Raw genomic sequence first — 144,179 nt, forward strand, 5'->3', positions numbered from 1 at the left:
AAATGATACTACTGTGGGGTTAGCAGTGTATCGACACCTAGTGGCAAATTAAATATATTGCAAGTGCTGTAAATGTGGTTCGGAAAGAGCAGAGGCATGGGCATGTAATACAGAGATGATATTAATTGCCAAGATTACAGTGGTTCCTCGACTTACGAATGTCCCTACTTGTGAAAGATTCAAGTTACGAAAAGCTCTGTTTGCAAAAAGTTGCTTTGACTTGCGAACGGAGTGAGAGAAAAAAAATGTCCTGCCTTTTTTTGACCTAAGTTCATCTTAGGTCAAAAGAAGAAAAGTTTTTTAAAAATTCACCCCCCTAGTGGTAGAGTATGGATTAACCGGCTTTGCATTAGTTCCCATGGGAACTAATGCCTCTACCTGGACATATGAACGAAAAACAGCAGGTACGGATTAAATGATTTTCAATGCATTCCTATGGAAAAATTTGCCTCGATTTATGAACTTTTCAACGTATGAATGCCGTTCCAATACAGATTAAGTTTGTAAGTCGAGGTACCACTGTATTGTCTTACCCCACTGCAGGACTACAAGCTTGGTTTGTTGTTGAGTGCAACTTGAGGATCCCTGGATCTGTTGCTGTTCTGTGCTGTCAAGTCAGAACTGACCCTAATAAGGCTTTCAAGGCAAGGGAGGTACTGAAGGAAGTGGTTTTACCAGTTCCACTCCTGCAGTGAGTTCCATGGCAGAGCAGGGATTTGAACCCAGGCCTCCTGAGTCATTGTCCATCACTTATCACACTAAGCCACAGGATTTCAGTCACTGGAACATAAGAAAGCATCACATGTGAAGCAACTGATGGGACTCACCATTTCCCCCCCTAAAATTAGGATGGCTCATATTTACTGGACCTAAGCATAGTGCTCAGCAGGAATTCCATACATAATTGTAACCTGCTTAATGGGACATAAGGCTTTGTGGATGAATTGGATTGAGTCAATTACAAGACCAACAATAAGGGGCTATTAAAAATAGGGTAACCTTCATGAAATGCATACACCCACCTAAGTCCTTCCCATTTTAATCCATGTGTGGCTCCCTTTTAGCTTTCTGAATATATTTGCTAAAAAAGGAATGTTCAGGAAGGTGAAGGCCTTGGGACCCAGGGTGATGACCCACTAGATTTCATCAGGGACTATCTGCAACGCCTAGCCAAGCCAGCCGGTGGGATCCATAGATCATTACCACAACATGCATACCTTTTGTTTAAGGTTTCAAAATTGATGTTGACTTTTCTGAAAAAAAGATTCTTAAATGAAAACATCAGTATTTGATATTCATCACCCCGCCAGGTTCTGTCACCTTGACAACATGAATAAAAGATATTCTTAGTCATTAGTCACTCACTCAGGGAAAAGAGAAAAATTGGACGTTTAAGATCATTTTCCTCTTCTGTCATTTGAGAGAAATGACGCTCCTAAATGATGGCCAGACAAAAGTGGCAGAATCTATTAGCAACTTGATATTAAGTATGAAAGCATGCCAGAACCCAAAGGAATCTTATCAGGCATGCCACATCATTGCTAGTATTAATAAAAGCATTTTGTTTTACCTTCCTACATCTACCTATTCTATATTGATAGCTACATATATTCACTATAGGTAGACATGATATTGCTACATTCATCACTTTGCTTGATATGAAATGGCCTAAAAGCATAGGAAAATTGGCTCGTGTACATTTGTTTCTCTTCTCCTTCATAACCTTTCTCTCAATTCATTTGGCAGGAAGAGTTTTGAAAGAAAGAAATGAAAGTCATAACAGGTTTATTACTTTAGGAGCAGCAACATGTTGACAGTATTAGGGTAATGTTTAATGCTCAGTGGATTTTGGGTGAATAGATGCATCACACCTAGACATGAACAAAATAACCACATTTTATTCCTACAGGTGTACCTTCACAAAGGTACATCTGTATGAACTCAGGTGTACCTTCACAAAGCAAGGGCCGCTGTTCAGCTGCAGATGCCTCCATGATTTATGTATGGTCCTTTCTGGAATTCCCAGTGCCCTGCTGTTTACAAGCCTTTGCCAAGTATTTCCAATTATTTATTTACTAGCAAATGTGCCTGGCTTCACCAAAATTAAAAACCCATGAGCCCCACCTTAACTGGAGAGCCCTCTCTTTTCTCTCCCAGCTCCATGATTTTCTTCCACACTGTTCTCTCTCATGTTCTCTCTCTCAATCTATCCATTGCCCATCCAAGTACTCTTCAGATTGTGCCACTGGTAGCAGCAAAACCAGGGAGCTGGACAGGGGACAGATTGGATTTGTCTTCAGTGTGGAAGGGATTGTCACTCTCGAATTGGCCTCCTCAGCCACACTAGACGCTGTTCCAAGTCCTCCATACAGAGCACGTTATCATAGTCTTTCGAGACTGAAGGATGCCTAACAGAGTAATCCATGAGTTTCACCACTACTCTGGCTTCATATCACCAAATAAAAGTGTGCTGTAGACAAGGAGGTGGCTGTAAAATGCAAAGGATAGAGTGTTCCAGAGTGGAATACTTTTATTCTGGAGACTGTTCCCGCAATCACAACCCACCTGACCAATCAAAATATACCTATGTGTTGATTTAAGCTGGGGTATCACTAGTTTAGAAGGAGGAATAGGAGGAGAAAAGGAAGAAGAAGTCGTGTTTCACACGCTAAGACTTTGGACATCTGACCATTGTGGTTAACATTCTACATATTTTCAGAAATGCAGAAGTAGCATAGCTAGTCTTGATATAACTTTGCCAGATATTTAAGATGATAGGATCCCTACAGACGTTCATGCCCATTGCTCTTCCTGTAGATCTTTCAAAGCTTGTAGAATTCGGGAAGCAGATGTTGCTTGACTAATTTTTCTGTGTGGGGAAAAAAAGTAATATGCAGATGGATAGAAAGACTTATTTCACCATGAGTGAAACAATGGTTTTATCTACGTATACAGTGGTGCCTCAACTTACGAATGTCCCTACTTATGACCATTTCAGGTTACGACCAGCTCCGGCCACAAAATTTTGCTTCGACTTGCGGCTGGAGCTTCCAGTTACGAACAGAAAAAGGCAGGGAAAAAAGGTGGGAAATTCAAATTTCTAACTGTAGGTGGTGACAAGGATGCTTCTTTGTAGCTCTTTCACCCCAGCAGTTAGAGAGTGTGCGATCAGAGGAGGCTTCGGACTGCCTGGTAAGGTTAGGTGCTGCTTTCTGCTTTTTAAAAACTGTTTTGGGTGGGTCTTGCAGTGTGGTTTTGGGCTGGGGGGGTTATGTTTCTGTGCTTTTGTTGTGGTTTTGTTTTTTGGTGATTGTTTTTGCAGCTCCAATGCCTTGCGACAGGGCTTGCTCCTTTGTTTATTTTTGTTTTGTTTGTTTTTTAAAGGCCCAGTGCCTTCGGGGCTTGCTTTGTTGTTTATTTTTGTTTTTTGGCAGCCCCAGTGCCTTGCAACAGCACTTGCTCCTTTGTTTATTTTTGGGTTTTCTTCGTGGCTTGCTCCATTGTTTTGTTTTGTTTTCAGCCCCAGCAGGTTCCTATGGGGCTTGCAGTATTTTATTTTTATTTTATTTTTGGGGGGGCGTATTTTTTTTCAATGGATTAATCGTGTTCCAATGCATTTCAATGGGAAATGGTGATTCGACTTATGACCATTTCGAGTTATGTCCATCTTCTGGAATGGATTATGGTTGTAAGTCGAGGCAGCCCTGTACCTTTAATATATAGATGAAGATTGACATGATTTGGAAAGTGTATCTGATTTCATACTGGAATTAACCATTTCAGGGACAAATGTCATCCCAGAGTCAAACTACCAAGGGATGTTATAAAGTTTTATAGTGCTTTGAGGTAATTGCTTGAGTGTCATACCTTTGCACTTGGCATGGGGGACTTGGGGTTCACACAACACAACTTTTTGTTACCAGTGTTTTCAGCAAAATGAGCCTGCTTCTGTCTGGAAGGCAAGCCTGGCTTGGTTGAGTCCTGGAAACCTACCCTCCCTCCTAGTTCTTACTGCCACTGGCTTCTGCCACAGCTATCAATTGTGGTGGTGGTTGTGGTGGTGGCAGCATCACTAAATAATGCTGGAATGAACCCTCTTTGAACTGTGTTCTGTGGATAGGTCTACTACCAAAACCTACCAAACCATGCAAAAAGGGAAAAAACCCTCAAAGCTTTGCTGCTCCTTCCTTCTCACGATTGCTGAGAGGCAGGATGATTTTTTTTCTGACTGGCTACCACAGCCAGCTGTGTTGTGCAGCTGCCCATGGGGGGAATCTATGGAAAAATTCAAACATGGTGTATGTGGGAGAAGATAAAGGGGAAAGAAAAAGTTCAAGAAACATCATGTTCAAAAGAGAAAGTCCAACTTCTCTATAGAAAGATGAGTGATGCAGGCTACTCATTGCTCCCCCCCATCCCACTTGATAGTAGGCAATCAATTTGTTGACCTCAGAAGCATGGAAAACCGAGTCACTTTTGAGGTGCTTATCTGAATCTGCTGGAATTGGACTCAGTTCATGAGCAGAAATTTGACTGTAGTACTGCAGTTAAACCACTCCTCAAGGTTCAAATATAGAGTGGTAAGGCTTTTTTCCCCTCAAAAAGAATAAAAAATCCATTTATCTACAAACACACAACTTGTTTCTATAAGAAAATATTTAATAATAATAATAATAATAATAATAATAATAATAATGATAATAATAATAATAATAATAATAATAATAATAATAATAATAATAATAATAATAATAATAATAATAATAATAATAATAATAATAATAATAATAATAATAATAATAATAAAAATAAAAATAAAAATAAAAATAAAAATAAAAAAAATACTTGAACATTCTTAGTCAACCAGTTTTTGTTAATTTTTCTGATAGGTTTATCTTAACAAAAAAAACAACACTCTAAATTTCTGAATTCCCCAATGCCTTTTAATTTTATATTTCATGTACTTCAGTTGCACTGCAGCTGATGGCCATCCAACTTAATTTTTATTTCTTCCCTTCCCCTATAGTATTCTAGTAGAAGAACAAAAGGTTATTTTTGTTGTCTCCTTTCTCTAATTCACAATATTGCCAGCCAGCATTTCATACACCATGAAAGGGATGCTCAGTATGCCATTAATCTAATATATCAAGCTTACAGTGGCTGGACCGGATTTTAATAGAGTTATTGTTGCTTATTTATTTAAGACAGGTTTAGTAATGATAAGGCAAAGTTCCTTCCACCATCAACATTAGGAAATTGTGTACAGTTTTATGTTTTCCCAGACAATTCACAGAGCCATTGCGAATTTTCCTTCTGCCACTCTTAACTTTTGCTGCTGCTGCTAGTTCTCCAACTGCCAGCTGATTCCCTAAAATCATCTTGAGACGAGGAGAAAGAAAGAGGAAGAGCAGCAGGAAAATCTGGGAAAACCAGGAGCTCCATCCTTAACTTTGCAATGCATTCTGGGAGACAGAATGCCACCTTCCAAACATGTTCAGACAGAATAGCTCATAACTAGAGTATATTTTCTGAATAGTGGTAGTTGCAATTTTTAAAGAGTCCAATTGACCCCAAGAGTTTCATTTCTGCATTCCCCCCCCCCGTCTCTGTTACTGTTACATGCCATCAAGTCACCTCTGACCTGTGGTGAACCTATGAATAAGTGACCTCCATAATAGCTTTTATAAACACAAAGCTGTGGTTTGCCTTATGGAGTCATCTATCTAACATTTGGTCTTCCTCTCTTCTTGTTGCCTTAAATGTTTCCCAGTATTATTGTCTTTTCCAGCGACTCTTGCCTTCTTCACAATGAACCCGAAGTGCAATAGCCTCAGTTTTGTAGTTTCTGCTTCCAGAGAAAGTTCAAGCTTGAGTTACTCTAGAGTCCCTTAGTTCATCTTTCCGACAGTCCAAATTATCCACAAAATTCTCTTTCAGCACCCTATTTCAAACAAATCATTTTTTCCCTGTCAGCTTTCTTCACTGACTTTCACATCTGTGCCTCTTAGCTGCAACTATAATAGTGTGGATGGTCTTTGCTTTGTTCTCCAGTGGCACATCCTTACCAAACAAACAGACAAACCTGATGTGGAAAGTGGATGATCTGAGTGTCAGATAAGAAAAAGAATAGTTTTTTAACAAGTAGAAGAAACAAAACTGGACATATATGTTCACCCCTAAATAGAAAATTATCACCTCAGAATCGTTTTTGTGTAAAAAAAGAGCAAGCATGCTTAATTGTTGTTCAGTGATCATCTAAATATTCCAAACACCACACAGTATATAATAGGTGTGCATACAACCACCCACTTGTATTCAATTCCCAGTAGAGAACATGAAAATCTCAGCAACATAGAACATCAAACTCTCTCTCTCATCCACACATCCGCACCAGACACCCTTCTCTAAACTGGAATAAGGGAAATCTAGCTCCTGCCCTTGACTGGCGAGTAGTTCAGCAACAACATTATGCTTTTTGTCCAGTTGCTGTGAATTTGCATGGCAAAGCATGTGCAATTTCCTTAGGAAGTATAAGCTTAGAATGGGCAAACTGCTTCACAGGGGTTCCCTTAAAAGCAAATAAACAGCCAAGCACATTCATCATATTGAATTCTCTCCTGCTGTCATCCATCATTTGCTTGAGAGAGAGAGGGAGAGAGAGGGAGAGAGAGGGAGGGAGGAAGGGGAAAAAAGCTTTTGATTTTTCCCACTCCACTATAGCTGCCTCTTTTTCTTGTTGTTGCATAAAGGCACTCTAAACACTTCAAAATAGCATATTAAAAAGTCTTCTGCCATTTCAAAATGAAAAGGAGATAAATGTAATCCACCCCCCAACAGCAAATGAAATTAAAACAGACCTCATCAGAGGCAGTGCCCTGTCCTCCATATATTTTAGACTCAGACAGGGTAGCTCTTTATTTGTGTAGTCTGTCCTTTTGAAGTTCAGTGCAGTTCTGACCATTTTATCAAGCCAAAGTTGTCATATTGATTGACTCCTGGAAGAGCCAGGATGTCTTATTAGCTGTCTTTTCAGGAAGGTGGTCTGCTCTTTAGGTGCAAATGAGACAGTCTGAGTAGCCAAAGTTGACCTTTGACCTTCTGAGCAGGTCCCAAATGCCGACTTGTGAATGAACTGGTGCACCTCCTTCACATTCAGCGTCTTTCTTATTCACAGAGTCTCGACATATCTGTTGGCTAGGTGACATGTTACCTCTCTTCAAAGCGCTGTGCAGTGCTGTGGCAATTTAATACGTGGTTTGGAGTCCGTAGACAGCCAATCAGTGCAATGCAGAGATAGAAATGCAATATGTCTCTATTAAAACTTATTCAGGTGAAGCCATGCTCTAATTTGCATAATAATACAATTCAGAACAAAAGAGTTAAAAGCAAATAGGGTTGGCACACACAGTTTCCCCACAATGTCCCAGAAGCAAAAGGAGATATTAAATAATTACAGATACAGAGAAGCCTCCACCACCAATCTGTAATACAGGACAGAGTGTGTTGTTTTGCTTTCCTTTCCTTTGTTTATTACAACTCCAAGAATCCCTGAGTTAGCATGGATCCTGATAAATTTTCCAAGGTCTGATATAAGAGCTATATGTTATGTTACACAAGGGCGGAGGCTTTTGAATAGGTTCAGTCCCCATAATTATCAAGTCATCCCGCAACCAGCCCAATCAAACCCCATTGATTGCATGTTTTTTTTTACTGGGGTTGCTATACACCAACTTTCCACATCTAGGTAGTCTAATCTGCACACTTTTGTCTTCGGCAGATTGCACAGTTGGGTCCTTTCTGGACAGGAACTTCCTAAGCACACTGGTCCATGTGTTGGTAATTCCTAAGATCAATTGCTGCAATGTTGTCCACTTGGAGATGCCTATGAAGGCAACACAGAAGCTCCAGCAAGGTACAAAATGTGATGGCCAGGCTAGTAACGGAAGTAGGGAAGGGTGATTATATCTTCCCCAACCTGGCTCACCTGCATTGGTTGCCTGTTTTTTTCCATTCAAACGTCACAGTGCAAGTGCTAACTTATAAAGCTCTTCATGTTTTGGGGACTTCATCACCCGTTGGAGTGTCTCTCCTTAAGATCATCTACCTGGACAATCTGGTTTATCCAGATTTCACAATTGCAGGTGGTCACCGCTAGGGAGACCTGGAACATTGCCAGCAGGAACTGGGCTTTCCTGGTCATGGCCACAATACTATGGAATGGGTTGCCTGTTGATGTCTACCAGGTTCCTTACCTTCTGGAAATGGGTGAAAGCTGAGCTTTTTAAGGACACCTTTGGTAACATCTTAATATTTCCCATCTGTTTTTAATTGAGTTTAATCTGCCATTGCCCCTGGAGTCTTCTCGTTGGTTTTTCTTGGGTGTATGCATTGGTAGATGGGTTATTATTTCTCTGTTAGTACTCTGTCACTGGATGGGTGGGATAAAAATGCAATACATACATACATACATACATACGTACGTACGTGCGTACGTACGTACGTACGTACAGACAGACAGACAGACATATTCTGCAAACTAGACTGTCTAATTTGCACAATATGCTAATTTTCATACTATGCTAAATAATATGGTTTTTCACATTATGCAAATTAAGTACATTAATTTTGGCCAAATTGAAACCAATGTATTTTAGCTTTGGCATCATTTATATAGAATTTGATGATCTCAGAGAGACAGCATGATGATTTGAGTGCTGGATCTGTATCACTAAAATATGGGTTCTAATCTGGAACACTAAAATATGAGTTCTAATCCCTAGTCACAAACTTGTTATCATTGGACCATTCAGTACATCTCAGCCAAAATACTTTTACAGAATCATTTTTAGAACAAAAATGAGGAGATGGTACCCATGTAAAAAACCCATGCACACTGCTGGTGCATGTACATAAATAATAATGTTTTGTCACACCCGCTGGGCTTCTGCTAATGCAAGATGGCTGTTAATTTTTTGCCATTAGCTTTTACTGCTGTCAGGTTCCTCATAGACCCATGAAAATATTACAGAAATCGCCCACAAGTGACACACTGTCACCTGCTTTTCAGGGGGAAATGCAGGAGAGAGAAAGGGCACACTGCAGAAAATGTGAGGGCAGAGAAAATAAGGTGTCATTTCCTTCAAAAATTCAAACTGAATATTTTAAGCAGAAATATCTAAGGACCAGAGGCTTAAAAAAACACACACGAAAGCTTGGAATGTGGGCCAGGTGATGATACAAGTGAGAACATTGCTGTAGCTTGACCAGCATGCAGTGGCTAGCGACCAAATGAAGAAATATATAGTGGTGCCTCGCTTAACGAGCACACCGTTTAACGACGAATCCGCATAGCGATGTCGCAATTGCAATCGCAAAAGCGATCGCATTGCAATGTTTAGATAGGGAAAAACTTGCATTGTGATGATCGGTAAGCGTTTTGCTTACCAATCTTCGCATTGCGATGTTTACAGAACAGCTGATCGGCGGTTCCAAAATGGTCACCGCAAGTGTTTTCGCGCCCTGCCCTCGCTTACTGAGGGCATGAAAATGGTGGTGCTATGGAGGAACATTGCTGAACGGTGAGTTTAGAACCCCATAGGAATGCATTAAACTAAGTTTAATGCGTTCCTATGGGGTTTTTCGATCTGTTTAGCGATGTTTCTGCATAGCGACGATTAATCTGGGGCACCACTGTATAGCAGAAGTCTATGATGTCAGTCTCAGCAGCGAACTTGCCAGTTTATTTATTTATTTATTTATTTACAATATTTTTTAGCTGCACCATTGCCAGTTAAAGGGTTGTCACAGGCATTTGTTGTTGCTTACCAAGTGACACAACTGCTGTACAATACCAAATGCCTACATGACAAAATTTGAAAGCTTGAAAAAAGGAATGCAAACCACAATCAAGCTTCTCTGATGCCTTGTGTTTAAATGTGTATCATTTAGAAGATCTACAGACTGCAAACGTATGCATACTTCCTTGCGAACCCAATGAGCCTGACTCCGGAGTAACTAGGAAGTGGATTGCATTGCCAATTTCTTTTGGAAGTTCTATTACCATTGATGTAAGTAAACCATGACATTAGACAGGCATGATTAACTTTCCGAAGCCCTGCAGAAAAATGTAGCATTAGACGTCAGTACTGGAAAAGAAAAAGTGGCCCGGCCTTGGTGCAATTCACTTAAGGTGCTTATTTCAACAAAGTCAAAATCTGACTTCAATTAGAGTGATTTTAAACATGCTAATTGCAAAGGCTAGCAAACTAACCAAGCTAATAGAAGGAGAACAATTCAGCTTTGTTAAGCAAACAAAAATTATATGCAGAATGTCATGAAAATATTTGCAGTACAGGGAACTCTTGCTAATTGTAAGGGGAAAACAGTACAGTGGTGTCTCGCTAGACAATTACCCCCGCATGACAGTTTTTTTGCTAGACATTGACTTTTTGCGATTGCTATAGCGTTTCGCAAAACAGTGATTCCTATGGGGGAATTTCGCTGGACAATGTTTGGTCCCTGCTTCGCAAACGAATTTTCGCTAGACAATGATTTTGACAGCCCCCTCTATGCTCGCAAAACGGGTGTTTTCGGGACCTAAGCTTCGCAAGACAGCGATTTAAACAGCTGATCGGCGGTTCGCAAAGTGGCTTTCCTATGGCCGATCTTCGCTAGACAACGATGATTCTTCCCCATTGGAACGCATTAAACAGGTTTCAATGCATTCCGATGGGGAAATGCTTTTTGCTAGACGATGATTTCGCTAAACAGCGATTTCAGTGGAACAGATTATTGTTGTTTAGTGAGGCACCACTGTACAACCTCAGACTGATAAATGACTACTTCACATGACTGTGTCAGAGGGTATACTTGATTTAGTTCTCAGTGAGACACTGGGGCCTATTTTTGCTTCAAGGTAAATCTTTAAGTCTTGGGACAGGGAAATGGAGAGCCACTGGTAGAAGACATGATAAAAATACCTTTGAAAAGGGATTGAACATAATTTCACAATTATTTGAAAATCACAACCAAGCCAGCCTTTACACAACTAATTGTACTTGCTTTGAGAAGCAGTTTATTGCAGCTCCAAAATACACCTGCTTGTGAGGCTCAGAGACCATTTGGGAGGAATGAATTGCACACAAAACATATATTATATGAAATTCAAAAAATTAATGGGTGCATTACAAAAAACCTATTTTAAAATGTGTATCTAGTTCCATGTGATAGAAAGAAAGACACCCAGATCTCATAGTGTAATATGATATAAGGGCAAGGAGAGAATGCGGGTTGGAATCTGAGAAAGGCAACAACGTGGAACAAAGGATTTCCACATCCCTTCCCTTTGTAATCACACTGAACACAGTTGTTGGAGATGGTGTTCTCCTTGCACTTAGTTTTGACCTGTGTTCCACTGATACTTGGATATGCTCAAACACAGTTTTAGAGGTGAACAGGCCTCTCACATTTAGCCAGAGAAAAGCATTTACTGGTAGTATATTCTCTTGTTTCTCACTTTCTGCCCACTCACTTGTGATTAGCAGATGGCCAAGCTTAGAAATGTTGCTAGAACACAATGAGGAGATAGTCGCAACATAAAACCAGCAGGGAGCTGGAGGCTGGAGGCCATATATTGAGGCCCAGGAAGACAATATATCATAATGGAGATGGAACACACATTAGTCCAGACAGTGAGGTGAATCTCTGGGGCAGGCCAAATGGGAGTTGGGGTGTGACTGGGTTCTAACTTAAGCAGTTCCTCTTTGACACAATTAACCACAGGAGACGGAGTATCTTTAACAGAACATTTATTAACTTCAGGAGGGTAGGGGTGGACAACAACTTCGGTGGGTCCAACAGAACCATTAACTAACTGTGAATCAGTCCATGTTGTAGGTAGTCCTGTCCTCATCAAACTTTCTCTCAACGAGGCGCTGTCTCAAATCTCTCCCAGTCGGTCGGTCTCTGTAATGGGTTGGTCCTCATGGTGCAAATTGTTCCGCAACAGGGGTGATGAGCCCAATCTCCTCTGCAATGTGTCTCACCAGTAGGGATAGGGGCTCGACACACCACCTTCCTCCAAGGACCCTTCCCTCTCGCATAGACATACACTGTCCATTCTAAAGGGTCCGATTCACCCAACTGCACTTCAATTCCTGTGGTACCACATCTGTGCGTGGCTCGGCTGTCTCTCTCTCCCCCCCTTCTCTCTCCTCTCTTTCAGGGAAAGAGAGTATGTGTGGTCCCTCTTCCTTTTCTTCTCCCCCACTACCCTTTTCGTTCCCTTTCTCCTCTGTATTTCACCACTCTTCTGATCCCCAGCTCTTTCCTTTTCCCGCCTTCTCCTCCAACATCTCCATTACTAAAAAGCCTTCTGTCATTGGCTGTCCAGCTCCTGCCTTTTTATCCTCTTTACTTCTAGTGGCCTGACTTTCCTGTAAAGTCAGGTCTTGAATCACCGTTGGATATAGCTCTCAACGTATTGTTAATTCCTTCTGCCCCAGATGATCGAGGGGATGGCTCACTTTCAGTTTTAACCACCTTAATTGGCCCCTCTTCACATGGGGCATCTTATATATACCTGAAGGGAACCAATAATCTTGTAATTCTTGGCATCATTACCCAATTGGGGGCAAGATCCTAATTCTAGGAATTAGGAAAAGCTGACCAATAGTATTGCAGAACTTTATGGTTTGTTATTTGTCATGTTATAAAATACCTGTACACTGTATTTTCGGGGTCTTCTCTGCTTTTAAGAGAAGTCCCAGCTGACCTTGCATTGCTCATTCTCAATAAAATTGGACTCTGGTTCAGCTGTTTACATCTTGCCTGTTCCCTTGCCGGAGGTCAAATTAGGAAATGGGCTTTGGCCCATAACATCATCAGCTGCAGAACATGTGTTTTTAGCCATGCATTTCTATTGTAGCAATCCTCCAATGCAGCAGCAAGAACAAATGATGAGAGAGGAGCCAACCTTATTGCTATGGAAAGGAGGTGAAATCTCCAAACCAAGACTGGGTTACAAAATGAGTTTGTATCTTCAGAAGGAGGCATCTGGCCTGCTCATTTGAGCTACATCAAAAGCTGCCAGAAAATGTCTGGAGAGGAGCAGGCTCTTCTTCCTAATTCTTCCATGGATCGTTGAAAAGAGCAGCAAAATACCTGGGCCTTATGCTTCATCACATTGCCAGAGGGCTATGTTGTTCATAAATGTACTATAAAGAATTTAGGATTCAATTGGAAGCCTTAGGCCCACTACTCATAGTAGATAGGGGCAAAGACCGCTTGTGTTGGAATTGAAAATTCTAATTACGCTACTGGAGCATGTTAATGGCTCTGTTGAAAATTCATCAGATATCTCTTAAAGTACACTCAGGCACTTCAGATCTTACTTCAGTAAGACCTGACCTCTGGGTTCTCCATCTGGCAGCGGGCTGAATTTAAAGCACCCTGAGTCTAGCACTGGAGAAAGTAGTGGAGTGCTATAACTTATGTAGTCATAAGATCTGCCTATGTGTTTGTAATGTGTAAATGTGATTATATCTCCACCCACTTGATTGGGTTCTGTTGTCAAGGAAGAACAACTAGAGGCAACAGCTGAGGAAACAACCCTGGTTCACTCAGAGCTAGAAGCAACTAATTACTAGTAACATTATTATCTGTAACCAGTAACATTTGGACAACAAGTCATGCCACTATTTCTTGTTTTCAGTGTGATTAGTAGTGCCTAGTTATGGCTAAAGGTTACTTTTGAAGGCATGACAGGCATTTCGATGGATTTCCCCCCCCCCCCCATAATTTCATGCCATTCTCTTCCCTTGAGTAGCAAATGCTCTCTAGTGTTGTTGTTGGGGTTTTTTGTACATTAGGAGGACTGCAATATCACCAGACAAGTTTTGTATTGTTTTGGCCTGTTTTTAATGGTGAAGTATTGAGTTAATAATGGCATGCAACACAAAAGTTACTTGTGTGAGAACTGTAACCTGCCTGTCAGGAAGTAACAACTAATGCAGCAAGTTGCTTTAATATGTAATGTTCTATGCTGAGTGGTGGGCATTGGCTTTATATGCAGAAGATCAAAGTTTCAACCCTTGTCATCTCCAGGTAGGGGTAGGAAATAATCCTGCCTGAAGAATGTGGAAAAACACTGCTAGAGATGACAATATGGGGCTAGGCAGACCAATGATCTGACTCCATATAAGACAACAGTCCATGTTCCCCTGAGGCATGCTCTTTGTTTCTTTTGCTGGGTCGTGAAAGAGCACCATTAAGCAAACTAGACACAGAGAAGGTTGGAGGTCCAGCACACTTATTCGTCATGTAGATATGGGAGTTGAAGAGGTTGCACCTCAATATTTGTAGGTGAGAAAAGCCACATCAAATGTCTTCTTTCTTGTTAAAACTAAAACAAAACTATCCATCTTTGCATCTAGTCAATGGGATCACTATGCTCATCCTCAGGCCTCACTATTCTTTTTTGGCTGATGCGGCTTACAAATACGGAACTGGGACAAAAATCAGATGCAGAATGAAGGCATATTCACCAAATTCTAAGCATGTATTGCTGAAGGCTAGAAGACATTTAACTATCCCCTGACATTTAACTATTCCCTGCCTGCTATAACTGACCACAGTATTTCTGTGCCATGGAGCATTTTCCTTCAGGTCAAATATACTTTCCCTTCAGCAATAAATATATTGTATGTAATTGTGGCTCATTTCTTTTCCATGGAGCTCAAGAACCAGTATGTTGGATTGCAGATGGAATGAGTGAAAATCTCTTCCATTCAAAGAAGGCCAGGCTCAATTTGTCCTAGAGCCAGTTACCCATAGTGTATAAGGGCATAAACTTTCTGCTAAACACTTTAAATGAATACACGTACACTTCAAAATGAGGACAGCCAACTATGAATCACTATGATGAAAAGTTCAGAGAAAAGTCAGAAAAAGGCACTGTGGCCCCCAAAACAATAAAAAAGCAAGAGCAGATGATACCTTTATTCATTAAAAGAAAATCAGGCAAAAAGCAGATAGTTACATTTTAATTATAATTCATCTTCTAAACTGAATTCCAAACTGCTGCTGGAGGAGGAGTTTAACACACAGACACCCCACATAAGCCTTTTGCAGACTGCATCTGAACTCATAAGACGCTTACCTGGCCCAAACAACGGCCATGCAATTTTGGGATCCTAATATATAATTTTTCTGAGGAAGACGAATCATCATCAAAAGCTTTCCTTACCTTTCCTACAAAGCCTAGGCCCAGGAGAGACTCTTTGGGGACTGGGCAATAGTTGTTCAAGGAAGGAAAAGCAGCCCCAAGAAGTGGCTGGCACAACTGGCCTCACAATCAGTCCTGTCCTGGGTCAAATTGCTTATAATAAAAACCTTTGAACTGCAGAACTGGAGGGAACCATTTTGGTTCTTGGATCATCTAGTCCAGCCTCTCTCAAGGAGACACAGTGGAGAATTGAACTCCCAACCAGACATAAGCCGCTGAGCTATCCAGGAAGTCTGAGTACTTATACCATTTCACACTTTTCTTCAGTGTGGAAGGGATTGTCACTCTCGAATTGGCCTTCTCGACCACACTAGACGCTGTTCCAAGACCTCAATTCAGAGCACGTTACCACAGTCTCTCGAGACGGAAGGCTGCCTACAAGATTTTGGACAATATCCTGAGATAATTTTGCATGTTTTTTTTTAAGTGGGATAGTTCAATTCATCTGAAAAGCATGTGGAATGATACTAGGAATGGCTCATGGGTCAAAACAGGAATATGTGACTCACCCCAAATTATTTCTAGATGGATCCACTTCTCTGCGCTGTTCACAGTCCACTATCCCACAACACTCTATGCGTTATAAAAGATCAATCCCATGTTATGTTTAGAATCTTGTGAGTTAGGTCAGGTTGGCAAAGAATTATTAGCCCAAGGCCACCCAGCAAACTTCACAATTAAGTAGGAATTTGAACTTTAGTTGGATGAACAGAGATGATGATGGAGGCAGTGAGGAGAGTGTGTTACCAACTACACCATAATGCCTGTGAATTTGGACACATGCATGGTGGAAAAAATGAAGGAATTTTTATTCTACAGCCAAAGGCCCAATAAAATACAATATAAGTACAGTATAAATTCACAGACTAAATTTTAAAATTTCAAAATTAGTTAAACATCAGGATTCTCTTTCGTGTTTTCTGGGCAGAGACCAGGAATTTAGCCACAAGTTCTGTAATGGACTTATCTGTATCTTCTAAAAGGTATTTTGTATACCAGTTCAATGTTCTTCCTGGAAAGCTTCTCAGTAAGGGGTGTAGGAGCCTGGAACGACATCCCTGTGATAACTACATATAAAGAGAACATGTTGCAACATTTCAAGAATACTCTCAACAGGTGGAAGCCCAGAATCCACACTGGGATTTATGAAATTTGGCTCTAAATACCTGAATAGCAGCTGGTATAAATTGGGCCCCTTTAGTAAAAAAGAGCTGGGAAATGGCCTTGATAGTATTCTGAGCTGTCTGTATAACAGATCACTATCAAGCCTATAATCCACACAAAATTTAGCCATCCTACTAGATATAGTGGTGCCCTGCATGACGACAATAATCCGTTCCAGGAAAATTGCTGTACAGCGAAATCGTCATCATGCGGAAAAAAATCCCCATTGAAATGCATTGAAAACCGGTTAATGTGTTCCAATGGGGAAATACCTCATTGTCCAGCGAAGATCGCCCATAGAGAACCGCTAATCAGCTGTTTTAAATCGCTATCTTGCTAAGCTTCTGTCCAGAAAACACCCATTTTGTGAAGGGAAGCCAGTCATTTTGCAAAGGGAAGCCATTTTGCGAGGCCAGAAAAATCATCGTTTTGCAAACAAATGGTTCACGAAGCAAGGACCTAATCATCGTAAAGCGGATTTCCCCCATAGGAACCATCGTTTTGTGATTGCTATAGTAATCGCAAAAAAAATTATCGTACTGCTGTTTCATTATACTGCGGGGTCGTCGTATTGTGGCACTCCACTGTAACAGATGTGAGATCAGCACAAAATCCACAACATTACTTCTATGGCCAGACACATAAGTAAATTCTGTGCTTTTATTTTATTTTATTTTAAAAAAGGATTAGCATTTAAAATCAAGTGGGCAAGATGGCTCACCATTTGGATCAAACAGATACCTCCATAGTTTACCTTAACATCTTTAGAAATTCTATCATAGCTGTAGGCAAAAAACTGACTTTCAGTTGTCCCCCATAAGGGTGAAGAAAAAGGGGCATTATTATTATGCCCTAGTCTTGCATTAAAATCTCCCAAAATGATTGGTTGAGCTCTGGGAAATTTAGATTCGAGATCTACTATAAAATTTTCAAATTCCTCTCAGGCCTTTTTGGTGGCATTCTGAAAGCGAAAAGGAGGGATATAAACATTAATCAACAACAAGGACTTAGCGCCAAGGTCAATAAGACCAGCCACTGCTATTCTACCACAGGGGGCAGCCCACTTGATGGATATTTGAAGAGTTGTAGATATCAAGATTGCCAGGCCAGCATTAGGTCTACCTAATCTACCGTTGGTAGATTCAGCTGGCATATCATTTACTGAAAATCCATTTAAACGGATTTTCTCAGTGGCCCATGTCTCCTGTAGAAAGATTACATCATGATCTTTTAGATAATTTAGCACTCTAGTCCACCCTGCTATATTCCAGGAAGTGATTTTAAGTTTACTGTGTTCCCCAGGGATAACTTTATTTTCCTTTATCAAAGCACTGCAGGTCATTAATGAGCAGAGTCCCACTACTGAGGGACCTTGAAGTCGGTTTGGTGAGTCTGTTTTGGTGATTTGGTCCAGCTCCTTATCCTTATCAAGGAAAACAGACCTGGATTGATTCATAGGATCAATGTGTTCAATTTCAGCGGTTACAGTTTGAATGGATGATGGGGGAGCATATTGCCCTTCCTCATCAGGGTGTAAATATCTTCTTTGTAGCCATTCCTGACCTATCATTGGTGTTTCTGAAGGGGCTGTAAAAATGTATTCTTTAGTAGGAGAATTACGTGACCCAGACGTACTGTGGTTTTTTTTTTTAACAAGAAAATTTGGACACGTGCACGGTGGAAAGAGAGCGCTGCATGTCTCAAAGCACACACGGAAGTGTGAGAAATATGCACATTTACTGTATATCCAGAAGATGAATTCTGATCTCTGAACCAGGGCCGAGTGCCCTGGACAACTCTGTGGTTTTCATTAGGGTGAAGGTAAACTGATGGGTCGCTCCCTGACCTTTCCCTGCCATTTTCATATGGTGATTCCCTTTGGAGCTATTTGAAGGAAACATTTATAGACAATTGAATAGGATTAAATTGATATGTGTAGTAGTAAAACATTGACTGCCCATATGTGCCCCTGAACCCAGGAAATTATATATGTACTCATCTTTCACCAGTTCTTGCTGCAACTTCACATGATTCATGATTCTTGAACATGACTCTGTTGTAGCAGCATTATTGCAGAAGTGAATCAGCACTTCCATCTTCTGTGAGAATTATATCGGACAATGACATAAACAAATACAATACATACAGTAAGTGGACCTTCAGAGAGTTATTTAACAGTGTAGACATCCAATTTCCCATTCTGATTGCGACTATCTCCAGCTCCTTTTCTTAAGTTGCCATCTGTACAAAAAGACTGCAACAAATTCCTGGTGTTACTTGGGTTGGGCTGTGCAATTCCACAGGCTGCCCTGGTGAGGCTGGGAAAAGTGGGAACAAATAGCCAGAGGAACTACAGAAGGGAGCAAGGAATTTTTCATGGATACCATATAGACAGATGAACTGAGGTGGAAGGCAAAATAGAGGCCAAATCCAAAGAATAGGCAAGTTACAAACTCTGCTAGCTCTTGAAATGCTAAAATCACAGAAGATGATAGTTAACAACTAAATAGTAGGACTACAATTGGAAGGAATTTCTGCAGGTGCTAGAGACAAAAGAAGCACAATAGAAAGTAGCCACTTTGAAGCATAATTTGCAGAGAATCCTAGATTCAGAAAATGCCAAAATTAGATAAATGGAGAGGGCTTATTGAGCAGTACTTTGCTGACTATTTATGATCTGATAATTGGAAGCAAGTGTTAAGAGACTTAAGTGTAAAAACCTTTATCCTTCTTCCTGAGTCCAGCATTCTGGCAGGATAATCAATATGAAAATGGTTTTGTGAAGGAAGGCATTTTGCAAACTAATTTGTTGACCCAACTCTGGGAGGCAGTGGAAGATAGGAGGGCCTGGCATGCTCTGGTCCATGGGGTCACGAAGAGTTGAACATGGCTTAATAACTAACCACAAAACTGTATGACAGACTTCCTGGCTGAGCTGATAGCAGGATGTTGAGAAACCCCACCTTAGCTTTGTTGAGGGGCATCAACATTCTTTCTAGCACTTGGTGGTGTTTGTTTTGGTTATGATGACTATATCAATATATCCCAAACCAAGTGCACAGGATAACAACATAATGTGCCTTACTCCAGGTGAGACTATTAGTCCCTCTGGTCTAGTCCAAACTTACTCGAACCAGCAACAGCTTTCAATGGTTTCAAACAGCTCTTTCCCATCTTCTGATACCTTTCGATTGGAGATGGTAATTGAATTAGGGACATCTACATGAAAAGCATAAGTTGTGCCAGTTTTTAGCCTTCCCACATGAATCAGGGTTTGTGATGGATTTGTGGGTTTGTATTGAGAAAATCCATGGAAGTTTGCAAACTTAATCCTAAATATATTTACAAATTCTAGGGTTACCTAGTCAGCAGTACCCCCTTCCCTGAAATTTCAAGTCAAAACCAGAAACTAGAGTTTGGGCATTTACTATATAATAGGGTTGATCCCTGTGATATCACAGAGGAAGGGTAGACAAGAGTTAGAGGAGAACAAGGAATAGGCTATGGGGTTCCCATGATTACACAAATGCAAGAGTGGGCGGTATTAGTAAAAGGTGATCTATGACCCATTCTTGCAAGATTTAGAAGAATGGTTCTGCTTCAGGGCACCCTTCTAGAGAAATAGAGGAGTGTAGCAATCTCCTGAGATTTCAGCTAAGACCCTACACAAGTCCCATTTGATTATCCCAAAATAGGCCCCAAGACTAGTCTGAAACCAAACTTTGTAGAACTCAGTAGGTCTTACTTCCAAATAAACATGCAAAGGAAGGTGTTTCTGCATCCTTTTAAGGGTGGCCACTGATTTATCACCAAAAACAAGGGCATGGAACACTAAGGAGGAAGATAAATTTTCTCATTAGTTTTGGATATGTCAATTTAAGATAGTGTACACAAATATAATCATAATTAGATATAATCACTGCTAATTCAGTACAATTCAGCAACTACAAAAGACTGATCAAGTATAGTGCTCTTATCATTGTAAACCAACCATTCATTGAGTGACCTTGGGCCACTCATTTTTTTCTGATCTTCTTGAGAGGGTTCTTGTGACAAAGTGGAAAGGACTAGACCACCTTGAGTTCACTGGAGAGAAGGCAGCTCGTAAATGGGACAAAGAAATGGTTTAGAGGTAATAGCTCCAATATTAATTATGAATAGTGATATGAGGAGCAGTCACAAAACTTCTAATTCTTAATCTTAGTCTTATTATGCCAAGACTTCCTGATGAGCCTTCCCTCAGCAAGATTTCCTAGCTTTCCACAAAAAGGAGGCCTGATCTTGTTCCTCCCCCATGCCAAACCCCCTTCCCCCCATTTTTAAAAAACCATTGTTCTGTGTAGGAAATAATCCTTGCTGTCAGGTAAATCTTGTTCAGGGAAGATGAAATTCTAGGCAGAAATTATAACAGTCTTGCACAATTTACTATTTCTTGTAACCTTTTCAGGTGAATCCTAAGCAGAATAGATGTCATTCTGTGTAGGAATGATAATGATCCTGGACAGCTTTTCTTCCTGAAAAAAATGACTGCAAATCTAAGAAATCTTGCACGATTTCTTGGGATGGGAAAATAAACTTTGCACAGAACAGTCTTGCTGGAAGCAGAAAAGAGTACCTTTTTCTCAATTGCTGACTGAGATCAAGAGGCTGAAAGATTCATATCCTTACTTGAGAGTCAGTCTGATTTTGTTCAGCTAGATCTGAACAAAAGATCTACTCCCAAGCCATATGTGTGAGGGTGGACTGTCTGCCCTTTTTACCTCGTGGACTCATGTGTCATGCAAAAATGTGATTTTGTGAATTTCAAGACAGGGCGGAGGAGTGACAAAGAGAGTAAAAGTACTGTTATGAAGGATATGCAGGAAGGAAGTGAAGGAAATGCCATCACTGTTGCTTAGCCTTAGAAGGGCAAGCAAAGCTGTGGCAATTCTCCATGTCATTAAATTGGGAGAGCAAACCAACCTAAAACATGCCCAACTGGGTGCACTGCTGAACTGTGTCAGCATATGAAGGAAGTGGGTGCCACTCAGGCAGAAGGGCTTGTGGTAGCAGAGATGCTCCAGTGCCTGCATGGAGTATCACTCTCCACATTCACAGGGTAAATATACCTGTCCCTCAGCAGACCTAATCCCTCTGGGGATCCCATTTGTCCCTTTCCTTCAAGTATTCAGCTGCCGGGGTGGGGTGGGGGGCAAGGATGAAAACACACGGGATACCTACAGACATGAGTGCCTTCTTCCCGTGGGTGAAGCACCTCCGCTGCTCTGGCTGCCCAGGCAAAGTGAAATGGCAGCAGCAGTAAAGTATAAAAGCGCAATGCGCTGTTATGGTCAGTTTACATCACGATAAAATAAGCATGGAAGAATAAAAAACAGTTGGAGAAATAAACAAATGGCGGCAGGAAGATATTATCTCTGTGACAGGCAGGACATGAGATAGGAAGTCAGATGGCGCCATTATGGAAGATTCTTTAAAAAGCAACATTTTAAGATGTCTTCTAAATGTTAGGAGGGAGGGGGGTAGGCATATCTCCATCAGGAGCTGGTTCCCAAAAGTTGGTGCCACAGTGAAGAAGGCCTGGCAGCTCATTTAGGACCCTGGGACCTTCTTCAGAGAGGCTGCCTAGAGGAGCATTGCCTGAAAGGATCGGATGGAGCAGGCAGATGAACTTGGGGAAAGACACTTCCACAGGTGTTGTGATCCCAAACCATGGAGAGCTTCATACATACAGTCATGTGAAAAAGAAAGTACACCCTCTTTGAATGTTATGGTTTTACTTATCAAAACATTATAAAAATCATCTGGTCCTTATCATGTCTGAAAATTAGGTAGATACAACCTCAGATGAACAGCAACACATAACATATTACACCCTGTCATGATTTACAAAAATAAAGCCAAATTAGAGAACCCATGTGTGAAAAACTAAGTACACCTTTACTGCTTCCATAGGAGGTAGGAGACTAAGAGCCAGGTAGAGGTAAAGGTAAAGGTTCCCCTTGACAATTTTTGTCCAGTCGTGTTCGACTCTAGGAGGCGGTGCTCATCCCCGTTGGTGCTGATAGCTAAATGCCCTTGAGTAATTGACAATCAGCAAGTGCAACTACCTCTATAAAAGTTTTAGCAGTTTGCTGGTCTGGAGCATTCTCTACAATCATTGCTGAGGAAACACCTCAGCAATGATTGTAGAGAAGCAATTGTTGCTGCCCATCAATTTTGGAAGGGTTATAAGGCAATTTCCAAACAATTAAAAAGTCCATTATTCTACAGTGAGGAAGATAATTCATAAATAAATAAATAAATAAGACAGTTGCTAATCTTCCCAGGAGTGGACATCCCAGCAAACTCACCCCAAAGTCACACCATGAAATGCTCAGAGCAATTGCAAAGACCCCAAGAGTTACATATCAGACTCTACAGACCTCAGTTAGCATGTTAAATTCAAGACAAGTTCATGACATCACAATTAGAAAAAGACTGAACAAGTATGGTTTGTTTGGAAAGGTTGCCAGGAGAAAGCCTCTTCTCTCTTAAAAAAACCCAAAACATTGCAGCACAGCTTAGGTTTGCAAAGTTGCATCTGGACAAACTACAAGACTTCTGGAACAATGTCCTTTGGACAGATGAGACCAAAGTGGAGATGTTTGGCCATAAAGCACAGTACCATGTTTGGCGAAAACCAAACAGAGCACAAACACCTCATACGAACTACCAAGCAAAGTGATGGAGCAATCATTAGGGATTATTTTGCAGCCAGAAGACCTGGGCACCTTGCAGTCACTGAGCTGACCATGAACTCCTCTGTGCACCAAAGTATCATAGAGTCTAATGTAAGGCCATCTGTGCAACAGCTAAAGCTTGGCCAAAACTGGATCATGCAACAAGACAAGAATCCCAAGCATTTAAGCAAATCTACAACAGAATGGCTAAAAAAAAGAATCACGGTGTTGCAATGGCCCCATCCAAGTCCAGATCTCAACCTGATTGAAATGCTGTGGTGGGAACCTTAAAAGAGTTGCACATAAACAAATGCCTGCAAATGTCAATGAACGGAAGCAACATTCTAAAGAAAAGTTTGCAAAAATTTCTCCACAACCACGTGAGAGACTGATAAAGTCACATAGAAAATGATTACTTCAAGCTTTTGCTGCTAAAAGTGGTTCTACAAGCTACTGGAACATACGATGTACTTAGTTTTTCACACATGGCTTCTCCATTTTGCCTTTGTTTTTGTAAAATGAATCATGGCAGGGTGTAATATGTCTTGTGTTGTTGTTCATCTGAGATTGTATCTACATACTTTTCAGACTTGCTAAGGACCAGATGAATTTTATGATGTCCTCATACATAAAAGCATAGAATTCAAAGAGAGTGTACTTTCTTTTTCACATGACTGTAAGCATTAAAACCTTGAACCTGATCCAAGTCATAACAAGTAGCCAGTGGAGGTGAGCCTGTCCTGGAGTGATGTGATCAAACGTGCTCACACAAGCCACCAGTCTTGCTGCTGTACTCTGGACCCAATGTAGTCCCCAGGTCTTCCTCAAGTAAAGTCCGACATAGAGAGTATTGCAGTTGTTGATCCAGAAAATGACCAGCGTATGTATCAGCATCTTGAGGACACTCTTGTCTAGGTAGGAGTAGAGTTGGGTGATAAGCCTCAGTTGGTCAAAGCCAGATCTGGACATGGCTATAATCTGTGAATGCTAAGAAACAAACAGGTCCAGAAGAACACCCAGGTTACAGACTTGATACTTAAATGGGAGGGCAATGCAATCCAGTCTTGGGATAATTCTCCGCAGGAGCAAAATATCAATCTTGTTTGGCTTCAGCCTTGTTTGTATCTGCATACCATCTATCAACCCGGGCTTCAACAAAGTACCCAGCCAGGTCTGCTGAATACCCTCCTAAGACCTCCAAGAAACCATCAGGATTGAGAAGCCTCCAAGGGTGGATCATTTTCACAGGTCCATTTTCACTGTAGAGGGGGGTTGCCATCCAAAGGTTAAATCTCAACAGGAAGTGATTTATGCATGACAGTGAGCAGGAACTCATCTTCCAAAACCCTCTGAACACTCTCTGTCTGCACAGTAGAGAACACTAGGTCTAGAGTAAGACCTGCTATATGGTCAATGATACGTTGGGGTAGACTCATGAATGTCATGGACTCCATGAACTCCCGGGCTGGTAATAGGAAGACTGAGAAGCAATGGAGCAAAAGCCAGCTAGGCAAATTATCTAGGGCAGAGTAAGGAGGACTGCTGATGACTGAACTTCCCTTAGTCCAGGCTCCACTACTGCATGCAACACATGGAATGTTATGGGAGTGTAAGCCCATGGTCTCAGCATCTGGAAGAGACAGAGCAGGTAGTGGGCAGTGTTAGCATCTTGTACATCAAGCTAAGACCATAATAATTCTCATCAGGTCAGTTCTGACTGATGCCCATGTTGGCCTTGGCAACATAAGATCCTGGAACTTCCACTTAAAATAAATTATGTCTGTTATCTTTTAAAATTAATAATAATCATGTCAAGTCAATTCTAACTTATGGTGAATGTTGTTCAGGGTTTTCCAGGTAGAGAATGCCATAAGTGGGTTACCCTTCCCTTCTTCTGGAGGTGTCTTGGGACTGCAGCTTGCCCAAGGCCACATAGGCTGGCTCTACTCTCAGAATCGAGGACTCAAACTCCCAAACTCTGTAGCCAGATACCTAACCCACTGAGCTATCCATCTCGCCGTTCTCTTTTGACCAGAGGCAAATATGTTGTTACCTGAACAGCTTTAGGCATTTAAGTGGGGCTACTGCCAAAGGAAATTTTAACTGGTTCAGAAAATAAATAATGTTTATATTTGTTGTTACCTTTTAATTGTGTTTGTTGTTCATTTGTTTTGCTGCTTTCAACTGAATGTTGTTTCTCTTTAATATTGTCAGTCACCTTGAGCACCTTTTCAGGGCGGGGTGGAGGTAAATTTAATAAAATAATTATATTAAATATTGCTGTGAGAACTTCTTGCTTCCTTGTAAGTGTTCCTGGGAGAACGGCATCCATAGGTAGATATCCCACTTTCTTCACTGACTGCAGTGCCACAAACCATGTTCACCAATTAGCATGCAAATGTTTTCAAGTGACTGTCAGAGTTTTCCCTTAGCTCTTCTAGTTGTTTCAGTCCTACTTTTAATTGAAAGCAACTCCAGCAAAATGGCAACAGTGGGTTTAGATTTATGATTGGCCTTTTCCACGGTGGATCTAAAATGGACAATAAAGATGGGTGGGGGAATGTCTTTGCCAGATTAGGGCCTTTTCCATTGTATTTTGATACATTATTTCATTTATTTATAAATAAATTATAGGTCTTTCTATAGGAAAGTTGATAAAATAGCATAGGTTGATATAGTGCTTAATAACAGCAAGTTTATTTTTTACCAATATTTCTTTATTGTGCTGTATTTTCATCTTCTGTTTTTAGATAGATTATCTATATTTATTCTTACTGCATTATGCCCTGGAGTCTTTGGTTTTATACTCTCAAGATTTTTACATTTATTTTCTTGGAAGTTTAGGTAAAGGTAAAGGTTCCCCTTGACAATTTTTGTCCAGTCATGTTCGACTGTAGGGGGCAGTGCTCATCCCCGTTTCCAAGCCATAGAGCCAGCGTTTTGTCCGAAGACAATATTCCGTGGTCACATGGCCAGTGTGACTTAGACACGGAATGCTGTTACCTTCCCACCGAGGTGGTCCCTATTTATCTACTTGCATTTGCATGCTTTTGAACCGCTAGGTTGGCAGGAGCTGGGACAAAGTGATGGGAGCTCACTCCGTCGCGTGGATTCGATCTTACGACTGCTGGTCTTCTGACCCTGCAGCACAGGCTTCTGCGGTTTAGCCCACAGCGCCACCACGTCCCTCTCTTAGAAGTTTACCTGTGTCTTAATTTTGTGTATAGCAGCCAGAGATTAGGAACACACATTTTTCCCCAGCATGCAGCTAGTACGAAAGTCCTGACATAAAAAAAGGTGGCAACACTATAAATTGAGTTTTTTGCCTTAGTAATTTTCTCTGTCATCATGTATGGTAGTCCCTCGCCCCTCCCACAAACACACTTAGTCTTGACGAATTAGATATTCTTCCTACTACCATACATGTGTCAGGTTTGATTTATTTGTGAATTTATTCATTGATTTTATAATTTGAAGTTATACTCCACTGTTTATAATCATGTATCAAGGTGGAGTGCAATATGGAAAAATAAACAATGCAATCTATAAATGGAAGGTACAAATAATAGATCAGCCGAAGTAGCCTGGAAAATTCAAACAGGGCTAGGCCCAGCACCAGAGATACATTTGGGGACATATTAATGCAAGCTTTCTAGAGTACCACTTTTATCATATTTTCCTATGACTTCATGAAAAAGAAGGTACAAAATACCACTAATATTGGTTTATTGTGACATCCGGAATGCAACCACAGTCAAATGCTGGAGGAAGAAGAAAAAAGATAAGCAGAAGGATTTTTAAAAAGTATGAATGACCAAGAGGGAAAGATTTTACCTTTAATTAACTGTAGCTACTCACAAAACTACACCTTATTAAACTTTCTAGAATATATGTTCTGTCTGAGGTTTATGCCCTTAAAGGCAGAGAGATAACAGCCCTCATCAAACTGAGTCTGAAAGAAAACGAGGAAGGATTTCATATAATAAAAATATATCATTTTTCTAGTAAATGAATATTTTTATCCCTTGCATTTTTCCGGAATACCTTTAGTGTCTGATGGGGAGTGCAGAATCACCATCTGTTCAAGAAGAAACAGAACGACAATGCGCCGTGGATGCTTCAGCAGGCGAGACGCCCAGTTATGCTCTGAAATCTAAAATGACACAATGTTGTCAGAGAGAGACTTTACACTCATCTCTGTTTACTGTTTCTTTACCGTTCGAATCCAGGACCCAGCTACAAAATTTTGCAATTAAGATCTGGCTGAAGAGACTGATCATGTTAAGAGGTTCCAATTATGTACAGCCCATCTGGGTTCAGAATATTAAGGCAGCTTCTGTGTCAAAATGTCAGCCCTGCAACAAGGTGAGATACGAGGAGTGGACAGCAAGATACTATCTGTTGCTTTTGTACAACTGGGTCTCCATGTCTTTGGGGAGGATACAGTATGCTTGTTCCTCATTCATTTACTCACTTCTCTCTCTCTCCAATCATTTGCTCCCCCTAGGCCACCAAGCGATAATAGGTGTAACAAATAAAACAATCTGATACCCATTCCCAACAGAATAACAACATTAAGCCAAACAACGTCAAGGCACAAATGCACTCCAGCTTCTCAACCCTGTAAATCACAGATCAATCATAATAATTAAGCCCAAAGCTGTGTTAAAAGAGCCAGATGCTTGCTATTTGCTAGCAGGAATTCAGCGGTCTTTCACCAGAGAAAGCTCCTGGGAGAGGGCTTTATTTGTCGTTTATTTATTTATATCATTTCGGTGCCCCTTTTCTCCCTTTAAAAGGCTCAGGGAGGCTTACAATAATGAAAATACAAGTAAAACACAATAAAATATGAAATTAAAAACAAACCAACATGGAATAGTATCAAAGATGGACAAAAACATTACAAATCTTTTAAAACACACTTTAAAATACTACCTCACATAACCCAAGAATCTAGCTTATTTGCCCAATGCAGTTGAAAAAGCCTGTGTTGTTGTTATTGTTGTTGTTTTAAATGTTGTTACTTGGTGGTGGGAGGATAAAAGGGAAGGGGCTAACCAAAGGAAGGTGTTCCACAAACCTTGGGGCAGCCAGGCTTTCTCTTGTGTCTCTACCAAATGTGCCTGAGAAGGTGGTGGGATGAGAGGAGGGCCTCCCTTGAAGATCTAGGAGCCAAGAAGGAGCATAGTTGGAGATACAGTCGTTCAGATAGATTTCCAAAGTTTGATTGCAGTGACAGAGAAAACCTTTCCTTCTGTGTCCACCTACCATGGCTCTGATAAGTGGAAGGACAGGGGGGAAAAACCCACTACTGTACTGTCAATCTGAATGCTTGAGAAGGTTCCTGTTGAGCCATACCACCCTGAATGGGCCCAGTCCTAAGGGATTTGGGAAGCTAAAAAGGGTCAGGCATAGTTAGTGCCTGGGTGGAAGAGGACCAAAGAATTCAGAGTGTTGTATTAGGAAGGGGCCATCACTCAGTAGTGGAGCTCATGCATATGTGAAGGCTGCAGCTTCAACCTGTAAGGCTAGCAAAAGCATCCTACCTGATATGCCGGAGAACCAGTGCCAGCCAAGTTGACCTCCTGGGCAACATGGATCAATGGTCTGACATATGTTAGGCAGCTTCTGATGTTCTTGTGAATAATTTTTTGAGAACACAAGTCCCAAGCTTTTGAGAGACCTGAAAGGAAGAGACTTAAAGATGAATTTGAATACTGTAATACTGTGCTTCCTAATAAATAGTGCAGTTGGCTCTCTTTAATTCATCTGTCTGTTCTGTTTAGAACAGGCACAGCAGTTCCATCATTTATTGGGCAATACTTGGCTTCTAACCGATTCTTATTAAAATACTTTCAGTATTATTGTAACTAGTTAATACAAATCTCTGAAAAATCTGAAACTTGGCTGGACAGATATAATAATAGCTCAGTCTAGATGTTTGGGAATGAGCAGCCGGGGCTCATTCACAAATGTGAAAGGATGACTATCAAATTGATCAACTTTTTGGCTCCATTCTTAGCAAGTGCTCCGTTCTGTATTGGTGTGGATTTGCATATGAATAGATAAATATTTTAATAAGAATCAATTAGAAGCCAAGTATTTCCCAATAAACTATGAACTGGTGTACCTATTCAAAAAATCTTCAAAACCCCATATCTCCTAAGTATATGTTAGGAATATAAGAAGCTGCCATGTACTGAACTGGGCTAATTATCCCCCTCATTTTAGTAAACTCTGTATTGACTGTCAACAGTTCTCCAGGACCTCAGGCAGATGGTTTTCTCAGGCTCCCTAGACATGTTAGGAGGAACCTTGGGCCTTTAACAGCTAATAAGCTATGGTCCCATCCTCCGAAGGATAATTGTTTTGTATGTGAATTGAACAAATGGTACACATGCTCAACCTATGTATTTTTATGTTTCTTTGTAGCTTGTTTGGGAGACTATTAGCAGTGCAATCTTATGTATGCTTACTCAGATACAAGCCCTATTGCATTAAATGGAGACTACGGAAGACAGGAGGCCCTGGCATGCTCTGGTCCATGCGGTCACGAAGAGTCGGACACGACTAAACGACTAAACAACAACAACAAAGTGATAACAATTGTTGTCACATGTATTTGGTCCTCCCCCCTTTTTTCAAATTGCTTTGAGCATGAACCATTGCAGAAACCTGCAGATAAATTGACTGCAAATGTGACTAGTAAGGGTATTTATGATTTCAAGCTAATTATCTAAATTTACGTCCCCCCCCCAAAATAAACAACTCTTTATATAACTTGCTTCTGTTCTATCCACACTCTCCTTTTCTGTCAACAGAAGCAGGTACTCAAGGCAGCTATATGAACTTATGTTTGCTACAAGGAGCTAAGAGACGCACGTGGTCAGGTATATCAGAATGATAACAGATATCTCGCAGAAGAGTGCTGTATCTTTTTTTAGTCCTGAAACCAGTCAAGCTATCGAGGCATGAACTGCAGCCAGGAATTCGGTGGAATAATTTTAGCGCCAGTAGCTACCCTTCTCTTCTGACGATTATAAGCCCCTATTATATAAGCTGTCAGGTGTATGAATAAATTCCCTTTGCTATGTTTCCCAGAGAGTGAGAGAGTGTCGCATACCAAATCACAGGTAGAACTGAATTAGACTTAACCTTATGTGTGTGTCAAGGAGGCAAGCCCTCCAGTCTCTATTCCCAGGAGAAGCACTCTGAAGAGCCCACAAGAGCCGGCTCCCTGACCTTATTAGAGTCTGAAAGATCCTTCACGTATGTAAAAATTCAGCTCTTTATTTTCCAAATTAATATTTGCTCCCTAGCCAGCCCGGCTGCTGTCTTTCTTGACTGTTCAGAAACACAATGCAGACAGCCAAATAGGAGGGATGGAGAACGCTGCGGAAGAAGAGAAAGATATGACTGAAGAATATTAAAATGCTAAGCAGGATCTTGTGGGATATCTCAAGAATTCCTAATTTGCGAATGCATATAGGAAAAAGAGTCATGGTGTGTTATTCACTTACTTTGTAAAATGTCTATTATCCACTAGCATACACACTCAAAGATTACAAGCCTTTCAAATACATGCAGGGATTTCCTCAAGTACTTGTGAAATGACTGTTTGGCCACCCTAGAGATTTCCTGGGTTTGGGAGTGACGCTGCAGAAGACCGGGCCAGTGGCCTGATGGGTACAGTTCTGACATTCCTGGAGGGCAACCCCTCACAAGCAGCAGATTGGGTTGGGCCACCTGAGGCCCACAATATAATTTTGAAAGCCCTCTGGAGCCAATCAGAGGCAATATGTCTAGAAAGGGAGCCGTGTCTGCCCCTTCCCAGGAAGCCTGCTGCTTGGAGAAGAAGGGAAGGGGAAGCATTGCGGGGGGGGGGGGGGAGATGCGTGGGTTTCGGAGGAGAGAGGGAAAGAGAGGTGACATAATGGGGGTGAAACATCTCAAGGCATCCTTCTGCCACTGCTTAGTCATGGATGGCTTCAGGCTGTCATTATATTGGTTTCTCTTAAAAAACAACTTCCCAAGCAGCAGTTCCTTTTAAAAGCAAGGCATGAACCGAGGGCATGCCTTGTATGCAACAGAGAGACGAATGAGAGAGGAGTCAAGGACTTGGCAGAAGTAAAGGGGGAGGAGGAAGAGGGGGAGGAGGCATGGCAGAAAGAGAGTGGGACGGGCAAATACTTGGAGGGGAAAAGAAGGAAAGACCGAGAGATGCTGGTTACAAAAAGAGAGGAAAGGCAAGGATGGTCACCATTGTGTACTTTTTGTCTCCGGCGTCACCCACTGCTGCCTTTGACCCCACCCCCACCCCACCCCCCATGGCAGATGAACAGAATGACATAGAGGGAAAGGGGAAGATCAGTTCCTCACCTTTCAGACAAGGTGTGTTCAACCACCCAAAAAATTCTGTAGCTCTCAATAGCTGTCTTTGGCTATGGTGACCTTCTGACATGGTTGACTAAGGTAGGGATTGGGGATGTTGCCCCTGGGTGGTTGGTCTTCCACAGAAGGTGGAAGAAGGTGATGCTACGCAATAATTGATCTCTGCCTTGTGACTGTGATGCTACAGTGCATGTCGCATAACTTTCTCTTCTAGCCCAGCTATAGGCCCCTGCTCTGGTAACAAATGGATTAGATTTATGCAACGCATTGCACATGAGGATAGATCAGAAATTGCAATTACAGCATACAGCACTTAGTTTATTATCCAGGACTTGACACATGGAACACATCTCACCTGTCTTAAACACCTGTTTATTCTAAATGCATCTCAAGGTGTTTGTTTTGATCTTCAAAGGCCCTCCCTAAATCATACATTCAGAAACCTCCTGGAAATGTAGATCTGCTGCCCTTCCTGCTTTAAAAAAAGAAACAACAATGGCTTTTTTCCCAAAGCTTCAAAGTTGCTTCGCCTTGGTGTGTCATTATATCCATACTTCTTCAAAGTAACTTTTAAAGGCCTACTTCTTTGACCACCCCTGCCATGCTAGATATGGCCGCCCTGTAGGGTCCAATATGCCCAGGATGTTGTCAACGCCTGGAACTGGGGTACATCAAGAAATGCTGCAACCTCCTAAGCCTGCCTAGTTCTTAAGCTTCTTCTAAGAGTTTCCTGAATCAGTTGTGCTCTTCTCAGATTACTCCTCTTTTGAGGGGTTTTGAGTTCCACAGTTGCTGGGTATGCTGAAGAGTTGGCTGCACTTGTGGACCCAGTATCCTCAGAGATACAAGAATGACCTTTCCCAGATGGAGAGGGCCCTACCCTAGACTTGCAGACCAGCAAATTAAACAAAGGTGAGGACCTAGCTGAGGAGATATAGAAAGATGTGCCTGTCAGAACCACTTCTCCCTAGAGAGGTAGTGTCTTAGGCAAGGAGTAGGCGCAAGTGACCACCACTTTTAGGGCCTGAGGCAGGTCCTTTTAGCCTCAGAAGTGCATAGTCCTTGACCTATGGACAAGCTTGACCTGAAAATAGACCTCTTGCCTGCTCACAAGGCAATAAAAGATTGACTGTGTGCTTCCTCAGCACAACAGACAGACCAGGTAGGACCTCTCTATATAGTAGCAATTAGTGACCTTCCCGTTCCACTCTGGATTTAGGTGCAGTCCTGCTGTTCAGGAGATAACTCCTCCTGAGTTAGAACTATAATTGTTTTATTAAGAAAAATAAGATAGTTCCAGTTGCAGCTTTAAAAGTATGAAGCATATACATACCGAAACAGGTACTATGATTCAAATAAGCTTACTATTATTAGGTTAAAATAACAACAGGCAAAACTATACTAAGTAATCATCTTGACAAGCATTCTGCATAACAGCTCACTAGAGAAGATGGGCAAATCCCCTTCCCCCTCTCTTTCTCTCTTCTTTCCCTCTTTTTCACATACATGAAAAAAAAAACATTTTTCTACTTGGCTCCAGACCTCCCTCTTTCTTCCATTTCCAAGTTGTTAACCAATTTGGATTATGAGGGCGTAACAAAGTTCACCACTCCTGTTTCACATGGGATCTGCAGGTAGTTATCTCATCCCAGTTAGGAGGAATGTGGTGTTTGGTCTTCCTCTGTTCCTCTCAAACCTTGTTCCTGACCATGGCACAAGTCCAGAGTAACTTCGAAACAACAATCCCATGAGAACATTCAGTGGTTTAAATCCAAACTATACAGGAACTTAACAGACTCCGTCTTTGTATAACTACAGGTCCCATATGTCTTCTAATTCCTCACAATGCTCAGCTCTGGAGGAGATCTCTTCATTAACAGGGACTTCTCAGGAACAGATGGTCTAGCAGAGATTGAACCTCCGCTCATAGGATGACCTATGGCTGGATGGTTCATACAACAATAATCTCGGCAGCTACATATATGTTCCCGGTTCCTGTAGGCTCAGTGCTGGGAACAAATTGTTCATTACAACTTGCACTTCATCAGTGAAATCTTGTTGCTACATTCTGTGCTGTGAAGAGCCTGGACAGTTTTTCACCGTGCTCTGTCTCTGCCGTCTACCCCCCTCCAACTTCATTTATCCCTGCTAGCTAATAATGTTAGACTTCTGACCTTGACTTGGGCACTTCTTGTTTGAACTGATGCCACCAGTAAGACTTGCTTGGCTTACCTGCCCATACTGTGTGCCTGAGGCCTTATCACTATTAATGTATTTCTGTGGCGCCCACTGGAAGTAATTGCTGCAAAGCAGGGCAGGGTCATTCTACCCCCAGAGATTAGGTGAATGGGAACCTATGATAAAACCTTTTTGCGGTGGTGTCATGATTTCCCAACAGTTTGCACAGGAAACTCGCTTGACATCCAATTTGGAGTGTTTGGGTGCTTAAGTGAAAATATATATTTTGTTCACTCTGGCCTTCTGCCAGTTATCTTTTTATGGTGGGTCTGCGTTCGGTTCATACCCCCTTTTGGCTCCCCTCTTTCATTTTGGCCTTTCGGAGCTGATTATTGTTCTGTTTTAAAATACATTAGCCACTCTGAGAGGCTTTTTTTTTCTTGGAGAAACAGGATAGAAATTGCCTCGCTCAGTCGCTAAATAAATAAATAAAAAAACCTGTGGTGAGATAGGGTATGATGAAGGAACAATAAAATCACTAAACAACCAGTTATTGCTAGGTTTATGGGATTTCTGCTGTTAGGGCTGAAATCCTATGCCAAATTACTTGAGGAGAGTAAATTCCATTGAACTCAGTGGAGCTTTCTTTCAAGCAAACATACTTTTGAGTCAAGCAAGTTATTGATTAGGCCGGGTAGAACAAACGAGGGGGAGTGCTTCACAACAGCTCTGAAGAGCCTCCACAGGCTATGAGCAAGCTGCTGACATGCGAGTCCCTTGCATGCAGACATCACAGCTTCATGAGCAGATCAGTATTCATTCAGCACACAAATTTAGCTAACCATCTGGAATAGTTTATGAATAGCCATTCTCCCAACAGTGCGCTAAAGGTTCTTGAACCTTAGGGGAGGGATCATAACACTGTAATCATGGACATGCTTTGCATGCAGACGGTCCTCGGCTCAACCTCTGGAATATCAAGTGTCAGCGCAGTATTGCAGGAGGTGAGTTGCATAGCTGGAGTCAGAGGTGCAGAAAGTTGCTGGGAGGAACATGGAGTAAGCAGAGCTTGCAAAATTACATTTTAAAAATCATTATTTCTTATTCCGTATTGCATTGTAATAAATAAATGTATACACGTTATTGCTTTTTACAGGGGCTGGAATCTCATTGGCATTATACTCTGAAATAAGAGAAAATCACCTAAGTCGAGTAGCAAATTGCAACTAATTAACATGGTGCCTGGCTGCATGACTGACATTATCAGTGGCCTTTACTTGCTGGTAGAAAGACAAGAGGGAGGAAAAAGAACCAGTCAAAACTTTCTTCATAAAGCATCCAGAGCCTGAGGGCAGTTGCTGAGAAGTCTTTCTTTCATCATATATGTGCCAGTGAGGGTGGTGAGAGAGGGTGGAAATTGGAATCCAGAACATCTGTAGGGCAGCACAGCAAGGAACAGACAGTCCTGGGCTAGATAAATATTTAGCAAGTTATTAATCAGCTTCTTTTGTTCTTGAGGGGGAAAGACTTACAAATCTTACTGACATTTTCACAATTTGCTCATAGAATGTGGAAACAGACACCTGCCCAGTCTCGATGTGTTCAATGGAAGGTCTGAAAGGAGTCCTACAAACGTAGTGTGTTAGTTTTCCATGTGATTCGGAACCCTGTGTAATTTGATCGCCAACCTTAATTTAGAACCTATGGTTCATATTATCTGCTGAACAAATAGAATGGGAGGATAGGACCGACTGATCTAAACTCACTTCACACTGCATGCATTCAGCAAATACACCCAAAAAGAATAGTGCCAGTGTGGAGACTCACCAAAATGTTTATCCAAACAACAGTTTTAGATCATAGGCAGATTTGCGTAGGGTGATTCCGCTTAATATACCTGCCCTATTTGCAGAACCAGGAAGAGGGGTGCTCTCCTGCCCCCCCCCTTGACTTCCTAGCTGGAAAACCTTCCAAAGCAGCATGGCACATAGAAGGCTGGAGGAGGAGGGAAGGGGAAGAAAAGTCCCATTGTACTAGTTGTCATGGACCGGTTCAAGACTGAGGCCTCCCTTCATACTCATGTTTTATTTCTGTGCTGATTGCTCTGATTCATTTTTGTTCTGCTGAATTCACTGCTGTGGGTTTACTTGCTTTATCTCTCCTGCATTTCACTTGTTGATTTGACTGCTTAATTTGACAAGAGATACGTAAAGAGAGAGAATGAGGGACAAGTGGATAAATATATGGGGGGGGGGAAACACACATGAGATAAGCTTTGGATTTAGAATTTTATTTGGAAATGAAGCAAAGTGGGAGTGTTTGCCTGCTTCGAAACCAATACAAAGTGAAGGAAGGAAGCTGAAAGCAGTGCTTGAATTGAATCAAGGCTTTTTGAACTACTGAATTTTACTTTGATGGTTTAAGATTAAAAATCCAGAGCAGCAGCTTTCACTCCAGGGGATCTAAGGATGACTGATAGCTGGGTAACAGTGACTGATTAATGCAGGACGGATTCCTGGAATACCAGGTGCTGGGCAAGAAGTAAACTGCACAGCACCTGGTTGTAGGGGGGAGGAAGGAAGAAAGGAAATTGGTGTGAGCTTTGCCTGCACACTAGACGTTGAGCAGTAGTTGATAGCACTGAGTTTCATCCACACCCCCAGTTCAAAGTCCTTTCTTTCCCTCATTTTATTTGTTTGTTTGTTTGTTTGTTTGTTTAACTTATACGCCGACCACACTACACAAAGGTCTCTGGGTGGCTTAAGGGTAAAGGTAAAGGTTCCCCTTGACAATTTTTGTCCAGTCGTGTCCGACTCTAGGGGGCGGCGCTCATCCCGCTCTTCAAGCCATAGAGCCAGCGTTTGTCCGAAGACAATCTTTCCGTGGTCACATGGCCAGTGTGATTTAGACACGGAACGCTGTTTACCTTCCCACCGAGATGGTACCTATTTATCTACTCGCATTTGCATGGTTTCGAACCGCTGGGTTGGCGGGAGCTGGGACAGGAGACGGGTGCTCATTCCGTCGCGTGGATTCGAACTTACAACTGCTGGTCTTCTGAGCCTGCAGCACAGGCTTCTGCGGTTTAGCCCGCAGCGCCACCACGTCCCTTTTCTGGGTGGCTTACAACAATTTAAATACAGTAATTAAAATATATATTCATGCTCCCCCACCCACCCAACAGAAATGTGTACAAAGACTTTAAAATCTTCAGATACAAATTGAATCAGACAGTCTACAGACTTGCTCAAAGCAAACCAGTTGCAATTTGTAAGAGAAATAATTTGGAACAATCAAAGTGGATAGTGTTTGCACACTCTTATGGTTCATAAGTGGGGCTCTGAAAACACTGGTGTTATAGTAAAACTAATAAATAGAACAAATGAATGAATGAATAATAAAGCATCACAACGTGTTTTGTGTAGAGTTATCAGGACTCATCTGAAGCCTCAGGGAATTACTGGGCCTCCTTGGGTCTCCAAGTAGGGAGACAAATCTCAAGGAACAGTACAAAAAGAGGAGAAGGTTTGACATTTGTGAGTGAAGTAGAAACCCATCTCCACCCCATTCCCAGCTGGCACCAGGGCTCACTGGTTCTGCACAAAGTGTTTATATGTATGTAGTACTTGCACAATGTCACTACACAGGTGGGGGAGTAAACTGTGGAGTGAGCCAGTCATGATGATGGGATATGTAGTCAGAGAAATGTAAGATGGAGTCAGACAGGTTCTGTGTGAAGATGATTTGAGAGACACTGGAATGTGTTTTTCTAAGCGCTGTGAGAATATTTTTCTGAAGACTGTTACAGCCTGGTTCGAGATAGCGCTGAAGGTCAGACAAAGAGGCCCGTGGAAGATTCAACATTCCGAGCTAATTGGAGAAGAGATAAAACACCTGGACTTCCTTGGGAATAAAGGGAGGAGATAGGTGTTACAGCCCCTTGAGGTTAATTGGTTAGCAGCCAGAATTGTCAAGAAGAAGGGAGGAGTTAGAGAGTGTAGAAAAACTGATGATGTGTTATGTGTGAGAGATGATGGAATATGGAGATCCAGTCTTGTTCTGGGATTCAATTCCATGATGTTGATTTGAGTATGTGACTTGAAGGAGAGAGGATGTAAGTAAAGAGAGAGAAGGAGGTAGGGCTAGCCCACCTTAGCCTAGCTTAGTAGTGTTTATTATTTTAATGGGAAATAGTTATTTTATTTAATTGCAATGATCTTTGAATATGTTCTTGATGCTAAAGCTTGTGCAATACAAACTGATTCTATGAAACTCTATTTTTCTAATAAATATTAATTATAAAAATTCTACAAAAGGACTGTTCTCTTGAACGGCAGGGTCTGGCTAAATCCAGGACATGGAGAGGGCCACAAACTAGCTATTTTTAAGAGTCCTACCTAACTGAGCTGTTGTGAGTTCTAAGGAATCACAAAGCCCATGTGTCTGTACTTACAAAGTACTAGGTAAAAGTAAAGTGTTCTTTTAAGGTCCAACCTGTTCAAAGGGCTTACGCTATGCACTGCTGAGGTCTTGGGACTTGCCCCAGTGCAAAAGTGGTAGGTAAGTGGCCTGTGGAACTGTCTTAGGAGGACATAGTGCACCACAAACACACCTGAGTTTTACAAAGATTTTTAAGCATATTTCCTCTACTATACTCAGTTGGCCCAGAAACAATACCAGGCCACTCCTAACCCTTTTCTGATACATGTCTGTGACACTACAAGAACTTACCCGTCCAACAGCCTCAGGTTTTTCCCTTAAAATCCCAAGGTATGGAATGGAGTGTATCTGGTGACCCTAATTTGAGTAAAAGAACAATTACAGAAAAATGACATCTAATTGTGATAATTACTTGCATAAGAATTATAAGCGTTACATCTACACAGAAGTAAATTGAATTGATTTTGATAAAATGTTCTCTCAGATAAGTGGGCATCAGCTTGTGGATAAAATAAACTGTTTGTAAGGGTGTGATCTTATTCATAGGCTATGAAATACAGCTGTCAGTTAGCATTCCCTTATTCTTCTCCCAGCAAATACTAAGAAGCTTCCCCCCTATGGATTCTTCAATTATTGCATACAAAGATCATTTATAATTTCTAGATAGAGCAAGAAGGGTCTTTTAGTGAGGATCATGTTGCAGAAAGAGTTCCTATTTTAGATGAAGATGTTTTCAAATCATATGGGGGACACCGCTCTAATATGAATTAAAAGATCTGCTTCTGTTGCCCATGAGAGAACAGATATTCAGAGAGGCTAGACAGTTCTGAGAATAAGAAGCATCCCAAGGTAGCCGAACTTCTTAAAAAAAATTGCCACAAAAACTTGTGTATAACAAGAGGCTGCCAAAAATATTTTTGATTTGCCACATTTAAGTGTTACTTAAAACACAAAACGCGAACAGAAACATATGGTTCTGCAGTCTTTCCACATGGAACAAAAACGTCCTGATGGTTGGAATGAACTGTCTTCGTCATCTCTAAAAATGAGCAGCCAGCTGCCCTGCTGCCCTAAGAGGGAAACAAGACACGGCCACACAATTGTTTTGCAGACAGCACAAGCACACCTCCTCCCCAGGAGAGGGTGGTGGTGGCAGTGACTCTCCTCTGGTGAGCAATAGGATAAGTTTGCTAGCATTGTCCCCACAGCACCTCCCCACAGAAGAAGATAAGGGTATCAGTAGCATCCCTATTACCCCCCCCCCATGAGAAAGAAAAGGTGCAAGTGCCCATCCATAGCCACCAGAGCCTGGGTCTGTTTAGCCAGCCACTTCCTCAGTGCCTGCCTTTGAGGAGCCTTAGAGCCATATTTTATGGGGACAGTGGCTAGAAAGCCTAATGGCACAGTGGTTAAACTGCAGTACTGCAACCAAAACTCTGCCCATGACCTCAATTCAATTCACGGTAGCCTCTCTAATTAAATTGTAAACCACCCAGGGAGTGTATTCGCGAAGGCTTTCACGGCCGGGTACTAATGGTTGTTGTGGTTTTTTTGGGCTCTTTGCCCATGTTCTGAAGGTTGTTCTTCCTAATGTTTCGCCAATCTCTGTGGCCGGCATCTTCAGTGCTGTCCTTTGAAGATGCTGGCCACAGAGACTGGCAAAACATTAGGAAGAACAATTTTCAGAACATGGGCAAAGAGCCCAAAAAACCCACAACAACCACCCAGAGAGTGTTTTAAGCACTATAGAGCAGTATACTGTATAAGCAGCATGCCTTGCTTTTTTGCTAGAAAAATTCCCTCCTGACTCCAAGGACCCTCAGAAGCAGACACAGAAGAAGCAGCTGCTGTGGAAAGCTGGGTCAAGAAGTGGCAGCCCTCCCAAGTGGCCATGGTCTACCAACATGTTGTCCCTGAACACGGCTGCTGGAGGCAGTTGCCTCAGTGAAGGCTAATGGCAGGCCCAACTTTTCTGTTAGATTCCTGTGTTACACAGCCAGACCTCAGAAGAATCCAACAGGTTACTGCACTGATGGTGACTGCTAGGCTTAACCCTCTCAGCACATATCTTGTCACATAAACAGCCAACAGCTTACCTCCTTCCCAAAATTGGTCTGAACATTCATTCATTCATTCATTCATTCATTCATTCATTCATTCATTCATTTATTTATTTATTTATTTATTTATTTATTTGATTTATATCCCACCCATCTGGTATATTCTACCACTCTGGGCGGCTTACAGAATATCAAAACAATTAAAAAACATAAAAACATTAGTATACAACAATAACAAATAGTGCAGGAATAAATCAATAATAAATAGCAAAGCAAAAGAAATCAGTGGTTGACAGGAGGGAAGGCCTGGATGTACATCGATGCTTTCAGCTGGCATTTGAAAGTACCCAGCGTAGGGGCCTTGCGAATCTCCGGAGGAAGGTTGTTCCAAAGGCGAGGAGCCACCGCCGAGAAGACATCAGGCATCAGGCTCCTCAGCCTCACCTCCTGACTCGTGTGGGTGATCCTAGTAGATCATGGTGGGAACAGGCGCTCCGCCAAGTATCAAGGTCCTAAACCATTTAGGGCCTTATAGGTAAGCATTAGAACTTTGAATTCAATGCGGAAACGGATGGGCAGCCAGTGCAGCTTGGCCAGAACAGGAGAAATATGTTGGTGTTTTCTCACTCCAGTAAGGAGTCTGGCTGCTGCATTCTGTATCACTTGAAGTTTCCACATCAGCCTCAAAGGCAGCCCCACGTAAAGCGTGTTACAGTGGTCTAATCTTGAGATTACGAGCGCATGTACCACGGTAGTGAGCGCCCCCATGTCAAGATAGCGTTGCAGCCGGGCAATCTGCTAAAGGTGGAAAAAGGCGGTGCGAACTACCGACGCCACAAAAGAAAGTGAAGAACAGAACCCTAAATAATACCACAACTTAAAAGAAAAGTGCAGGACAAATACAAATACAAAATAAATACAATATTATACAGTATTATAATTAAAATCTCAATACAAGAGCCCCATATATAAAATTAAATTAAGAAACACCAAGAAGTTACCCACCACATATAGTCCAGGTCTGTCCTCCTCCACCTCTTAATCTTGTCCTTTTAAGTTTTACTGGTCTTGATGTTATTGGAGCTATTTTCAAAGTTGTTAAAGTTGATGTTATTAGCAGTAAAAACAGTGGAGTGAGGGTGTTATTCACAGGTTGCATCACATAGGTCTTAAAATTGAGCATAGGGAGCATCAGGAACAGTAAAGTCCAGGCAGAAAGATATTCAGTCCCCGGCTTTTCTTTACCCTTCCTTAAGAAGGAAGTGTGGCGTCTCTGTAGATAGTCCAAGAGAAGCAGGGTGAGCAGTCCAGATCTAGGAGGAAGGCTGCTGTTAGGGAACCCAAGATGGCGACCGCCCAGCCGAGATCCACAGTAGACAGATCTCTCTCCACGGGCACCCAGAAATTTTTCCCTGCTGTCCTGCCACCAGAGCCTGGGATGGTCAGTTCCACCTCACCAACAGCCAAGACTTTTGGGGCTCCCAGACCTCAAGTCCGCCTCAAATTGGGCAAGCTCAGGCAAGCTCATTGGGACGAAGGGGGGGGCGCCGGGCCTGCAGCCTCCAGATCTCTCAAGTCCTCTCCCCTTCGGTGGCAGTCTCCGCTCTGGGCTTGTGCTTGGTCACAAAAAAAGAGTTCCCCACCAGCGCTCATCCACCTCCTCCTGAGAAAAAGGCTCACAGTTGAGGCTCCACAGTCGAGCCTCAGCTCCAGCCCCACGTTTGAGGTCCAGGTCTAGCCCCCGCAGTCCCGCTCTCAATCCGGCGACCGACTAAAAAGAAAACGAGGAGGGGGAAGGCAGACCGGGGAAAAGTTTTTTTAAAAAAAAAGGAGAAAAAGAGCAAAAATGGTAAAAGGGGCTCAAGAGGGAAGCCGGTGTGGTGGAGAAAAGTGCTAGCCAACTGCCACCGGCGCCATCTTGGAAAAAAAAAATCCAACTCTTAACCCAGTATTAATTTTAATATTAATTTTAACATCCAACTCTTAACCCAGTATTAATTAGATGCTTTCATCTATGAAGGAGAGCCTTCATACAGTATTTATTTATTTTTATTTATTTTATTTATATCCCACCTATCTGGTCTTACGACCACTCTAGGCAGCTAGAGTGGACTCTGTCAACACCTCTGTGGGGTTTGGATGGAAGCAGGTAGTTCTGTGCTGGTCTCAGACTATTATCCTGATTGTGTATTAAGCTTATCTGAGTAAGCCTAATGAGAAAGTATCTCCCGTTTACCTCCTTCATTTTAAATGGCTTGACCTACTTTGTTTCAATGTTCTTTCAACATCTTCAGTTTCTCAAATGACCTCCTACATGTATTCAAACAAGAATTGTATTTAATTTTAAGCTGCATCGGCTCTTGTGCCTGGAAGTGTATTTCAGCATGCGGCTGTGTCGATCTAAGAAGAGTTAATGAAAATTAATTACACGTAGCATGCAAAGCACACAGCCCATTCCCCATAGTTGACTGGTGTATTAACTAGTATCATGTTACTGTTCTTATCAAGCGCAGTGCATCCATTAATTATTGTAGATCAATTATTCAATTCTTCTTAGAAATTCAGGAAGTGCCTGGACTACTGAATTGTGAAATTAAAGCAGTGCCATGGTTAACAGGGGGAAGAGCATACTTTTACACTTGTAATGGGACAATTGGATATGTGTTTTATCATATGTAGGTAGGTAAGATGAATAATGTAATAAAGCAATAAAGAATGCAATTAATGTTTCATTCTTTAAACAATACAAAGGGCTCCTCCTTGCACTGGCTAAGATGCCAAGGACATTTTCAGAACATGCTTTTAAAATGGTCCACCTGGAAAGAGGACCTTCACAGAAATGATGTGTTATCCAAAATGTCAAGTGCATATACAGTGCAGGTGACTGAGGATGGGATCTGAGTATCCGCGAAGGCTTTCACGGCCAGGATCTAATGGTTGTTGTGGGTTTTTCGGGCTCTTTGGCCATGTTCTGAAGGGTGGGATCTGACCTCATTACTTCACAGGTTGTGAGATAAGAGGGAAATTAGAAACCAAAACTACTGACAGCAGCAGTGTTAGCCTTCAAGGGTGTCACATTGTGAGTGCAGTCTTGATTAACCAAGGGCTAATTAAGCTGCCAACACTATTGAACTCAAAGCCTTCCTGAGCTGTTGATGATGGGAATTACTTAAGATTATCCTCACTTGGGCTAACCTTGTTGCAACACTATCGCTATGTGTCTGAGCTAGAAAAGGTTTAAATCTGCAGTGTCCTCCTAAAGCAGTGGATCCCAACCTTGGGTCCCCAGATGTTCTTGGACTACAGCTTCCAGAAGCCTTCATCATCAGCTGTGTTAGGCAGGATTTCTGCGAGTTGTAGTTCAGCAACATGTGGGGCCCCAAGGTTGGGAAACACTGTTCTACAGGGTGAAAGGTGAAGTAGCAAAGACCGACCGACCGACCGACCGACCGACCGACCGACCGATCGATCGATCGATAGATCGATCGATAGATAGATCGATCGATCGATCGATCGATCGATCGATCAATAGATAGATAGATAGATATGGACATGAGCTGCTGGCTTGGCAGTTTGTGCTGCTACATTTATTGGTTGAACAGGTGTTTAGCGCTTCCCAGCCCCGCCTCTGGCAGGTGCCCACTCACAGGTGGTTCCAGTAGGGGCAGGGAAACTGGGGCTCTTCCTCCAACTGGTCACTTGTTGGAGGAGGTGGGGTGGAGAAGTGCCAAACAACCTGTTCAGCCAGTAAAAGATCCCATGGTTTGTGCCCATCTCTGACAGACAGAAAGATAGATGGTATTGCTCAATGTTTTTCATGTATATATTGTGGTTCTTCTTCTTCTTCTTCTTTTTCTTCTTCTTCTTCTTCTTCTTCTTCTTCTTCTTCTTCTTCTTCTTCTTCTTCTTCTTCTTCTTCTTCTTCTTCTTCTTCTTCTTCTTCTTCTTCTGCTGCTGCTGCTGCTGCTGCTGCTGCTGCTGCTGCTGCTGCTCGTAAAGCCTAGCCAGCAAAGCAGCTCTGCAGCAGTTCCAAGATGACTGGGCAGAAGAAAGTTGTGCTAAACAGGAGGGTATTTGCCAGTGGAAATTTCAGAAGAAGCTTGTGCTTCATCCTAGCTTCTCACAACCAGTTTGATTGCTTAAGGACATACTTTGATTTCCTAAAAATGGGTATTACTCAAACAGAAAGGAGACATGCCTCAAATTGTTCCAAAAAATGACACCATCACATAGCTTAGGATTTAGGAGTTGACACATTTATTTTTGAAAAGTAATAATACAATGATACAATAATGAATAATAATACTTCAGCAATCTGTCTACAAGGTTAGGTCTCTCCTTTTTCTGATTTTTGGCTGTTAAATGAGTTATTGCTGTTGTGTAACTGAATGTTCTTTTCACAGTCGCTGCACTTTATTCACCTGACAGTAGCTTACTTTTTTTGCCCTTGGTGTACATTCTTGCCACAAGATTTGTGTTGCAGAGTCACATGCCTCTGCTCCCTATAGAATGTGTACACTCAACTACATCCCCCCCAGATGCTTTCCTTCTGCTTTGTGAGGAAGGATAGTTGGAACAGTTTGCAACAATAGCCTTATCAAGAGTGGCAGGCAGCACAGGGGAATGGAAACCCATATAAACAGCCAACCGAACGACAGAGAGAGAATGTTTGTGTAAAGGGAAAGGGGAGCAGGTTCTAACAAAATCTTCTTTTGTGCTGCCTCCCCAGAGAGTAAATATGGTCCACGGAGAGGCCAACACTGTGAATTCTCCAAGAAGAAACAGCTATAAAACAAAAGATAGAGATAAGAAAAAATTTGACTTGGCCTCCACAGTTTGGAAACCACCAAAATGAATGTACTTCACCAGAAATATATCACAGACAAGGTTGTCAGGTGAACAGCATCGTATTTCCTGAGATTCACTTCAGAGTTGACCATTTGTTTCCATAGCCAAAGCTCAGAGACCAGGGTGTGGGCTGTGGAGATGTCACAGAAGAGGGCTGTAATCCTGCTGCAGGGATGAGACCCTTGATATGAATTCTATTTTAGGCTATTCCAAAGCTAATTTATACTAACATTCACACATATCATATCTGGGATGGAAAGATGTGAAAAAAATCAAAATGTGCGAAACACCAAAATTTAACCAATTAATTCACCCAGATTCATGGTTTGAATGCTTAGCTTTGAAAAATCTAGAGCACAACCCCTGTGTCTTCAAACCATATTCATGCTGCTTTAGAGCTGTGCTCTCTCTCTCTCCCGCTGTTTTTTAATTTTTCCTGAGAGGTTCATAACTTTGAACAGCTGCATTGCAGAGCAAATTTAACATGACCCTCTCCGTTATGGGAGTTATTGTACTTAGTGAATATAGCCAGTACTAACAAGGATCACTTTCATTTTACTTCATTTTTGAAAAATTTCCAAAAAGCTGCAGATTTCCTTCAAATTTCGAACCATAAAGCCTATTTTTTTAAAATTTTGAATTTGGAGGAAAGTGTAATTGACAGATTTTCCTCACGCCTTGTGCTTTTACCTGTTCATCTAAAGGCCAATGTTTAACACAGTACATTACCACAGGACTCTGATTCAATGGCTTGATCAAGACATGTCTTTAGAAGCAGCGGTATGAAAAACAACAAAGTGTTTTGTGAGAATTGAATGACATGGACGTTTTATTTGGTGCAAGTGTGATGAAATAGACTGTGGTCCACAAAAGCTGATTCCTGATGGAACTTCTTAGTCTTTAACAGAACTTGGGAATGATGGCTTAAATTTAAATTTGCATTATCTGCAAATTCATTTCCCTGTTCCTATAACAAGGCTAAATGATGTTAATTTGCTGGTTAATGGTATTAACTATTGCTGTGGTGCAATGAATAACAAGGTATTTCTTGCAGGGAGCAGTCTCAAGAGAAAAGGAGAATCGCATGGCTGAGCATTAGATTTTTGTGTTTAAAAAATTCCCCCTCAATATGTAGGAGAGACTCAAGACTCTCTCCCTCTCTCTGTGTGTGTGCATGTGTGTGAATTTATTTATTTTTTAAAATGTGTGTGCTGCATCTACTTTAAACATGCTGCCCTAGACACACTATTCTTTTAGGAATATAACAGACATAGAAAGGACTGAATGAAACATGATATCAGTGTTCACTGGACTGAGATGAACCATAAAGTTTGGTTGATTAAAAGAACATATAACAGACCTGGTCAGTGTTTTCATATGTACTGAATTTGTTTTAGGGTTACTTCCAATCTACATCTGTTTACTTTAAAGCCCCTTCCCACTAGGGTGTCAGAAAGAGAAGGCAAAGGGGAAAAATAGGGACAGGCTATCAAAAGCAAGAAGCCCCCAGTATATTGGTTTAGATTGCCTGAGTTTAATGAAGAAGCAAGCACAGCCCCACCCAAATGTTCTCTCATGTACTTCAGGGCAATGGCTGAAAAGGCCAGGTAGAAATCCTTCCACCAGAATTCTCTGCAGGTTTGCTGAAAGGGCGAGGAGTGTAAGGACAAAAGGGCAGCAGACTTTATTGGTCTTGGAGTTATTGCAACTTCACATGCTACCTCTAGTAGGTGTAGCTGGGAGGGACCTTGTCAATTGCTAATAGCACTAGCCAATAGTTTCTTCTGTGGCTCTGAGTTCAAAGAGTACCATGTCTCTCTCATCTGCCTTTTTTTCTCTCTTTTTTCTGTTGGAAACAGTCTTGAGTCTGTTGAGGCCTGTTGCTCAAAGCAATCGTGTTTTCAGCTTGAGCTTATCAGTTCCTGTAAGTAAATGAAACCTTTTATTCTTTCTCTTTATAATGTCTCAGTGAGTTATGGAGACTGTAAGTTCCAGTTAATGACAGAAAGGGGGGGAACTTAAATCTAATTCTACTCTATGAATCCCTACATTTCTGTTGTACAGCCATTTATTTATTTGACTTATATCACCCATCTGGATGCAGGGCCCCTCTGGACAATTTACAATATAATAAAACAAAACAATAAAACAATAATACCAGGTATTATCTGGACAATGTATTCACGAAGGCTTTCCCGGTCGGGATCTAATGGTTGTTGTGGGTTTTTCGGGCTCTTTGGCCGTGTTCTGAAGGTTGTTCTTCCTGATGTTTCGCCAGTCTCTGGTTTCTTTTTCCGGGGTGCAGTACTTTGCACTCATCCCTGTTGAATTTCATTCTGTTGTTTTCAGCCCAGTGCGCAAGCCAATCAAGGTCAGTTTGAATTCTGTTTCTGTCTTCCAGCATTTTAGCTATTCCACCCAATTTTTGTGTCATCTGCAAATCTGATTAGCATTCCTTGCATCCTCTGATATGGGATTCAAACAAATGCAGCAGAATCAATGCTGAGAGATCTTCACTTCCTGTAACTACTGTATAAGCCTAAGTTCCACCAAGGTAAACGAATATATGGCTCTAGGGGAGAGATTGTTACTACCTGCATACCATAAGATAACAAGCACTTGATGACATGAAACACCCGGTTCACTACAAATTACAGTGGTGCCTCTACTTATGACCGCCCCTACTAATGACCATTTCGGGTTACGACCAGCTCCGGCTGCAAAATTGTGCTTCTACTTGTGACCGGGGCTTCCACTTATGAACAGAAAAAGGCAGGGGGGGAAAGCGGGAAATTCAAATTTCTAACTGTACGTGGCGATGAGGCTGCTTCTTTGTAGCTCTTTCGCCCCAGCAGTTAGAGTGTGTGATTGGAGGAGGCTTGGGACTGCCTCCTTCTGCTTCTGAGTGAGCGTGTGTGTGTGTTTGCGGGGAGGCTTCGGGCTGTCTGGTAAGGTGCTGTTTTCTGCTTTTTAAAAACTGTTATCGTGCTTTTGCAGTGTGGTTTTGAGATGGGTGGGTTATGTTTCTGTGCTGTGATGGGTCTTGGGGGTTTGTTTATTTTTTTGGCTTCCCCCCATTTCCGATGGGTCTTGGGGGGTTTGGTTGATTTTGGGTTTTTTCCCATTTCTGATGGGTCCTGCATGCTTCCTTTGCTTTGTTTTCCTTTGTTTCCTTTGCAATTCCGACCTGCCCCCTTTGTTCTCTGTGCATTTCCAATCTGCTCCATTTGTTTTCTGTGCATTTCCAATGGGTCTTGCACGCTTGATTGCTTTTCTTTCCCCCCTTCAGCTGGAAGGGATTAATCGCGTTTCCAATGAGTCTTGCAGTGTTTTTTTTTCTTGAGGATTTTTTTTCTTTGGCCGGAACGGATCAATTGCATTTCAGTGCATTCCAATGGGAAATGGTGCTTCGACTTATGACCATTTCGAGTTACGTTCATCTTCTGCAATGGATTATGGTTGTAAGTGGAGGCACCACTGTACATACAGCCTAAATTAGGGGAAGAAGGAGTTGTTGATATTGTTACATTTATTCTGTTGTTAGTATGGTTAAATGATGGGGGTCAGAAACCTTGGTTGAGGAAATCTACTTGTGATTTACTACCAGAATCCAGTTCAGCTTCTTTTCTGTGAAGCAGAGTACTTCTAAATATAAGCAACATGATTTTAGCCACGGTTATATTTAAAGATAAAGTTGTGGAGATTTATATTTGTCACTACACCTTATAAACACAAATCTCCATACCTCTTGTGTAGATACCAATGAAGGTTCATAATTCCCCGAGATTGTTAGATATTCTTTGTGCTTGCATGTAAGTAGGTTAGATAAAATATATAACTTCATTAATACCCATGAATTGTGATTTATTAGATAAGCAGCCCATTTGCCTGGCTAGTAAATTGGAACTGCTTGTCATTAATAAATTTATTGTAATTAAATAATACATGCTATACCTAATGGGGATATGCATCGTCTTTCAGACAAATGTGGAAATACAACCTGAACTGTGGTTCTTTGTTCATCTCTGAGGTGACTGCCATGTGGAACAGAGACCCCAAGGGCATTCGTGGAGCAAAACAGTTCCTCATGTTGAATCAACCAATCAAGGAGTTTTAACAGTTACAATAAAAAAAATCACCCTGTGATGAAAAGTGGAATTCAAAGTAGTTCTGTACCTTTGAGGAAGATGCTGAGTGGGTGTCAAAGGAGAAGACTGAGAACTTCATTGTTTGTCTCCAATGAAGTCTTAAGATCTCTTCTCCATCTACAGTTGCTGAAGGCCTCTGAGTGAGGTCCTGCGTTTCTCTGCAGATTTTGAGAAGTTCACTTCAGGTTGTGGAGGTCCTTCTGCCCTCCTTTCATTTTTCTTCCATTATCTGTTTCTTCTGCATCACCTAGGGAGTTTCCAGTGATGGTGATAAGATAACACACGTAGTCCATTTCAAGATGCTGGATCTGATTCAGATTGGATTGAGAATAGACCTATGTCACTTAATTCTCATTAAAATCCATGGGTTGTGAGATAAGTCAAGTCTAACTTTTCATATTAATTTCAGAGGGGCCTAAGTGCAACCAGTTTAGTATGCTGCATTTTGGACAGGAGATTGTGTGAGAAAGGCTCTCAACTCCTTTTTAAGGAATCAAACAAACAAACCGAATGTTCAGCTATAAATGTCAGAAAAAGAATCCAGCATTTCTGCCAAACGGGACTTAGCATCCATCACTGTCATCCCTATGACGTGCAGGTTACAGCCGGGTGATGCAAAACCCTGGACCACATTTTCATCCATATCCACTTCTCAGAAGGAGGGTTTCCTTGAGTGAACTAAGGAAAACCCCACATTCAACTTGTCTCAGTTTGGTTGTTGTGGGTTTTTCGGGCTCTTTGTCCGTGTTCTGAAGGTTGTTCTTCCTAACGTTTCGCCAGTCTCTGTGGCCATGGGCATCTTCAGAGGACAGCACTCTGTGCTCTGGTGTAGTTGGCTTGGGAGTGCTGTCCTCTGAAGATGCCGGCCACAGAGACTGGCAAAACGTCAGGAAGAACAACGTTCAGAACATGGCCAAAGAGCCCGAAAAACCCACAACAACCATTAGATCCCGGCCGTGAAAGCCTTCGTGAATACATTGTCTCAATTTCTTCAGTGGATTTGGGGACTGACCAGTTGTTGCTGCTTTTCCTCACTGATCCACATGATTGCTTCAGACTCCCGTCAAGATTAGAAATCTATGGTCTCCTTCCTTCCTTCCTTCCTTCCTTCCTTCCTTCCTTCCTTCCTTCCTTCCTTCCTTCCTTCCTTCCTTCCTTCCTTCCTTCCTTCCTTCCTTCCTTCCTTCCTTCCTTCCTTCCTTCCTTCCTTCCAGTCACCATTGTAACAGTATGAATGTGCTATCAGACCCTTTCAAGTAGTATATTCATTCCTGGAGGGAACTATTTAGAAGCAGCCCACCTGGAAAGTAAAAAGAGAAAACTGGGAGGCTAGAAATACTTTGTCATGCCCTTTCGTTTTTGATGGGGAAAAAATAGGTATACTTTTTTTAATGTCAAGTGTACAATGAATTCACAGTATGATAGTGAACAAGCCCAAGATGTTAGCTGCTTCCACGAAGTCAGTCTGGTGGTGACATGACCTATTTCAAACATTCTTAAAATAGTCACTTTAAAATATGTGTTTCCGTAGCCACACAGAACAAAAACATTGATATCTCATAGCCTTGCACTTATTTGCTATCATGAAACGTTTTATTCTTTGACCACTAAACTAATTTGAATTTCAACATTCAGGTCATAGTAGCAACAGTTAGAGGTCACTTCTTAAAATAGATCATACTTTCCCAGCAAGGTAGCTATGGGTGAAAATACAAGCACTATTACAAATTATCCATTTTGCTTAATATGGCAGCAATCATGAGAAATAGGAGTGATTGGAGAAATGGTACATTGTTATCAGCACCTGCATGGAGTGTTGCTATTTCCTGGCGATCACACTACTTACAGGGGAATTGCTCTCCAGCCCAACCCTGATCTTTATGGTCCAGTTGTGGGGCTCTAATACTTTTGGGAGCTGGGCTGGAGTGATTCCCCAAGAGGCAGAAGGGCCGCGTTAAGGGAGACCACTCCCTCCAAAAGAACCTTTACTGGTTCCCATTGTCTGATTGCATTCCCAGGTGCCACAAACACCCCACCACCGCTTGATGTCACACACATAGAAAGTTTAAAAAGGGGGGGGGGCTTATGTTTGCTGAGCATCTAATGCACATGTTTCATATGACAATTTGAAAGCTTACATGATGGCGGGGCTGGTTAACTGACCAGTTGAGGTGGGTGCTGGGTGTGAAGGATGCTAGGAGACATAGTCTCGCTGCCTGTTAGTCTGTATAAAGGGTGTCTCGTCAAAGACTATGAGTCCGAGGAAGACCTACAACTCCTAGGTAGCACTGTAGCAGCTTCTTTGTTTTTGAAAGAAGAAGTAGGCCAGAGAAGACACCAACAGAGTAAATGCAGCTGTTCTGTGGCCTTCTAACTCTAGGGCTGCACCTCACAGAATTCTGCCTAGGGAATTCCCTGAGAATTCTGAGACTTGTTAGGCATCCTTCAGTCTCGAAAGACTATGGTAGCGTGCTCTGTATGGAGGGCTTGGAACAGCGCCTAGTGTGGCTGAGAAGGCCAATTCGAGAGTGACAGTCCCTTCCACACTGAAGACAAACCCAGTCTGTCCCCTGTCCGGCTCCCTGGTTTTGCTGCTTATGTGACTTCCTCTTTGCCTCGGCCTGCTGGGCAAGAGTCTCTTCAAATTGGGAGAGGCCATGATGCACTGCCTGCCTCCAGGCTGAACGGTCAGATGTCAGGGTTTCCCATCTGTTGAGGTCTATTCCTAAGGCCTTCAGATCTCGCTTGCAGATGTCCTTGTATCGCAGTTGTGGTCTCCCTCTGGGGCGCTTTCCCTGCACTAATTCTCCATAGAGGAGATCCTTTGGAATCCGACCATCAGCCATTCTCACGATGTGCCCAAGCCAACGTAGGCGTCGCTGTTTCAGTAATGTATTCATGCTGAAAATTCCAGCTTGTTCTAGGACTGCTCTGTTTGGAACTTTGTCCTGCCAGGTGATGCCAAAAATCCGTCGGAGGCAACGCATATGGAAGGTGTTCAGCTTCCTCTCCTGCCGTGCACAAAGGGTCCAGGACTCACTGCAGTACAAGAGTGTGCTTAGAACACAGGCTCTATAAACCTGAATCTTCGTATGTGTCGTCAGCTTCTTATTGAGCCATACTCTCTTTGTGAGTCTAGAGAACATGGTGGCTGCTTTCCCAATGCGTTTATCCAGCTCGACATCTAGAGAGAGGGTGTCAGAGATGGTTGAGCCGAGGTACACAAAGTCATGAACAACCTCCAATTCTTGTGTGGAGATGGTAATAGAGGGAGGTGAGTCCACGCCCTGGCCCATGACTTGTGTTTTCTTCAGGCTGATTGTTAGTCCAAAGTCTTGGCAGGCCTTGCTGAAATGATTCATGAGTTGTTGGAGGTCTTCAGCAGAGTGGGCAACAATGGCTGCATCATCTGCGAAGAGGAAGTCCCGCATGCATTTCAGTTGGACTTTGGTCTTCGCTCTCAATCTAGAGAGATTAAAGAGCTTTCCATCTGATCTAGTCCGGAGATAGACGCCCTCGGTTGCAGCTCCAAAGGCATGCTTCAGCATGACAGCAAAAAAGATCCCAAAAAGTGTTGGTGCGAGGACACAGCCCTGTTTCACTCCGCTTTGGATGTCAAAGGGGTCTGATGTTGAGCCGTCAAAAACTACAGTGCCTTTCATTCCCTCATGGAAAGATCTGATGATGTTAAGGAGACGCGGTGGACATCCAATCTTGGGAAGTATTTTAAAAAGGCCATCCCTGCTAACCAGATCGAATGCTTTTGTAAGGTCTATGAAGGCCACTAAGAGTGGCTGTTGTTGTTCCCTACATTTCTCCTGCAGCTGTCGGAGGGAGAATACCATGTCAGTGGTGGATCTATTAGCTCGAAATCCGCACTGTGATTCTGGATAGACTCTATCTGCAAGCACCTGGAGCCTCTTCAGCACAACACGGGCAAGCAGCTTCCCTACCACACTAAGAAGAGAGATGCCACGGTAGTTATTGCAGTCACCCCTGTCTCCTTTGTTCTTGTACAATGTGACGATGTTTGCATCCTTCATGTCCTGTGGTACTCCACCTTCCCTCCAGCAGAGACAAGAGACTTCATACAGTTCGGTGGTGATGATCTCCTTACCGCATTTCAGCACTTCAGCAGGGATGTTATCCTTTCCAGGTGCCTTGCCGGAGGCGAGGGAGTCCAAGGCCGCTTTTATTTCTGCTAGGGTTGGTTCGTTGTCCAGCTCTTCCAAGACAGGCAGGCACTCAATGTTATTTAATGCTTCTTCGGTTACTACATTCTCTCTGGAATATAGCTCAGAGTAGTGCTGTACCCAGCGTTCCATCTGCTGTGCTCGGTCCTGGATAAGCACACCTGTAGCAGACTTCAGGGGAGCAGATTTCTTCTGTATTGGACCTAAGGCCTGTTTGATACCGTCATACATTCCTTTGATGTTACCTGTGTCCGCTGCTAACTGTATCTGAGAGCAGAGCTGGAGCCAATAATCATTGGAGCATCTCCTGGCAGCCTGTTGGGCTTGACTGCGAGCAGCTCGAAGAGCTTGCAAGTTGTACTCGCTAGGACAGGCTTTGTATGCTGCTAGAGCTCTTCTCTTATCCTCGATGGCTGGCATTAACTCCTCTGAATGGGCTTCGAACCAGTCAGCCATCTTTTTGGTCTTCTTGCCAAAGGTGGACAGGGCGGTGTTATAGACAGTGTTCTTGAAGTGTTCCCATCGTTCAGATGCATTTGCATCAGCCGGGCCTGGAAGGGCTTCCTCAAGTGCTTGGGTAAATTCCTTCACTTTTCTTTCATCGCAAGTCTTGCTGATGTCAATACGTGGTCTTCCTTCCTTTTTCGTGTGATATACTCTCTTTGTTCGTAGTTTTACTCTACTACACACCAGGGAATGATCAGTATCACAATCAGCACTCTGGTAACTGCGTGTGATCGTAATACTAGGAAGGCTGGAACGTCTAGTGAGGATTAGATCAAGCTGATGCCAATGCTTGGATCTTGGATGCCTCCAGGAAACTCTGTGTTGCAGCTTCGTGTTAAAGAATGTGTTGCTGACACAAAGACCATAATAGCAGCAAAACTCCAGCAAGCGTTGGCCATTTTCATTCATCTTTCCAATGCCAAAACGGCCTAGACAAGTGGGCCAAGAATTATGATCAGCACCAACTCTAGCGTTAAAGTCTCCAAGAATGAACAGTGCCTCTCTTTCAGGGACTTTTTTGATAGTAGCTGCCAGATCGTCGTAGAATTTGTCTTTCACTTCTGGAGTGGATGACAGTGTTGGTGCATATGCGCTAATGAGGGTTACTGGTCCTGCTGATGAGTGGAGCTGCAGAGACAGGATTCTTTCACTCCCCACAGTAGGTGGAACAATGCATCTCAGAAGAGTATTTTTGACTGCAAAGCCAACACCATATTCCCTGGTCTCATTCGATGGTTTTCCCTGCCAGAAGAATGAGAAGTTTTTTTCTTTGACAGATCCAGAGTCTGGCAGTCTTGTCTCTTGTAAGGCAACAATGTCCATCTGCAGTCTACTCAGTTCCATGTCAATGACAGCTGTCTTGCGCACATCATCTATTTCTTGCAGGTCGTTAGGAAAGCCGTAGTCAGGAAAGCCAGGGGTCATTGTCCGTACATTCCAGGTGCCCAGCTTTAGGGCAGAAGTTTTCTTACGATTGTTGCATGGTGCACAGTTATCGATCTGCTTGTCGGGTTTGACCCTAAACCCCACGCACCCCGTGGAGTTAACAGACCGTGGCGAGGTAGCACCTTACTGGCTGGGGGCTGCCCAGCTTAAGGCGGGCGGTATCTACCTAGTGAGGTGCAATGACCTCTCCCACCGTCAGAAGTAGCCCCTGGCGTCCTGCTCTACGCCAATTGAGCAAAGACTTATAACCGGTAACTGCTACTTCCCGTGTTGTTTCGACGCTGTATGCGAAGCTGGAGTGTCCTCTCCAGAGCACGAAGCCTGGGTAAAATAATATGGAGGATAGGCTGTTACCCAAGCAGCAAATCCCCCCTCTCCACATCGCTGAAATGGTCCAGTGGAGAGGCAAGAGCCAATACAACTGGTTCCAGCAACGTCGCAGGAGTTGGCAGAGTGACACAAAGTGCCTCCGGGACTCCAGCTCCGGATTTTGCCTCGAGGTTATCTCCTGAAGCCCTTTCCATGAGTGGATATAGCCACAAGGCAGTGGAGGTTTAAATTCGGAGTTTTCCTTCTCCTAGATGGGCTGCCTTCCAGGGCTGACGAGCCCCACCTACCCGGCCTGCTCTCTAATAATGTGGGAGTATGCAATGTTGAGTGGCTTTCTTGTTTCCCAAATTAGGGTAAGAAATAGGATTAGAGAGTTTCATGCACCATTAGATATGCTCTCTGGCTCATCCTCCTTTCATGCTAAAACTCTGCCCTTCCTCAGGTAATCCATATTTACCATATTGGGATTGGGGTTAAGAGTTAGGGTGTTTGAGAATTTCGCGCGCCGTTAGGCGCGCGGTCCAGTAAAAAAACCCAAATTCAGGGCGTCAGACCCAGCCCCCTCTGGGACCATGTGGTGCAGGGGCCAAGACAAAAGCAAATTCCTTAGCAAAACATCAATAAAGGCCTACCTTTATCCCTGGAACCTCCCTCAGCAATGGGTACAGTTTCCAGTAAAAAAACCCAAATTCAGGGCGTCAGACCCAGCCCCCTCTGGGACCATGTGGTGCAGGGGCCAAGACAGAAGCAAATTCCTTAGCAAAACATCAATAAAGGCCTACCTTTATCCCTGAAACCTCCCTCAGCAATGGGTACAGTTTCCAGTAAAAAAACCCAAATTCAGGGCGTCAGACCCAGCCCCCTCTGGGACCATGTGGTGCAGGGGCCAAGACAAAAGCAAATTCCTTAGCAAAACATCAATAAAGGCCTACCTTTATCCCTGGAACCTCCCTCAGCAATGGGTACAGTTTCCAGTAAAAAAACCCAAATTCAGGGCGTCAGACCCAGCCCCCTCTGGGACCATGTGGTGCAGGGGCCAAGACAAAAGCAAATTCCTTAGCAAAACATCAATAAAGGCCTACCTTTATCCCTGAAACCTCCCTCAGCAATGGGTACAGTTTCCAGTAAAAAAACCCAAATTCAGGGCGTCAGACCCAGCCCCCTCTGGGACCATGTGGTGCAGGGGCCAAGACAAAAGCAAATTCCTTAGCAAAACATCAATAAAGGCCTACCTTTATCCCTGAAACCTCCCTCAGCAATGGGTACAGTTTCCAGTAAAAAAACCCAAATTCAGGGCGTCAGACCCAGCCCCCTCTGGGACCATGTGGTGCAGGGGCCAAGACAAAAGCAAATTCCTTAGCAAAACATCAATAAAGGCCTACCTTTATCCCTGAAACCTCCCTCAGCAATGGGTACAGTTTCCAGTAAAAAAACCCAAATTCAGGGCGTCAGACCCAGCCCCCTCTGGGACCATGTGGTGCAGGGGCCAAGACAAAAGCAAATTCCTTAGCAAAACATCAATAAAGGCCTACCTTTATCCCTGAAACCTCCCTCAGCAATGGGTACAGTTTCCAGTAAAAAAACCCAAATTCAGGGCGTCAGACCCAGCCCCCTCTGGGACCATGTGGTGCAGGGGCCAAGACAAAAGCAAATTCCTTAGCAAAACATCAATAAAGGCCTACCTTTATCCCTGAAACCTCCCTCAGCAATGGGTACAGTTTCCAGTAAAAAAACCCAAATTCAGGGCGTCAGACCCAGCCCCCTCTGGGACCATGTGGTGCAGGGGCCAAGACAAAAGCAAATTCCTTAGCAAAACATCAATAAAGGCCTACCTTTATCCCTGAAACCTCCCTCAGCAATGGGTACAGTTTCCAGTAAAAAAACCCAAATTCAGGGCGTCAGACCCAGCCCCCTCTGGGACCATGTGGTGCAGGGGCCAAGACAAAAGCAAATTCCTTAGCAAAACATCAATAAAGGCCTACCTTTATCCCTGAAACCTCCCTCAGCAATGGGTACAGTTTCCAGTAAAAAAACCCAAATTCAGGGCGTCAGACCCAGCCCCCTCTGGGACCATGTGGTGCAGGGGCCAAGACAAAAGCAAATTCCTTAGCAAAACATCAATAAAGGCCTACCTTTATCCCTGGAACCTCCCTCAGCAATGGGTACAGTTTCCAGTAAAAAAAACCCAAATTCAGGGCGTCAGACCCAGCCCCCTCTGGGACCATGTGGTGCAGGGGCCAAGACAAAAGCAAATTCCTTAGCAAAACATCAATAAAGGCCTACCTTTATCCCTGAAACCTCCCTCAGCAATGGGTACAGTTTCCAGTAAAAAAACCCAAATTCAGGGCGTCAGACCCAGCCCCCTCTGGGACCATGTGGTGCAGGGGCCAAGACAAAAGCAAATTCCTTAGCAAAACATCAATAAAGGCCTACCTTTATCCCTGAAACCTCCCTCAGCAATGGGTACAGTTTCCAGTAAAAAAACCCAAATTCAGGGCGTCAGACCCAGCCCCCTCTGGGACCATGTGGTGCAGGGGCCAAGACAAAAGCAAATTCCTTAGCAAAACATCAATAAAGGCCTACCTTTATCCCTGGAACCTCCCTCAGCAATGGGTACAGTTTCCAGTAAATAACCCAAATTCAGGGCGTCAGACCCAGCCCCCTCTGGGACCATGTGGTGCAGGGGCCAAGACAAAAGCAAATTCCTTAGCAAAACATCAATAAAGGCCTACCTTTATTGATGTTTTGCTAAGTCCAAAAATAAAAGTCCAAAAATAAAAAGGAGCACATCCCTAGTGCCTGGTCTACTACTTTCCAGGCTCAGATACATAAGACTGTACAGTCGTACTTTCCAATAGGTTTACTTAACTAATTTTCAGAACACATGAAGGTGCCTTACATTGGAAGGATGGGAATTTGATTCTCCACTGTACCTCTCAGAAGAAGAGCCAGGTTATGCAGCCTTGGGCAAGCTGTACTGTCCCAGACCACCACCAGAAAGTACTGAGAACCTTAAACTTAGAAAAACCCAGGGAAGTGTTGCCAGCACAACATTAACTGAAAACCACTGAGCCAGGGATGCTAGGTCTTCTAAACAAAGGGCCCTTCCACATGAAGAGCATATACTCCCTATCAGTAATCTACAATGCCCTTCCTACCATAGTCTGATTTATGGCACAAAGTTTGCTTTCTTTATTTGCAGGAGCTCATCCCATTTCTCCTCTTTCAAACCACACTCTTTGAAAAATTTCTCCAGTCCTGAGAGTGAGTGGGTTGGATTTCAAGTGTTGGCTTCTGGGGCTTACAGAGATGTCTATATTTATGTTCACAGGTAAAACAGATTCTGCATTAATTCAATCATGCTTGGCCCAAATAGATTCTCGGTCAATTCAAAGCTTACAGTACTTGTGTGATTTTCTGAGAAACGTACTCTACTCTATCATGCTTCCACGGACAGGGTCATCTGTAGGGCTGGCTTATGCATGAGGCAATCTGAGGCAGTCTCTGCAGATGATTACAGTGATAGACATCACGAAAAGGCCACCAATTACTTTTATTGGCAGTTGATGATTATGTTTTATTTTGATTGATGTGAGGGAGAGGTGCTTGAGAGATTAGGCACTCTTCCTGCGCCATGACTGAGGAAAGGAAGGAGACTAACATTTGCTGCTCTACCACAGGCAGCAAAATATCTTCAAATGCCTGAAACTGTAATTCAGAATAGCCTCTTCTCTTTCCCATAATAGTTGCCAGTAGAGATGGGCACAAACTGCCAGTTTGGCGGTTCATGACGATTCCTTTGTCGTCCAGACAGGAGTTTGGTGCGTCAAAGTCCCTCCTCCTCCTCCTCCAGGCATCCACTCAGAGGCAGCAGCCTGTGTTCCCTGCCCCGCCTCCTCCGGGTGCTGCTTCTGAGTGGGCGCCAAATGCAGGAGGTAGGCTTTGAAGCGCTGAACGCAGGTTCAGCCAGTAAACAAACTAGTACAACCTGCCAAACATGTGATTTGTGCCCATCTCTAACTGCCAGATATGCAACTAGTGAGGGGAGAGACCATCCTCTTCCTCCCCCACCACCTGTTTTGTGCCGGCAAAATATGAGAGCATCCAGAAAGGTTCAGAATTCTCCTTCTGCTAAGCAGCTGCCGCATCTTCTGATCTAATTCGAATAAGCTTTCTTCAAGGAAGTTATATAGCCTTGACAAAATTTGAATGTGCAGTATTGGATTCATTTTAAAACTATAATTCAGTAAATGGCTGCCTGTGCCGCCTCCTTTTTATGAAGGCTTTCTAAATATGACAGAGCTAGTGACAGGAAAGCACAGAAATATGGCCAAAATAATCTGCTGTCTGCAGTAAGTCACTTCATACCATTGGTAGTTATGAAATGACAGCCCCTTAAGTAACTGTAAAGTTATATATTTCTCTGAACCAGTTTAGAATAGGGAAGAGGAAAACAAATACCCAAATAAATTGCATATGCAATTTTATTATGTTCTCTATTATACACATTTTTATCTATAACAAACAAATAATTCCACCAATAAGAAGTTGTACAGTACAGGAGTTAAAAATCTGTTGTTAAAAATTAAGAGTAACATATTCACCAGATCTGAACCTCAAAGGAGCTTGAGGTGGTATCCATTGGATTGACCTAGTTTATTATGGTGCAGCAGAGGAAATCAACATTCTACAAGGCAGTTCTAAAAATGGGGGCAGCTTCCCCAGAAAATTATAACTTTGAAACTGGATTTTGGATCAGCACCACGTTGGGCACTGATGCAGTGGACAGTCTGCTCTTGCACTGCACAACATTCAGAAGCATATGGAGAAATGATTTTCAAATTAGGAGGCTGAAAAATAAAACTGTTCCCCCAGTGCAGAAACAAGTGACCCCAAACATCCCCAGATTCAAAACCAATCAAATAAGCTGAAAAGATCGATCTTGCTTATCTTGACAGAGAATGACTGGCCCCACTCTCTTTTTCTAATTTGGAAGGAATCCAGATTGCAGAGGCTGAAATATTGATCCTTAAAAAAAAGCCTTTCAAAAGAGTAAAACAGTGACTTGTTTATAAACTGAGCATGTGTTGGACAGACGTACCAACTGGAATGTTCCAAAGTAGATACATTGTTGCAGCGTCTCAAGCCTGGAATAGAGATGTTTGGAGAGCAATGAAAGGTCACAGAAACTGTCAAAAGACAGGGTTTTTTTTGAAGAGTCAAAAAAGCAAGCTTGATTTAAAGATTGTAGTGGTGTGACAGTGCTCTAGAAAAGGACATTTTGCAATATATCTCCAGCAAACTATCACACACTTTTGCAAGGCACATTCAGAGTATCTCTGCATTACAAAAGTACAGAGTGGTTGTGTTTGTCCCAACCTTGAGTGTTTTCAGTGAACATTCTTTCAGGATTTCTGCGATCAGGCTCCTGGCACAACTCTTCAAAGGGGAGATCATCTGCACGTCTGGGGCAATCTGAACGGTTGACTCGGTCAGTCAGGAGGGGGAGGACTACTTTTTAGTTCCTTCCTGCCAAGCAGGTTCAGACCATCATACCCTGTCACCTTTATATTAGAACCAGACCAGATGAAATTGGTTTGGACAAAGACTCCACTATTGGACCCAGCTCCCATGGTGTCTACGACTCTAGCACCCATGGAGATCTACGGATGTTAAGAAAGTCCCAGTCAGTCTAGGGACTGCAGAATGATAAATCCTGCACACATTGGCAGGTTTCCATCTCTCTCATGTCATATTTCTGAGGAAGCAAGTAGATAGGAATGAGATGAATCCATACCTAGACCAAGTTGAATACTGAATAATCAGGGCTGAGTTATAAGAAGTATGCAACAGTAGAGTCAGAGACAAGAGCCAACACTCCAGCTTTCGATCATATACAGTATGTACAATTTGATCACCAAGCGGGAGTAAACAGAAGCAAGTCTATGCCAATACAGAGCAACAAGCAGGAGTTCAGACTGATACGATACAAGGAGTGCTGGTGCAGAATGGGATTATAGCCATTGCATCCAGACACAGGCTGCTTTGGAGAAAAGTGAAATCACCTGAAAAAATAATTTCTTGTTATTAAATTGATAGTCATAATAAGCATGAGAATACTCACAAGTACAGTGGTACCTTGTAAGACGACGGCCCCGCTGAACAACAAATCCACATTATGATGACTTTTTGCGATCGCTATAGCGATTTGCAAAACAGTCATTTCAATGGAGGATTTTCGCTTGACGTTGATTAGATCCGTGCTTCGCGAACCGTTTGTTCGCAAGACAACGATTTTTCCTGCTCCACAGAATGGCTGCCCTGTGTTTTCCGGACCCATGTTTCGCAGGCCAGCCATTTTTACAGCTGATCGGCGCTTCGCAAAATGGCTTCCCTATGGGCGATCTTCGCTGGACGACGAGATATTTTCCCCATTGGAACACATTAAACTGGGTTTCAGTGCATTAGAATGGGGAAACTGATTTCGCATGACGACGATTTCACTAAACAGCAATTTTCCCGGAACGGATTATCGTCGTCATGCGGGGCACCACTGTAGACCTTTTGCTGTGCATCCATGCTGTCTGAAAGACCATATTCTCCCAAGATTTTACCTCACTCCACATTTTTCTTTCCCAACCTAAATATGCCTGCACACCTCAACTAAGGCAGTGGACATAACTTTGGGGTCCCAAGGCAGACTTTTTTGTCTATATCAAGAGAAAAAGACTGTAAGTTGATATGTTTAACCCCTCAGCTTGATATAGAAACTCTTACAGGCCATCTGTTTTGCCTAAACAGAACACACAATAGGTGAGCTCTTATATTGGAAGTCTTGGTCTTCCTGACCCGAGAGCTTCTTAGCTTGGCTGGTAAGATGAGAATCATACTAGATGTACCAGGGGGGTGTATATTTCCTGATATCAACCCATTTTCTCTTTCACAAAATGGTTTCCTCAGATTTCTGCCTCTTTAGTAAAAACCTTAAAAGGCCAGTCGGACATGTCCCACACAGGAATATCAGCCCATATGGATTTCTTGTACTCTTCTTTCAGATAGTTATGTTAGGGATGAGGGGGGCAATTTGTTAGTCACATTTCAATGTGAATGTACTAATCCACTCTTCACAAATCACTATATAAAGTGAAACAGCTATTGTTGTTCTCTAAACTTCATGATGCATTTTGTGATGTACTTTGCTAAATCTGAAAAAATGCAGATGTTGGAAGAACTGTGCATGTATATTAGTGAAAATGGCCTATAAAAATGACAGAGTATTGTAACATCTTGAAAGATTAAGTCCCAAATTCAATTGAGAATAACTGTATGCCCAAGAACAATCATTGAGCAGGTCCCCCCTTCCCCGGTGCCAGCAGACTATGGTTTCTGTGACTGGTTAATTTACTGTCTGTACACCCCATTTTTCAACCAGTGTATGAGTGACCACATGAAGGACAGATGCTTTTGCCACTGCCACTATGATATGGGCATAAATGACTAGAATTCTCGCCTAACATGTTTTATTTGGCATGTGTTCATGGACTGCGGCCAACTTCATCATGTCCATGATTTTTGTGGTGACTTTTAGGGAAGGAAATGATGCATACAGGGTATGAAGCAAACAGGACTGAAAAAATGAAAAACCAAGAGACATCAAAACTGACAGGTTTGTAAATCCCAACTACAATGTCTGGAATGCTCCTTAGCTCCAGTAGAGGTAACATAAACTCCATGGAGCTGGCAGAAATCATGGAAAATATCTGTTTATGCTTACGGGGCTTATAGGAGGTATTTTATATCTCTTTGTGCAAGCACTGTAATTAACAGCCCAGTCACACAATAGATTGTTGTGTGAATGGAACATACCAATGGAATTCTGATCAATATATACAGGAGAAAAGAAGACTACCCCAATTTTAAACAACATTCTTCCTTATTAAAATACACTGATGAAATTTATGAAATTTATTCATGTATCTTTTACTGCTCCTCAAGTATTCCTTTGTTAGTTATAAAGCGTTTTGTCTCCCCATAATGTTTGACATCATTATTGGTTGTTGTAGTTGTTGTTTAGTTAAGTCATGTCCGACACTTCGTGACCCAATGGACCGGAGCATGCCAGGCCCTGCTGTCTTCCATGGTCTCCCAGAGTTGGGTCAAATTCATATTGGTCACTTCGGTGACCCTGTCCAACCATCTCATCCTCTGTCGTCCCCTTCTCCTCTTGCCGTCACACTTTCCTAACATCAATGTCTTTTCCAAGGAGTCTTCTCTTCTCATGAGATGGCCAAAGTATTGGAGCCTCAGATTCAGGATCTGTCCTTCCAGTGAGCACTCAGAGTTGATTTCCTTCAAAATGGATAGGTTTGTTCTCCTTGCAGTCCAGGAGACTCCCAAGAGCATCATCCAGCACCAAAATTCAAAAGCATCAATTCTTTGGCAGTCAGACTTCTTTATGGTCCAGCTCTCACTTCCAGATATCACTACTGGAAAAACCATAGCTTTGACTATGTGGACCTTTGTCAGCAAGGTGATGTCTCTGCTTTTTAAGATGCTGTCTAGGTTTGTCATCACTTTCCTCCCAAGAAGCAGGTGTCTTTTAATTTCATGTGTACTGTCCCCAACTGCAGTGGACAGATGGAGCTCAAGAAAGTAAAATCTGTCACTGCCTCCATATCTTCCCCTTCTATTTGCCAGGAGGTGATGGGACCAGTGGCCATGATCTTAGTTTTATTGATGTTGAGCTTCAGACCATTTTTGGCACTCTCCTCTTTCACCCTCATTAAGAGGTTCTTTAATTCCTCCTCACTTTCTGCCATCAGAGTAGTATTATCTGCATATCTGAGGTTGTTGATATTTCTTCTGACAATCTTAATTCCAGTTTGGGATTCATCCAGTCCAGCATTTCACATGATGTATTCTGCATATTGATGCTTTTGAATTGAGGTGCTGGAGGAGACTCTTGAGAGTCCCCTGGACTGCAAGGAGAACAAACCGATCCATTCTAAAGGAAATCAAGCCTGAGTGGTCCCTGGAAGGACAGATCCTGAAGCTGAGGCTCCAATACTTTGGCCATCTCATGAGAAGAGAGGACTCCCTGAAAAAGACCCTGATGTTAGGAATGTGTGAGGGCAAGAGGAGAAGGGGACGACAGAGGATGAGATGGTTGGACAGTGTCATCAAAGCGACCAACATGAATTTGGCCCAGCTCCGGGAGGCAGTGGAAGACAGGAGGGCCTGGCATACTCTGGTCCATGGGGTCACAAAGATTTGGACACAACTTAACAACTAAACAACGACAACATTCTGCATATATGTTAAATAAGCAGAGAGACAATATACAGCCTTGTCATACTCCTTTCCCAATTTTGAACCAATCAATTGTTCCATATCCAGTTCTATCTGTTGCTTCCTGTCCCACATATAGATTTCTCAGGAGATAGATAAGATGGCTAGGCACTCCCATTTCTTTAAGAACTTTCCAGTGTTTGTTGTGGTCCACACAGTCAAAGGCTTTTGCATAGTTAAATAAAGCAGAAGTAGATTTTTTCTGAAACTCTCTGGCTTTCTCCATAATCCATGTTAACAATTTGGTCTCTAGTTCCTCTGCCCCTTCGGAATCCAGCTTGTACTTCTGGGAGTTCTCGGTCCACATACTGCTGAAGCCTACCTTGTAGAATTTTGAGCATAACCTTGCTAACGTGTGAAATGAGTGCAATTGTACGGTAGTTGGAGCATTCTTTGGCACTTCCCTTCTTTGGGATTAGGATGTAGACTGAACTTTTCCAATCCTCTGGCCACTGCTGAGTTTTCAAACTTGCTGGCATTTTGAGTGCAGCACCTTAACAGCATCATCTTTTAAGATTTTAAATAGTTCAATTGAAATGCCATCCCCTCCACTGGCCTTATTGTTAGCCATGCTTTCTAAGGCCCACTTGACTTCACTCTCCAGGATGTCTCGCTCAAGGTCAGCAACCAAACTATCTGGGTTGTTCGGGATATCCAGATCTTTCTGGTATAAATTTAATCTGGTATAAATTGGCTGCTGTAACATATGGTAAACCTCCCATCAGTTGTACTACTCTTTGGATGGCTATTAGCAATTTGGTCTTCCTACTCACCCTGCAATGCTATCAAATATTGATTTTCTATGATGATTCTTTCTCCACTTACTAAAGCCTGTGATATATTTGTGCATTTTGTCTGCATCATAATGTGTCCATTCAGTGTTCAACTTCCATCTCCCTTTGTGGAAAGTTTGGGATAGCCATTCTTTTTCTGTGTAGGACTGAATGCAAGCCTTGCAAGAGGCTGATGGGAGGGGGAGCTCTCTTTAAATAGAGGCATCCTTCCCCCCCCCTTCCCGGGTCACGTTTTTGAGACTATCCTTATTTCGCATTATCCCGGGAGGGAAGCAATGGAGCTCCGCGCTGCCGAAGCATGCTGGGCAGTGGAGCCAACATCCTTTTTCTGTGCAGGACTGAATGCTGATGCTAGATTCTATCAATTTAAACAAGTATTATGATACATTTGTACAGATTGAATAGATGCACATAGGTGGGCCTATTAAAGACTCAGGCAGTTCTAAAGGCAATGTACTGTAATTTTAATCATGACACCGCAAAATCATTTTTTTGTGTTGTTGTTGTTTTTTGTAAATGTGGCAGGTCAAAACGCAGTCAATTATGGACAAGGGACCAGTGTCCTCCTAATGATGTTGGACTTGGTTCCCATCAATTCCTGACTGCATGGCAAAACAATAGGTATGGGTGGGAGTTGTAATCCAACAACATCCAGCCACAAGTTTTCTTCCTCTGGTAAGTAGAACAGGATTCATACACATATTATTTGATCTATTTAGAGGCCAGGTTTCAGAGAGTCAGGCCTCCAATTACATGAAATAAGATTTCAACTAAATATTAGGAAGAACATCCTAGCAATAGTAGTAGTAGGCATCCTTCAGTCTCAAAAGACTATGGTAGCGTGCTCTGTATGGAGGACTTGGAACAGCGTCTAGTGTGGCTGAGGAGGCCAATTCGAGAGTTACAATCTCTTCCACACTGAAGACAAATCCAATCTGTCCCCTGTCCAGCTCCCTGGTTTTGCTGCTTTTGTGACTTCCTCTTTGCCTCGGCCTGCTGGACAAGGGTCTCTTCAAATTGGGAGAGGCCGTGATGTACCGCCTGCCTCCAGGCTGAACGATCAGATGGCAGTTTCCCATCTGTTGAGGTCTATTCCTAAGGCCTTCAGATCCCGCTTGCAGATATCCTTGTATCGCAGCTGTGGTCTCCCTCTGGGGCGATTTCCCTGCACTAATTCTCCATATAGGAGATCCTTTGGAATCCGACCATCAGCCATTCTCACAACGTGCCCAAGCCAGCGTAGACGTTGCTGTTTCAGTAATGTATCCATGCTGAAAATTCCAGCTCGTTCTAGGACTACTCTATTTGGAACTCTGTCCTGCCAGGTGATACCAAAAATCCGTCGTAGGCAACGCATATGGAAGGTGTTCAGCTTCCTCTCCTGCCGGGCACGAAGTGTCCAGGACTCACTGCAGTACAGGAGTGTGCTCAGGACACAGGCTCTATAGACCTGGATCTTGGTATGTGTTGTCAGTTTCTTATTGAGCCATACTCTCTTTGTGAGTCTAGAGAACATGGTAGCTGCTTTGCCAATGCGTTTATCCAGCTGGACATCTAGAGAGAGGGTGTCAGAGATGGTTGAGCCAAGGTACACAAAGTCATGAACAACCTCCAATTCTTGTGTGGAGATGGTAATAGAGGGAGGTGAGTCCACACCCTGGCCCATGACTTGTGTTTTCTTCAGGCTGATTGTTAGTCCAAAGTCTTGGCAGGCCTTGCTGAAACGATTCATGAGTTGTTGGAGGTCTTCAGCAGAGTGGGCAACAATGGCTGTATCGTCTGCAAAGAGGAAGTCCCGCATGCATTTCAGTAGGACTTTGGTCTTCGCTCTCAATCTAGAGAGATTAAAGAGCTTTCCATCTGATCTAGTCCAGAGATAGACACCTTCTGTTGCAGTTCCAAAGGCATGCTTCAGCATGACAGCAAAAAAGAACCCAAAAAGTGTTGGTGCGAGGACACAGCCCTGTTTCACTCCGCTTCGGATGTCAAAGGGATCTGATGTTGAGCCGTCAAAAACTACAGTGCCTTTCATTCCATCGTGGAAGGACCTGATGATGTTAAGGAGACGAGGTGGACATCCAATCTTGGGAAGTATTCTGAAAAGGCCATCCCTGCTAACCAAGTCAAATGCTTTTGTAAGGTCTATGAAGGCCACTAAGAATGGCTGTTGTTGTTCCCTGCATTTCTCCTGCAACTGTCGGAGGGAGAATACCATGTCAGTGGTGGATCTATTAGCTCGAAATCTACACTGTGATTCTGGATAGACTCTGTCTGCAAGCACCTGGAGCCTCTTCAGCACAACACGGGCAAGCAGCTTCCCTACAACGCTAAGAAGACAGATACCACGGTAGTTATTGCAGTCACCCCTATCACCTTTGTTCTTGTACAATGTGACAATGTTTGCATCCTTCATGTCCTGTGGTACTCCACCTTCCCTCCAGCAGAGACAAAAGATTTCATACAGTTTGGTGATGATGATCTCCTTACCGCATTTCAGCACTTCAACAGGGATGTTGTCCCTTCCAGATGCCTTGCCGGAGGTGAGGGAATCCAAGGCTGCATTTATTTCTGCTAGGGTTGGTTTGCTGTCCAGCTCTTCCAAGACAGGCAGGCACTCAATGTTATTTAATGCTTCTTCGGTTACTACATTCTTTCTGGAATATAGCTTGGAGTAGTGCTGCACCCAGCGTTCCATCTGCTGTGCTCGGTCCTGGATGATCACACCTGTAGCAGACTTCAAGGGAGCAGATTTCTTCTGTAATGGACCTAAGGCCTGCTTGATACCATCATACATTCCTTTGATGTTACCTGTGTCTGCTGCTATCTGTATCTGAGAGCAGAGCTGAAGCCAATAGTCATTGGAGCATCTCCTGGCAGTCTGTTGGACTTGGCTACGAGCGGCTCGAAGAGCTTGCAGGTTGAACTCGCTAGGACAGGTTTTGTATGCTGTTAGAGCTCTTCTCTTATTCTCAATGGCTGGCATTACCTCCTCCGAATGGGCTTCGAACCAGTCAGCCATCTTTCTGGTCTTCTTGCCAAAGGTGGACAAGGCAGTGTTGTAGACAGTGTTCTTGAAGTGTTCCCATCGTTCAGGTGCATTTACATTAGCTGGACCTGGAAGGGTTTCCTCGAGTGCTTGGGCAAATTCCTTCACTTTTCTTTGATCACGAGTCTTGTTGATGTCAATACGTGGTCTTCCTTCCTTTTTCGTGTGATACAATTTCTTTGTTCGCAGTTTTACTCTACTACACACCAGGGAGTGATCAGTATCGCAATCAGCACTCTGGTAGCTGCGTGTGATCGTAACACTAGGAAGGCTAGAACGTCTAGTGAGGATCACATCGAGCTGATGCCAGTGCGTGGATCTTGGATGTCTCCAGGAAACTCTGTGTTGCAGCTTCGTACTAAAGAATGTGTTGCTGACACAGAGACCATAATAACAGCAAAACTCCAGTAAGCGTTGGCCATTTTCGTTCATCTTTCCAATGCCAAAACGGCCTAGACAAGTGGGCCAAGAATTGTGATCAGCACCAACTCTAGCATTAAAGTCTCCAAGAATGAACAGTGACTCTCTTTCAGGGACTTTTTTGATAGTAGCTGCCAGATCGTCGTAGAATTTGTCTTTCACTTCTGTAGTGGATGACAGTGTTGGTGCATATGCGCTAATGAGGGTTACTGGTCCTGCTGATGAGTGGAGCTGCAGAGATAGGATTCTTTCACTCCCCACAGTAGGTGGAACAATGCATCTCAGAAGGGTGTTTCTGACTGCAAAGCCAACACCATACTCCCTGGTCTCATTCGATGGTTTTCCCTGCCAGAAGAATGAGAAGTTTTTTTCTTTGACAGATCCCGAGTCTGGCAGTCTTGTCTCTTGCAGGGCAACAATGTCCATCTACAGTCTACTCAGTTCCATGTCAATGACAGCTGTCTTGCGCACATCGTCTATTTCTTGCAGGTCGTTAGGAAAGCCGTAGTCAGGAAAGCCAGGGGTCATTGTCCGTACATTCCAGGTGCCCAGCTTTAGGGCAGAAGTTTTCTTATGATTGTTGCATGGTGCATGGTTGTCGATCTGCTTGTCGGGTTTCACCCTAAACCCCACGCACCCCGTGAGGTTAACAGACCGTGGCGAGGTAGCACCTTACTGGCTGGGGGCTGCCCAGCTTAAGGTGGGCGGTATCTACCTAGTGAGGTGCAATGACCTCTCCCACCGTCAGAAGTAGCCCCTGGCATCCTGCTCTACGCCAATTGAGCAGAGACTTATAACCGGTAACTGCTACTTCCCGTGTTGTTTCGACGCTGTATGCGAAGCTGGAGTGTCCTCTCCAGAGCACGAAGCCTGGGTAAAATAATATGGAGGATAGGCTGTTACCCAAGCAGCAAATCCCCCCTCTCCACGTCACTGAAATGGTCCAGTGGAAAGGCAAGAGCCAATACAACTGGTTCCAGCAACGTCGCAGGAGTTGGCAGAATGAAAGAAAATGCCTCCGGGACTCCGACTCCGGATTTTGCCTCGAGGTTATCTCCTGAAGCCCTTTCCATAAGTGGATATAGCCACAAGGCAGTGGAGGTTTAAATTTGGAGTTTTCCTTCTCCTAGATTGGCTGCCTTCCAGGGCTGACGAGCCTCACCTACCCTTAGCAATAGGAGCTGTTTAACCGTGTAGGGGCCTACCTTTTTTTTGGGGGGGGGAGGGTTTTAATGGAGGTTTGGTGGCCATCTACGTACCTGAGATGCTTTAGCGGTGGGTTTCCAGCAGAGGCAGGAGGTTGGACTCGGTCATGCTTGGACTCCCTCTCAGCTCCACAGTTCTGTGATTCCAAAGTCCAAATGCATGTAGAGCTCAAACAGCAATGAAGATGGATGGTTTCTTGGTTGCTTAAATGCCTCCCCCCTGCCCACGATTCTTCGACAGGCTTTCAGACTGTCTTTATTAATTCAGACTTGATCATTCAGTTATTTCTAATCTCCGTTACATGAGCGAAAGTAAAACTATATGCTTAAAATGCATTGTGAAAATCAGGAATGTGCCATTTGTTGAGAGGGAGGTTTATTCAAAATCCCCAAATCTTCCATTCTGGGACTTCTACCTGCCAGACCTACACCTACAGACACCAAAATTGTGCTCACCTAGAGACTAGCTGGACTAGAAAGCTTCGTGGCCCGGAATAGGCCACGTTCCATCCCAGCTTCCCTGTGAGGTGGCCCCACCCCCTGTTGCTGACATGCAGAGAAGATTGGCTTAGGATTGGTATGTCATGGCCCTAGGCATTCAGATGAGAGCACTCTCTCATCTCTGGTTCAATGGAGGGTGAACGCTGACCTTAACAATCTACTGTAATTACCATTCACTGCCAGTCCTTGACAGCTTCATGTGAACAGGCAAAAAGAGGCTTGAGGAGGAAATGGTGGCATTCTGGCAATGCAAATGCAAATTCTGGCTTTAAAAGGGGGGGAAAAGCTGAATTTTTAATTCATTTTAAATTCATTTTGATTCATTTTAATTTAGCCATTTAATCAAAATATTACCCTGTGGTAAAAAGGAGCATCTGAAGAATCATAACAGTAGATGTTCATTTTTCTAACAGCATTATAACAACAGCAACAAAAATTGTGTTTTTTTTTTCCACTTCTGCTGGCAAGCACAAGTAACATGCTCATAAATAATTTCATAGAATGGGGCCATTGTTTAAATATCCAGAGAACTCTGTTCAGGAAGCTGGGATTTGCAAGAGGTTTATTTCACTGTACTAAAAAAGTTTTGCAAATTAATAGGTAAGGCTGTTGCCACCTCCAGCCATGCCAATAATATGTTTAAAGCACTATCATCTTGCTAAGTGGTCATGGCCATCAGCGAAGAAATACCTCAGTAGTTAATAGCCAAATTGAACATATAAAACACAGTGAGCCAATAAAAGTCTCTTCTAAAGGTGTATCTACGTGTTTTGGTGCAGTCATGCAGAGGTAGAATAATAAAAGCAAATCTTAATTGGAGAATATAAGGCGAGAAAATAACAGTAGAAATTAAGAAATCAAATCAGATTGTACAAAGGATAATTTGGGTGCCAGTCTGGTTTGGCTGCAGAGCTGTTGTCTGGCCAGTGAGAAGCCCTCATAGAGTCATCTGTGCCTTTAAAAAGCAACCCTTAAAGGCAACTCGATTCATAAGTGATGTTTCATAATGTAGACATAAAATATTAGCACCAGCTAATACCTGTGAACTATTACTGTCATTATTATGCAGATAAATCTATACCCAAATGCCCAGACTCAGTAGTGAGTTGGCTATTCTAAAGAGCTCAGTGTGATCTCTCTATCCCCTCCCCCCACAAAGAATCTTTAAGGATGAATCACTGTGATCTTATTTAGGGGATCAGAAAGAGATATAATTAGCACTGAGTTTGGGATGGTATCTGTGTTAGATCCTTCCTATCTCATTATATTTAAATTTATTTATTTATTGGAGTAAGCTGGTTCAAATGAATGATGGCAGACTTTCCAAGGTATTGGTGGTTAAAATGTCCATTGCTTTTTCCCCAAATTGCTCTCAAATTATAGTTTTACCATGAGAGTTGTAAGTATTTTGACTTTGTATGAGAAATATTTACAAACTAAGAATACAGTATTAGACACTAGAATTTTGTCTTGTAAGATCTATGAAATGGTTAGCAAGGGCCAAACTCCCATTTCAGGAAGAAAAATACTTTCCATATGGAAAAGGGTCTGCGTAATGCCTTTACTAATCTTCGCTTTGAGCAAATGGTTATATGATGTAATAATGAAGACTTAAGGGCATTCCAGTACAAGATAGATTTTTACATATATGGGGCAGCCAAAGTGGATCTCTCTCACTGCCTGTTGCGTTGCTGGTGATATTCCAGTTACAGAAAACATTATTTAATTTCATTCCTTGACCACATGAAATACTGGGAAAGAGAACAGACTGAACTTCTTTTTACAAGGTTTTAATTAATTTGTGTCACAGAGGCTTGTCCTCTTTGTAGTTAAAGTAGCTACTTTCAGGAAAAAAAGAAGCAGAAAAATTATTTGATTAAATGAGCTATGTAATAGTTTTTAATCCCTATTGGGATTTTATTAGAATCGTAGATGTTTATTTTAGCATAACTAAAGCTGTGGTCACACAAGAGAAATGCCCCCCTTCCTTCTCTGCTTCCTCTATAGTCGCGTGTTATGGTCACGTGGCATATATTCTGTGATGATATTTCATACGGTTTTTAACCATTCCACTTTTTTGAGTGAATTAGATGTGATATGTTAATCTACACTCTTTGAGCGGGACATATCCCTTTCCTTTTCATGTCCCTTTCTCTGCCCCCCTTGCCTTTTTTATCTTTTAAATGGTGGGTACATGAACCAAGCACCTTTCAGACAACAGGTCACCTTGAAAAGCACCTTTTCAATCAAGACAAGCCAATACAAGCACCTTTTGGGGACAAAGGGGGGCAGCAATGGAGGGAGGGAATACCTTTTAAAAATCCAAAAATCAAAAATTTAAAAAAAGCCAAAAAATAAAAATACAGTCACTACAGCACTGTACCAGGCAATACCAGGCAGTACCAGGCAGTCTGAAGACTGTCTCCAAATCCACTCTCAAAACACTGGGAAGAGCGAGGAAGCAGGCAGGCACCCTCTTCACTGGCCAACGGTTAACTGAAAGTTCAAATTTCGCGCTTTCCCCACCTCCCGCGTGTTTTTTCGGTTCGTAACTCGAATCTAAGTTTGCAAGTCGAGTCGATATTTTTCTGTCAGAGCGGTTTGTAAGTCGAAATGTTTGTAACTAGGGCCGTTTGTAAGTTGAGGGTTGACTGTACTTTATCGGACCCATGTTTTATCATAGCTAAAAGAACGAACTGCAGAAGTCTCAAAGTTTTTTTTCTTATGGCCAAGAGCCATAGTATTACATTTCAAAGCATATTAAAAGGAAGAAATAATTAAGGATGCAAATAGTACTTGCCAGATTCCTCATTCTTACTGATTAAGGATGTCTCAACACAATGGGACACATCAAGAAGACATTTTGAGGGCCCTGACGTTCCACACCTCCTGTGCAATGGCAAGACAGAACACTCTCTTTTTTTTCATCAGGGCCCAGTAATTTGGGCACAATCACTCTGCACTAAATTATTACTGAGAATCTAAGCACATACACAGCAAGTATGTTTGTTCTAAAAGGTGCAAACAACATATCCAGTATGAAATGAACCAGCACTGTGCAATTTAGGTAGTTCTGTGTGCTTCGTTGTTTATGGAAAATATCCTTGCAAATGTGAACACTAGTTGAAATTTCCTCTCTCAGGTAAGGAAAAAAATTGCTTTTTGTGCATGGGCAAGGGTTTATATCCCTAGTCCTTATCGTAAAATGGAAAACAGTTTATTTGAGTTAAAACGCTACAGTTGGGATCCTATTCCTGATTGATACTTGCATAAGGGAAACTGTAAGTTTTGGTGATAAATTAACAGTCATTATTGAGGTGCCTATTGTGTTCCAGTTGTGCGCATCCAATTTCCCTTACACAAAGCTAAATTGGCAACAGGACCCTCACCATAACGTTTCTACTAGGCCAAATCAAGACCAAAGACTGTGGAGACGATAAGGTTAGAGATGGTTGCCAACCAGCTGTTCCTGGATTGCAGTGCCCATCACCCCCAGCTACCATAGCTAACTGTGAGGAATAATAGCAAAAGCAGCTGAGGAAAATGGCAAGGACCACAGGTTGTCCACCTCTGGCCAATTCCTTCCTTATTCAGAAACATATCTGCTCGCAAGGAGTGAAGCTGGGCTGTTAGTGGCTTCTTTCTCTTTGCTGACCTGCTGCTTAAGCTGTTTGTACCTCTTTTGCCCCCCCTCCCCCGGTCCTCCTTGCTGCCTTGCAAAAAGAAGACTGAGGGGATCTATGATAGCACTTTTCAAATCCTTGAAAGGTAGTCACACAGAGGAAAGGCAGGACCTGTTCTCAATCATTCCAGAGTGCCAGATACATATAGAATAATGGGCTCAAGCTACAGGAAGCCAGATTTAGGCCGAGTATCAGGAAAAACCTAGAGCAGTGTGACAACGGAACCAATTATCTCAGGAGGCGACGAGTGCTCCAGCAGTGGAGGCATTCAAGAGAAATTTAGGCAACCACCTGGCAGATCTGCTTTGATTTGGATTGCTGCACTGAGCAGGAGGAGGGACTTGAGGACCTTATAAGCCCCTTCCAAATCAATTAAGTCTCTGATTCTATGAAGGATAACAGCAAAAGGAGCTGAGGGAAACTGCGAGGGCCCACAGCTTGTCCACCTCTGGTTTATTCCTTTCTTTTTCAGAAATGTATCTGCTTCCAGTGAGTGAAACTGGGCTGTTCACAGCGGCTTCTTTCTCTTTGCTGACCTGCTGCTTAAACTCTTTGTACCTCTTCTGTCCCCCTCCCTTGTCCTGGGGGCTGCAATACCCTAGATTGTTAGCCCGCGCACAGGATCTGTCCTTTTAAAAAAATTGTATGCGCAGCACCCAATAATTGTAGGAAATAATAATAATTAATAACCAACTCTTTTTAAAAGCCATTACCCCAAAAAGGTTAGGAGAAGCCAATTAGCCGAACATGCTACCTTTTCATGTTCTAGTTTGTATTAGATCAAAATGCATTTTCATTTCCCCCTGTCTTGCGTTAACTGGCCATTATTTCCCAAAGAGGAGGTGGGTGCCCCAAGCTGTGCTACTATAAAGAAACATTAACCAATCCATCATCTGGAAGAAATTGTGGCTAAAGGACCCGAGAAGTTCACTTTTAAATCTTTATATAGTGTTTTAAGAGAGAGAAAGAGAGAGAGAGAGAGAGAGAGAGAGAGGAAGCCAGCTCTAGCTATCTAAGCCAGAAATTGATAAATAAAATGGAAAAGAACCATTCCTCATTCTAAACTGTCTCTCCTCAATGTCTGCACAGTGAGCAAATAGAGTTTGGACTTTCTTTTCCAAGTTTTGATCCAACCTCACCACAATCCTGTATTCATCACTGTCAACGACTTTTACCTTCTGCCTCCAGACACCTGGAATGCCTTGCCTGCTCACATGGTTGGAAAAAAAAACAGCTCTATCTATAGCTTCCCATCAATAGATGGAAATGTTTCATAAAAGAAAACAGCTTCCTGAAACTTCATGGCCTCATCCTGCCCCCCAGAGTGGATTCGCTGTGCGCAGCACAGCTGGTTAGTATGATGCTGCAATAGATGAAAGGCATGGAGACAGTACTTAATATATTTTTCAGGGAAAGTTTTGACTCTCAAACCTAAGTGTTATTTCTGTCTACAAGACAGGAGTAACCATTATATTAGTAGACAGCAGCACAGAGCTTCAGCAGAAGTTTAATTATTCAGAATCTTTAAATGTTGCTATGCAGCCCTACAAATCCAATTCAATATTTCACTAGAGACTTCATCTGCATCCTATTTTCTTTTCTTTGGATTTCTCTAGTTGTAGATCACCCATTCTGTAAAGAACTAAGGGTAGAATATGTCAGTTTCCTTATGCCTATCACAGGATGTGGAGAATTATAGCCTTCCAGATGTTTTGGACTTCATGTTCCCAAAGTCCCAACCGATATGGGAAATGGGTAAGGAATTGTTATTGCTATCTGCTCTCAGTTTCTTTCATGCTTATGGTGACCTGATGAATTAGTGACTTAGGTTCTGCCATCAATAGTCCTGCTGTTACTTGCAAACTCATATTTGCTTTCCCTCTTTTCTTGCTGCCTTCAACTTACCCAGCATTATTGTCCAGAGAATCCTGTTTTCCCACAACATGCCCGAAAGACAACAACATCAGTGTCATCATTTTTTGCTTCCAGAGAAAGTTCAGGCTTGATTGGATCTAGGACCCACACGTCCATATTTCTGGCAGTCCATTTCTCCCTTTTCTTGTGTTGCCATTCTTTCCAAAAGAAGAGATGGGTGCCCCCAAGCTGTGCTACTTAAAGGTGTGCCTCCAAGAGGGTCAAGGTAGGGGATTATGGGAGGGATATTACAAAATATTTGGAGGGCCAAAGGTTCTCTATGCCTGGCCTATAAGGACATCTCTTTATCCCAGAGCATGATTCAGCAACCTTGCTTGAGCTAAGGAAGTTAGGGAAGAATTACAGGGAAATTGAAACCACCGTGCAAATTAAAGGCAGGAAGCATTGCTTTGGTGCTGGAAACAAAACAAAATGGCACCAATAAAACAGAAATCCATGTCAGGGACCCAGAAAGGTGTTGGTAGGACAATTCTGGGAATGGGATGGTTCACTCTAGCAATTACATCACCTGGTCTCAAGAAAAAGGACCAAATGAATCTCTCAGTGGACCAAACAGTGGGACAAATGCCTGTCTGATTACTGTACACCCTTTCTCATTTGTTTTGAATGGGCAGCAGTAGGAATGTTATGTGCAGAACCTTGGAAAGTTACTGTTAACGATGAAATGCTGAAACTCTCATTTACCTAGCAAGGGTCGGAGGATGTACTGGATCATTATCCCACCCCTGCTGACTTACGGATGGCTTCAGCCTGTCATGATAGTCATACTCCTTGAAAGCAACTTTCTCAGGTTTACAACATGCACACTAGAACTACCAGATCAGGGCCACGAGAGTTGTACCTTGTCTTCTATGTTGAGGAACCCTGTTACCTAAGGTGATGCTGAGATTTTGAATGTGGAATTACTGCGGAATTTATCTCAAAAAGCAGGGAGACAAGAATAAAATATCCCATTTTCAAAGCCATTTAAAGCTTAAGAAGCAAGAGAACACACTTTAATGCTTTAGATAATGAACTCTTCAAATCCATGCCAGTTTTCCGCTTCTCATGATTAGCAGTTGTCAACCCCATTGTTTAGGAGACTTGTACATGTGGTCTGCTTGTAGCCCTTATGGGGGAAAGCTTTCAATACTTCCTCTCTCCCTCCCAATCTCAACACGGTGCATGAAAAGAAGGCCAAGCAATTTTAAGTTTAACCACCTAATGTCAACTCTGCACATTTCAGAGCGTGAACAAAGGGGCTGTGTATTTTCACATAATTGAAAGCTCTGATTATATGAAGGCAAAGATATATATTAAAAACTCAGTGCATGTGGAGCATGGTAGATTACAGATACATGATTCATTGTTTAACTACTGGCCTGCTGTATGGTAAATCAAGCTATCCTAGAGGGAAACAAAGGAAGCTGTTTAACAACAAGGAGAGGCGAAGTGGAGAAAAAAAAGAGGGCAATTGGATGAGATATTTTTATTTTTCTGAGCTACTTTCCTTTCAGGAGCTTTGTCATGTGTAATTGCTTTTCACCCCTTTTGTGGATATAAAACAGAGCTGCATTTCATGTGCCTGCTTCCAGAAAGAAAAGAGAAATGCATATTGGGATCATGGAGTAATCAAGTCATATGAAATTAATCATCTTTCAGGTCTTTCTGTTATGTGCCATCACATTACTTCCAGCCAACGGTGACCCTATGAATTAATGACCCCCAACAGATCCTGTGATTAACAGCCCTTCTCTGGTCTTCCAAAGTCAAGGCAGTGGCTTTCTTTGAAAGTCAATTCATCACATGTTAGGTCTGCCCTTTTTCCCCCTACTGTTCCACATTTTGTAACATTGTTGTGTTTTCCAGTGTCTCTTGCCTTCTTATGCTGTGTCCAAAGTCTGGACATCTGGAGAATCAGGCTGAATCTGGAGTGAGTCATACTTAGGGTACATGCCCTGAAATCATGACTCTCTTAATCCCTCTTTATTTCACTGGGTGCACTCAAAATATGGCAAAGATTAGATCCAACTCCAAACACCTGACCATCATGAGGAGACTGTGGCTATATGACTTACATATCTGTTGCCCAGGCAACTTTAAGATGCCTGCTGCTTTTCCTCCTTATGGCTCTTTCTCTTTAGACTGGCCTTGGATTGTATGGCATTACAGAAAGAGGACACCTTTAAATAATGAGACTGTCCTTTATAAAATATAACCCCCCGGTCACCCAAGAGAAAAAAGGCCTGCACCATTCAAGCACATACCTTGTGAAATGTGTTTCTGATGATAAAAATAACAGAGAAGATATTTTGAGCCATCTTGTGATTTGTGGGAACTGTGATTAACACTAATTTTTTTGTAGGTGGAGGGAAGGATCCTTCTCCTCCTTTGAAGAAACACTGTCCCTCAATATACTGATTTTGTAGTAAGGCACTGGACAAAAAAAGACATGGAAGTCTTTACACAGGGACTGTGCTTGTGCACTGAGGCAGTGGTCTCCCACCTTGGGCCTCCAGATGTTCTTGGACTGCAACTCCCAGAAGCCTTCACCACCACCTCTGCTGGCCAGGATTTCTGGGAGTTGAAGTCCAGGAACATCTGGAGGCCCAAGGTTGGGGATCACTGCACTGAGGCACGCCAATGGAGGCTCATGACTGGAACAGAGGAGGCATCCTATTCTAAATGGCAGTACAGGCACCCCCTGATTTGGATCAAGAGCTGCCAGTGCAAGCACCCTGTCTAGTGTTGCACACACCTTCCCGCTATTCTCTTTTCCCAAGCCAGCAATCACACTGCTTTCACTACACCCAGCATTGCCTTCAGGCACACATTCATGGACAAATTTGATTGGCTTGCTAATGGCCTCACTTTTTCTGGTGAAATAAGTGGATTGCAAAGGAGTTTTCAACTTCAGGCCAAAACAGGCAAGACAGGAAGTTCTATAGTTGGGCTGAAATACAAGCTATATATGTGAATGTTCATTACAACTTTGAAGACAGTTGTAATGAACAGTGGCAGTTTTTCTGCTATCCCTAACTCAGTTATATAAACTAATGTTCCTCTGAATTTTTTATATATATAAAATTATCCAGTCTGCTTTGCTTGTAGAATCTCTGGTGGTAACATATATATAATATTTTCATATATTTCTACAATATATATAACACATTTTCATATGTTACCACTAGAGAGTTTTTGCGATCGCTATAGCGCTTCGCAAAACAGTGTTTCCTATGGGTGATTTTCACTATACGATGTTTTGGTCCGTGCTTCATAAGATGTTTTTTTTTTTTCCGGGACCGATGCTTTGCAAGACGACAATTCTAACAGCTGATCGGCGCTTCGTAAAATGGCTTCCCTATGGGCGATTTTCGCAAAATGAGGGCTATTTTTCCCATTGGAATGCATTAAACTGATTCCAATGCATTCCAATGGGGAATCACATTTCGCAAGACGATGTTTTCACAAGACAGCGATTTCAATGGAACAGATTAACATCATCTTGTGGGGCACTACTGTATTCTTGGCCATAACAGATATTTGCGTCTCCCTAGAGTCCAAGGTACACTCAATCTGTGAACCCAATCCTTTAGGATGGAATGTAACCCCACTGAGACCAGGTAAATATCCCTCTAATACACTGATGATCCTTCTAACGGTAGGTCCTTCATCTTATCTGGATTGAGTTTCAGTTTATTGGCCCTCATCCAGTCCATTATGGATGCTAGGCAGCACTTAAGGACCTGTACTGCATCACCTGCAGGGGTGGAAAAGGGCAGGAAGAGTTGTTAGCAGAGGCAATGGCTATTGTGTACCAAATCATGACACTGTGCATGGAACAGCATTAAGAGGAAGCAAGATGTGCCAAAAAGTGGAGGTGGGAAGATAGTTTACACAAAAAGGAAAACCGAAAGCTGCCGATTAATTGGCAATAACGGTTGGAAGCAGAGGCTACCCAAAGAGTGTCAGTGGCAAGGGAATACATGACAACCGGGCTTATCATTCCTCACACCCTTTCTTTAATCTTTAGTTTGATGTGGTATTTGCTCTGGGCTAAGAAACCACATGCTACATTTTTGATGACAAGCACAGAGCAGAAGTAACAGAAACACAGAGAACTATTTGTTGCATATGATTTAATGTCCCCACGATAACCATGTTATATCACTGTGACCGAAAGCAGGAATCTTGAAATTTATGGCAGAAAGAGAACACAATCACAGCTTTTTTTCCTTTTTGCATTTTGCCTGGCGGTTTTCAGAATGATTTAGAAAAAGCAAAGCAAAGCACAACAATAATGAAGATAGCAACACAATGGGGGAAAAAGTATGATCCAGTTCAACTCAGAATAACACAGTAGCAAAGCCATATGCTGTGGGGTATGTGTTGTCAAGAATCACCCAATGACCCTAATAGGGTTTTCAAGGCATGTGAGATATTTAAGGATTGGAATTACTAGTGCCATCCCCCTGCAATTTCCATGACAGAGCAGCAGTTTGGATCCAGGCCTCCTAAGTCCTTGTCCACTACAACACACTGGTTCTCATTACATACGGCATCACACAATAACATTATTATTACTAAAAAGGGGCTGAACAAACAGGACTGATATAGATTTTTCTATGAAATAAATATACAACTCTGTAACATTTTGCAGTGCAAATACAGTATAATATCTTGGCCCTTCTCTGAGGTGATAATTATTGAGGTGCAAGAGTGAAATAGGACTACTCAGTGTAATGTACTGGACAAAGGGACAGGCTAGGACTAGAAAGACCTGGTTTTGAATCCCGCCTGGCCATGGAACTCACAGGGGGAGGAAAATTGTAAAATCACCTACCTACCTTGAAAGCTTTATTAGGGTCACTCTAAGTCCGTTCTGACTTGATGGCACATAACATAGCATAAGACCAAAAGGACTCCAACTGATTACATAGTTACAGAAAGTAATCTGGGGTCCCCAACAAGTGCATGTTAAGTCCTTTTGCAACATTACCCACTGAAATATTTATTTTCCTTTTATCTTCATAACTGACCCATTTTACATTATGTAACAGGCGCATGATACAACAGCATGTATAGCATTGTTGAATTATGCATTATTCTGTATGCTGGAAATGTTTTCACAAGATTAATTCTTATTCTTTCAAAGGCTGTTTGCTTCTCTGCTACTAGATATGCCGCTTGTGATACCTGACAATGTGCAGGAGGGCAGGACTGCCTCCCAGGATTTAAACTCTTCCCATGTTGGCATTTAGTTTTTCATTATGCAGAGGCATTAACAAAAAGATCATAGCTAATGTCAGCTGCACACCTGTGTGCAGAACAGCTCCTATTTAGGCATTCACCCAAAGAGTTAAAATCACTATGTGAAGCAGGGTGTGTTCAAGCCCTGCCCCCTCCATCTTTAGCCTTTTCAAGTGGAGAGCAACAGCTGGAACCCTGTACGGAGGCCTTCCACATAATCAGAAACCTTGAGGACTTCAACTGTCGTTGGAGGGGAAATTGTAAATAAAATTCAGCATCAACACTCCTCCTTACAGCTCTTCTATATCTCAGAGGCACAGAGCTGGGTACCTGAAGGGTGAAGGTCTCTCGTGCAGAGGAATGCAAGGGGCAGTTATTATTGGGTGCCCAGGGGTCAAAGGCAAGGTGGTATGCATTACCCCGAGACAAGAATCTGAGAAACAGGAACTTATCAAGAAGCACAGGGCAGACAACAGGGAAAGTGAATGTAGTGTTAAAATTGGCAAAAATGCAGTTACTAAGGAGCAATGAAGTTAAGTGCTTCTACATAATAAAATACTTGCATGATGATTAGTGATCCTTATGTTAGGGGATTATGTTTGATGGAATGGATGTGTGCTTGATAGGTGCCTGTTCTAATATTGAGCTCTTCATGACCCCATGGACCAGAGCACGCCATGCCCTCCTGTCTTCCACTACCTCCTGGAGTTTGGTCAAATTCATGTTGGTTGCTTCGATGACACTGTCCATCCATCTCGTCCTCTGTCGTCCCCTTCTCCTCTTGCCGTCACACTTTCCCAACATCAGGGTCTTTTCTAGCGAGTCTTCTCTTCTCATGAGATGGCCAAAGTATTGGAGCCTCAACTTCAGGATCTGTCCTTCCGGTGAGCACTCAGAGTTGATTTCTTTCAAAATGGATAGGTTTGTTCTCCTTGCAGTCCAGGGGACTCTCAAGAGTCTCCTCCAGCACCACAATTCAAAAGCATCAATTCTTCGGCGGTCAGCTTTCTTTATGGTCCAGCTCTCACTTCCATACATCGCTACGGGAAAAAACCACAGCTTGGACTATGCGGACCTTTGTTGGCAAGGTGATGTCTCTGCTTTTTAAGATGCTGTCAAGGTTTGTCATCACTTTCCTCCCAAGAAGCAGGCATCTTTTAATTTCATGGTTGCTGTCACCATCTGCAGTCGTGCATAGCATGAACTTTTGCATAGCATGAACTTTTTTTCATTTGTCTCAGACCAAATGAAAAAGTTTGCCATATGATGGCTCAGACCACAGTCTATCTATCTGTCTGCCTGTCTGTTTATTTTGTTTGTATACCACTGACTTCATGCAGAGCAGGCTTGTCCAACCTGTGGCCCGAGGGCCGCATGCGGCCCAGGTCGGCTCATAATGCGGCCCGGTGCAATTTTTTATTTTTAAAGAAATTCCGAAGTTTCAAGTTACACTGCCGGCACTTGCGGCCGGAATGTGGCTGGGGCACGTCACAATGGTGGGGGGGTGGGGGGGGAGAGAGGGAAGGAAGGAAGGAGCAGGAGGGGAGGGGAGAGGGGAGCTGTGTGACTGCATTGCGCCCTCCCCGTCAATAGGTGGACCCCCTCCCGGCCCCATAAAGCCACCAGAGTCAAAGCTGGCAGCCTCTGCTGTCTGAGATCGCAGCTGCCGGTAAGCGCGCTTGGAGGAGGGCTGTGGAGGATGGCTAGGGCTGCCCCCCTATGCGGCCCAAACCAAATTTATGTGCGGCCCAAACCAAATTTTCATCTTCTAATGTGGCCCAGGGAAGGTGAATGGTTGGACACCCCTGCTCTAAGGTATGTACAGCAAGACAGTACTGTGGACTTCCCCAACACCCTCTTCAGACTGCCCTTCTGTACAAACTGAGAATAATGTCAGAAAACTGTTACCACACATCCCTTCTCATATGTTGGTCTTAATCCTTTTTTGGGGGGGGGGTGGACACCTGAATAGGGTTCCCACCTTTGCTCATCTGCAGTTTTTAAAGTCTCATCCAACACGGAACTGCCATTAGACAACTGGTCAGGACCTCCACGAACCTCCTGAGGATATGTAGATAGAAATGTGAGGGCAAACCATACATCATCAATTTACTTAGCCCAACACTCTAGGTTGCTTTCCCACAACATCTTATGGAGGTGTTAAAGAGTAAAGTGATTATATATACTTCCCAGCATCCCTCAAAGGACATGAGCCACACTGCAAGAATTTCCCAGCACTACTTTTTGCATTGTCCTCTTCAGAAGGAGGCACTATAGCTGTGCTGGCCAGGATTTTTGGGAGTTGTAGTCCAAGAACATTTGGGGACCTAAGGTTAGGAACCACTGCACTGTAGCAATGAGACAGTAGGACAGGAGAACTAGGGTCTGTGACAAAGGCTTCAGGAAAAAGGTGCGATTTGAGATTTTAAGTATTTCCATTTGGGGCGAAATCTGGTAACTGAACAAGTCAAATCAGAAATAAATATTAAAAGTCGCTTGAGAAGCAAGTTACTAAGTTCAGTGGGTACTTAGTTCATTTATCCAAGTTGAAACCTCTCTTTGGATAGACTGCAATATAATGAAAAACAAAAGACCGATAGAGTGCCCTCAAATGTATTCTATGGAATGAGTGATAAAAGAGGTTGCTATGGAGCTGATTCATAGGTAATAGGGAGGGAAGTATGTCAAGGAATGAGAAATTACAATGAGATGTGAAGAGAAATAAAAGCCATTTTGTATGTTTTTAATAAATAGGCTAACGTTTATGGAACACATAATATTTTACTCCCCTCAGCAAACAAACTTTGGCAAGGAAACTTTAGATAATGCCCGGGAGGATTATGCCTTGCCAAAGAGAGGCAAAAGGAGAGGGGAGCCAATGGGCTGCTAACATCTGCTTAATCTGTCATGCAGGACTGGTCAGAGGCATCTTGCTGCCCGTGATAAAGGACAATATGGTTCCATCTTCCCCTTCCATGTGCAAAAACTAACTGCACCAACAGTTGCATTTTTCTTAAGTACCAGCAATAAAATAATATGTTCCACCAGTCCAGAAACACACATGACTACCTTCAAGGCCTTGTTGTCTGACATACAGAGCTGTCCTCCAAGAACTGCAGTTGTCTTTCTCCACCTGTGGCCTGAGACAACCACCTAATTCTCCCTATTAGGAGAGGGACACCTACTGTCAAGGGATAAATGTCAACAATGGACCAGAGTTTCAACCAAAGTTCTGTTGAACTCTAGGAACTTTTTCTAACTACTGTCACATGCCCCATGCAGAATCACCAACAGGCGGCAGAGAGCTTTGCTAGACATGATCCTGGACTCTTCCAAGCCTATTCACTGGACTTATGAAAGGGTGGTTATCTACTTAATTTCAGTAAGAAAGCAAGAATTTGGAGTCACTGTCAACTAAGCGGGTACATTGCACTGCCTTGCACTTGGCTTGCTGTGGCTAGTTTGGTCTTTCTTTAGGACTCTTATTCTATTGGTTACAATATCTAGTACCACACTGCCATTCCCTCAGAGATGCCCAAGGAAGCGGCTTCTATAGCTCCACCATGAATTGGATCCACACCTGTCTACAGAGCTCTATCTTCAGATCAACCTTCCACCTTTCATTGACACCCAGTAAATAAGGGAATGAACTTTCCGTGGTATATCTGATGTAGCCCCTATGAATAAGACTCTAATTGAAGGTCTGAGCTTGCCAGTTGGTCTGTGGTTAATGGAATGTTTTTCAACATGACAGCGCAGAGGTTCTTCACAGCCTTCTTGGTTGTAGTAGTTGTGTGCCCTTCATACAGTTGGTACCAAAACTAAAATGTTTCACCAAAACCCAAAAATGTAAATCCAGGAATCCATAGGCAAGGCTAATGACATACCAATGGAGACCTTCTAGCTCTTTCTACAGTTCCCAGTTTTGCTAATGATGATGAGGCTTCTCATTAAGTCTGATCAAATGACAGCTATGTACTGTAGGTGGACGATATTCAGGGGTGGTAACACCAATGAGAGGCATCATGAACTGCTGAATTACCTGAAGAGACAAGGAATGGCAGCTTTAAAGACCAGAAATAAGGGCCTCACGGCAACAACACTCCAGAAAAATCTCACATATACCTATATTACTTTTCTGTGCCTTTGCGATAAATGATGTGGTAGATTGTCATGAGGAAGCTTACATAATGCTACTTGAGTACAGTGGACCCTCTACTTAAGGAATTAATCAGTATTGGAATGGTGGCTGCAAGTCGAAAAGTCTGTAGGTCGAATCTCCATTGACCTACAATGCATTGAAAACCGATTAATCCCATAACCAGCAGTTTTCATTCTATTTTTGTTCCATTTTGGGGTTTTTCTGGTCTGTAAGTCGATTCTCCGGCTGCAAGTCGAATCTAAATTTTGCAGCCAGAGAAGTCTGTAACTCGAAAAGTCTGTAAGTCGAGCCATCTGTAAGTCGAGGGTCCACTGTACATATAGAGGAGATGTAGAAATTACCGTATTTTTCGCTCCATAAGACGCACCTCTCCATAAGACGCACCAAATTTTTAGGAGAAGAAAACAGGAAAAAAATCTGTTTTCTTCTCCTAAAAATTGGTGAGCCTTATGGAGAGGTCTGTCTTATGGAACACAACCTAGGACCCTTTGGAGGCTCACCCAGACCCCCTGAAGGCCAGAGGGGGCAAAATCACCACATTCTGGGGCTCTTTTGAGGTTTGGAAAGCTTCAGAAGAGCCCCAGAAGGTGGCAATTTCGCCCCCTCTAGCCTGGTGGGGGAGTAGGGTAGCCTCCAAAGGGTCCTAGAGTGTGTTCCAGGACCCTTTAGAGACTCACCCTGCCCCCCCCGAGGGTCAGAGGGGGCAAAATTGCCACCTTCTGGGCTCTTTTAAGGCTTGGGAAGCTTCAAAAGAGCCCCAGAAGGTGGCGATTTTGCCCCCCTGGACCCGTGGGGGGGTGGGGGTAGCATGGCAAGGGTCCGAGGGGGCCTTCCAGACCCTTGCCACGCTACCCCCCCCCCACGGGGCCAGCATGGGTGAAATAGCGACCTTCCAGGACCTTTTGAGAAGCTTTCCAGCCTCTCAAAAGGTCCTGGGAGCTGGCGATTTTGCCTGCGCTGGCCCCGTGGGGGGGGGTAGCATGGCAAGGATCCGAGGGGGCCTTCCAGACCCTTGCCACGCTACCCCCCCATGGGGCCAGCATGGCGAAATAGCGACCTTCCAGGACCTTTTGAGAAGCTTTCCAGCCTCTCAAAAGGTCCTGGGAGCTGGCGATTTCGCCAGGGCTGGCCCCGTGGGGGGGTGGGGGCAGCCTGGCAAGGGTCCTGGGAGGCTCCCTTGGACCCTTGCCACGCTACCCCCACCCCCCCACGGGGCCAGGGGGGGTAAAATCGCCAGCTTCTGGGAGTGTTTGGAGGCTCCCCAAGCTTCCAAACACTCCCAGAACCTGGCGATTTTGCCAGGGCTGGCCCCGTGGGGAGGTGGGGGCAGCCTGGCAAGGGTCCTGGGAGGCTCCCTTGGACCCTTGCCATGCTACCCCCACCCCCCCACGGGGCCAGGGGGGGTAAAATCGCCAGCTTCTGGGAGTGTTTGGAGGCTCCCCAAGCCTCCAAACACTCCCAGAACCTGGCGATTTCGCCAGGGCTGGCCCCGTGGGGAGGTGGGGGCAGCCTGGCAAGGGTCCTGGGAGGCTCCCTTGGACCCTTGCCACGCTACCCGCACCCCCCCACGGGGCCGGGGGGGTAAAATCGCCAGCTTCTGGGAGTGTTTGGAGGCTCCCCAAGCCTCCAAACACTCCCAGAACCTGGCGATTTCGCCAGGGCTGGCCCCGTGGGGAGGTGGGGGCAGCCTGGCAAGGGTCCTGGGAGGTTCCCTTGGACCCTTGCCACGCTACCCCCACCCCCCCACGGGGCCAGGGGGGTAAAATCTCCAGCTTCTGGGAGTGTTTGGAGGCTTGGGAAGCCTCAAAACACTCCCAGAAACTGGCGATTTTCCCGATGGGAGGAGCGTCGCAAGGGTCTGAGTGAGCTTCCAGGACCCTTGCAACGTTCCCCCCACCAGGAAGCTGGCGATTTCGCCTGCGCTGGCCCTATGGGGGGGTGGGGGAGCATCGCAAGGGTCCTGGAAGGCTCCCTCGGACCCTTGCGATGCTCCCCCCCCACAGGGCCAGTGGGGGCGAAGTCACCACCTTCGCACCATAAGACGCACAGACTTTCTACCCCCCTTTTGGAGGAGAAAAAAGTCCGTCTTATGGTGCAAAAAATACGGTACTATGTTCCCAATAAATAGTTACTTAAATAGTACAGATAAGATTAATTTGAATGATTCGTTCAAAATAGTGTGTTAAAAAAGAACTTTATTGATATTGTGGACTGGTAGAAAGACAAGTGAGTAACTACTAGACCAAATCATGTCTTGCCTCTTTCTAGAAGCAAAAATGGCTAAACTGAGGCTGTTGTACTTTGGGCGAATCATGAGAAGAGAAGACTCTCCGGAAAAGACAAAAACACTAGAAAGAGTTGGAGGCATCAGGAAAATATGATGATGGAGTGACTCAACGAAGGAGCCCACAGTCTTGAGTCTGGAAGACCTGGGTAGGACTGTCAATAGCAGAACCTTTTGGAGGTCACTCCTTCATAGGGTCATTATAAGTCACAGTTGAGTTCACAACAAGAACAGAAGCAGAATTCCAGGTCACCCAGTGAATCTAAAGAATGGGATATTCCAAATAAATAAAAGGAAGAGGTTCTTCACATAGAATGTAGTTAAACTATGTAATGCCTGGCATAAGATGCACATAGTGGTGCCCATTCATCCAGATGGCTTTGACCTGAAAATTCACTACAGTTACTCAAGCCCCTTCACCACGGCAAGGCAACAATCCATGAAGGGGAATGGATAGTACACAGAATAGCATATTTCTTTGACAGAAAACGGCCTTGGTTACGCTTATAAGGAGAGAGAGAATTCATTTGGTTTGTTCTATTATTACTTGAGGTGGCCTCTGACCTTGGTTAAAAGTTGAGTCTCCCACAGACTGCTGGCAGGTGATGAAGCCTTGAGGGAACTTTATTTCTGCTGGTGGGTAATAGATCTCTGAACTCAGCATCTTTCCTTCTTGCAACATTTCCAGTTACTGAGCTTTTAGCTTGCTGAAATGTTGACTGAGTGTGTATCAAGAAGTTAATCCTGTGTTCTTTTTGTTCTTTTTGCTTTAGTTTCTTGATTGGCTGCAAACTGTCAATGTGTGATCTGTTGCTTATTTGAGACTGATGTGATAAGCCAGATGGTATTAATTCCATCTGTGGCCTGCTTAGGAAACTCACCATACAGTTTTGATGCATGCCTCTTGCAAAGAATCTTACCAGCAAATATTCCAAGTTATCATGAACACGAATCTCAGTCAGGGCAACTTCCCTAGCAACCAGAGACTTGACATCCGGGCAGCAATAACTACTCTGACGTTGGGTTGGCTAATAGAAGGTGTTACAGAAGTGGCACAGAAGTGGTGGAAATGTTTAGGCTTTTTAGAACTCTCTCTCAGGAATCTTGGAACAAAGATTTGAGGATAGGTGAAGATAGAGAAAGTTCAAAATTTGGCCTGTTGTATTGGCCATGTTGTGTTTTCCTCACAGCAGCACAAGGTGGAAGGTGGACCCAGATCGAGTCAGGAGGTGAGGCTGAGGAGCCTGATGCCAAGGGAGGCCCGAAAGGAAAAAAACAAGAAATCGGGCCTTCTCGGCAGTGGCCCCCCGCCTCTGGAACAACTTGCTTCCAGAGATTCGTGAGGCCCCATCATTGGGTATTTTTAAGACCCATCTAAAAACACGGATGTTTAAGCAGGCCTTCCCTCCAGATAATAATTAATTTTTCCTTCTTTTTCTATTCCTTGTTATTTTCGCCATCTTGAAGAATTTGCTTATTGTTTATTCCTCATTGTTTAATTGTTTATTCCTGGATATTTTAATTTTTTGTTATATGTATATGTGTTTGTATTTTTATCTGTCTGGAAGCCACCTAGAGTGGTCATTTTGACCAGATACGGGGTACAAATAGAATAAATAAATAAATAAAATAAACAAGGAGAAAAATGGTTGAGTAATCAGTCTAAAGATTGCTAGAATGCCTAGTCTCCCCTTTGCTTTTTTTGTTTTGCTTTCCTCCACAAACACAGGCTTTTGATGTCTTACAACAGATGTAAGAAATACATTGCTTTCTCTGTACAGTATCATTTGAACTGGAGATTATATTTACATGGCTTTAAAGGTTTTCTAAAGGCTAGTTCGGACTTTGAGGTGAATATATTGTGGTATAGTGCCTCACTGGGGTGCAGACATAGAATCCATTCTTGTCCACTGAAATGATTATTGCTAGAGCTATGATATCTTTGGACTACTGGACTTCTGCTCCCAAAATCATGTGCTCACCATGGCAGCTCTTCATGAGCTTAGTTTACCCTTCTAAGTTCCTTTTTTCCTTTTATAATTGTTTTAATATTTTTATGAACATAGCTAGAATATGAAACACAATGCAAGAAAAAATAGAAATAAATGTATACCTTAATACTTAAATCAACTCTAACCAATTAAAAAAAGTATTAACTAATATTAATATACCACCAAGACCAGTAGAGATAGAAATATATTAACTACAAACCTGTAATTAGGATGCTCCATAACCAACGTTCCCTCTAATTGTCAGCTGCACTATGCAGGAGCCTCACCCTATGTCTTCATTTGAAATTGGAAGTAAACGAACTAGCTGCCAGTGCACAGCCCTGATGGAACTCAGTGTGGAAGTGTGTGCAGCTTAGAGGGAACAATGCTCATAACCCTCCAAATATAACGTTATCTCTTGTTTGGATAACCATCAATAACACATTGTTCAAAAAGTCTTGCCATATTTCAACAAACTTCTTGTCTTTTAACAATCCCTTTTTAAATTTTGTATCCCACGTCAACTTATCGTTAATAGGTATTTCCTAAACTTCACTATACCATTCAGTTAATTGAGACATATACTTCAATTTCCAACTCATCACAATTACTAGCTGTAATTGCCATGCTCATAATTAATTCCTTTTTTGCCCAATCACATCATTTTTGTTCAAAAATAAACGTTAATGCAATGTCTGGGGAAACTGCTATAGTTAATTGTACTTTTTTTTTACATTTCTTTAAATACTAACTTCCAAAATTACAATACTACTTCACATTCCCATATGTTTTGAAAAAGTGATTTCAAATTTTCTGAAAAGTTCTCTAATTTAGATAAAGGGGAAAGTAAAAAGAGAATTGTGTGTAGGCATCCTTCAGTCTCGAAAGACTATGGTAGCGTGCTCTGTATGGAGGACTTGGAACAGCGTCTGGTGTGGCTGAGGAGGCCAATTCGAGAGTTACAATCTCTTCCACACTGAAGACAAATCCAATCTGTCCCCTGTCCAGCTCCCTGGTTTTGCTTCCTTTGTGACTTCCTCTTTGCCTCGGCCTGCTGGACAAGGGTCTCTTCAAATTGGGAGAGGCCGTGATGCACTGCCTGCCTCCAGGCTGAACGATCAGATGTCAGAGTTTCCCATCTGTTGAGGTCTATTCCTAAGGCCTTCAGATCCCGCTTGCAGATATACTTGTATCGCAGCCTCTGGGGCGATTTCCCTGCACTAATTCTCCATATAGGAGATCCTTTGGAATCCGACCATCAGCCATTCTCACAACGTGCCCAAGCCAGCGTAGACGTCGCTGTTTCAGTAATGTATGCATGCTGAAAATTCCAGCTCGTTCTAGGACTACTCTATTTGGAACTCTGTCCTGCCAGGTGATACCAAAAATCCGTCGGAGGCAACGCATATGGAAGGTGTTCAGCTTCCTCTCCTGCTGGGCACAAAGTGTCTAGGACTCACTGCAGTACAGGAGTGTGCTCAGGACACAGGCTCTATAGACCTGGATCTTGGTATGTGTTGTCAGTTTCTTATTGAGCCATACTCTCTAAAAAAATAAAAGAGAATTATTTGTCCATAATTAAACCAAACATCGAAGATGTTTTTCAAAAACGGATTTTCCAGTTCTTTTATACTGGTCTTTATATTTATTCCTTTACAGTGGGGTCTTGACTTGAGAACTTAATCCGTATTGGAAGGCGGTTCTCAAGTCAAAAAGTTCTCAAGTCAAATCTGCATTTCCCATAGGAATGCATTGAAAACCATTTGATCCGTATCTGCTCTTTTCCGTCCATAGAAACTAATGGGAAGCTGCTATTCCGCCTTCGACCACTAGAGGGGGATATTTTGTTTCTTTTTTTCTTAGGTCAAGAAAGGTTCAGGGAAGGCATGGAAAATACAGTCCAGGCAATACAGTACCAGGCAGTCTGAAGACTGTCTCCCAATCCACTCTCTAAACGCTGGGAGGAGTGAGGAAGCAGACAGGCACCCTTTTCACTGGCCAACAGTTAACTGAAAGTTCAAATTTTGCACTTTCCCTGCCTCCCACGTGGTTTTTTTTCAGTTCTTAACTCAAATCTAAGTACTTAAGTCAAGTCAATATTTTCCTATGAGAGTGGTTCTTAAGTCAAAATGTTCTTAACTCAAGCCGTTCTTAAGTCAAGACCCCACTGTAATTTATTTTTCACTTCCAGTCCAGATCACATTTATTGCAATTAAGCTACTTAACATGAGAGACACTACAGCAATGCAAACAATGATATAATTTAGTCTTTTTCACTTCTTTTTCAATTTATATCTTTTAGCTAAAAGATCGCATCTCTCTCTTTCAACCTGCCTAGGTATTAAGATAACCAGGGAAGGCCTTTTTTGCAGTGCTATCACCTTTACAGGAATGGTGGGGACATGGGAGAGAGCCTTCTCTGTTGTGGCTCCCAGACTCTGAAACTCTCTTCCACAGGGGACCAGCCTGGCACCATCTATGTGCACCACCATCAGGAGGCAGTGGAAGACAGGAGGGCCTGGCATGCTCTGGTCCATGGGGTCACGAAGAGTCAGACACGACTAAAAGATTAAACAACAACAACAACAACAAACTCTAATGTTATTATACAATGGTCTGATATTGTTCTAGGAATTATTTCTGTTTCCACTAGATTGATTATTCAAGTTTTTGGAATCCAAAAAGCATCAGTTCTAGACCAGGGTTTATGTCTATTTGAGAAGAAAGTATCATCTCTGGATTTTGGAAATCTTGTTCTCCATCTATGGTAAGACATTCCTAAGTAGCTCGTTGGATAGCTCAGCGGTTTAGGCATGTGGCTGAAGAGCTAAAGGTTGGAAGTTTGATTCTCCACTGTGCCTCCTATGAATAAAGCCAGCCTCTGTGGCCATGGGCAAGCGGCACAGCCCCAGGATGTCCCAAGACAAAAGAAACAGTAAACTACTTCTGTGTATTCAGTACCTAGAACACCCTGGAAAGGATTGCCATGAGTTGGTATCAACCTGACAGCAAGCATGCGCACGTGCGCACATACACACACATTTTTCAGTATTCTAAAATTTTCTTTTATTAATGCTTTCTCCTACTTGCTACAATTAAATAAAATTGTTTTTGTGTTATTCTGATTTATTTGTGTTCCAGTACTTCTCCAAATAATACCAAATGGTCTTTTACATGGCTCTGTGTAGATCCTCTATTGTTGGGAATAATTAGACTTATCTTTTTGGTCTCTACCCTGTATTAGCTCAGCTTTCCCAATAGCAATTGCCAAGTTCCATAATCCAATAGAATAAAATTAGGAAAAGATGGGATCCTTGCGGTGTACCCCAGCTTAGAGAGATCTGCTCAATTACTCTATCATTCACTATTAGTGTGGCAAAATTTTCGGAATATAGTTGTAGTACTATATCTCTAAATCATGTACTGAATCCAAGTTTTTCCACTAATCTTTTTAGTGTTGGCCATTCCACCAAATCAACAGCTTTAAAAATGTCTAGTGCCATTATTCCTGCTTCATTTTTATTTTCTGAATATCAAATGCATTATATTCAAGCCATTTGCCTTCCTTTTATAAATCCATTTTGTTCAGTCTTTATATATTTAGCAATAAAGCTATTCATCCTTTTAGCCAATTTAAAAAAGGTTGCATTTTGATTTATTAATAGTTCTGTAAGCTTCCATATCCATAGGGTCTTAATTAGGTTTTAATATTAAAATAATCATAACAATATCCTTCTAACTCATCCTCCCAAAGAGACCTTGAAAAACAGTGGTTCTACCATGAATGTCGCTAGTAACAGCATTCAGATTCTAATTGTCCATTCCATGTTTTATAGTAGTTCAAAACAGAATGTAAAGTAGATGTGGAGGAAAAACAGAGATCCAGGGGCCATCATGCCCACTCCTGAAGCTTGGAGGGCGACACTGCTACTGTGTCCATCTGCTTGCCTACACCCAAAAGCATTCTTATAATGTTTTAATCTGAAAAAGCTCCCTCACACCCACGGGGTGTGTGTGTGATTTCACCATTTTATTGAATTGCTGCTGAGCTGTTCTAGGCTATGAGAGGCCATATTTCAAAACCAGAACTGACATTTGATTTTGAAAAAGATCTCCTCTTCAGGCCTAAAGAGGTTGGTACACCCCAAATATGACCAAATTGACCTCCATATTTCATAGAAAATGCCAGAGGTCTCTTTGACCGAAGGTGGGTGGGAGTGTGGTGATCTCAGGAATTCTGCAGACCACACGTGCTATCTATGGACCACAATGCCCAACCCATTCGAAGGCATTGCCAACCCAGGTCTGACACACATATTATCTCTTCATAAACTGCACCTTGAAACCTGCCAGCCTAATTCTAACACTGACCAGACTGAAGTTGTTTCTAGATAACTAGTCTTGTGGGTTGCTTCCTTCCTCTCTGAATCTTCTCATTTCTAAAAAGCTCAGCTTAAAGTTTCAGGAAGAGGTTAACAATACATGGCAAGGACCTGGCATTTTCAGCTAAATCACTCTTCCAACAGAAAACAGAACAGCTCAAATCTACCATTACTGCTAAAGCTCTTCTCTTAGAACCTTTGGTAATCTGGACCTAGAACAGCATTATTCTGGAAAATGACCCCTATGAAAAATGGTTGGTTAGCCTGAGGAAGGAACAACTGAGTGGTTCAAAATTGGGAAAGGAGTACGGCAAGGCTGTATATTGTCCCCCAGCTTATTTAACTTATATGCAGAATACATCATGCGGAAGGCTGGACTGGAAGAAACCCAAGCCGGAATTAAGATTGCCGGAAGAAATATCAACAACCTCCGATATGCAGATGATACCACTCTGATGGCAGAAAGTGAGGAGGAATTAAAGAACCTTGTAATGAGAGTGAAAGAGGAGAGTGCAAAAAACGGTCTGAAACTCAACATCAAAAAAACTAAGATCATGGCCACTGGTCCCATCACCTCCTGGGAAATAGAAGGGGAAGATATGGAGGCAGTGTCAAATTTTATCTTCCTGGGCTCCATGATCACTGCAGATGGAGACAGCAGCCCTGAAATTAAAAGGCGCCTTCTTCTTGGGAGGAAAGCGATGACAAATCTTGATAGCATCTTGAAAAGCAGAGACATCACCTTGCCAACAAAAGTCCGAATAGTCAAAGCTATGGTTTTTCCTGTCGTGATGTATGGAAGTGAGAGCTGGACCATAAAGAAAGCAGACCGCCGAAGAATTGATGCCTTTGAATTGTGGTGCTGGAGGAGGCTCTTGAGAATCCCCTGGACTGCAAGGAGAACAAACCTATCAGTTCTAAAGGAAATCAACCCTGAATGCTCACTTGAAGGACAGATCCTGAAGCTGAGGCTCCAGTACTTTGGCCATCTCATGAGAAGAAAAGAGTCCTTGGAAAAAACCTTGATGTTAGGAAGGTGTGATGGCAAGAGGAGAAGGGGACGACCGAGGATGAGATGGCTGGACAGTGTCTGCGAAGCAACCAACATGAACCTGACACAACTCCGGGAGGCAGTGGAGGACAGGAGGGCCTGGCGTGCTCTGGTCCATGGGGTCACGAAGAGTCGGACACGACTAAACGACTAAACACACACACAGCCTGAGGAAGAAGAGGTCAAGAGGTGATGATGTGAAAGCCTTGTTTGACTAGTTGAAGGGCTGTCATGTGGCATATGGAACTAGCTCATTTTCTGTAGCTCCAGAGCGTAGGACCCAAAGCAATGATTTCAAATTGAGAGAAGTATCCACATGTATTGCTAGTCACTCAGCTTCCCAATGGCTGAAGCATTCCTGGCTGTCTTAAGAACCATGGGATGCAATTACATCATGGCTATAATACAATGCATGCAGGTGCCTTGGCACACTTTTCTATTACTGTAGCTCGCAACCCTCCAGATATTTGCTAACTTGATTATGGTTTCAGTTATACTTGGAATCAATGCTGTGCCTAAGTTAATTAAAAGTGTAAATAACTTCTGAATAAGTGAGAGGAATGTTCAGCCAGGGAATAGTGTTTGTCTGCATGCTAAATGTGTTTCCATCAACATTTTTGCGATATGCCAAAACCTACACAAAAGTAGAGATGGAAATTTCACATTCTCCGACTAACTACCAATGGTGATATATTCCAGATCTTTTTCCTCCTTTATTTTCCCTTCCCCTTACTTTTGTCTCCTGTGCTTATGTACAATGCAGGATGGTGGGCAATGTTCTGTTCCTTTGATCTGAGGTTATTTTTAATTCAGCACTGCCTTGCCAAAAATTCTTCAGTGAAAGAAACAGTCATCGGACTTTGAATTTTTATTGGGGGAAAGTGGTATAATTACATAAATTAAAATCAATAAGGAGGCAAGGATATCTTATGGATCAGTAACATGGTTAAAGGGGAAGGGGTGCAATAGGAATAAACAGCTCTCAAAATGGGTGGCTCTTGGCCCAAATGAGGGGAATGCCTTCACTCAGGTCACAAGTGACCTATAATTTTGACCAATGGAAAAGCACAAACTCTAAAACCCATTATATTGGGACTAGTGTTTTTGAACTTGTTCATGAACAAGATAGGGATGAGGAGTGAGGTGGTCCAGAGAGCAGATGATCCAGTTAAAGTGCATAACAGAAACCCAGTAGACTGTGTAAAAACTCAAAGATGATTTCCTCAGACTGGTCAACTGGTCCCAAATAACAAATAAGCTTGTATGTAAGTAATGGAAAGAGATGCATGTTGAGGTAAAAAGCTTAACCAAGGCAGAAAGTTTGTCAGATATCACAATGAAAATATGAGCTCAAGGGCAGAAAAATTAAGATTCCCACGAGATAAGGCCCTTAGACAAACCTTATGGCAGTATTAAAATATCATGAACAGTCCTGGATATTCCATCTGAAAACAGACATTGCAGTGCTTAAAACAGTGCAGGAGCAGACGGCTGAAATGATTCAGTCTTAGAGATGGGGATGAACCGTGCTTTGGCAATTTGGCCTGGTTCTGTGTGGCACCCGCTTCCCTCCCAGCTTCCTCTGGGCGATCACCCACTCACAGGAAGGAGCATGGGCTTCCTTGCCCCTGTCTCCTTGTCTGAGTGGCTGATTGTCCAGGGGAAGTGGGGGAGGGAATCATGCAGCACCTGCAGAACACGTCTCAAACCGTGCCCATCTCTAATTAGTATATGAAATGCCCAAAGCCTTTATTTGGGGTATTTTTTGTTTAGAATAGAAACATACTAAAGGCCACCAAAGGAGATTAAAGGAAAAACATTCATGGAGGAAATGACTTTTGGTCATAAGGAATGTTTGTTATTTCCAGGATCAGAGAGAGAGAGAGTACACCTTAGAACACCACTTGCTGGGAAAAATTAGGGTGTTATTGCTCTCCATCCAGCACAGAATACTAATAGTTATGTTCCCTGGTGGGGCTTTGTCAGTATAAAGCTCACCTGTGAACTGCAGAATTCTAAGAAGTCAGTGTAGGCACTTGCTGTTACACACCAGTTGTGCTAGTTTGTGTGCAACAGCATACGCCCAAGCTGACCCACGATGTACAACAGTTCAAGAATGAAATTTACATTGAAAGAGTTGTACTGGCATATTCTATATAAGCAGCATGCTTTCTTTAGCATGATTTTCCAGTTGGATTCCAGCTACTGGCTCTCTATTATCTGAGCTGCCTTTCGCCTGCCCCATAACTGTCTTGTCTGGACCAAATTCCAATTTGTCCACTTGCATTTGGTGCATTACTGGCATCAGTTTGCCTATGTATGTTAGAAAAGCAAAACAGGGGAAACGCCCGAGTCAAGGTTGGTGACACAAAGGCTTCTTGTTAAACTGGCCCCATAATCTCTCTCTGTCTCTCTCTTTTTCTCCCCACATCCTTTGAAAACACATCATTTTAAATTCCGTTACCTAGCTTCTAAAATAACACACCTTTCACTTCAATATCGGTACTGTTTAGCTTTCATTTCCTTTGCCTCATCCTCTACGCCATACTAAATTGCTGCCTACTTCCGAGCAAGCACTTCAGCATCTTCTAATGAATATATATATACATAGTCGGAGAAAGATCCGATCTCTTCAAGGGAGTCATTTTGCATGTCCCTCAGGCAGGGACAAAAGAACAACCGCAGTTGTCAGCAATACCAGGTCCTGCAACTTTCCCTGGACTGCTAGTTAGGCCTTAACACACTTAGAAGGTTGCTCTTCTAATTTGAACTGTGTGGGACTTTGGCTGGAGGCTACTTCTGTGTCCCAGTGATAAAGGAAGACATAAAACAACCCCCTGCCTGATCATTCTCCCTGGCTGTCAGTGAATCATGTTTAATAGCATCTCCATTGCAGTTTGGGCCAATTTGCTTGCTGGGGCATCCTTTTCCATGGACTTACTGCTCAGCAGGCCCTGAAGCAATCTATGAATAACTTCCCAACAGATGCTGTTTATGAATTGAAGCAAATGGCTTCCCTGTTTCTCTTTTTCTCACTTCAATAATTTTCAGTTACATTACGATGAATATTTATAGTCCTACAGCAGTGCATAAAAACAGGGAACAAGCAGACCTGTGCATTGTTTCATACGTGAGAGCTGTTCTGATGGGCTTTAGGCTCAGTAGTTTTAATAATGTTCTGTTGATGGAGTAGAAGGCGGATGCAAATTGTAGATCCGTCATTTTCATTCACTGTTTCAGCAGAGTAGGCATTGATGGAAGACTACATTAGTAGCATCTATAGCTGGCCTTATCATCTGGAAATAATACACCTCATAATATGAGTGCACACAATACCTTTCTCCTTCGCTGTGCCGCCTTTAAGCAATCTCAAACATTTTGTTAAACAAAGGTTCTAATGCTAACGCAACCACTACTCGCCCTGTTTTATTGTGCTTGCAATAAAACACCATGCAATTTATGAGGAAATTGCTGTCTGCTGGTAGGAGTAGCCATTTAGCTAATGTAAGATGTTCTAGGAATTAAAATGTAAAAATCTAAAGAAAAGACGTTGTTCCTGATTTGTGGGCTTGATAGCTTTCTCTCAACAGCACGACTCAGAGTTATATTTCCATGTTTAAATGGCTGTTTCAGAACGCTCTTTACAATTCTGTAGCAGCTCTCTTTAAGATATTCTGCCAGGAAAAAAGGGTTTAGATTTACAACCCAACATGTTTATAGAATCTTATTTCAAGGAAACTGTTCTCAAGGCTCTTCAATTCATTTCCAAATGCCTGATCCATTTGCTAGTGCTTTATTCCCAAGATTAATAAGTAGATAAACATGCTCATATAAACCTAAGGTACATATAAATATATTTATCATATGTGCAAAGGATAGACAAACATGCTTACATTTTTCTGCATGTCATATACGTTATAAATAATGCAAGATATTCATCAGGACATTCCAATTTCCGTCGCTAAATTACAGACAATATGTGAATAATGAAAAAAAATGCAGTGGGCTTTACTTATGCAATAAAAGCTGTATGTTTTACAGGCAGCAGAGTTGTCTCCACACACCTTTAAATGCACATACCTCAAGCCTAATTCTGCCTCTATTACCCAAAGCCTTCACACGGAGTAGAAAGCAAGGATTAATATAATTATGGGATTACTATAATTATGTCCATGCTCATTTTGACTCTCTGCAACTCAACAGGAAACCACCATTACCCGTGCTAAATAACAGATTCCATGCCTACATAAATTCAGCTTTGCATAGTTTCATCCAGCTTCACTTGTTGTAAACGGGCAAAAATCCTGTTAATACTGCCAGTTGCTTTTCTGATAATGTAATTTTGAGAAACATACTGTGTGCTTTAGTCCAAGAAATAGGCCTTCCAAACAGTATTGCTGTGAATTGATCACCTTTCTCAATTTTTTTGCAGATTTGCTAACAGCATGCCTAGGTTGGGGCAGGAAGATATTGGATACATACATTTTTGGGAAAACGAACTGCACCCCTCCCCACACACAAAAAAAATGTAATAGTACTTTAACCCACCCACTCCCGTTTCCTGTTTAGACCCACCACTCTTATATCTGGCTCATGGAAATCTCAGATCTTCTGGACAGAGGACATAAATTCTTGTTCATCTCTTAGGCTCATGGCAGGGTGAGGTATTTCATACCACTCTCAACAAGAAATTAAGCAAAATTGTGAAAATAATACACACAATGCTTAAATGCAAATAACATAAATTGCAAAAAGATGGTGGCGGCCTGCGCTTTGTTGCACGGATTTAAAGGGACTTAGATGCACGAGGAAGAGAGGGTTAGGCACATCTTTCTAAACAATCAGTCCATTGCAGGGTTTTGTTTTTTGTTTTTTGCTTGCTTTGTGTGTGTGTTTTGTTTCTCAAAGGAAAAGCATGCTAGCTATGTATAGAGACAGACTGTGCAAATTGCAGAGACAACTGGGAGACAAATTACAAGAAATGAAATAATGTTCCTCTTTTTTGTTCTCATGGGCAAGTAATCCTAGGGGCTTGAAAATGCCTTTTTATGGTGTCTCATCAAGTTAAGCCGAAATGAATGAGCACAAAACATTTAGCAAATGACTACTACAGCTTCCTTCTCTCATTCAATAACCATCTGACAAAGTCATTATGATGGCACTTTTGTCCTCCCCACCCATGAACCGTTTATTGTGAATGTGCCTCGTGGGCAGTGTGATGATCCAGCTTCTGCAAAGGCTTAAAGAATTCTGAGTTCTAAATAATCTCCTGGATGTTACCAACCTGAGAGATCACCAACACACACATGCAAATGGTAATCTCAGTGATTTAAAAAAAAAACACCTTTGAAACTAGAATTGCAGTGGTGGCAGCCAACATGGTCCTGGTTTTCAGAAGACTCCTTGCTCTGGTCAAGATGTGACGCAGAAGAAGGCATGTTCTTGAAAGTTTGTCAAAATAGCTACTTGTGGGCTGGGACAAAAATGATCTGTATGGATTAGAGATGGGCACAAACCACCGGTTCAGTGGTTCAGCCTGGTTTGTTTACCCCCACAACAAGTGTTCAACGGTTTAGCACTCTACCCCCTCTGGCAGGCACCCACTCAGAAGCAGTGTCCTGGCTTTACTGCCCCGACTCCTCAGGGCACTGCTTCTGAGTGGGCACCCACTGGAGGGGGTTGTGTGCTGAATAGCCAAAACCCTGTTGTGACAGTAAACAAACAGGGATGAAGTGCTGAACCGGCAGCTTGTGCCCATCTCTAGTCATAAGAATTTAAGAAGAACCCTGCTGGATTAGGTTGAGGGCCCATCCGGGTTCCTGAATCTCACAGTGGCCCCACCAGATGCCTCTGGGAGCACATGAGACACCTCCCCTGCATCCTTTTAAGCCTGGAGATTATACATCCCCATCATAGCCTGTAAACTGCAATGGACGTTTCCTCCAGGAATCTGTCCAATCCCCTTTTAAAAGTCTCTAGGCCAGATGCCATCACCACATCCTGTGGCAAGGTGTTCCTAAGACTAACAACACACTGGGCAAAGAAATATTTTCTTTTGTCTGTTCTCACTCTCCCAACACTCAGTTTGAGTGGATGTCCCCTGGTTCTAGTATTGCGTGTGAGAGAAAAGCGCTTCCCTCTATCCACTTTATCCATACCCTGCATAATTTTGGTCTGGATACAAGTCTGGATATGACAGTGCTACAGGGAATTAAATCTCTCTCTTGGGCAGTAGTGATCAAGGTCATTGTTTATCCTACTGCTGTTGGCAGAGCAGAGGGGGAGAGTGGTTTGTCCTGGTCTCTCAGCTGATAGCTGCTCAACTGAGAATATTGGCCAGTGTCATTCTTATGTAGACATAAAAGAACCCTGCTGGATAACCATAGATGCAATGCCAGATCACAGTCAGACTGCCTGCTCTACAAATCTTGTCATACTTGAGCCACCCAGATTGCCCAGTGGAGAAGAATAGAGTTTATGCCTTCCTTTCTCTATTGTTATATTGTCCTCTAACAGCCCTATGCTAAGTGAATGAGTGATCTCCAAACATCCTGTCTTTAACAGCTCTGCTCAGCTGATGCAAACTCAAGCCTGTGGTTTTCTTTAGGGTGTCAATCCATCTCATGTTTGATTTTCCTTATTTAGAACTACATATATATTTAATACATTCATATCTTGGGGGGAAAAAATCAAAATGATTGCAAAGATGCCCAAGAATCTAATTCTTCTTTCACAACTCTTAGGGGGTTTGTCCTTCTTCATCAATTCCTAGAAATCAAGAAAGATTTCAATACAGTCAACACTCCTTCCTCCCACCCCTTCTCAGAAACATTTATCTGTAAAGCCTTGAAGAAATTTGAAACTGGTAATTCCAGAGAGACAGATATGACAATTAGTGTCATTTTTCACACACTATACTTTACAAGAACAGAATTTTAGAAATTATTGTTATGACGTGAAAATAATGTGTTAATTTTTCCCACAAAGACAGTTGTATATAGTTGAATTAGCTAAGGCATTATTGTTAAAATGTGTTCATGGGAAGTTGACTAGAATCTTAGGGCTGTGAGACAAAAGCTTGGGCAAGGGACATCTTTAGAATCCAGCTCCCAGAATCAGTCACCCAGCATAGCCCCCGGGTGGCCAAAAGCTTCTGTCTTTTCCCAGCCATTACTGGCTGTTCTCTATTGAATTGATTACCAGAATAACACAGTGTCATTGACTAATAGAATCTAATGGTCAGGAGAATCTCTTGATATGTTTATGTAGGAACTATTCAGCAGGATGTGGGCATAAATTGGTCTCCGTTAAAATGGTTGCTTCCTTAGTTGTTACTACCAAGGATGGGAAGATATACTTGTGATGTGTATATGTGTGGTTGTATCTGCCATCAGGTTGTGTTATCTGACTCTAGTAGAGTTTTCAAGTTAAGTGAGATATTTAAGATTTTAACAGTACTTCCTCCAATGAGTTTCTTTGAACCCAGGTCTCCTGAGTTCTAGTCTATCAAATATCCACTATGCCACACTGCATACCCTGTTTTCTGACTAGTTTGCCTAAATTACTTGACTTCCTTTGGGTACCTTGTACCTTGATTTGATAGGGACACTATTGGCTTCTCAACTTCAGGCAGAATAATAGCTTGGGCCAGCCCTGTCCCTTGACGTATTAGCACTTATAATGGTATAAATTAACAGTAAAGATGAACTTACATATCAAAATGTTCTTGGCTTTGTGTCAGGTTTAGCACTCTTGAAATCAATTTTAAAATACGTAGGCATCCTTCAATCGTGAGAAACTATGGTAATGTGCTCTGAATAGAGGACTTGGAACAATGTCCAGTGTGGCTGAGAAGGCCAACGCAAGAGTGACAATCCCTTCCACACTGAAGACAAATATAATCTGTCCCCTGTCCAACTCCTTGATTTGGCTGGTTTCGGGACAGCCTCTTTGCCTTGGCCTGCTGAACAAATGTCTCTTCAAATTGGGAGAGGCCATGATGCACCGCCTGCCTCCAGGCTGAACGCTCAGATCTCAAGGATTCCCATCTATTGAGGTCCATTCCTAAGGCCTTCAGATCCCGCTTGCAGATATCCCTGTATTGCAGCTGTGGTCTCCCTCTGGGGCCCTTTCCCTGCACTAATTCTCCATACAGGAGATCTTTCGGAATCCGACCATCAGCCATTCTCATGACATGCCCAAGCCAACATAGGCATCGCTGTTTCAGTAATGTATAAATGATAACAATTCCAGCTCATTCTAGGACTACTCTATTTGGAACTTTGTCCTGCCAGGTGATACCAAAAATGTGTCGGAGGCAACGCATATGGAAGGTGTTCAATGTCTTCTCCTGCTGTGCACAAAGGGTCCAGGACTCACTGCAGTAGGAGTATACTTAGGACACAGGCTCTATAGACCTGGGTCTTGGTATATGCCGTCAGCTTCTTATTGAGCCATACTCTCTTTGGTAGCTGCTTTGTCAATACATTTATACAGCTCAACATCTAGGGAGAGAGTGTCAGAGATTGTTGAGCCAAGGTACACGAGGTCATGAACAACCTCCAATTCTTGCATGGAGATGGTAATAGAGGGAGGTGAGTCCACGCCGTGGCCCATGACTTGTGTTTTCTTCAAGCTGATTGTTAATCCAAAATCCTGGCAGGCCTTGCTAAAATAATCCTTTTTTTTTTGGTCAGGAAGCCAAAAAACGGATATACCACACACCTTACTAGAGATGGGCATGAACTGTCAATTCAGCAGTCCATACCAATTCATTTACGTACTGCTTCAACAGGTGTTCGGTGGTTCGATGCTATGCCCTCTCTGGCAGCCACCCATTTGAAAGTAGTGTCCTGGCTTCCCTGCCCTGCTTCCTTCAGGCATTGCTTCCGAGTGAGCACTCCATGCGGAGGTGGGGCACCAAACTGCTGTACAATTGTTGTAGTGGTAAGTGAACCAACAGAAACCACCAAACTGGCAGCTCATAACCATCTCTACACCTTACACCTGGATTAAAAGTTATCCCAAGAGGAGGCACACACTGACCCAGAAAGTGACTTTAAATCAATTTCAAAACACTCAACTCCCACTTATTTCAATAAGGTAACCGTATCCTAATTTGGCACTAATGTATTGCAACAGTAGGGATTGGTCTGAGATCAACACACCCCATTTTGGGGTACACTCCCATTGATTCAGGAATGCAGCATTCCAAGGGGGGGTATATAATGAAGTATAGATGGAGACAACTAAGCATTCCATTGGATCCTGTCTTTCTTGTAAGAACTGGTGTGTCTTCAACGAACTGAACTAGGAGGAGCCAATGTGTTGGGTTCCTTTTTTCTCCCAAGAGACAGCAAATGTTACTTTTTCAGATTACAGCTTGGAGAACACCCATGACCAGCACGACTACAGGCCATAGTATCTGTGGGCTTCTGGATGTTTTTCTTATGTCTGGCCCCCAGTATCCCATTGCCTGTGATATGGGATGTTGGGGACCATACCACCTTTTATGTGTCTGATTTTAACTTGGTTCCACAAGAATCCTGTCAGACTCGCTGCCCTTAACTTCCCAACAAACCACCCCTTTAAACCAGCTGCCTCCAAGACATTCACATTCCAAACTCTTGGCAGGAAACTTAAGCTATGTGCTTTCCTTAGTCTTAGCTATTAATCTGCTAAATAAAGATTAGCTGTGATTAAAGGATTACGTAGCCAGCATTTGAACAATTTTTGCTGCTAATTCTGAATAATAATGATTATTAGCAGCTCTCTTTTTTCCCCCCTTCAAATATTTCTTTCCTGCTGCTAGTTGATAAACAGGCCACACTTAATGATGAATGCCCAACTTAGTAGATTAATCTTTAATGACTATTTTTCTAGAGCTCTGATACAACATCAGTCAAAAACTCTCAGTTAAGAAGAAGTGTAACTCAGGATTGAACTTTCAGCAAGTGAGCAGCCTTGTGTCCCAATGAAGAGAAGACATTTCTCTGTTGGGAAGGGCTGTCAGGGGCCTTAGAATTGACCATCCACAGTGAGCAACTTCTGGACCACAGACTGAGAAGACACATAAATCCCAGGTCAGTTTTCTACACTATGGTGAAAGACATGTACTGTATTCAATTTAAATGACTTTGACAGTCAATGCCTACAGTAACTTCTGAAGAAGTGGACTTGTCCACAAAAGCTGACATTAAAATATATTTATTTATTTATTTATTTATTGTATTTATACCCTGCCTATCTAGTCATTTTTGACCTAGAGGTGGCTTACAACATAAGAATAACAAGTTCTAAAAAAATTTATAACAATTAATTAATTAAATGATTCTATAAGATGGGAAAAATAAAAATAAAACAAATAAAGAGGGGGAAAAAAGGAAAGAGGACAGGAATTAACTGGAAGGGAAGGCCTGCCTATACATCCATGTTTTTAGTTAGTACCCAGCAAGGGTGCAGCGCGAATCTCCAGAGGTAGGTTATTCCAGAGACGAGGAGCCACCACCGAGAAAGCCCGGTTTCTAGTTCTTTCTTTCTGGGCCTCCCTCAGCGTCAGGCTCCTCAGCCTCACCTCCTGGCTCACGCGGGTGACATGGGTAGAACTAGTTGGGAGTAAGCATTCCGCCAAGTATCGAGGTCCTAAACCATTTAGGGCTTTATATGTAAGCATTTACACTTTGAAGTCAATGCGGAAACGGATGGGCAGCCAGTGCAGCATGGCCAGAGTAGGAGAGATATGTTGGTATTTTCTCACTCCAGTAAGTCAGTTAGTCTTTGAGGTGCCACAATATTTTTGTCCTCTTTATTTTTTATTTTTGTTTTGTTTTTGTGTGACAAGCTGCCACAGACTAACAGGGCTGCCTTTTCTTAAACAACTTCTAAAATGATGGCAACTCACCACCAAGATTTATGCCAATTGCATTACACTGGATACCCAGTGTGGTATAGTGGATAGAGTCGCAGATTATGAGGGCTGTGTTCAAATCCCTACTTAGCCGTGGAAACTCACTGGAGGTATGGAACTGGTAAAGCCGCTCCTTAAATATCTCCATACCTTGAAAGCCCTATTAGGGTTGCTATACTGTAACTCGGCACCTAAATAACAAGAATATTACACTAGCAGGTGTAACTAATAGGATTTTGCCTTATAATTATTTCTACACCTGCATCTATACGTATAAATTGGCACTTGCAAATTTTATGCAGCTCTATGCATGTTTTGTATTTCCATTTTATTCAGTTTTCCTACAGTATATAAGAGCTTGCTGTGATCAGAAATAAACCACAGACAGCCCAAGAATGGGAACTGCTAAGCCTTCTTTTGGCTTAGCAGTTCCCATTCTTCGGCTCTCTGTGGTTTATTTATGATAATGGTATTGTTATGGGCTGTCAAGTCAGAACCAACTTATAACAACCCTAATGAGGTTTGGGAAGTAAGTGAAATATTTAAGGTTTTACCATTGCCCCCCGCACCCGACACGGTGAGCTTCCATGGTAGATCAAACCTTCTCAGACCTTGATCTCCAAAGTTCTAATCCATCACTCTATCCACCAAGGCCAAAAGCCAGCTTGAACAAGGAGCTTTTGCAGTGTTCCCTCCTGAGGCGAGGAAGCAACAGCCTTCTGCCTAAGGCGAGTGGTACTCCAAGATAGAGGGAACCTATTGCGTTCTAGCCAGCAGAGGCATCTGTATAGAAAAATGCAGCCACCGCCCTGGATAGGGGTACAAGCCCATTGAACAAGATTTGTACCCCCTCTTTCTTTTTAAAGTTCCTAATGGCTGACATGTTATTTCCACACAATTAACTACATATTGAAAGCTTTTTCAGTCCCATAGCTTATAATGATTTGTTTATTGTTGTATACTTTCAATTTGCTGGCTCACTCGACAGGCTATAAATAACATCCGATGGTAAATTATTAATAAAACCAGGCTCTTTTTTTCTATCACTTTCTTGGCTGATCTGAACTATGAAAAGCCATAAGTCCTACGAATGCATTTTAACAAACCCTTAATATACTCAAAGTGGAAAAGAAATGTTTTGCTCTAATGCAATAGAACTAATGCCTTTTTTGTGGCTAGCATGAATGTGCTTGTTTTAGACTGAAGACTAAGACAAAAGCAGCTTTGTTATTACCTAAGCAAAAAAAAAAGTGTTCCTTCAAAGAAGAAAAGAAAACTACAAGAATCTTTTTCATTGGAGTCTTGTCCTTTTTGTCTCTCGCTTGTTTGGGTGGAATTTGGGTCTATTGTTCACTCTTCTTTTCATAGACTCCATAAGCCCCATCAGTACAAACAAGAAGCTTCAGATTAATGGCTTAAAATGAGTAGGATCTTAATGTTAACATTATTGTGTGTGCAGGACTTTATCAGCAGAGGATTAAAAATTAATCACCAAATATGTTTGACAAGCAGGCTTCTCAGCTCAAGTTAGAAGGAAAGACTTTAAATTGTTGTTGTTAGCCACAAAATATAGCTCCCATTAACTCTCAAAATGCCCGATCCTACGGTCCAGCATTCTGCTGTCGGGATCAATCCTATGGGATTCTAAGGGCCACCCCTTGCTTTGGTGCCCATCGTTTGATCAAGGAAGAAAGACCTGCTTCCATCCATTTTTTTCTGAGCCACCTGCACAGGAGATGGATGTTTTCACATTACTGAGACAGAGAGACAGAAAGAGTTTGTCTATAATACTCCTGTGGGAACCTTACATACCAACACAAAGTTGCAGGAAGTGTGAACTGGTAGTTCAAGTCTCCATTGTCCCTCCCAGGAGAGAGAGTGTCACCTAGAGTGTTTGTGGTCTACAGGTTTAGAAGCCCTGTCATCTGTGTGGCCTTGCGCATGCTGCACAGTTTCAGAGCACCACCAGAAATAGGGAACCATGAGTCACTTGGGAATACTGCACACCTAGAAAACTGGGAATGTCAGGGATCAACCTGATGGTGCACAATAATTATTCTACTTATTGTGTCCTCCCCACATTTGTGTTATTATAAAGAAGAAAACCCCTTCATACATTGCTGTAGTGAATTGAAACCATTTCCTAGTTCTTTGTTAAGGAGGCTAGGCAGTTAATGTGTTCTCACAGGGATATGTCTATTCACTGTGTTGTTTTGAACGTGTCAGAGGAAGATTTTCTTTCTTTGGAATTGTCCTCTTTCTCGTAGGAAATATGTCTGGCTTCACAGAGTATGAAATTGGCAGGCAGGGTGGAGGAGACAATTAAGCACGTTGGAGAAAGGAATATGAATGTGGCAACCTCTCATTGCATGCCGCCAGTTGCTGCATGTGTTTGTGTGCATGTTGGTCTATATGGCTTCTTTTTTTAAAAAAGCACACATTTTCTATTCCTCCTCATCCTGGGAGGAACATTTATTATACGAATACTTTATTGCATTATAGTCAATCAGGCTGTATGCATGAGCAAAGATTAAACCAATTGTTTTTTTTTTTTTTAAATGGTATTGGGCATTGGTTTAGTTCGTACTTTGTCTAATGCAGTGCTTCTTTCTCCAACTGGCAGCAAAGGGAACCAGTCAAAGGCAAACTCACCTGGCCCTACAAAGTCTCCTTTGTGAATGTTATCATCCCAGACATCTAGCAGACACCTGCTGCTGTATTGTTTTTGTGTTTGCTGGAGAGCCATGGACAGAAAATGGACTTAGAGATGCCCACCAGGCCAGAGATAACCAGCTGTCAGTGGCAATGTGCCCAGGTAGGAGTGCTGTGTGATGGGGCTGGGTTCAGCTAGGGGTATACCTGTCTCCACAGCAGCCCTTCAGATGGTATTGGACTCACAACCTCCAGCATTCTTGCTAACTGACCATGCTGCTTAGGGCTTATGGAAGTTGTAGTCTAAGAACACCAGGAGGGCCATGCTTGTCCACCCTTGCTCCAAATAATAATCCCCTTTGAAGGCATCTACACTGGTAATTCTCACCACTGATTGTCGTAAACCTAGTTCTATGAATTAATTGCAAAGAATTAATAATTAATTAACTGTTGGCAGAATAAATGCTTTCTTTTTCTTGTCCTGATGATTCTGCAGTGTTGACCGCAGATGGACCCAAAGTAATTATTATGTGGGAGGAAGAGACAACAATGTGGTGCAAAAACTTGCTCTATTCAAATTATCCGTGCTATGAATAAATTTATAACCCTCTGCTACATCCCTCCTCCCCTTAGTCAGTTCTTTTAGAAACTGAAAAGGCTGGAATACTTTTGCTGGGCAGACAGCCCACCCCCTGCATCATTTTGTTGTACCATTTCTGTGCTTCTATGATGTCTTTTTGTTCTGAGCTGAAACAACCTGAGTTTGCCTATCACTGCCAGTCTTCCCCAGGTGTTCTGGTTTGTGTCTTGTAGAGCTTAACCTCTGTGCACAGCAAATCACAACAAGGTTCAACGAGTCTCTTTTTGCACCCTGTATGGACAAAATGGACCCCCAACAGCCCTGTTAGCATTGTTTATGGGGACTCCTTGGTGGAGAAATCAATGGGGAAAGGTGGCTGTGAAGAGAAATCCTTTTGCTTAACTGCCCTAAACAGAGCCATCTTTAGGCAAACTGGGAGCCTCATATTCCAGATGTTCTTCTGTGTTGATAGCGGGGTTATTGCTGTGTGGAATGGTGCTTTTATATACCTGTGCAACTGTTTCGCCTGTGCAATTGTCATCAAAACCACGCTCCACATTTAACTAACAAATGACAAGGAGCAGATGCCTTGTTGACGGAGGCCTTTCCTCGCCCAATTCTGGAAGCTAGTTAAATCTTTTAAGAAGGTTGTTAGACACATCTGCATTTGGATTGCATTTAATTTTATGCCTCCTTTCAATCAGCCTGTCAGTGGTAATGACCATGGTGTGCCACAGCACCCCTGTGGTAAGGCACATTTATGAGGAAACGGTGCCAAAAATAACAACACTGGCAAAAGTAGCCCTGTGTGCAAGCTCATTTTAAGAAGAGTAGCTTAGGGTATCCCTGGAGAGTTCTGAGTAAACTTACTCATCTTCTCACAGATGTTTCCTGAAATGCCTTATCAATCAAAGCATTTTATTCTGAGATGGATATATATCTTCAGTAGCTCACACAGCCACTGAAGCACTTTGCTGCAGGATTTCTCTCTGTATTTGCTGTTACTCTTTTTCCCCTCTCGTTGGCAATATCACCCACCACAGCAACAGTCAAAGCAGGGGCAAGGTCTTGTGGGAAGTCTTGGAAAAGAAGATGGTGGTAGAGCAGTGGATTCTCAACCTGGTGTATACATATCGCCAGGGTATGAACCAAAACATTTGGGGAGTACGTATGTGAAAAAAAATGGCAGAAAAAAGTACATGCTATGTGTTATTGTCCAGAAAACTACTTTTCCAAGTACCAGTGATACTCCAAAAGGCTGTCATGCCAATATTTATGTATTTATGCAATTTATTAGTTTTCCACTCAGCTTCCATGCTAAAGAGACATGCTCAAAGTGCCCTACCCACATTCTTATAAGAAAGTTGAAAATAAGTCCAAAGGTAATTGAAACAATCAAGCCAACACAACAGCAAGCAACAAACAGCTTGAAAAAATGTGCCTTCACATGTGTCCCGAAAACAGTGAGAGAGGAATCAGAGAACAAACCTGGGAGGAGTGCATTCTGAGAAGTGGGACAAGAGAAAACCTCTCCTATATGCCCATCAAATGAATATCCACAGGTACTGATATTCTTAAGAGGGCCTGTCCTGAAGGCCTTAATAACTGCATACATTCATAGCATATTATGGATCAACACCATGATTTGCTCCACCATGGGGCTGTAGATTCTGAAAAGAGATGAAGTAGGCAGAGAGTAATCCCAAGGAAGAAAATATCTTAAAATAATGATAGCCAAGATTGTCAAATAAGGAGGATAAAAAGATTTTATTTATAAACCAGGTTGCAGTGATTTATCTCTTTAATTTATCTAAATCTCTGACCTGTAGAGCATCAGCAGGAAACCTCAGATTCAGCAAAAATTTAAATCACAGCAGCAAATACATGAATTTTCATTAATTAGCTTCATTCTATTGCTACTCTGACACATTTTCTCTGAAATGAAGGGTTTGAGCTTGACCAACACGTGTTTGACTGATGTTTTTGGCATGGGTTTTCAAGGCATCCTTGGTTTAGCCTATATCTTTAAATTATAGAGGCGAAATAAATGTTGAACGAATAGCATGGAGGAAAAGAAAGAATTCGGAGCTCAGTAATTTTTGCAACAAGTATGTCTCACAATGGATCCTTGCTGTTTCTAGCTCAACGGCTGAGCTAACGCATTTTGCTCTCTCAAAGAATAGTAAGGCATTAGATTCAGCATAATAAGGAAGGAAGGAGTATCAATATTAATTCTTTCATGCTCAAGATTCTGAATAAATTGAGAGAAAAGGGGATTTCTGCAAGTGGAGACCACAATTCATTGCAGATAATCATTAGCCCTTATGTGTGGAAGATGGCACGACCAGCTTGTAAAACAACAAGCAACAACAACAGCAACAGCAACAACAACAGAGGAATAAGGGCCAGTAAATGCACCATTGCTCCTTCTTCCCCATTGTATAATGACCACATTAAACAGGAATACAGGGTAAAGCAAGGAGTATGCAAGGCATCACTGCTTTAGCCTGTAGCGTGGGGAACATATGGATGTCCAAACATTTTGAGCTTGGCCCCTGGTAAGGAATTACCATAATAGAAGTCCGGACCATCTAGAGAGCCAAAGGTTCCCCATCCCATAGGATGAAGCCAATATGTCTTGTACTTTGAACTTCATGACACTTTTTTTTTCTCAGAGAATTCTGCACTCACAGAACAAGGCCAGCGGGAAAACCTTGGATATCTAGTTTAACTTAGAACGGAGAACCTTGAAGAATGCAAGCGATGCATGTGTACAGTCTGGATCATAATTACACCTTTGGGAAAACCTGAAGGGAATTTGCTGTGACTTTGGTCACTGTACACAATACAAGCCCTGGTGCAGTTTAAGAATGGTGTCCCCCCCCCCCCCCGGCCATCCAGTGTTGAGAGACTTTCCAGCTTATGACAACACTAGATCTAGGGGCAGCAGGTTCCTCATCAACGTAATATGTGGCAAAAATGGAGCCACTGGGGTGCCCCTCAGGCAAGAACAGCCTGGTTGCCTTGCCTTCTTGTCCGCCTCAACACTGGCTGGAATTTCACTGACAGCATTTTCAAGGCATGAGAGATACTGAGAGAACGGTTTCCCCATTGCCACCTGGCTCCAGTGAGTTTGCATCATTGATCCATGGCTTAAGCCCAGGTCTTCTGTGTCTTAGACACACAGTCTAAGGGAAGGGAGAGTTAGGGCTCAATTTATGCAGCAAGTTCAGTGGGCGAGCTGCTGCCCCAACCCCAGTACAGTACTATCAAAAGAAATGGTAAGCATCTCAGCTCTAGCAGGCCAGCAGCTGCTCCACATCCTATAGATAATGGCACGTTATTTGAAATATGTTGTTCATAACTTGCTTTCTTCAAGGCTGTCAGTTTCCAGTTAGACTAGCTTTACTGGCTACTCATGTGCTGCCGCTGCAGGATTCCCTGATCTGTATGTCCACCTGTCTGCCTGCCTGTCTTGCACAAAATGGGAGAATTGCAGCTCCAGAAATCTCCAGAGGTGCAATTCTCTTTTCAAGCAAGGTATCCTGACATATATTTTTTTAAAAAAAATACTTATACAATCATAGAAATATTTTTTCTTAAAAACAAATAGGAAAAACAGAAGTTACATTCTTTTCTCTTGTGAGGAGTTGATGCAGCCTGTCATGGGGTTGGGATGTTTACAAAATGTCTCCTGAATCCCCCCCAAAAGGATCCACCCTGGTTATTTATGAAGGTGCATGCATTTGCAGCCCTGATCTCCAAATAAACTGAAAGCAAGATACTTCTTGTCCTTGGTATTAGGGAAATCCCATGATGCCACTTTTAAAAGGCAGATTTATGTACAAGAATGTTCTGGTTTTGGATATTTCAATTCCGTTGTCTATGGTAGTTTCAAGTTTAGTTTAGGCATCCTTCAGTCTCAACAGACTATGGTAATATTGGTCTTGGAACAGCATCTAGTGTGGCTGAGGAGGCCAATCTGAGAGTGACAATCCCTTCCACACTGAAGACAAATACAGTCTGTCCCTTGTCCAGCTCCCTGATTTGAGTTTCAAGATGGTATTGGTTAATTGACTAGCAAGAGTGCATGGATACCACCAGAAAGGAGCAAAGAAAGAGGGGAGTCATTTTAATAATTGTGACAACTCTTTTAGTTACTATTGTAAAAATGCTGGTGGGGGGGGCATGACTTGCCTAAAAGGGGGGTGGAGGGTAGTCAGAATACAAAGCCTGTAGGTTTCATCAATCCCACCAACACCTACTCTCTCATGTGCACGTTATCCCAACCCCTATTCCGTACACATCTCCCTGGTGGGATTCTTTCCCATACTTAATGTCTTGCCTAATTAGGTTGTCAAGGAAAACCTGCCAGTGATCTTGATATATCCGGCTAAATCTATTATTCACATTATCCCTCTGACATCCCCTTATGACTTCAAGGCCTTTTCTGGCAGCTGCTGCCGCTGCTTTCCCCCCCCCCCCCCCGTTTCATATGGACCAGTTATTAAAAGCTTTCCTCAGGCTCCTTAGTATCCACTCCTTAGTACCCTGACATCCTCCACACTGGTCTTCCCTCCTGTTATTTCTCGCCTCTCCAATCAGTTCAGCAAGCCTCTGTGAAAACCATCTTTTCTCTGCCTCATTTCATGTTTTTGTTCTCTGAACTAGTCTCTTCTTGTTTTCTGCATTCATTTATCAAAGTCTTTGCAGCTAAAGAACTACTCCACCGCTTCCTTAATGATCTCTTTCCTTTCATCCTTCTCCTCACTTACTCTGGTGAAGCTCATGTAAATACTTCTCCCCATGGGAATCATCCAACTGTGCTACCTGCCAGAAGGACCCCGCAACTGAATACTTTCAGGTAGCGCCTGATAAATGAATGTGGTTAAAGAGACAAGGCTGGTCCTCCACAGAAGTCCTATTCCTTTGCCTTATTGTGGTGTGGATGTCAACCTGATGCCTAAAACGCAATTCAAGATGTGCATTAGCTCTGGTAGATTCTGTCAGTCTTGTAAAGCTTTGAGTGTAGCCTCTGAGGCAAACAGTATACCTGTCCTCCTGAGGACTAACCTTGGTCATATAGAGGGGCTCAATTCATGACCCATGGTCTGATCCAAAGTAAGTCTGGAAGTTGTCTACCAGTGTTTCTCTTGGAATAGTTTATCCAATTGCCCTAAAAAGTCAAGCATTTATTTTTTTATTTTTGGAAGGGAAGGCTTCCTGCTTGTTATTAGTGACAGAGGGATATGTCTTCAATAGAACTTTGGCTTACTTAGCAGGTCAATTCTTTAAATGTGAAAAATACTGTCATTTCACATATTGAACTACATTGGAATAAACAGGTCAATGAATACGTTGGGAGTCTGTACATCGTATTTTCTGTAAGGAGAAGAAACATCCATGGTATTTGGCATACTAGGCTTCTAGGAGGAGCTCTGTTATAGAATATTTAGAAAATGATAGTTGTGTAGTTATAATATATATAAAAATACAACTATCAGTAAATACAATGTACAGAATCCCTACATATTCTTATATAATTAGAATGTTGTTATGTGTTGTCAAGTCACATCTGACTAACAACAACCCTGACAGAATTTTCGAGGTATGTGAGATATTAAAAGAACAGTTTCCCCATTGTCACCCTGCCCCAGTGAGTTTCCATAACTGAACCAGGGCTTAAGCCCAAGATCTTCTGGGTCCTAGACAAACAGCCTAATCTAACATTTACTGCACTGGATCTGATAATTAGCAGCCATGGGAACTCACAGTTGTGCAATTAGAACTCACCGTAGTGCCATAAAATTCTTCATCGGATAGATGATCCAAACAAAATAGGGGATGGGGAAGAAAATTAGGTCAAAACTAGACACCAAAAGGACAATTTCAAAGGAGGCACTTCTTCAGCTGGAGAAATATATCTCTTTGACATAGCACTTGAGTTTTTTTTCATATCATGTATGTTTCATGCTTTGTTTAGTAGTTCATCACTGGAACACAAACATGGACTTACTTGGTAAGCCTGATTGATCATAATCATGTGTTGTCAAGTCAATCCTGAGTTATGGCAACCATTTTTCAGGGTTCTCTGGGTAGAGAATACTCAGAAGTGCTTTACAATTCCCTTCTAGGGGCATCCTGAGACTGTGCAGCTTGCCCAAGGCCATACAGGCTGGCTCTACTCACTGGAAGCCCAGTGGGGAATCGAACTTCCAACCTCTGCCTCATAGCCAAATGTCTAAACCACTTAACACTCCAAACAGCTAAGTGTGATTGCTGTAGCTGATGTCTCTGAACAAATCACTTTGCAGGACAAATGGAGGACAAATGTGTTAATACTCATTCTTGTTATTATCTGGTTAAATGCTACAAAGAAACAGAAAATAAAACTTTCCTGTTTCTTCCCCAGCTGCTGCTGCTGCTGCTGCTATTATTATTATTATTATTATTATTATTATTATTATTATTATTATTATTATTATTATTATTATTATTATTATTATTATTAGTATTAGTATTAGTATTAGTATTAGTAGTAGTAGTAGTAGTAGTAGTAGTAGTAGTAGTAGTAGTAGTAGTGTTAGCGTTAGCGTTAGCATTATTATTATTATTATTATTATTATTATTATTATTATTATTATTATTATTAGTAGTAGTAGTAGTAGTAGTAGTAGTAGTAGTAGTAGTAGTAGTAGTGCCTACAATGAACAGTTAAGAATTGTAGAACTTGTACATTTTGTGACAAATAAGAAAATCGGATTTTGTTTTTATTCATGGATCTGCATTGCCACCTTTGATTTCTGTTTAATCATGGGAATATTAGTGATTGCTATATATTTATTCCTTTGATATCCTGTCTTTCCATTTGAAAAAAATAATGTGGCTGATAATTGGTAGAAAAAATTGTAAAAAAAGTTACCAACAAATTTAGATGTAATGCAGTAGAATTTCTCTGTAGTTTGTTGTTGTTGCTGCTGTTCTAGGGAATTAGTACTTAAAATATTTAGGCTAATATTTGTTTGTCTTCTCAAAGACTTTCATGGCCTTCCTACTCCAGTCCTCCGAAGATGCTGGCCTCAGAGACTGGCGAAACGTCAGGAAGAACAATTTTCAGAACACAGCCTAAGAGCCCGAAAAACCCACAACAACCATAATACTTTGTTTGTTTGTTTGTTTATTTAAAATATTTAAACCCTGCCTTTCTCCTTCGAAAGGACCCGAGGAGCTAGTTACAAGGTGAACAGAAACTCCTCGTTTCAACAGTTTCACTGTCTAGTACAGTGGACCCTCTACTTACGGAATTAATCCATATTGGAATGGTGTCTGCAAGTCGAAAAGTCTGTAGGTCGAATCTCCATTGACCTACAATGCATTGAAAACTGATTAATCCCATAACCGGCGGTTTTTATTCTATTTTTGTTCCATTTTGGGTTTTTTCTGGTCTGTAAGTCGATTCTCCAGCTGCAAGTTGAATCTAAATTTTGCAGCCAGAGAAGTCTGTAACTCGAAAAGTCTGTAAGTCGAGCCATCTGTAAGTCGAGGGTCCACTGTAGTCAGTTTCTGGGCATAATTCAAAGTGCTGATTTCCAGAGTCCTAAATTACTTCACTTCAGGCTATTTCAGAGGCCATATCTCCCTACACCAGCCACCCTACCTTTAAATTGTTTGGAGGAAGTCTTTCTCTCAGTTCCACCACTTCCATAGGGATGCTTGGTGCCTGCACAGGAAAGGGCCTTTTCAGTGGCTGCTCTTGTTGGAAAGTTTTGGATTTCTGGTAAAACTGCCATTTGAATAGCTACAAATCCCCCAGAGTCCACACCTTTCTTATTAGCTGACACTTCAAGCCTCAATAACTCACTCTGGAACATTAGTAGAAAGAGTAAAAAAAAATCTGCAACCAACTGAACAGGACCAATATCAAACAAACAGCTGCCTACAAATGATGAACGAGAAAGACAGAAATCTCAACAGAGAGTCAGGACTCGCTTTGAATTCCAAGTCTGGGACAGGAATGAATGGTTAGTGCTGGACAGACTATCACCGCAGGCCAAAGAAGTCCCTCCTAAATCACTCAGATTACAAGACAACGTGAGATGTTACAAACCAAACCAAAAATCCAACTCCCAACAGCTGCCATGCTTTATAACTCCTTTCCATGGGATACCTTCCCTTCTGTACTACCGGCAGCAAGCAAAGACCTTCCTTATTAGGCAGGCTTTTAATATAGCGACTGCTGCCAAAGAAGGGGTGTAAAGTAAGAATTATTATTTTGAATGTGTGTTTTCAAGAGGCTTTGACATGTTGTGCTTTTTAGTAGTTATGTTTTTTTCAAAATATAATGTTTATAAAAATATGACGTTTATATTTGTAATGGCTTTAATATTTACATTTTTAAGCCATTTGTAAGCTGTCATGAGACCATTTACAGGGAGAAAAGTAGGCAAATTATATTCATCCATCCATCCATTCATTAACAAAACACATACATCAGTGGTGGAAATCATGGAGGCAACCGATTTCTGTGTCCTCCTTTATACATGCACTGTAAGGAGCAGCTTATTCCCTACTCTAGGCACAGGCCACCACCTTTTTCACTTTGATAAAAGGGATCTGGAAGCATTTTTCAATTTGTTGGGAAATGCTTCCAGTTCCATTTTCTCCAGGGGAGTGTGATTTTTGTGGTAGAGGTGGCATTCCAATTGGCTCCTGGATGCTTGGATTTTGCCCACTCCTAATAGAAAAGAACAAGAGTGTGGGCTTTTGCCCTATATATTAGGACTGGTGTAAAAATAGGGCAAGGGTGGATCACATTTGTATGTGTTTATAGACACAACATGTACATCGTCCTCTAGTGAGTAAAACATTTACTCACATATGTTTTGTATAGAATCATTTATTCATTCATTCACTAGCATCATTTAGTCTCGAGAGACTATGGTAACGTGCTCTGTATGGAGGACTTTGACACTGTATGTGAAGCTGGAGTGATCTCTCCAGAGCATGAAGCCAGGGTAAAATAATATGGAGGATAGGCTGTTGCCCAAGCAGCAAATCCCCCCTCTCCACATCACTAAAATAGTCCAATGGAAAGGCAAGATCCAATACAACTGGTTCCAGCGATGTCACAGGAGTTGCCAGAATGACACAAATTGCCTCCGGGACTTCGGCTCAGGATTTTGCCTCCTGAAATCTTTTCCATCAGTGGATATAGCCACAAGGCAGTGGAGGTTTCGGATCAGAGTTTTCCTTCTCCTAGATGGGCTGCCTTCCCATGCTGATGAGTCCCACCTAACTGGCTCCCTATCAATAGCTTAATTGAAAATAAGGAATTAAGAATTCATGGAGCATCTTTAAAGAAAATGGGTTGCTGACTATTAGTACAAGGGGGCCTTGAAGCTTTTAATAATAAAGTTTTTTAAAGCTCCTGCCCACTCCTCTAGGATCCTCGCTGAAGGCCACTTGAATTCCTGCCTGACAATCTATCCACTATGACATCATAGCTGTCAACAGATCATATAACCCACCTTCAACCCTCATCTTGACCTAACAGGGAGATCCATCCTGACCAGATGAAGGCTCAGCCTGACTGTTAACTGCCTCTCAGTTTGCAGAGATACAGACCAGATTGTGACCTCATTCTGACATCGGACGATTCTGACCTATGGCTAGGCAGGTTGGGAGAACTGTGGGAGCTGCAGTCAAAGAAAGCAACTTCGTAACCGTACCCCAAAAAAACTTTAGCGTGACCCGAAAGCCTGTGTCCAGTAGAAAAGCAAAGACACAGATCCCAAACCCTGGGGATCACTCGTTGCCTGAAGTGTGACATCCTCAGTCACAGGACATATTTTCCCCATCAATAGCTGAATTAACACTCAGGTATTAATAATTACAGGAGCATCTTTAAAGAAAATTGGTAGCTGACTACTAGTACAAGGGGGCCTTGAAGATTTTCACTATAAAGTTATTTTTAAGCTCCTGTCCACTCCTCTAGGATCCTCGCTGAAGGACTCCTGAATTCCTGCCTGACACATCATAGAATCATAGAATAATGGCATCCAAAGGGGCCTATAAAACCATTGTGTCAATCCCACTGCTCAGTGCATATTACATTATATTGCTCAAGTATATTGTCGAATGTTTTGTCAAATGACACCAGTGTTGGAGCACACAACTCCTGCTGAGATAATTGGTTCCATCGTCACACTGCTCTGTTAGGAGATTTTTCCTCATATTCAACCAAAATCTGGCTTCCTGTAACTAACACCCATTATTACATGTCCTGAACTCTGGGATGATAGAGAACAGATGCCGCTTCTCCTCTGTATGACAACCTTTCAAGTATTTGCAAAGTGCTGTCATATCTCCCCTCAGTCTTCTTTTCTGAAGGCTAAACATGCCCAGTTCTTTCAGTCTTTCCTCACAGGGCTTGGTTTCCAGTCCTGTGATCATCCTTGTTACCCTTCTGTGAACTTGCTCCAGTTTGCTGGCCTCCTTGTTAAAGTATGGTGTCCAGAACTGGATATGGTACTCAAGATGAGACCTAAACAATGCTGAATAGAGGGGGTTTAGTATTTCATGGGATTTGGAGACCATACTTCTCTTAATGCATCCTAAAATAGCATTTGCCTTTTTTTGTAGCCACATTGTGCAGTTCGCTCATATTCAGCTTGTGATTTACAATTCCTTCTTGCTCATAATATTCCTGAGCAAAGTATTCCCCCATTTTGTAACTGTACATTTGCCCCCCCTCCATCTTTGATAAGTAACTTTGGACTTATCCCTGTTAAATTTTATTCTGTTGTTTTTAGCTCACTACTTGAGCTTATCAAGATCTTTTTGAATTTTGTTTCTAATTTTCAGGGTATTCGCAATCCCACCCTGCTGATTTGATTAGCATTCCCTGTATCCCCTGATCCAGGTCATTAATAATAATGTTGAAGAGCACAGGGCCCAGAACTGAGTCTTGTGGTACCCCACTTGTTACCTCCAGGTTTGAGAAGAAGCCATTGATAACCATCCACATGACAATTGTTCTATCCAGTCCACACCTAGTTAGTTTGATCATCAGAATATCATGGAGCATTTAGTCAAAATTCTTTGAAATCATCCAATTTGTTTATCAAGGGTTTCATCTACATTTTCTCCTTGATTGTGCAATCGATAGTAGATTCCAATTACCATGTTAAAAAAGAAGGAAGAGAAAAGAAGGCCCACCCCATCCAACAACATGTTAAAAGGTTCCTATATACATGTTTGTATTCAGTGGAATGCCTGCTTCAAATTTGTTTGGAAGTAAGCTTGCTGTCTTATTTATACTTGGGGAGGCCCAAATTCTTTTATTATAGATTAGGGAGACATTCTTTGAAAAGCTTGGAACTCTGGAGTCTAAAAGAAAAGATTAAATTATAAATGTAAATACTGTACAAAGAAGTGAATCATGCCAGTTTCCTGAGACATTTCTTCTTGTCCTCTATAGTTCCTCATTCTTTTTGTCTCTGTCCTTCACATTGGTGTGTCTCTCTGTGTGTAACAGCAGCCTAAACAAAGAAAAGTAAATTTAAGTGGTAGATGATACATGGTTCATAATTAAATCTTTGTAGCTAAGGTGACATGCACTCGGGGAAAAAAATCAGATTCATATTAACAAGCCTGTGAGATGATGCAGCAAAACTTGATTGTAATGACAGATCCTTAATGTTAACAATAACCACAATAAGCACTTGGAGACATTCCATCAATAACCAAGCAAATACAGAAAATGATCTGAAAGGGCTCCTTCAAAAAAAGAACGACAGGTGAGGGGAAGTCAAATTTGACAAACTCAGATCAGACATCCTGACTGTATAAATGAGAAAAGAGGTTTCTTTATTTAGACAACAGCAGTGATCTATTAATAGAAAATGTAACTGAAGATAGAAATTATTTATACTGTATCACTATCTGCTGAAAAGATTGGTGCTCTGATTCAGAACATACACTCTGGCACTGCATGTGGGTACAAAAAGCTAACTCCAGTTCTAACCCCAAATAGAGTAAACCCATTGAAATGAATGGTATCTGCTAGTCAATACTCACAGAAATCCCATTGATTTCAATGGAGAATAGCTCTGTTTTTAAATATGTGAGGAGGATAATTTTGCTATTGCTCTCCTCTGAGAAAAATGTATATTGCTGTTACTCATAATTTGATGGCTGGGCTATACCATTTATGAATTCCTAATGGAATTCCTAATTTCATATTTCTCCTTTGCAGGACTCAAGGCAGAATTATATTTTCATCTGGAAAACCACTAATAGAATACTCACGTTAGAATACTATTAAAATTAATTATTTCATTAAAACAAGCACTGAATCAACACAATTTAAAAGCCATTGGACACAACAGCAACACAAAAGTAGCATAACATCCACCATTAAATTGTTATGCCTCATCATTCAAGTAGAGAGTGATTAAATAGAATTGTATTTGCCTGCTGGCAGATTTGCGACAGGAAGCACTTCAGCCCAGTTTCCTTTGGAAGAGAAGTTCATACCCTCAAAGGAGCCACCAAGAAAGTGTTCTCCCATACTGTCACCAAATGTGGTGGAACAGAAAGAAAGACCTCTGCTGATGTTTTAAGATGTGGGCTAGATCACAGGGGGAGATTCAGTCCTTCAAATAGCCTGGATCCGAGTTGTCTAGGGCTTAGTAAGTGATAACTAGTATTTAGAATTGTATCCACAAATGAACTGGTAGATAGTGAAGCTATTGTAGCAAAGCATTTCTGTTTTCCAGATTCTTGCTTTGGCCAACAATCTAGCCATAGCATTTTGTGCCCAAGGGATATTTCAAACCCTCTTCATGGACAGCCCTTCATAGAGCACATTGCAGTAATCCAAACAGGATATAACTAAGGAATCTATCACTGTAGCCAAACCAAACTTCTCTAGAAGCAGGAGCTGAGACTAAGATTGGATTTTACTTAGCTGACGCTGTCAACTAGATTTGTCCACAGGTGGGGAAGTCAGAAGGAAGAGCAGAGATGTAAAGAATACCTGCTAAATTATGTGGTCTTGTCCGTTAAGATTGTCTTGACCTCACAAGACACCTGGACAAATAAAACATTAAAAAAAAGACTGCAGGCTCCTGAGGTTTGTTGTCTTTAGGCAAGAGCAAGACAAGGAATGCATTTTTTTTCTTGTCAAGACTTCCATCATTGCGTAAACCATCTGTGGGGGAAAAAACTTTGCATCTCTCCCTTTGAAAATCAAAGCACATCCCTAAAGCAAGCACAGAGTAAATGGCTGGTGACTGCAAATAAAAATGTTTCTAATCCTTAAAGGTCCAGGCACCATATCAGTAACCATCATTGTTTTGCATATGTGATCTGGATTCCTACATTGATCAGGGGGTTGAATGACCTTAGCGGCCCCTTCTAATTCCATTATTCTATTATTCTGTATTCATGTTAGTTTGTACACTTGTACTTGATTTGTGCAAAAAATATGATCCTTCCTGATATTGTCTTTTTCTCCATCAAGACCAGAAAAAAACCCATCTGAAAGCAAACACCCACACCCACAAAATCTTCTCATCCTTTCACTATGTGAGGAGGATAATTTTGCTATTGCTCTCCTCTGAGAAAAATGTATATTGCTGTTACTCATAATTTGATAGCTGGGCTATACCATTTATGAATTCCTAATGGAGTCGTATTCATCAAAGAAGAATAAGATCTGGTGGACCCTTTCCAGATATCTGAGGTGTAACAAGCCATTTTGTTACCTGAGAAAAGTAGCACCATTTCCTGCCCTATCCACTCTGTCAGGAGATATGGGCATGTGCCCCATGAAAAAGGAGGAGGAGAACACAGTGTCCCCCCCAAGGAATAAAATGTAAATAGGATCAGTTATTGGCATGTATTTTTCTAACTCTCACCGATAGATTCACCTCTAGATTTAGGAAGGCTCTAAATTTTGGTGCCCTGGGGCAAAGCCCTAGTTGTTCCTCTTTGGTTACAGTCATCACAGGTCCTTTTCTCTTCTGAGAAGGTTCTGTTTGTACTCTGATTCCAGTGAAGAATAAATTCTACTATTCTCTGAAATGATACAACCGAGTGGGATAGCTATGAACCAAGGAAACTGTAGGTCAAAAGTAATGAAGGGAAGCTCAGATGAAAATGTCCAGCTTCTGAAGTCCAGAAATCCAGCAACAGACAAGACACAGAGATACTGTATGTTTGAGTCCAATTTAAAGGCAGTTGAGCCCAATTTATTAACATGTATAAGGAATTGTGAAAGTCTCAGGAATCCCTCAACAGAGAAGCTGAAGTATTAAAACTTGCAAAACTTACAAAGAAGCCATGCTGATGTAAAATGGAAACCAATTTTCATCCTTCCTCTTTAACAATTAGGCTCCTTGCCTAGCTTTACTTAATGCCTCTAATCCTTAAACAGCCTACATTGCAGGGAGTCATCTTTTATGGGCAGTTTTTGAGGACAATAAATGCATGTCGGTACTAAAAGAAGCGATGTCAACATTTGCCGTTTTTGGCCACAGGAGATGATACTTGGTTCTTAAAGTGAAAATTGCTAATGCTCAGGAGCCAGAATCTTACTGGTTAGTTATGTTGGCATAAGTGAAATGTTATAAATTGCAGCAGCAAATTGTTGCTCGTTAAAAAAAAGTTGTCATTTGTGTCCTCCAATGCAAACCAATTCATGTGACAGGTGTGCAATCTCTGACTAAAACAACACCACCGCAGAACCATTTTCAGAATGGAATGTATCTTAATAGCACTAGACATGTTTTGCAAGCAGCAGGGGTCAGAGCTTACTAAGGGTATGTGTCAAACACCCCCAGTTCTCCTGTTTGTTCTTCCACACAACCCAGGTTCACTTTTGGGTATGGCATTTATTTTTCAACCCTTTCCCGCTACCACCAGAGGATTTCTCCTCACTCTATCAAATATGACTCTTAAATCACAGTTCTTCAATATAACAATGTTTATTTAAGTGTTTATCAGTAAATCATGTAAAGTGAATCATGAATGGTCTTTATTCATTCAATAAATTGTGCTTCGGTAACATTTATATTTGCTTAGGTAGAATTGATAGATAGGGGGCAAGGATGAGGTTCTGATATAACATATACGAAGTACTGGCTTTACAATTTAAGATAACACATGCTATTTGATTCACATGTACTTACACAAGTAATTATACCTTGTACCTGTAATTGAAATGATTTCTTACTATTTCCTTACTATAATGACATTCTCAATGTATTTTGTATCCTCATTTCTCTCTTGGTGCTCCTGACCCATCCCGCTTGGCGCTCACAGAAGCATTCCTACATTATCACATAGCTTTGTGAGAACCACCCCCCCCATTCAAGGCCAACTCACAGCACCTCAGGCAGACTGTAACATACTGTAAAAAGATAAGCTGCACAATGGTTCACACAAATTTGGAAATTTGGCAGCCACTAACTCTGGGATACAATTTGGATATTTTTCTCACATCTACCACGGCCAATAGGATGATCTAACAGGCACCTATAAGGTTCAGGAAACCAATAAGGGAATGCTGTGCTTATTGTATTTTGTGTAAAAAACTTATAAAATGCTTTACCACATGCATGATGGGACTCCCGATCTGCTTTTTAGGATAGAGTCCAGCTATATTTTTTAAAAATAAAATTGACTTACATATAGACTGATTGATGCACTGTCTTTATCTGATATTCCCTGCCGGAGAATTGAAACCTAAAAATGGGTGCTAACAGAATCATTTTAATCAGTGTATTTATTCATTTCTTATCTTATTTCCTATCCCTCTATTACTCTTCTCTAACACAAGGCTGGTCCTAACTGCCTAAACTGCTTCTCTCTAACTGAAGTCCTTAACTCTAACTCTCATCTTTAACTCATCCCTAACTCAAAACTCTAACTGAAATCCTCTCTAACTGATCTTTAACTGACTTCCATTCTTCTTATATTTCCTTAGTCCCGCCTCTTCTGTACAACCATTGGCTCCTGGATCAGGGTTCCATTGTGATGGACAGGAGTGGTCACTGACCTGTCTGTCGCAGTATGTTTCAGACTAATCCTGAATTCAGAACTGAATTAGGGTGATTTGGAGAGATTAGGGAAGTGTATGGGTCCACACAGGGCACCTCCAAAGTGGATCAGATCCAAACCTCAACACATGTATATATCAGTGCACTCAGACACATATATGCATATCTACATGTCTTTTCATGTACACTCTTGCTCTATTTTTGTTTTTGCTCTCCAGAATGGTCCTGAGACCATAGCTTATACAACCCTGGACTAGGGTATTTTCCTCTGTATGGAGGGTTTCTGCCAGCCAAAGAAGACCAGACAGGGGGATTCAAGACTACAACTCCCAGAACCCTCTAGGCACTGACTATGCTGCCTTGTGGGACATTGGGAATTGTTACTCAGGAAAGAAACATTTCCTATTTCTGAGGGAGCAATTACTGTTCCTAAAAGCTAGGTAACAGGATCCTGGAGGTGTGTGTGTAAGCCCCTTTAACAACTGTGAACCTTAAAAAAAATAGCTCTGAACAAAGCAGTTGATTTTTCAACTCAATATCAGATGACCACAATCACATTTAGCCTGTGAAAGCTAAATGGGAGGGTGCTGGGGAATATAATAACTGTGGAGGATTTTTCCTGGAGACTTCGAAACAAATTGCTTGCTAGTTTCTGTCAAGGAGGCTTTCAAGTGTGCTCCAGATACAGAAAGTGACTTGATGTGTGCAAGCTGCTGATGAAAATCAAGGGGTTGAAGTGCCATCAGTGGCTATATAGAGTGGATTTATGAACAGACAGAACTAGAAAATTGCAGTTTTAAAAGGCCATGGGTGCAAGAGCAATGCCAAGGCATGTTTCGTAGGTTGCCCTTTGAGGGTTAAAAATGATGCAATAAATAAATGTTGGAATATTTTTATTATCCTATAAGCCACATCCCCCAATGTCCATACCCTACTTAGAAATCATTCGGATCTTTGCATGTTTAGTGTGAAGATCTACAGAGAACATAGGTGCTTCCCTCTGCACACACTTAGAGCTCTTGTGATCAGGAATTGTGAAAAGGCAGGGAACATTGGATGGCTTACAAGCAGCTGCAGACCTTTGTAGTACAGAGGTAGGGGGACCTGGGGCCAGGTAGAGGTGTGCACCCCATTCCTTACCATAACAACAGCCTTCTATGATTCCAGGCTGTTTCAATTTGGGTTGAAATACTGTTGTTTAGTCGTTAAGTCATGTCTGACTCTTCGTGACCCCATGGACCAGAGCATGCCAGGACCTCCTGTCTTTGATGACACTGTCCAACCATCTCGTCGTCCCCTTCTCCTCTTGCCCTCACACTTTCCCAACATCAGGGTTTTTTCCAGGGAGTCTTCTCTTCTCATGAGATGGCCAAAGTATTGGAGCCTCAGCTTCAGGATCTGCCCTTCCAGTGAGCACTCAGGGTTGATTTCCTTCAAAACGGATAGCTTTGTTCTCTTTGCAGTCCAGGGGACTCTCAAGAGTCTTTTCCAGCACAACAATTCAAAAACATCAGTTCTTCGACAGTCAGCCTTCTTTATGGTCCAGCTCTCACTTCCATACATCACTACTGGAAAAACCATAGCTTTGACTATGCGGACCTTTGCCAGCAATAGAAGCAGATGTTCTTCTGGAACTCTCTGGCTTTCTCCATAATCCAACGCATGTTAGCAATTTGGTCTCTAGTTCCTCTGCCTCTTCGAAATCCGGCGTGTACTTCTGGGAGTTCTCGGTCCATATACTGCTGAAGCCTACCTTGTATGATTTTGAGCATAACCTTGCTAGCGTGTGAAAGGAGTGCAATTATATGGTAGTTGTAGCACTCTTTAGCACTGCCCTTCTTTGGGATTGGGATGTAGACTGATCTTTTCCAATCCTCTGGCCACTGCTGAATTTTCCAAACTTGCTGGCATATTGAATGTAGCACCTTAACAGTGTCATCTTTTAAGATTTTAAATAGTTCAACTGGAATGCCATCACCTCCACTGGCCTTGTTGTTAGCCATGCTTTCTAAGGCCCACTTGACTTCACTCTCCAGGATGTCTGGCTCAAGGTCAACAACCACACTATCTGGGTTGTCCGGGACATCCAGATCTTTCTGGTATAATTCTTCTGTGTATTCTTGCCACCTCCTCTTGATGTCTTCTGCTTCTGTTAGGTCCCTACCAGTTTTGGCCTTTATCATATCCATCTTTGCGCAAAATGTTCCTCTAATATGTCCAATTTTCCTGAACAGATCTCTGGTCTTTCCTTTTCTGTTATCTTCCTCTATTTCTTTGCATTGTTCATTTAAGAAGGCCCTCTTGTCTCTCCTTGCTATTCTTTGGAAGTCTGCATTCAAGTTTCTGTAACTTTCCCTATCTCCCTTGCATTTTGCTTCCCTTCTCCTCTCTGCTATTTCTAAGGCCTCGTTGGACAGCCACTTTGCTTTCTTGCATTTCCTTTTCTTTGGGACGGTTTTTGTTGCTGCCACAATGTTATGAGCCTCCAACCATGGTTCTTCAGGCACTCTGTCCACCAAATCTAGTTCCTTAAATCTCTTCTTCACTTCCACTCTGTATTCATAAGGGATTTGGTTTAGATTATACCTGACTAGCCCAGTGGTTTTTCCTACTTCTTCAGTGTAAGCTTGAGTTTTGCTATAAGAAGTTGATTATCAGAGCCACAATCAGCTCTGGGTCTTGTTTTTGGTGTCTGTGTAGAGCTTCTCCTTCTTTGGCTGCAGAGAATATAATTAATCTGATTTAAGTATTGCCCATCTGATGATGTCCATGTGTAGAGTCACCTCTTGTGTTGTTGGCAAAGAGTGTTTGTGATGACCAGCTTGTTCTCTTGACAAAACTCTATTAGCCTTTGCCCTGCTTCATTTTGACCTCCAAGGCCAAACTCACCTGTTGTTCTTTTTATCTCTTGATTCCCTACATTAGCATTCCAATCCCCTATAATGAGAAGTGTGTCTTTTATTTGGTCTCAGTTCTAGAAGGCATTTTAAGTCTTCACAGAGTTGTTCAGTTTCAGCCTCTTCAGCATCAGTGGTTAGTGCATAAACTTGGATTACTGTGATCTTGAAAGATCTGTCTTGGATTTGTATTGAAATCATTCTATCATTTTTGAGATTGTATCCCAGTACAGCTTTTCCCACTCTTTTGTTAACTATGAGGGCTACTCCATTTCTTCTACGGGATTCTTGCCCACAATAGTAGATATGATAATCATCTCAATTGAATTTGCCCATTCCCATCCATTTTAGTTCACGCCCAGGATGTCAATGTTTAATCTTGTCATGTTCTGTTTGATCACATCCAGTTTACCAAGGTTCATAGATTTTTTTCATTTTTTTTTCATTTTGTTATAATTATATGCTGTTTTTATCTGTTTGGAAGCTGCCTAGAGTGGTCGCAAGACCAAATAGGCAGGATACAAAATAAATAAATAAATAAATAGATCTTACATTCCAGGTTCCTATTCAGCATTTTTCTTTGCAGCATCGGACCTTCCTTTCACTTCTAGGCTCATCTGCAACTGAGCATCCTTTTGGCTGAGGGGCTAAGAAAATGAAAGCCCCCCCCCAAAAAACATCTTGCTGTTTTGCTTTTTACCTCAACAGGTGAAGGATCTGAAAGCATCTTTAAAAACGCTCATCTCTCCTGGGATGGTTTTTTATGAACCCCTGTGAGCATCATTTCTTATTCATGTCTCTAACAGGTCAGTTCAGAAAAGAAGAGTTAAGTCCCCAACCCAAACTGTGAATAGCTTTTATGTTCAGTGTTGTAAAGTTATATATGTTTAATCTTTATGAGCTGGAAAGAGTATCATGAACAGATGTTTCAGGATTACCCATCATAACAAATTATTTTCTTAAAGGGGAAAGAATTGTTTTGACACAGTCCAAAATGTCATTTCTTCCATCAACTAGAAGTCATTTATCAGAGATGCTGTGGAGAAATTGGACCCAGAAGGCCGGAAAGACTGGAACAGTGAAGGGGAACAACATGAACTTGTAAGATTCATCTGTCAGAATCGGAGAACTTTTAAAATATATAAACTATAAAAAATTTTAATACGGTTAGTTTTTATGCACCAGAAAGGAACCTTTTTATTCTCCTCAATCACATATTCTTGCAGAATGCACACATATCCAGGTCTCTGCTGTAGGTAATTAACAACAGTTTGTAAACAATGCCCTCATGTTTCAATCACTTCTGATATACAAGGTGTGTATAAAGCTAGAGTATTTATTTATTTGATTTGTACTCCACCTTTGTCCCAACTTGGGAACCAAGGCCGGTTGCAAGATATTTATATATGGTATAATTAAAAGACAATGCATTATCAATCTCAAAACACAATTAAATTGATTATCATAGCAAGCATCTCAATTAAATTAGTAATTGCAGAGAAGCAATAGAAAATTCAGCATATCCATTTATCTGTTGCTGAAGGCCTGTCTAAATAGGAAGACCTTTTTATGCTGATATAAGGTCAAAAAGGAGGTGGCCTTCCTCATCTGGAAGTCTGGAAGCAGCCAACAATAAAGGCCCTCTCTTGTATTCTTACCCAACAAACCTCTGAGGGCAGAGGGACAGAAAGAAGGGATGCTTCTACAGAACTCAAAGGCCTGGTAGACTTGTACAGGAGAATTAAGTCATTCAGACTGCAGTTACAAGCAAGAAGCAGCCAGGATGTTCGCCATTGGAATATACCTTTGTTCCAGTCCTGGTAACATATCAGGAGAGAATAATAACATGTCTCTTTTTGCTTTTCAGCAGACCATGATGCAGGAAAACAAAAGTATGTGCTCTGGTTGTCAGCAAGTTATTCCAATCTGGGGCATATTCAAATATTTATTGGAATCAGGAAATACACCAAATGTATAGGAAAGTCAAACCAAACTACAGCTCTAATCCTACTCCTCTGGAATTCTCAATGGAGCCAGCAAAGACCTCCTAACTGACAAACTGCAATGTGCTTTTTAAAACCTTTCCAGTCCTGATTCATGAGGGAGAAACATGGCATCATCATGAGGTTCAGTTTACAGCATGTTCCTAAAATTTATCGAGTCAGCTGCTACCCTTCTTCTACCAGGAGGCTGTATCAAGCCAACAGCGACATGCTAGAAGAAGAGTACTGAAAGGAAGCAAGTACAGAAAGCATCCTATGCCATCAAATGTGTACAGGGACAAAGAGCTAAGCACCAACAAGGACAGGAACCGAGTTACTTTGTGCTTCCTAAAGTTTTCAAAAAGATTCTGTGGGTTTTACTGAGCCTTTCCTTCTACTCTTCTAGCTTTCAGCAATATTCCATCTGAATTCTTAGCCAATCCAATACATTGGCTATGAAATTAGGGGAGTCAGCCCTGTCCTCCCAAATATCTTTAGAAGTGTTAAGGCCATGTTTTCAGCAGTGACCATCAAACCTTTTTTTTTTTTTAAAGTAATCAACTTTTTTCTGCCAATCACAATATATGATGTATCTAATACAATGGGACAGTTGATCCAAAATGTTGTTGCTGGTTTGACTTATGTACTGCCCTATAATGCTAAGGCACTCTCAGGGCCATTTACAACACAATTATACAAAAAACAAGTTGCCTTCCTGTGAGCTTGGTACTCATTTTAACAACCTCAGAAGGCTAAGTCAAACTTGAGCAGGCTACCTGAAACCATTGGCATCAGGTCATGAGCAGAGGCTTGACCACCATATTGCAATTTAAAGCCCCCATAGGGCTTTATCTTTGAAAGAACAACACAGTGACATACATTGCTTATATTCAAACTTTAGTGTTTGGGGCTTTTATAACTACCACCCATATAACTACCACCCATATCATTTTTTCAATGTTGAGCTGATTATCTATTTATTTATCTGGCTTTTTGTACAGTATATCACAGAAGTGAGTACACCCCCTCACATTTCATAAATATTTTAGTATATCTTTTGATGTGACAACACTGAAGAAATGACACTTGGCTACAATGTAAAGCAGGGAGTATACAGCTTGTATAACAGTGTAAATGTGCTGTCCCCTCAAAATAATGCCACACACGGCCATTAATGTCTAAACTGCTGGCAACAAAAGTGATACACCCTGAAGTGACAATGTTCAAATTGGGCCCAAGTAGCCTCCCTGGTGTCATGAGACCAATTAGTGTCACAAGTTTCAGGTGTGAAGAGGGAGCAGGTGTTATCGCTCTCACTCTCTCAGAGTGGTCACTGGAAGTTCCACATGGCACCTCATGGTAATGAAATATCTGAGGATCTGAAAAAATGAATTGTTGCTCTACATAAAGAAGGCCTAGGCTAGAAGAACATTGCCAAAACCCTGAAACAGAGCTGCAGCAAGGTAGCCAAGACCATACAGCGGTTTAACAGGACAGGTTCCACTCAGAACAGGTCTCACCATGGTCGACCAAAGAAGTTGAGTGACCATGCTCAGCATCATATCCAAAGGTTGGTTTTGGGAAATAGACGTATGAGTGCTGCCAGCATTGCTGCAGAGGTTGAAGGGGTGGGTGGGGTCAGCCTGTCAGTGCTCAGACCACATGCCTCACGCTGCATCAAATTGTTCTCCAGGGCTGTTGTCCTAAAAGGAAGCCTCTTCTAAAGATGATGCACAAGAAAGCCTGCATATGGTTTGCTGCAGACAAGCAGACTAAGGACATGGATTTCTGGAACCATGTCCTGTGGTCTGATGAGACCAAGATTTGGTTCAGATGGTGTCAAGCATGTGTAGCAGTAACTGGGTGAGGAATACAAAAACAAGTGTGTTGTGCCTATAGTCAAACATGGTGGTTGGACTGTCATGGTCTGGGCCGGCATGAGTGTTTCCGGCACTGGGGAGCTACAGTTCATTGAGGGAACCATGAATGTCAACATGTACTGTGACATGCTGAAGCAGAGCATGATCCCCTCCTTTCGAAGATTGTGCTGCAGGGCAGTACTCCAACATGATAACAACCCTCTAAAATGACCACTGCCTTGCTAAAGAAGCTGAGGGTAAAGGTGATGGACTGGCCAAGCATATCTCCAGACCTAAACCCTATTGAGCATCTGTGGAGCATCCCGAAATGGAAAGTGGAGGTGCGCAAGGTCTCTAACATCCACCAGCTCTGTGATGTTGTCTTGGAGGAGTGAAAGAGGACTCCAGTGGCAACCTGTGAAGCTCTGGGGAACTCTATGCCCAAGAAGGTTAAGGCAGTGCTGGAAAATAATGGTGGCCACACCAAATATTGACACTTTGGGCCCAGTTTGGACATTGTCAGTTAGGGGTGTACTCAGTTTTGTTGCCAGCGGTTTAGACATTAATGGCTGTGTGTTGTGTTATTTTGAGGGGACAGCACATTTACACTGTTATACAAGCTGTACACTCCCTGCTTTACATTGTAGCCAAGTGTCATTTCTTCAGTGTTGTCACATGAAAAGATATACTAAAATATTTATGAAATGTGAGGGAGTGTACTCACTTCTGCGATATACTGTATCTATTGATCTATGCACATGTTTCGGATAAGTTCAAGTAAGTGCTGTGTAATGGCAGGAACCATAATGCTAACCTTTAAGATCTCACACAAATGTTTGCACTGTTCCCTAACCTTAAGTAAGGATGAAAACTTTTAAAAATAACTTTTCAAAACTTGTGAATTTCTTTTCATGTTCCATGGAAAAAACTTGAATGTATTTTTAAATTGTATGTAGAAACTGTACGATTTAGTCATCCAGGTAGACAGCTTTAAATACTTAGGATTTACAAATGTGGGTTTGGAAATGTGGTATTTCTAATACTGAATTATGAGTTCCTGGTCATTCCCAGCTACATGGCAGCATATAAAACACAATGCTTTCTGTAAAGCTATATGTTTTTATCTTGGCTAGTATAGATTATTTGCTTTTTTTTTATTGCCCAAATCTGCAAATTTCTTAATACATTAACCGGAGGGAGTTTGAGATACAAATTAATCAAATGTCAGAGAATGTACTATGGCTGGCTGGATAGCTCAGTGGTTTGGGTATCTCTACGTAGAAAACCCTGAAAAGGGTTTCCATAAATCAGAATTGACTTGACAGAACACAGTTATTATTATAATGCCTTGTACAATGACGTCAGCCATGGAAGGCAGCCCATCTAGGAGAAGGAAAACTCCTATTTCAAACCTCCACTGCCTTGTGGCTATATCCACTCATGGAAAAGGCTTCAGGAGTTAACCTCGAGGCAAAATCCGGAGCTGGAGTCCGAAGGCAGCATGTGTCGTTCTGCCAACTCCTGCGACATTGCTGGAACCAGTTGTATTGGCTCTTGCCTTTCCATTGGATCATTTCAGCAATGTGGAGAGGGGGGATCTGCTGCTTGGGTAACAGCCTATCCTCCATATTACCTTACCCGGGCTTCATGCTCTGGAGAGGACACTCCTCGATTCAGAGCATGTTACCATAGTCTGTTGAGACTGAAGGATGCCTATACTTTGTACAATGAGTCCTGTAATCCCATGGCCAGCTATTGGCTGGTTTCAAGGCATGGCAGGTTTTTGGTATTGTGGTGGTTTTAGCACATCGGAACTGGAGGACACCATGTTAAAGAAGGATAATCAATCAGATTGTTCAAAAAAATTAACTTATTCTTTATCACAGTAAGCTGACTGATGCCAATTTAGATCACTGATCCATCTACTTCTATCATCTTTTAAAATTTCTTTAAGAACTGCTGGATAGCTCAGTGGTTGAGGTCTCTGGCTGTGGAGCCAGAGGTTGGGAGTTCAATTTCTTACTCTGACTCCTTGACAAGGGCTGGACACGATGATCTGTTGGGTCCTTTCCAGCTTTGTAGTTCTATGATCGTCTATACAGCTCACTAGACCTTCAAACAAGGATCTAGTCTAGTCCAGCACAGAGATGTTGGGAATAGAGATTGAGTACATGCAAAATATTGTGCATATTGTGTTTCCCATATCATTCACAATCAGAATAGCAATTTTTATGCTCTATGTTGCATTAAGCATATTCACAATTAGTAGTTTGTATGATCACTTCAAAAAACACCATCTGACATGTAGTGCTACTGTCTATCTTTGTGGTACTCCGGCATTACAGTGGTGCCTCACTTAATGACATTAATTTGTTCCATTGAAATCGCTGTAGAGCAAAAACGTTGTAAAGTGAAATAAAAAGCCCATTGAAACGCATTGAAAACCGTTCAACGTGTTCCAATGGGCTGAAAAACTCACCGTCCAGCGGAGATCCTCCATAGGGGCGGCCATTTTCAGTGCCTGTAGAGCAAGGAATCCATCCAAAAACACAGCGGGGAGCCATTTTGAGCACCTGGTGGCCATTTTGAAAACCGGATGATCAGCTGTTTTGACCGTCATAATGCGAAGAATCGGTTCCCGAAGCAGGGAAACAATCTTCGCAAAGCAAAAAAAACCCCATTTAAAACATTGTTTTGCGATTGCAATTGCGATCGCAAAAACATCGTCGTGAAGCGGATTCGTCATTATACGGGGTAATAGTTAAGTGGGGCACGACTGTATAGAGAATTTTAACTCTATGGTTTCATGCAGTTGTCACCCCAAATACAGAGTATGAAGGTTTGATGAATTGTGTTTCCCATTGATTGCACTTAAGATCTTCAGAGAAATATAGCATTGGTCCAGTAATTTAGTCATTTTAGCATTCATCAACACCAAAGAACGCCAACGCTTCATCAGAGACCTTCCAGACATTCAAGCCTCCAGCTTGCTTATTTAAACTGTCTGAGGTGTCTGCTAGAATTGTAGCTATTCTCTAGAATTAGCAACAGCTAATACCTAGATGGTGTTCTTCTTTTCAAAAATCCTTTGCATAACTTGTCTCCAGATGCTGAAATAAACCCAATATGTTTTGTTGGTTTTTAAAAAAACACGTTTGCTTCGACAGCTTGACTTTTTTTTCTTCTTCCTTGTATGGGGGTCTGGCTTCTTTGGCTGAATGGGTTGTGTTAAGCAGTGATAGCTCATGTTTACAATCCAGTTTATTAATTTTACTTGGCTTCACATTACCTTACCACCACTCTGCTGCTTGATATATAAGGCATGTTTGGCACAAATAAGCCTGTTCATTCAAAGTTGCTATTAACTTTTGTGACTGAAATTCTGTAAACAATTTCATAAATCTCTTAGAAAAATCCAGCCGAATTCCAAACAAATCAACCCACCCTTGGTTAACCACTGGCAATCAATCCTTGTTTGATCACCCCAGAGTGTTTTACACTTGCCTTGGGGCCCAAAACATTATGAGAAGAAATTATTCTGCCATTCCTTGGTGTCTAGTTGTCACAGAATGTAAGTGTTTGGATAATTTAATTGTGAAGACATGTGTTTATTATTCTTCATCTTCCTCTAAGCAAATAGTAGGAGATATTATGGCTCATTGTTTGGGCCTGAAATACCATATTTTAAGTGGGGGAAAACTGCTTTGAGGAGGGCTGAAATTTGTGATTATGCCAATGTACTGAATAATTTTTCTTCAGAATAAAAATGAGACTGTAGGATGTATGAGTGGCCCACATATGTAGGCCATTCCACACGGTGTCAATCAAATAATCTGTCTTCTGTGTGTGTGTGTGTGTGTGTGTGTGTGTGTGTGTGCATGTGCACACATGCTTGCTAGTCCTTATTAACTTCCATTTTAACAGTCCTGTCAATGTGACTAGCCCACAGGTCTGTAAATGTAACTTACAATTATTTATTATTAGTTCTTAATTTAAAATGTTTTTGACATGCCTTTCTCCTTAAAAAAAAACCCAAGGCATCTTACAACAATTTAAAAAATTAAAAGTTAGTAACCAGGAGCATATATTACTAAAAGGATCAATGAATCCAATACAAAGAAACAAACAAACAAACAAAAAACCACAAGCAACACCAAAATGCATTAAATGCAATAAAGTACAACGATCCATTTCAAAAACCCTACTCGGCAGCCATTCACTCAGGGAAAGCTTACCTGAAGAGAAAGGTCTTTGCCTGCTTGCGGAAGGACAGCAAAGATGGGGCCAGCCTGACATCATGTGGGAGGGAGTTCCAAAGTATGGGAGTAGTAACAGAGAAGGCACCTGTGAATTAAACAGGGTGAATCTGACAATTGTGTGTCAGATCCTTATGGCCATAGTGGCACAGTGACCTTTTTAAACAAATGAGGGAGGAAGAGCAACATACTGTACTTCAGTTTGTTCTCTTATATGCTGCTGTGTGCCCAGGTGTGATGCTTGAAATTGTCATGCCATGACCTACTAAGCATGGGTAATACTTGGAACAACTTAGAAAAATGGGAAATTATAAACTGCAAAGCCATTTCTGACAGACAGAGTTCCTTTGAAAAATTGCATAGGTGTCAGAATGCTTGCTTCTCGGCATGGGTTTTCTTTGGTAGAGATCTTCTTCTTCTTCTTCTTCTTCTTCTTCTTCTTCTTCTTCTTCTTCTTCTTCTTCTTCTTCTTCTTCTCTTCTCATGCCATCTGCTCATGGACACAGACACCTGAAGGAAGGTGGCGAAGTGCTGCCCAGGGGGCCTGTTTTTCAGCTTTCAGATCTGTTTTTTTTTTTAAATCCCAAGATTGTGCCTTTGAATATTTTTCCCTTAGATATTCTTCTTGGCAGAGTGGATTGTAAAAATGTACGTGCAATGTCACTTCCTTCACCATCACCCAAAATTGGCGAAACGTACTGAAAATTCTTCAGATGTTTTGCTTGGGCTCAGTGCCTGGAGAGGAAAGCCAAGATGCATGTAGCTTTACATGCATAGATTGCTGTTCTTGCATTGAATGCATGAACAAAGAAAGTGGACCAGAGAGAGAGAGAGAGGAATGGGGCAGGACCAGAATACATTCTCAACTTCTCTCTTCTCCCTACATACATACACAGAACATGTATGGTGATCTTGTGAACAATTCTTATGTATCTATGGTCCATAGATTTCTTTCTATTTCGCCAGTTGCATGCATGAAATGATACATTTCTTCTACACACAGGGCTTCTCACAATAGTTTTCCATCTGTGTTAACACAGACAGGGCTTTCTTCATTGCCATCACTTCCCATTGTTTCCCGCCTTTAAGAGCTGTTGTGCGCCTTTCTAGCACAGCAGTCGGGCATATATTCTTTTTGGCATGATTTGGCACAATCCTTATTATGTCATTTTGTAGCCTATGCTAAGAACTATGTTGCAAAGCCCCAGTAGATGCCTGATCAGAAGAATTGTGTTCTGATGCACATTTGTTTGTGGATTTGCAAAAGAAGTGGTCCCCTTACAAATAAAAATTAAACAAAATTCTCCAGTGTACTAGACCCACAGTAGCAGTGGGAATCAGTGGTTTTTTCAGTAGGACTTAGTGATTTGAAGACCGTGACCTGAGATTCTCCAACAATGGGAATACTAGCACTGGGCTATGATGCAAGCAACAGGGGGGAAAAGGTGCTTCTTCATCAAGATCAAATAGCAGGGGTCAGTAATATACAGGAGGTGACACACTATTTCTGGTTCTGGAACCTTCCAGCAACTGTTTCTCCTGTAAAGCAAATGACATCCTCGCCCTGCCTTGTTTCTCCACCTCCCCAAGACTTGATGACTTCTCGCTACTTCCGGTTTAATTGGAGCTAGCAAGAAGTGTCCCTGGATAAGTCCTGAAAGGTGAAGATTACCCTATGAGCTCCCGAAGCAGCACATTGGTGAATGCAGGCTCCAGTCATAAAATACCATGAGCAACTACTTGCTACTACTACATACCGGATTGGTATGTGTCAACCAAAAAAGGGCATGAAACAGGACATTTGCTAAAAAGACTTGCCATCATTCATTCCAAATCAAACACATCCAGATAACAAATAAGAGCAAGAGGTACTTATGGCGCTGTGCAAACATATACTACAAGCCTTTTCTTTCCAAACTGTCAGTGTCGCCTATTTTTCTCATCTAACACTTCCATTTATGAGCAAACATTTTTATTGCTGAACCATAACGAGTTGCAATTGATGCCTGATCATCCCCCAAAATCCTTTGAGCAGCTACTTCTCATAATAGAAATTGCACATAAGGCAATATATCCATCAACTGTGTCTGGCATCCACCAGGCTCATACAATTTTTATGTTGATTATATAAATTTTGTCTTAATGAAATGTAAATTGGCTGTCGAAATCCAGTTCATTATGGTATGTTTCCAGTATGGCCCTCGGCAAGAACAGACTGCTGCGTTGTTTTAGGGAGACATAGATGGAGACATGATGCCACATAGAGCAGCGCAGTATACAGCATCTGACTACTAAGTGCTGAGACACTCGACATGCCTTAAGTGTGGCAAATGGACCAGAGTGATATGTAATGAAGAACACAGCATTTTGTGCAAGAAAAGAGAGAGCTCACCAGGTCCCTCTTGTATGCACCTGAAGGATCCAGTTTGACACCATCAATATGGTGTGATATGCATTATGGCTAACTCATTGAGCTTTTTGTTCAGATTGTCAACTCATCTTTCTGCTGATTCTGTTTCAGTGCCTTATGTATATCTGGCATATTTATGAGATGCTGTTGATTTAATTTCTGGTTTGTTTGGAAGCAATTTTGCAGACGATAATTTCAGTTAAGGCACGCATCCTCTGCTACTTTATGCAATATCAAATCTATCTCCAGGAAACAAGTCACTTTATTGCTTGCCAATGAAAAGTTGCTCAGGTTTTTATTGTTCTCTATTCAAATTTCTTTCTCTTAAACTTAAATCCCCCAATTCCATTAACATAAATGTTCACTTTCCCCCTTGATTCTGGTAAAGCTTTGCATTTATTTTCACCCAAATTGCTGTTGATGGTGTGAATGACATCATGTTTTGGACGTTCCAAACAGGAAGAGGATGCGACACTTCTTTGCTTTCCACTACATTTTCGCTTAATAGTCAGCCTGATGAAGAGTTCTGTGGGACCCACGAGCTTGTTTTTTACTTTGTTATGTTTTAGTTTAGTACATATTTTTGTCTCCTAGTGGGGCAGCTTGGCAATTACGTGTTTGTTTATTTGCAAGGGTTTCTGCTGCATTGTATGTTCTAGGTAGAATAGTCGGAAGAAACAAAATGCACACACAAATCCCTTCCCCTGCTACCTGGAAAATAATAAAGGAAAGAAAAAAAAATCACAATGTAAAATAATGGAATCCAGTACAATTGAGAACAAGAATAAAATACACGCTATGGCTGGCAAGCTTGTATGCAATTATCCAACTATAAGCCCCTTTGATTCCAATGGAAATAATTTCTAAGTAGCTGTGCAGCATTCCATTCGGCATGATTAAAGGAGTGTTAATTATGATTACTTTTAATTCCATATTGTGCTGCAACCCTGTGAGTGACACATATTCAGTTTAAATTATTGATTTTGTTTGGCTAGAGAACCAAACAGGAACAATCACCCTCCCGCTTCCTTTAAAGTAAACAGAATTTCTACTTGCAGTTATGGTTGGGTTCACATAAGCAAAGCTGATCCATTTAACTCTGTATATCCAGCACTCCCAACAAAGAAACGTCAATTCACACACTCAGAAGGATCGGATGCACATTATAGTTGTACACATAATGTGCCATAGACGTGTGTCGCATCTGTAAACCTTTTTATTTTTTACACAAAGTGTGCTGCTTATATACAGCCCCATAGCACTTAATGCACTCGTTGTGCAGATTAAAATTTAATTGTGCAGACTATACATTGCCCTCTCTCCCAGTGAGCTGGGTCTTCATTTTATCAACCTCAGAGGAATGGAAGGCTAATTCCACCTTGAGCTGGCTACCTGGGCTTGAAACTGGGTAGTGAGCAGAGTTTTGGCTGCAGTCTGCAGTTTAACCAATGCACCCTAAGGCTTTTAATCCTTTCAGTACTAATGAGAATCACATCATTAGGAATAGGAATATCACAGCCTCTTGCTCACAGAGATAAACCAAGAATGGGTGGGTGGGTGCTTAGGCGTTTCCCTCAATGTGAGGTTTGTGGGCACAAGATTTTTTTTCCCCTGATAAAACTTGTGGGAAATTCAGGGTCCTTGGATGTTGTGTGTGCGCATTTGTGTTTGCATAGGACAGGCCACTTAGCACCCAGATGAACATACTATGGGGCAGAGTTCATTTTATGGGGAGGCTTGGTGTGTCCTTTGGGCATGGACTGGCAGAGGGATTGCTTCCGCACATTCCTAATCCCTTCCTATGTTACGTGGAGTGGGTTGCTCCATACAGCCAATGGCTAGATGGAAATCAGAGTAGATTGCCCATGGTCAACACAATCTGTGTGCCCTGTTGATTTTGATGCTGTGTCTCCAGGACTTCCATGATCATCAGGAGAGGCCTTTCTCTCCATTCCACCACCCTCACAGGTACATTTGATGGGGACACAGGAGGGGTCTTCTCTGTTGCTGCTCCCAGACTCTGGAATACAGTCCCACAGGAGGCCAGCCTAACCCCATCTTTGCTCTCCTTCTACAAGCAGGCAAAGACCTTTCTCATCAGGTAAGGTCTAATCCCTCAGTGATTGGCTGCCTGAGTGAGTTTTTAAAATGTATGGTTGTGCTTTACTGCTTTGAATGGTATTGCTTTTGTTTACCATTTCTTAGAGTAGTATTTGTTTGATCCTTTTTTAAAAAATGGATTGTTGTGCCTTACTGCTTTGAATGTGTTTTTGGCATTGCTTCTGTTTCATGTTTCTTAAACTGGTATTTGATTGATCCTTTTTAGTATTTGTATACTTACTGTTTTCAGCTTTAAATATTGTCCTTTTAATGATGTAAGCCACCTTGTGTCGTTCTTAAGGAGAAAGGCTGGATAAAAATATTTTCAATCAATCAATCAATCAATCAATCAATCAATCAATCAATCAATCAATCAATCAATCAATCAATCAATCAATCAATCAATCAATCAATCAATCAATCAATCTCTGCCATAGGGAAGAACCCTAAGCATGTTTGCATGGGATAGTTTCAGTTTCCACTCCAGCTTCTTTGTAAAAGTTGCAACATCCATTTGAAATATCAAGGGGCTACTATTTTGTGCTTCTGAATGTTGTGCATCTATCAAGGATTCTGTTTGTGTTTCACCAAAGGGACAGACAAAATTGTGAGGCATTGCCCTAGATACAATTTCCTCAGGACCTATAGACCGGTACACTTTGTAAGCTATTCTTGCCAGGTTTTGGGGGACATGGCTGTACATCATTGCTAGCTGTATGCAAGTTATTGATGGCTTTTGTGGTACACCCAATTTATTGCTTCAAAATAAACTTTGGGTATAAACTGCCTTGACAAATAAATCAAGGATTTTTGTTTTGTTTCCTTTTTTGCACTCCTGCTGCCCCCCCTTCTCAGAAAAGAATATTTCTATATCTAGATTGTATGAGTCATGGTTTGATCTTTGCTTTTAAAATAAATTTTAAGCTAGGTCAAGGACAAGAAGTTTTGATTCCTCCACCTCCTCTTACTTTTTGTGTTCCGTCTGGCTAGAATAAGTTGTAGCTTGGACAGGGGTTCCAGTGGCATCCTTGATCAGTTTTGCCATTTTTCTAGGTTGTGTTAATAGTTTTACAGCACAGAACACAGACAGAGTTCTGTCCTCTGAAGATGCTGGCCACAGAGACTGGCAAAACGTTAGGAAGAAAAGCCTCCAGCACACAGCCAAACAGCCCGTAAAACCTACGAGATGCATCAGTTTTATAGCAGTTTGTGCCTACTCTGGTTTCTCTTCAGATCCTATAAATTTTCACCTTTTATTTTTATTTAAATTATTTTTAACCTCCCTTTCTCCTTAAAAAGGACCCAAGGTGGCGTACAACAATTGAAAAGACAGTATTTAAGTCAATAATAGTGAGTATACCACACTAAAAGGATCAATGAATACAATACAAAAAACAAACAAACCATAAGTAACACCAAGACACAGATAATTCAATAAGGTAGAACAATCCATTTAAAACCCTTACTTGGCAGCCATTCACTGAGGGGAAGCTTGCCTGAAGAGAAAGATATTTGCCTGCTTGCAGAAGGATAGCAAAGATGGAGCCGATCTAGCCTCCTGTGGGAGGGAGTGCCAGAGTCTGGGATCCTCCATTCTCATCCTATCCTTTGTCCCGTAAAACTATATTTTCTCCCAGCATGGAAATTTGGATACATTTTCCATATGCATTTTCAGTTATCATAGACATTTATTTACACGGTTTATGTGTCCATCTTTCCTGTTGACTCAAGCATTTTTCTGTGCGTTTTCCGGGTATATTTTGAAAGCAACCAGCTCGCCCAATGATGGGTGAAGTTCTACCTTTGTATTATTCTGCAAGTTTATGCCTTTTAAGCTATTATCATGGTTCAAACACATGCACAATTTGAGGTGTATTTCATTTTTCCAAATCCTATTTGCTAGTCTTATAAATGTGTAGATTGCTGATGCAAGGTGCGCTCTCCTTCACAGTGACTCTCAGGAGGGACCAGATGGATAATTTCCTTGAGAATCTTGAAACCACTAAAATACTTTTCCATCCTTAGACATCTTTTTCTTAAAAAATGAGAGGCTCTTGTTCTTTAATAACTGCATGACAAGCAGGTAAGACATGGTGTTATTCGTGCTAGGATTAGTACTTGCTGAATCCGGCTGGGAAAAATTAGAGATAATTTTATTTTGTTTCATTTTTGAAGAATTTTCTGACATTTACAAAGCTCAAGACCTTGGACTTTTAAAAAAAATCAGTGCAGGAAACAAAGACTGAAATGCTGTCACTTTTCATAGTAAATTGCATGAGAATGGGCCCATTTAATAAGTGGAGATTTGGTGTGTCAGCTTCTCCATAAATTCCATTGATTCAAATGGGCCTACTCAGATTGCAACTTAATATTCGAAGCAACAGGATTTCAGCCAAGGAAAATTATCTCTATCCTTGTGGCTGTCTTCTCATTTTTAAATAGACAACAGCACAAATATAACATTAATAGACAGACTGAAGGGACTGTAGCTCAATGGTAGAATGCATATTTATGTACAGAAGGGCCCTCATTCAATCCACAGTATCTCCAAATAGTGGTACGGAAAAAGCTTACCTGAAACCAAGGAGAGCCTAAATGGACTGAAATGCTGGCTAGATAGCTTAGTGAAATGACCACAGAGCTGGAGATTAGGAGTTCGATTCTTCACTGTATCTCCCAGGAGAGGATCCAGCCTATGAAGCCTAAAGCAAGCTGCACAGTGCCAGAGCATCTCCAGAAAGGCGCAGTAAATCTCTTTGGAATGCTTTGCACCTCAAAAACCCTGGAAAGAGTTGCTGTGAGTTGCTATCAACTTGATAGCACGCAATTATTTCTATCAAATGGCCCGAGGGGCCAGCTGAGCATCAGGTGGCTTCTTATGAACCTGTGCACCGCTTCATGGAGTCAGGTGAAACTCTTGAAGGTGGGGAGGAAACACTTCTTCCAAATGCCAACAGAACTGAGAGGAGGTTAATTCTCCCAAGATTATGATGAGGTGACTGCTTCACCAGGCACTCTCCGGAGCTTTGAGCCGCTGGGGATGTTTTTAGCTTCCCTCCTTCCCTCCTGCTGCCTGGAGTCAGTGGCAGAGATTTGAAGCAAGTGAGAAGCTTGCCCTGACATGCCTGCCAGCATGAAGGCAGCCTGGGGAGATCCCTGGAGAGCAATAGATCCAGCTGCACTTAGCTACCGAAGAAGCATTTGACACTCCCATCCAGACATACAAGCATACAGCA

At 42.1% G+C, this 144,179-nt stretch overlaps 1 protein-coding gene and 2 long non-coding RNA genes across 4 annotated transcripts in view; 1 reads left to right on the plus strand and 2 right to left on the minus strand.

Annotated features, from left to right (window-relative positions):
- Nucleotides 1-44,583: 44,583 nt before the first annotated feature.
- Nucleotides 44,584-82,327, minus strand: LOC144586621 (uncharacterized). Its single transcript, XR_013541543.1, has 3 exons — nucleotides 70,074-82,327; nucleotides 50,244-50,531; nucleotides 44,584-45,020 (listed from the first exon to the last, which is right to left on the minus strand). It is a non-coding gene; the product is annotated as an uncharacterized LOC144586621 (long non-coding RNA).
- A 38,012-nt stretch (nucleotides 82,328-120,339) lies between these two features.
- LOC140704104 (uncharacterized) lies at nucleotides 120,340-122,492 on the minus strand. The gene is made up of 2 exons (XR_012083227.2): nucleotides 122,415-122,492; nucleotides 120,340-120,915 (listed from the first exon to the last, which is right to left on the minus strand). It is a non-coding gene; the product is annotated as an uncharacterized LOC140704104 (long non-coding RNA).
- The window catches only part of TAFA1 (TAFA chemokine like family member 1), a 469,070-nt gene continuing 447,369 nt past the window's right edge, over nucleotides 122,479-144,179 (plus strand). For both annotated transcript variants that reach the window (XM_020801676.3, XM_078385106.1), the window contains exon 1: nucleotides 122,479-144,179. This exon is cut by the window's right edge and continues 6,532 nt beyond it. The gene's annotated coding sequence lies outside the window, so the exon portion shown is untranslated.

Source organism: Pogona vitticeps, chromosome 2 (assembly GCF_051106095.1).
Source record: "Pogona vitticeps strain Pit_001003342236 chromosome 2, PviZW2.1, whole genome shotgun sequence".
NCBI classification, from domain to species: Eukaryota; Metazoa; Chordata; class Lepidosauria; order Squamata; family Agamidae; genus Pogona; species Pogona vitticeps.